General features: G+C 44.2%; 3 protein-coding genes and 1 long non-coding RNA gene across 15 annotated transcripts; 1 reads left to right on the forward strand and 3 right to left on the reverse strand.

Annotated features, from left to right (window-relative positions):
• Window positions 1-11246: 11246 nt before the first annotated feature.
• MAB21L3 (mab-21 like 3) lies at window positions 11247-31018 on the reverse strand. Of its 6 annotated transcripts, none has more exons than XM_015875009.2 (8): window positions 30380-30447; window positions 28657-28765; window positions 25069-25209; window positions 23125-23196; window positions 21220-21511; window positions 19571-19752; window positions 18698-18892; window positions 11247-17453 (listed from the first exon to the last, which is right to left on the reverse strand). In XM_015875009.2, the coding sequence occupies exons 2-8, from the start codon at window positions 28702-28704 to the stop codon at window positions 17220-17222; spliced, it is 1164 nt and encodes a 387-aa protein (XP_015730495.1). In that variant the 5' UTR covers window positions 28705-28765; window positions 30380-30447; the 3' UTR covers window positions 11247-17219. The 6 variants fall into 6 exon arrangements, with proteins under 6 accessions (XP_015730495.1, XP_015730467.1, XP_015730474.1 ...); XM_015874981.2 differs by lacking the exon at window positions 30380-30447 and adding an exon at window positions 30153-30291; XM_015874988.2 differs by lacking the exon at window positions 30380-30447 and adding an exon at window positions 30112-30291.
• A 2011-nt stretch (window positions 31019-33029) lies between these two features.
• On the reverse strand, window positions 33030-71023 carry SLC22A15 (solute carrier family 22 member 15). 3 transcript variants are annotated; one of them, XM_032447361.1, is made up of 15 exons: window positions 70812-71023; window positions 62778-62990; window positions 59818-59950; window positions 58963-59127; window positions 57646-57775; window positions 55921-56136; window positions 54638-54778; window positions 53772-53857; window positions 53265-53385; window positions 52243-52315; window positions 46677-46865; window positions 44871-44953; window positions 38809-38885; window positions 35512-37491; window positions 33030-33183 (listed from the first exon to the last, which is right to left on the reverse strand). In XM_032447361.1, exons 1-14 carry the CDS (start codon window positions 70896-70898, stop codon window positions 37487-37489), a joined length of 1719 nt encoding a protein of 572 aa, XP_032303252.1. In that variant the 5' UTR covers window positions 70899-71023; the 3' UTR covers window positions 33030-33183; window positions 35512-37486. The 3 variants fall into 3 exon arrangements, with proteins under 3 accessions (XP_032303252.1, XP_015730429.1, XP_015730445.1); XM_015874943.2 differs by having other exon boundaries at window positions 35512-38885; XM_015874959.2 differs by lacking the exons at window positions 33030-33183; window positions 35512-37491; window positions 38809-38885 and having other exon boundaries at window positions 38932-44953.
• A 10996-nt stretch (window positions 71024-82019) lies between these two features.
• Window positions 82020-84081, reverse strand: LOC107319409. Its single transcript, XR_001557806.2, has 2 exons — window positions 83814-84081; window positions 82020-83737 (listed from the first exon to the last, which is right to left on the reverse strand). It is a non-coding gene; the product is annotated as an uncharacterized LOC107319409 (long non-coding RNA).
• Window positions 84082-102957: 18876 nt separating this feature from the next.
• NHLH2 (nescient helix-loop-helix 2) lies at window positions 102958-107721 on the forward strand. 5 transcript variants are annotated; one of them, XM_032447379.1, is made up of 4 exons: window positions 102958-103075; window positions 103481-104099; window positions 104323-104400; window positions 106061-107721. In XM_032447379.1, the coding sequence occupies exon 4, from the start codon at window positions 106081-106083 to the stop codon at window positions 106495-106497; it is 417 nt and encodes a 138-aa protein (XP_032303270.1). In that variant the 5' UTR covers window positions 102958-103075; window positions 103481-104099; window positions 104323-104400; window positions 106061-106080; the 3' UTR covers window positions 106498-107721. The 5 variants fall into 5 exon arrangements, with proteins under 5 accessions (XP_032303270.1, XP_032303269.1, XP_015730527.1 ...); XM_032447378.1 differs by lacking the exon at window positions 102958-103075 and adding an exon at window positions 103085-103186; XM_015875041.2 differs by lacking the exon at window positions 102958-103075 and adding an exon at window positions 103127-103393 and having other exon boundaries at window positions 104326-104400.
• Window positions 107722-123232: the final 15511 nt, after the last annotated feature.

A 123232-nucleotide genomic window follows, 5' to 3' on the forward strand; every position in this document is an offset into this window, starting at 1 on the left:
CGGGCACTTGGGTGCCTGTGGTTTTCCCAGAGGCTTCCCCAGAGTCCACGGCTTTGACATGGGGAGGCTCAAAGAAATACCCTAGAGCTGCCACAAATGTTTAACACGAAGGGCTGTTGAACAGGAGGGGCAACAGGAGCACACACCATGCTGCTCCCTTAGTGCTCAGCTGGGAGACTCCATGCTTTTCTCCCTCTGGCCACAAAGGTCCGAGCAGAATGAGAGGCTTGAAAAGGCAGCCAACAACTGGCTGCCCACACCAACCGATTCCCAAAGTTGTGGGGTTTTTTTGCTGTTTGTTCTCACCACCCTGCCAAAATACAGATGAAATGGAGTTCATGTGACCTTCATGAGCGGTGACAGCAAAGGGAGGTGCTTGATAAAAGCCAGAAACTAATGGGAGAGAGAGCAGGAGGAGGATACTGAGACAAGGGAGCTTGTGGTTTTTTAACCATCAAATAATATACTTTAGACTTGCAGTTTTTTGTTGACTGTTTAACAGTTTGAACCCATCCCGATTGCTTTCCTTCCCTTCTGGCCATTTTAAATTCCTTTTCTTTTTCTGGGAGGAAAATAGATGTGAGTTGAGGGAGGAGCCCTGCTTCCCTCGTCATCCCCACCTGTGAGGCAGCAGTGGTGGCAGGGGCTGAGGCTGCACCATGCGAAGCAGGCATGCGGAGGATGCCACAGCGTATTTGGAGCTGTGCAGCAACGACAGCAAATTTAGTTCTGCCTTGAGAGCGGCCGGGTTATTTTTGTTTCACTGCCAATAAAGATACTGGAAAACCAGGGGTCATTTCCTTGGGATAACAATGTCCCTGTCTGAAACGGGCACTGGCATGATCTCCGGTATGCACCCCCTCCATGGTCTGGGTTGGCGTGGAGAGCTGAGCATAGCAACCTTATCCCCTGTGCCAGCCACCTGAGAGCACAAGGGACCTGGGAAGGACTTTTGGCTGAGCTACTGCAGGATTTACAAGCATTCAGAACTGATCTGTTAGGAAAACACAGATGGCTCCAGTCCCTTTTTGCCCCATCCCAAACTCGGCTGCACCATTCTGAGAGCACAGGCAGAGGGGGACACAACCCAAGCAGGGGGTCCCCTCATCCTATGTGCTGTCTGTCCCTGCTACACCTAAGGACCCCCAAACACCATCCCTCACCCATCACTGGCTGCCCATGCCATTTCCATAAGCTTGGATGCAAAGTCAGCAGGCAGAGAGCCAGGGATCTGCAACAGAGTGAACCTGAGGCTCAGCTTCATTCAATCTCTTGCAGGAATGTCTTTGCCACAAAGAAAATCTTATTTTTTTACTCCCTCTGTCAGTCGAACAATCTTCAAGTTTCAGGGCAACTTGGCTTTAAAAATCAGCTATCTCCTGTGTTGTGCAAGGAAAGGATCTGCAGACAGGAAAAGTAACAAAAAAAGCCTGGTTAAAAAAAGCTGCTCTCTCCAGCGAGCAGGGCTGTTTGTCACCCACTTGGAAATTTGTAAACTCTTTCCTCTCTATTTATCTAACTCTGCTATTTTGGGATTTGCTGGAGCTGTCTGTGCTGGCAGGGCATGCGCCGCAAAGAGAGCAGAGGGAGGAATAGGGAAAGATGCAAAGCATTTGCTGTGGGACTCAGCTGAGAATAGTGCCCTGACCTGGCAGTGGGACTTCACCCTTATTTAATACAGCCTGGGAAGACAATGGGCAGACATTGGACAATGAGGGTTGGACTAGATGATTTCCAGAGGTCCCCTGCAACCCCTCTGATTCTGTGATTCTGATTTGGAGGGCTTACTTCAGTCCTGTGCTTCTTAAAGCCTGAGGTGATTCTTCCCCAGTGGCAACACCTGCAGGGCAGCACATGTAGGCTCATGGGGACACAAGGACATGGCACCGCAGCCACCCCTGCCTGCTGGCACATAACTGCATGCTATCCCAGCCAAAGTCCAGGTTAGAGCTGCTGCTCATCCCATAGCCATGCACAAAGCCAGTCCTCGTTTACTGAAGGCTTGTGGTGGCAGTGTTTTTCAACTCTAGTGTTTTGATGAGGGCTCGTCTTCCAGTAGCCAAGAGGTCATGGTGTCTGGATAGATTACAACCTGAACATCTGCATCCTATTACACAGGGATGGGGATTATTTTTCAGCATTCCCCACATCTTCTAGCAGTGACAGTAGTGATTAAAGCCCGGAGTGGATTCCTGTGTAGTATTTTGACTTCCTTTACTTTCACATCCTGCTCATAAACAGGAGAAAAGGGCTTTCCTTGGGTGCTGAGTCAGGAAGCCCGTGTGCCTTACGGCAATACTGACATGCTGATGAAAGCCCAAGGATGTCAATAGGCCTAAAGCAGCTGAACAAACCTGCCAAGGGGTGCCAACAATAGCAGGATGTCACTGCGCTTCGCAGAGAGGATGTTCCCATTCGCTGATTTGGCTCCCATGCCAAAAGCCGTCCATTGGCCCAAGGAATAGAGCCAGCATCTCCAGGAAGCAACCATCAGCAGACTCTGGTGGGTCATTGCAAACACCATGGCTTCAGCTTCCCATCCTCAGAGTGAGGAAAGGAAGAGGACATGTGCCCAGCACTGCTGTGGGCAGCACCACCATGAGCAGCTCTTGTTAGGACTAAGGCTGTGTTAAAATCATAGAGTCTTAGAATGGATTAGGTTGGAGAGGACCTTAAAGATCATCTGGTTCTAACATCCTGCCATGGGCATGGTTCCCAACCACTAGATCAGGCTGCTTGGAGCCCCATCCAACCTGACCTTGAATGCCTCCAGAGATGGTGCATCCACAGTCATTCTGGGCAGCCTGTTTATCTGGACCTGGCTCTGTGTACCACATTGGAGGTTGAGACTTGAGGAAAAATAGGAAGAAGGGGCCAAGAGGAATAGGGTTGGTGTGCTTTATCCTATAGCAAAAGCCCAGAGAATCTAGCATCCAAGAGACCACTCCAGCCAGGAGACACCCTCAAAATGTCCTGACTGAGGGAGGATTATATGAGGGCTGCTCTGAACATAATGCCTCCTACTTAACTGGCCCACAGTGTCAGAAGCAGATGGTGGTGGTACAGCAGCACGGGCTGAACCTTCCCCCCAGTATTCCATCACACGTTGTTGCTGTGCAACAAAAGGCAGCAGAAGGGCAGCCTGACGAAATGGCGTCTGACACAGAAATGTGGATGAAGCAAAGGGGTGTCACTGAATTCCTCCATGCAGAAAAAATGGCCCCCGCTGACGTTCGTAGGCACTCTCAGAACATTTATGGAGGCCAAACAGTGGATGTCAGCACAGTGAGGCAGTGGGTGATGTGTTTCAGCAGTGGTGACAGCAGCAGTGGGTCACCTCCGCTGGTGCAGATTTTTACGAGCATGGCATGCAGGCTCTTGTTCATGGCTGGTGAAAATGCACAGCTAATGGTGGTGACAATGTTGAAAAATAGTGTTTCGTAGCTGAGAATTTGCTCTACCAAATACTATTATTGGGCTCTTTGTAGTGTTGTCCAAGAAAATAAATAGGAGGCGCTACTTTCAAAGAGACCCACGTACTTTCTCTCCTCGTTACGCTAGGTTACTGAGCCCGCATTTCTAGGCTGTTGGTTTTGGGCTTGTGCAGGTCAGCCTTTAAAAAAAACAAGACTTCTTTCATGGAAGTTTTCCCTGCAAGACGTTGTAAGACAGCCAAGGGCAGACAACCATCTATAAATGAGCGTGGCCGTGCTGGGTGGGTCTCAGTGCTGAAAGCAACGGCTGTCTGCAGTCTGGATGCGGCCAAGGAGGCAGGAGGAGGGCAGGCTGCCTGGCTGGGAGCCCTGTCCTGTGGGGCCAGTAAGTGCCACTGCCCACTTTCCCTGCAGCTCTGCCAGCCCTTGTCCCTCATTACCCACCCATTTGTCTGTGGGCTTGTCCCCAGCTGCTGGAGGAGGCTCTGGGGATGCTACTGGGGTGGAGATGGCCACCTCTCGCTCCCCTGCGTGGCTATGTGCCACCCATGGGGACAGAGATGGCCAGGAGGGTTGGCAGTGCTGGAAGTGTGGGTATGCGTGGTGCTTCTGCTGGGGGAGAGTGAAAGGAAAGGCAGGTGCAGCACCCAAAACTAGACATGAGTCATCTCCACCAGCTGATGGCCAGGGGGTCCTGGAAGATGTCAGTGTTTCTGTCTTACTTTCTGGAAAATAACCAGCCTTGCACACATCCCCCAGTGGAAAACTACTGCAGAAAGAGTCAACAAACATGGCCCAGACTGGCTGTGATGCCCATGCTGGAGCAAGCCCTGTGCTGGACACCCTATCTCTCAGGAAGGCACCCATCTCCTGCACCCTTCCCAAGCATCCTTTTTTTCCCTAACTTCTCCCCTGGGGTAACCCCCCGTGCCCACCCTTCTTCTCTACTGCCAGATCCTCCTCTGCCCACCTGCATTTAGGATTTAACTCCACACTGCAGCAGTGCCCAGCTCCCTGCTGGACATCAGCCTGGGGACAGATGAGATTTTCAGCCTATTTTTGGTCCTTCCTCACCTATGATTACCTGTACCTGCTGCTTGTTTCTTGCTATCTTATCACATATCCTCAGACAATCATGTTCAGGCATGGTGCACAGACCCAGGCATAACCAAGGACACGCTGCCGTCTCCATCACAGGTCAGGAGATAAGCAGCCCTCCCTTAATGCGGGCTTTGTACACCTGGAAAGCAATGCCCAGCACCGGGAACAACAGAGCCTTTCACTTTGCTAAGGAGCCATAGGACAGAGAGGACAACAGAAGGCTCAGCACCTCCATTTGTAGGAAGATGGGGATAGAGGGATTTGGATGGAGCTGGTAGTACTGCTGGTGGTTTCCGGGGTGAACCCATTCCCAGGGGAAGGGCAGCACCCACTCTGCCTGATGCCAGGAGGCAAAGTCCCCAGGGAAGGCAGCCAAGCTTCTGCTGAGCACATGCTGAATTACTGAGAGGAGGAATCTTAAGGGTGCAGGTGGAGTGCAAAGTATTACAGGTGGTTGGCATTCAGGGTAAAGGGCCTCCAGAAGAAAAGAATGGGATAAATCTCTGTCTAGAACAGGCTGCCCCAGTGCCACCTGCTGCTCTCCAGCCTTTTAAGCCCTCAGCATGGCCACCAAAGCACAGGGACATGCCCAGCCCTGCACTGCGCTTAAGGGGCTCAAATGCAGCAGAGGATGCAACATGTTCTGAGAAACTTGGGCTCTTGGTAAGCAATGAGGAAACCCTCAAATGCCTTGGAACCTGTCTTCTTCCCAGCCTCCTAATTCCACATGATTAAGACCATATAAAAGTAATCTGTAGTTTCCAAGCCTCCCAGATTTGCCAAAATTGGTCTGGATTTATGGAGACTGGCTTCCCAATGAGACCTCAGGCAATTCCTGCTTCAGACTGTGGGCCAAAACCAACACAGCAGCTTTTGCTCTTCCAAATTTTGATATGGCTCCTTTAGTCCCACAAGTTACAAAACTCTTTGATTTTAAAACCTTTAGCGTCAACTACTTTTGGCTTCTTACGGGCAGAACATCACAACGTCACTGGGAATGAGAATATTTTGGAAGATACCTCAAAGAAATGTCAAGCTTCTGGTTGCAGACACCGGTGCCAGGTGATCTTTTTGCTATTAAATGATGTCCTAAGATTAAATTGTAGCATCAGGCAGTGGTGAGAACCATTGTAGACTGTCATGGTAATCACTGAGGAGCCCATTTTAGGGATTGGGAGAGCAGAGAGGCGCATTGCAGCTGGCCATGCTGCTGTGTGGCGTCAATGAAGCCTTTGTTCAAAGGCTTGGTAATTTAATATAAGATGAACAAGAAAGATGAAATAATCAAGGTGGAGAGGAAGCCAAGGGCTGGAGGAAAACATGATGCGTACCAGAGCTGCACGGAATGAAGCTTATATTCCTAATTAACAAGCTCACTTGTCTCATTTCTGCTCAACCCCCCATGTTAGCCTTTTAAATATAGAAAGCTCCTCCTTTGCTGTGTATGCAGCCATCCCGGCACCGCCAGCCATGTCGGCTGCTTTGCCACAGGTTGTATTTTCAGAACCGCTCGATGGGTGGATGAACAGCTTCCTCTTTATTGCCAGCTCTTCAGCTTTGGGGGAAGAAAAGGAATAAGAACTGTCATGAAGATGGCTACAAAAAAACCACCCCCATGGCTTTTAGAAAGGAAACTGTAGGGGTTTTATTTGCTGCTTAGTTTGAGAAATGAGAAGTTTGTAGGCTTGTAGTTTTTTTTCCCCACATTTCACCCCCACACAGCCCAGGGCTGGAGAAGTACTATATTGTTTTTAAATGAAAACAGAGTGTTTTTCACAATCACGTGGCTGTGAGATGTGGGGCTTTGCTGCTGTAATGCTGCCCATCAGCAGCCACCTGCACAAGGACCATCGGGTTTCAGTCCTGCTGGAAGCAAAGAGCAAAGTCTCTCCCCTTCTGTTTAGGGCACGGAGAAGTAATATTTGATATGAAAACCACGGAAGTGATTTACATGTCATTACGATTGTTGACAGAGGTTTGATGTACAAAAGAGTATAAATCAAAGAGTTTGTTTGGAGAAATTATCACTAACAAGCGAGAACAGAGGGGTATAACCTGGATTTACGAGTCTCGTGTAGGTAACACAAACAAAACCCTGGTGGGAAGCAGAAAGAGATGGGGATGCGGACCGAGGGGAGCACAGCAAATGTAATGGGGATGGGAGAGAGAAACTAAAAGGTGCAGCTTGCTCTCTTTCTCCCTGCAGAACTGCAGCAAAGCCACGCTTCATCCAGAAGCCTCCCATTCCACATTCGTCATGGTGGAAATCCAGCCCCCAGGGGGCATGGAGGGGTCGTCTCCATCTCTCCTTCACAGCAAGCCTCCAGCCATGCTGCAGCAGGCGGCGTGCCAGCTTGATGCTGCATCGAGCTGCTGCTGGTCCCACCCCGCCAGCCTTGGCTGCCGGCTGTGCTCCCACTGGGGACGGAGCCAAGATGGCTCCTCACACTTTGCATTAAAACTGCTGGGGCCCAAGTGACTCAGCCTCGGCGACGCCTCTTGTTCTTGGGAAAAAATGGGGTGATGTGAGTCACTGTGTCAATCAGCCAGAGGCCAAGTGCTCTGGGCTCCCTGGGGCTGGCTCGGCTGCCGGCCATGAGCATCCTCTGCAGCAGCCTGCGTCTGGAAGCACCGTGCTGTGGGGCCATGCCGTGGAGTACAGGAGGGTTCCTATGGGCACCTGGCTGCCATTCTAGCCCTGGCGATGCTCCCAGGGCCACCAAGGAGTCACACTGGAAGCAGTGCCTGGGAGCAGGTAGTCCTCACACCTCCCTGAGGCAGAGCTGGTCTGACCTGCTGCCATAGGGCTTGCCCTCACCCAGCGATTAATTGGGATGCAAATAGCGTTTGAATGTTAATTGCTCTGCCCTAAGTAACACCATGTGTGGAAGAAGGGTGATTGCTTTTCCCCTGCTCTGAAATAATTCCATTTATAGGCACACTCTGAGGTTTCAGACAGCATCACCCCAAACTGCTCTGACTACTGAAGCTTGGAGGGTCTGTATGGGGCTGGGAGAGAAGCAACATGGTGCCAAACTGCCCAACAACCTCTGGGCTGGTGCACCCCTGTTCCTCCTGCACTGCTCTCTGGGCACAGGATGGAATTTAGACCCGGCAGATCTGATTACAGCATTAAGGAGGCACTCGCTGATGAGACAGAGCCAGCTCGCCTCATCGGCCAGACAAAAACCTGGCGTGAGGAGGAGCGATGGAGGGCAGAGTGCCTGGCTGTATCCAGACCCCATAGTGGCAAAGGGGGGCTGCAGGCTGGGGGCTGTGTTGGGGTCTTGGGAAAGGGCAGCAAAGTACGTGCTCCCCCACACTCCTCAGTGGGTTTGGAAGCTGTTCTGGAGAGAAGAGGGAGCTGCGTGAAAGGCTGCTGAGAAATATTCCAGTTTCCAACGTAATTCGAGTCATTTGCAATGGAAAGTTTCCATTGCCCAATAAATCTAACACACTCATTTAAATGAGGGGGGAGGGAGCGGAGCTTCGGTGCTGGGTTGAGGAAGAGAACAGTGCAGGCAGCACAGGGGTGCAGCACCCAGCAGGTACACTGTGTTCTTGGCCAAGGAGGGGCACGGGCAGCAGAGGGACAGGGGGCACTGGGTGTGCTTGTTGCATAGGGAAAGCCTGCCTGTTCACCTTGGCGCATCTAGCACAGAGGCGAAATTAGGCTTGGATGAAAGCAGGTGGCAAAAGGAAAAAACAAAACCAACAGCAACAAGCACGCAGCTTTGTATTACATTAAAATGCATGGCTGTGGGGCACCAGCCTGCAGCAGCAGGGAGGAGCAGCTGGTCTCCTCCTCAGACACCAGACCCTTCCATGGCAGGGAGGGCAGGAGGAGAAGGAGGAGGAAGGAGGAGGAAGGAGTGAGGGCCTTTCCTGGAAGGGCTGTGCAGAGCTGGAGCTGCTGGAGCCATCACCCTGGTGAGGGACAGCAGGGTGCCCAGATGCAGCAGACACTGCTGCTGTGTCCCTGGGCAGGCCCAATATTACAGCTGTCTGTCTGGGTTACAGAAGAAAAACATGCACATGTGGCATGTGGTCTGTCTAAGAAACACCATCGCTCCAGCCAGTCATTCCTGCCCTGTTATAGGACAGCAGAGGTTAGGACAGCAGCAGAGATGATGCTCCCCTTGCTTTGATCTTGCATTTACAGCCAGAAAGTAATGAAACATAATGGCATCTCCGAAAGTAATGCCTCCTAATTTATTATTTTGGCCCGCATCATCAGAAGCGGATGTCAGTGTTATGGCAGTAGAGGTTTAACCTTCTTGCCAGTATTCACCTTCATGTTGTTGCCTTGTGACAGATGGCAGCAGAGGGGCAGTCAGACAAAATGGCCTCCGGCATGGAAGGGTGGAGGAAGCAAAGGGACGTCACTGAATTCCTCTTTGCTGAAAAAATGGCCCCTGATGGCAGTCACTGACACTTGATGAGCGTTTAACAAAGACCAGACAGTGGATGTCAGCACAGTGAGGCAGCGGGTGGTGCACTGGCAACAGTGGCAGTGGGGCACCTCTATTTACTCCATAGAAATAAATAGGAGGCGTTACTTTTGGAGCAGCCTACATACAGCCTAAGAAATGCTGTCTATTGTGCAGGCAGGGCCCTGCAAATTGTCGGGAGATGGATCTGTAATCACCAGGGAGGATATAAACAAGCAAACAGACGAATATAGAAACCCATATCCATTAAGAATATCAAATAACAGCAGAGAGAGCAGCACAGTGTCATGATCAGCAGCAGCAGCTTTTCTGCAGTCCAAAGCAGCTGCAGGCTCAGAGATGAGTTTCTTAGGTCAGCAAAGCCCAGCAGGCAGCAAGGGCAGCCTCTCCCACCCTCAGCCCCTTGGACAAGCCACCCTTTTGCCCCATGCGGCCACACACCACCTGTCACATCTTTCTCTGTTTCCTAGCTAAGGATGCACAGCATGACCTGTGCTAAAAGGCTGTGCTCAGCAGGTCGAAATACAGGTTGAATGTTCTGCTGAGCCCACCTTGAGCCAGTTTGTGAATGCTCTTAGAGGTGGGCTGAAGCTTGCAGTGTGTTTATGCTCTACCTGACTGAGTGAAACCAGGGAGAAGGTCTGGGAATGCTTTTGGGGATGACGGTTGGATTAGATGATCTTCCTGGTCTTTTTCTATGACTCTACTGGATATTAGGAAACAAAGTGGTGAGGCACTGGGACAGGTTACCCAGGGGGGTGGTGGGGTCACAGTCCATGGAGGTAGTCAGAAAACATGTACTGGTGAGTGGACATGGTGGGGATGATTTGATGGTTAGACTGGATGATGTTAGTGGTCTTTTCCAACCTTCATGATCCTGTAATTCTTTGAAATGGAAGGAAAGAGGGGATTTCAATGGTTATCTTCTCCCATTGTACGAGGTTGTTCCTTCTATCCCAAACATTTCAAGTACGTTTCTGGCACTCACGTTCCATTTGACCAGGATTTTGTTACAGGGCTTTTCCAGCCTGTAAAAGCCGTCTGAAAAAAGCAAAAATCAATAGCTACAGCTTCTTACAGAGTGATTTTTACATCGATTTGTGTCCAATGTACATAGGTAAGAACCAGTCTACTGTTCCCACATAGCCATGTTTAGTATTAAAAGTTGCTGAGCTAACATTGGGGTTTCTGTCTACTAAGCTCCAGAATTTGGCACATATCAGTTTTCCCAACAGGTTTGTGTCTGTGTGAAAAGAGAAAGGAATATTCCTCTTTGGAGTTCTGTGCAGAATTTCCCCATAGGCTCAACACAGGCATTACTTAAAGGAGGGGAGTCAACTCTTTGAATGGGTATATAATGGCAGGACAAGGGGAAATGGATGTAAGTTGAGGGAGGGAAGATTTAGGTTGCATGTCAGGGGGGAAGTTTCAAAGAAATCCAGTCTGAGAGCACCAGGAGTAGCCTTTGCTGTGGTTTCCTCAGTAAAAGACAGGAATCAAATAATCTAAACAGAGATGCAGTCCTTCCTTTTGCCTGGAAAATCTCTGCTCTCATTAAATCCTAGCAAATGAAAGCAACCATGCTGCGATCCAAGGAACATGACAAAGACCAGGGCCTCTTGGTGCTGGGGGCTACAGCAGGATCAATGCCTTAAGAACCTTTAATGCAGGAACAGACAGTGCCCATGGGGCAGGCTATGTGGTCTGAGAAAGTCAGCAGGCAATAGGAGGCCTTCCTTTGGGTCGCCCTCCTCTACTTCATGCCCTGCCCTGCACTGGGCACAAGCAAAGGGAGCCTGGGCTCTGCTCCTAATACACAGTGCCTGTGTGTGCACAGAGAGTGAGGGAAATACAGCCTGTTTTCAGATTGCTTCGTTCATTATATATCACATCCGTATTTCATATAATCTCATTAAAACCTGTAGCAAGTCCTGGGATGCCTTTGTTCCTTCATCAGCGGGAACGCTGCTGGGAGCATGTGGTGTCATGGAGCTCCCAAGGACTCAGAGCTGCTTTCCCCTGGCTCAGAACGTTGCTGTACCCAGGCAGGCTCAGTCAGCAGGAGCTAGGTTGCTGCCCCTGCCCCTCTCCTGCCCTTATTCTGAGGTCATTCTATGGGTTTGTATTGTGTTAAGCTTCAGGAAGCACAATGAAAATGAAGATCCTTCCTATGCCAGGCTCCTGCCCTAGACTACCTAGTCTCCCGGGAATGGAGAGCAGACAAAGGGGAAGGAAGACGGCACCATATCTCAGTAGAGGATCAAGCTGATGAAAGGATATATTATTCATTAAGTGTATCTCCAGGACAAGTAACAGGGAGTGAGAGAACAGAGCTTACAATTGTCTTAGGTACAGTTGTAAAACATTTATGTCCACATTATCTCTGCTTTTTTGACAGCTGTTTACTTCTTTGGGGATAGGAGTCAGCCTAGCCCCTTTTTGCAAGTGAGTGTATTTATAGATTCCCACTGATTTCACTGGTGGTGATGGGGCACGCATGTGACTATGAGAATGCTTGCACTTCCTCTGAACCCGGAGTTTCCCTGAGAAAAAAGCCGTGCTCTGGACAGATTTTACCCCCTAATTGGCTTTAGCTCCAGCACTAAGGAACCGGCGCCCAGGGCATCCCCCACCTTACCCAGAAGTACTGTTCTACTGCACGCATGGCTTTGTTTCCTGGCAGCCCCTACACCACCTCTGTTTTCCTAACCCAGGCAAACCCTCACTTCTAGTCTCATTGGGGAAGGAAACCAGAGTGAGCCAACCCCATCCAGGCATCCAGGCCTACAATTCCTTCAACAGTGCTGAGCTGGGGGGTGCTAAAACAAATCCCCTCTACAACAACCCTCCCGCAGGGGCTTCCTATGCCCCCTCAACCCCAAGGAGAAGCAACTGCACTGCCACACAAAATCGCTTTGGCTTTATTCTCCAATCTAATCCCTCTCTCTCTCCACAATATGATCCCCAGGTTTAATCTGATTAGGATCCCTCACATCACAAGATGACAAATGGTCCCAGATGCCAAGCTAAGCAATTTAACGAGATGCTGCATTGATTATGAAACAAAGCAGAGAGATGCTATTTCAGAGCAGGGAGCGGTTAGCTCAGTGCCATCCTTGGGCTGCGGGGCTCCAGCCAAACACTCCTCTAACTGATGTCCTCCCGATCAATGCGGACCACTGCATTGGACACTTTGCATTCTGCATGAGTCTTGATGGAGAGCCATGCTCTGCTAGGCAAGGGCAGTGCACGCTGCATGGCCGCAGCCCCAGGGTACCAACACAACACTCGCTGGTCACAGGCAACCAAGGCAAGATGCAGGAAATGCAGTCTGTTTGTTGGGCTGTTATTAGACCTAATCTAAACATAACAGGCCAAGATAGATTAATATGACCATTGTTTGTTAATCCAAATGCAATCAGACACTTTTTTTTTCTTCCTGCCAGATAAGAACCACCCTTCCCCCTCAGAACTGCAGTCATAACGTAATTCCCTCTCAGCAGCTAATGGCATTCATAAATTACACTCAAGACCTATTGTTCATTTAATCCTTTTTGCTGCCATTAGCTCTGGTCACTGATCTCTTGCCTCTCCAGCTCGCAGTATTTTAATGACACAGCTAGAAAACAGCCAAACTCCTCAGCCTGGGCATAGGAAGCCAGTGTTGCAAGGAGGGATGGTGTCCACCAGTGGATTGAGAAGAAGTGGGGGAAGAAGCTTAGACCTGAGACTGCCATGGGCTGGGGAGGACACAGAGGGACAGGCTGGGACAGATGGATCCATTCTGGGCAGAGCTCAGGGCTCACAGAGAGGATGGACCTGCTGGCTCACAGCCTTGGGAATTTGGTTCACTTCAAAGACAACTGGACCATGGCCTGCCTTTCAACCAGCCTAACCTGGTTTAATAAGGAAATCATTGACGATAGCTGCTCCTCCTTTGAAGCTGCAGTTATGCTTTAAGGGAACTTGACCCTTTGGTGTTCCCTTCAGCACAGTACTAACCCATGTAGCACATCCTGCATTTACATAGCATGCCACTACAGGAGGTGCTGAAGACACCTCATAAGGAACTCCACAAAGCACCCCAGTTATTCCCACTCAGGTGAATTACACTTGACAAAGAAGCACAGTAAGGCTGGAACACAGATTTTAGCAGAGAAAAAGGGACCTCAGGAGTTGGCATATCTGCTCATGCTTTGCTAAAAACAAGGGAGGTTATGATTATCCCTCTGATGGTTGTACGGACAGCAAACTGTATGGAGGAAGAATGGCATTTTGAGTCTGTACTGTTCCTAGCTTGGAATCAGGCTGCAGATGAACCCGTATGCAAAGCACTGCCCTGTTGGCAGCAAAAAGGTACATTTCTTTGAGCTGTTGACCTGTGCAGGTGCCCAAGTCCAAGAGTAGCTTCTCTAAGAAAAGCAAGACGAATACATTTAGCATTCTAATCCTGCAAACTTTAACTGGCACACACCAGAGTTGTGCAAATGGTAATTAACATCATTCAGGAGAGCCAGAGAAGATGCTGTTCTTTCTTCTAATCATTCTAAAGCCTCTCAAACTGATTAATTCTTTCCTAGGATTTGTGTTTCCTTGTAATTTTTATTTGTGAGAATCTTCCCTGTGGAAAGCACATCCTGCACTCTCTCAATGGTCTTGGTGCCTGGTAGGACTTGTGCTTTCCTCATCACCCAACCAGGAGTTGCCTTCAAAGCCAAGCTCTGACCAAAACACATTGCCTGGAGCACAACAGACTAACACCTGCATCATGAGAAAAGCACTGACACAGGCTGCCCAGAGAAGATGTGGGTGTCCCACCCCTGGAAGTGTTCAAGGCCAGGCTGGATGGGGCCCTGGGCAGCCTGACCTGGTGAGTGACAGCCCTGGAGGAGCATGAGGACAGGGTCTGTACTGGGTACTGCCCATATGTGTTGCCTACAATGTCAAGGAGAGGTGATGCAGAGTCAGAATTGCCCACCGAAGCTGAAGGAAAGGCATCAGAAAACTGTGCTTGGAGAATGTATCTCCTGGGGTTGAAAAAGGAAAGAAAGAGGAAGGCTGAGTTTCCAGGGAGCTGAAGACACGGTTGCTGGCTCCTGGGCAGGTGTATAGCACAGCCACAAGGACAGAGAGGTGGGGTGATAGCTGTCTCCTTCCCAGCACCCTCCTGCTCTCTGCCTGTTGGTGTTGTCCCTGTATCGCTGCCAGCCCATCTCCTGCTGCAGAAAGCAATACATCCATATTCTCGCCCTTGGAGTGGTTCCCAGAGTTTAGGGACTTTCTTCTACCTGAACCTTGCTACTTATTAGAAGGCCCTCCCTTAGTCTCTTGCCTTTCCTCCTTTTTTGGCAACAGGATTTAGATTTATTGGGATCATTTGCTTTTCAGTCCAATGAAAACTAATAGGATCCCGACTCTTGAGAGCAAGATACTGTGTTTTTGAGAGCGAGATTGCCCTCTAGTGACTTAACCGCAGTGTAAAAGTTCCAGCTTCGCACGGTTATCCTCTGTAACACAGCAACAGATTTCCTATCGAGGTTTCCGCTGGAGGGAGCAGAGTTCCCGTGGTGAGTGCTGAGGATGCCCTGTGTCTGTAGGAGGCTCCCAGCACCCACCGGTGCAGAAAGCATCCCATAAAAAGATGCAGCAACTACATTTGGAAATGTCATTTAAGACAGAGACCTCCTGTACAACTCCTCCACCATCACCACCACACAGAAACATTCCCACCTGGTGATAGTATATATCACACTTCCCATCTATCCCTGAGATTAAATTATTCCTTGTATTCAGCCCCTAATTCTTATACCAGTTCTTCCTTGAAAACCTTTTTTCCTCACCCTTAATTAGTAGCTGTGATTTGATGTTCTGGAGAAAAAGCTAGGGATGGTTCTGTGCCTTTGTGGTCAGTAGCACTGCGGCTTCTGTTTTAAATAGCTATAATGAAATCTCCTGCAGCAAGAAAAGAAGGATGTCAGACTTGGCTCCAAGCAGGGCTCCATCTCTCTGGGCTCAGTTGCTGGCTTTGCTGATTCATTCCCAACAGCTAGAGGGGATGGGGTAGAGCAAAAGTGCTTCCATCCTGTAGCTCTGCAAATGATGCCATGTCATATCTGGCTGTGAGCTGCAGTAGCTGAGGACCTTGACACACAGCTGCATCCAGGGTAGGATAACACCACTGAAACACCTTCTGCCCCTGGCTACAGAGGGAGGTCGTATCTTCCACACGGAGACATGCTCTAAAATATCAAATCTGAGAGAAGTAGTTCTGGATGGTTTTTCACTGTCCTTTCAAACTGCTTTTGCCCTCTTCCAGCTTCAGAAGCTACACACTACAACCACAGCACAAATCGAGATACATCAGGAGACGTTACTTTCTAGTCACAGTCCTCTGACTCTGCATGGCAGACTGATGTCTCTGTGCTCTTCAGGGGGAAGGTACAGGGACAGCTCTGCTCACCAGAAACAGGGAAGCCGTGCTTTAAGCTGTGTCATCAATAAATTGCCACTCATGTTCCTTTTATAAGTAAGCCTGGAGCACAAAGGTTTAGCAAGAGGAGTTACCTGTTCAAAACAGTTCCATGCAACATGTTTACTGGTGTGGAAAAGCAACTTGGAGGGCATTCCCTGGGTTGAGATCTGATGCAGGAGAGCAGAACAAGAAGGGCCACACAACTGAGATCCTGCCTGGATCTCAGACCTTCCTTATTGGGTGAGGGATGAGGAAGCAAAAGCTCTTTAAAGAAATGACCACTGAGGGATGGGAGACATGAAGAATATCCAGATCGTCATCTCTAAACATGGCCACCAACAGTAGCAGAATTAAGCTCTTCATTTTGATACTCGGTGATTTCTAAGTGCTGGTAACCAGGCTGAAATAAGAGGGAAACATGCTGATGCTGGACATGGCTGCATTCACTGGTCTTATCTTAAAACAATCCTTCTGCCAGAGACTGGTTTCTGTAGGAGGTCAACACTTGATCACCTGCAACTTATCATATCTTCTAAAAATAAACTCAATACTGATACACATACTTGTTCAGGAGCCTAAGGAATATTGTCCAAGATCTCAGGATGCTTTATGTCTTTCTACTTTTCCTTTGCAAAATTTCCTTACTATTCCTTCGCAAGAAATGAAATGTTTACTTGGAAAAACCAAACAAAGCTGTGAGTAGCCAAGAAGAAGGTATTATTCACCCTCTTTCTTATCCATCAGTCTCCTTCTCCTATCTTATCCATTCTTCTCTTTCTTATCCATCCTTCTCATCCATCAGTCTCCTCCTATCTTCCAGGTTGTACCATAGAAGTTGGATGGGTGAGGATGTCTTCATCCTCTCCTGAATCCTTCCTGAACCTATAACCAATCATGAGGTTGGGACCAACACTCCCATATAGCACAGCTCTCAAATGCAAGGTAACTCTTGCAAGAGTTAACTCCTGCATACAGAACCAGGCAAGGAAGCCGAGACTGCTGAAGGTGAATAGTAAGACCGCAGTTTGACACACGGGGGAGATGCTCTGCCACAGATGGCCATCTTGCAGGCCGCTCACTGTAGCAGCTCCCTGGGGTTGGGCTGTGAATCCCATTCCTGCTACCTCGTCTTCCTCATCAAAGAACACACTTACCTTCTTTCACAGGTGTAAGAAAAAAGTGCATTTTGGTGTAGTTTCAGTGATTTAATAACATTTAAACCAACATTCTTTATACTCATTCTAGCACTTGCTTCTTCTGAAAGCCTAAAACTTCTTTTCTTAATATTAAAAGCGCTGGGAATATTGGAGCTATGAGCCCTTGAAAAAGTATTCTCCTCCTATGCAACACCCCAAAAAGACACGGGCACTTTAAACAACCACCATCCATGTGCTAGGTTGCACAGCAGGTAGGTAGCAGAGTGAGACTTCTTTGCACCGTCTTTCTGCTTATGTGCCACGAGATTGGAGACAGAGAATAAGGCAGTTGCTGCTCTGACTGACACAGGGTTGAGTTTCACAGGCTGTAGCTTCTAGGCAAGCTGTTGCTGTTGAAAGCAAATTAGATAGGCTGGGCATCAAGCAATGCCTTCCATCAGTTTTCTCCACCCACAGCTGCAATCTTGACATTTTGTTCATTCCATCAGTGCCAACTGCCTCAGAAAGCCAGCTGCAACACCTCCTGGAAGGACAAGAACACCATCAATGAGGAGAAGAGGTGGGGAAACTGCTCAAATTTGAGGTGAGGAAGCTTTCTTCAGCCTTAATCCAAGCAGAAGGCCGGGTTCTCTAAGAAGACAGCAAGCTTGCTGGCCACCGTGTCCAGGTCACTGGTGTTGGCATATTTGAGCAGATTGGTGTTCTTGACAAAGTAATGCTTGAGGAAGTGCTGGCTCACACACTTGTGCAGCTTCTGCACCAGCCTCAGGAAGGCTTCGTGAAAGCAGCGCCAATCCTTGGTGCGTGGGTATTTTTCACACGTCCAGAATAGCACTGTCTGCAAGAAGCAGATGGGAGAGAAGAGGTGTTAGAGGTTCTGCCGAGGGCTCACACGGCTTGCTAAGGCAGTTTAAGTGCTGGTAAGTGGCTGACAGCCTTGGAAACTGGAATGCCTGGCACTGCAGTCTTCCTGCATTAACGATTCTGCAACAAAGGGATCACAACCAACAACCTAAGGGAGAGCCCTTTCACCTTCCCCTGGCTGCCCCCTTCCCTTTGCCTTGCAAACCTCACTGGACACACCAAGGATCCTGCACAGATGGCCAGAGCAGGCAGGGAAGGAGGATTTGCAAAGGCCAGGGACCTCCACAGAAATGCCAGGTGTTTTAAGCTGTAGAAAATGGTCTATTGTACAAGTGTAGAAGCCAGTAGGTGCAAGGAGGGAGAGAATAATAATCGTATGAGCATAGCTGTTAGCTTCAGCCATACTTGTGCTGAAGATGCACACAGATTTGCTTTCTGAATGTACTGGGATTCCAAGCAACTCTTGCCTGTTTTCTTCCGACACACAATACAGCATGTGTTATGATCTCTTTCTTGCAGTTTATTTCATGTAATATGATAGAATCATAGAATGGCTTGGGTTGTAAGGGACCTCAAAGACCATCTAGTTCCAACCCCCTACTGTAGGCAGTGTTGCCAGTCACTAAATAAAGACCGACCAGGAACCCATAAAGCCTATCCTTGAATGCCTCCAGGGTGGGGCATTCACAGCTTCTCTGGGCAGCCCGTTCCAGTGCTTCACCACCCTCTAAGTGAAGAACTTCTTGCTAACGTCTAACCTAAACCTCCTCTCTATCAGTTTAAATCCATTCCCCTTTGTCCTATCACTATCTACCTGCATAAAAAGAAAAATCAATAGATAAAAAAAATGAATTCCATATGATTACTGCTCCCATGGTATTATTTTTATCCTGCCCATACTGCATTTTTACAGATGTTGCTATGTTTGTGAAGAATTTTTTTGGAGGTACTTACAGTTATTGTACTAAAAAAAGCAATATTGACCATCTTAATCAACCTGAAAATCATTTCTAAAACAAAAAATTCACTAATCTTGGGTGCAAGAATCCCACTCAGTTTCTTAGTGTTCTCTCTACAGGCAGTTGTTACAATGAAGTTTCCAGAGGTAAGGAAAATAGTGCTGCTATTCCAGTCAGGTCTTTCAGACTTCCTAATTATGAACATCATTCCCCTATAACAGATACTGAGACTGTATCTTGATATCATAGTGATGCCTACCTGAAGGTGATAAGCTGTGATGACAGGCTTATTTCCAGCACACCAGACATCCTCCTTCATCTGTCTCATGACTCTGAAGCATTTCATGCGGCAACCACCATCTTCGTCGAGGCCTTCCATGAGCATATGCTCAGCACGGGAGAAGCACAGCTGCCAGTGATAATTGGAGCGGGCCAAGAGGTCAAAACCAAGTGACTGTGGACAAAATGGAAAGTGTGACGCTAGATCGGAGAGGCAGATTTCTCTGAGTAATGCAGAGGGATGTTGCATGCTAGCAGAGGCAGCAAACATGGTTAATGCTCCCATTGTAACTCCTGATTGATGAAACAAGCAATTTGTTTTGTTTCCTCATGTGGTGACATTGGTTACTCCCAGGAGATTCAGCTCTAGAGGTGCCAGGTGCAGTACAAACAGTGCTGCTAAAGCTGAGGCACAGCTCTACAGGCACTTTGCCATGGAGCAGCAGGTCATGAGCAAGTAGGGAGCCAGACTGGAAGTCAGAACTCGATGTGTGAGATCATGGCAAGTAGAGCTGATCTGGAGTGCCAGAATCTAGCCAAGGGGAGGAACAGGAGAAGGGCAGAAGGAAAATGTTGAGATAGTGCTCCACTTGCAGAAAGATCACATGAGACAAAGCAGAACAGCAAGAAAAAATGCACTCAGTTAAATGGCCAGAGCTATTTGCAAGAAACTCATGTAACAGACAGTTAAATCAGTTTTCCCTCCAGAGAATTCACCATCATTAAGGAAAGAAATTCTCAATAAAATCCAAATAATTTGAAATATTTCTTCTCTACAGCCTTCCAAACCACCATCACATACCTGCAAAGGAAATTTCTGCACAGACCTTACAGTTGTCTTTAGACTGCTCACCTTGACGCACTGCACTTTTTCCTGGGATGGCCAACGCTTGAGGCAACGAGGCCACCGAGCTTTCTCAGGCCAGCAAGTTGGAATCTCCACCGTAGGGGCCAGCTCCACCTCAACCTGGAATTTTGATGTTTCCACAGCCACTCGCACAACTGAGCTGAAGCTCTCCAGCACCGTCACTTTGTCTGTCAAGGAACAACGTGAAAGGTGATAAAGGTGAATAGGTCCTCTCCTCAAGCCAAGCAAGGGGCTGCGTAGTGCCCATGTCCAAATTGAGACTTGCAGTTCCATTGCTGTCTTCTCTTCAGTGACATAGTGGAACACAAGAAAAAGCTTATTTCAATCTGCCCAGAGGTAGGAGGACAGAGGAGAAAGTAAATATGGGCAATGCTGGTCCAACTGTGTGCATGGAAGAAGCTTCTGTCCCTGTCATTCAGGATGGATCACTGTTCCTTCAGCTTTGCTGTCTGAGCCAATGATGTGATCATGCTTTAACCCACTGAAGTAAATACAAAGCAGATTACCATAAGCAGTTTAAGTAATTGTGTGTTAATCCACCTCAATTCGACTGACACTGGCTAGGAATTCCAGTTCCAAAAGGAGTCCATGCAGCAGACTTGAAGGAGCAGTGATGAACATTTAGGATGGTAACAACTTCTGTTTTCACAGAAGAAATATCCACTGAGTGCCATCAGAGGAGGTGAAATATGTTTATGTTTCAAGAATACAGAAGACCCATATCAGGCTGCTGATGGGTAAAGACATTCTGGAAACACGATGTGAGAAAAGGCACCATAGTCTGATCTTGACCATGTCACAGTATCTTAATGTGAAAAGATGAACACAAACCGTTCAGCTTGGATGAAGCCATGTGTTCATTAGCTGAAGTCTATAACATGCCTTTAGGACGCTCAGAATTAAATATGAGGATCACTGTTTAGGCAGCATTTTGCTGCAGATGTCGCAGCTATGAAGGTATGTTGCACGCACCACTGATTGCATTATGTCAGCACTTCCAGTACAAATTGCTATAGGATATACACAGGCACTTTGGAATTGCTCACAGAGGGATCAGCACCACTACTGAAAGCAAGTTTCCATGATATCTACTGAATAGCCTGGGCACTGGGGAAAATGGAGCACTTGTCCAACAGACTTCTCTTCAAGTCCTCCTACATACTGGAAAGGTATGGACATCTAAGGCTTCCCTAGAACATTACCTGCCCTACTCATATCTTCAAACACATCTCCAGCTTACGCACTTCCTCCGTATCCACTTTTTCCTACAGCATCTTTCTGACTAGTCAAGCTACATTGCAGCTGCCAGACCAGGAAAAAAAAAAGACTTTTTTTCCCCCAAAATTCCTAACTGCTTTGAAAATCTGGGTTGCAGCTTGGCTGAGGGAGAACTTACACAGGATCCTAAGAGAAGAGCACCATCTTGAAGAACTCAAGGTCTACTGAGTTCTGTCTTCAGTGCAGGTCTATGCATTACTGCAATGGGTTAGAAGCTCCCTGACTTTGGAGGATTTTGCTGTTTTTCAGCTTCTAATTATGTGAATGACCCAAACACTTTGTGTGTGCAGTAGTTCCCCCTCTGCTACCTGCAGGAGACAGCCAGTTCCACTTATACCCGTCCCCACTAAACTCACTGGATAGGTTACAGGAAACAATTGACTTTTCCACCAGCTCTCGGAAGACGATAAGGACTTTGGCTGGAACCAGATCCCCTTCAATGTTCACATCCTTTTCGTGCCACTGCTGAAGGGTTTTTGAGAACTGTTCCACCTCAAGCCATTGATGCAGCTCCTCAGGGTCCCGCACAGAGGAGAGTAGCTTGGCTCCATGCACAGTGTAATAGCGCCAGTGTCGGACCTGGCTTTCCCTGTACCCAGTCAGGCCACGCAGAGGGACCGTGATGAGGAACTGGCTCGGTGCTAAGACCTAGGAGAGTTTAGAGAGATTAAGAGTGCAGGCAAGGGCAGATCAGAGATCATGAAGGTTAAGAAAGTAACACATGCAAGTGGAAGCTTTAGATGGAAGGAAAAAACATGGTAAAATAGGAATGATTGAATGCATCCAGGACCTTTTCCATACCTGTCTGAAATTTACCTTGAAGGTACACAGAGTAGGAAGAAATTATCCTATAGTCTGATGTCCTATAGGAGTCTAATGTGACAGGCATGGCCCACACAAGAGAAGAGCACACTCTGGCTGATTTGCTACCACATTTGCCATAGTTTTCCCTGTTTCTTGTTATTTCTATTTTGCAATTGCGTGAAATGTAATAACTAACAGCTTCCAGTGAGCAGGAGAGCATCAGAGAGCTTGTTCTGAGATACAGCAATGGGAAACAAAATAGTTCAAGTTCTTAACTCAAGCTATTACTAGAGATAAGCCTAGAGTTCCACAGTTCCACAACTATAGCAAAAGTGCACTTTTTGGATCTTTACCCAAACCCACTGATGACATTAGTAGAATAAGACCACAGTCCATTCATTTTACTAGCATTTCACTCTGCCTGACTAGAACACATCTGTCGTCCATTAAGGAGACACAGACATCAAGGTAAATGACATGCCTGAGCCTACACAGGCAGTGGCATTCAGAAACAACTCCAGGTTTTGGATAGTGCTGTATGAAGCTGCATCTCCTGCTGAGCGAGAAGCAGAGTAAGGATAGAAGGATGATCAGTGGATAACACCCAGAAGCAAGCTTGTTTGCAAGACAATTAATCGGCCTCACTTTGAGTATAACCATTCTCCAACCAAACCAGTGATCAACCAGCATTTGCAGTGAGTAAGGTGAAAAAGAATTTCAGAAGACCTCATACAGGTTCAGGACACAGCCAGAACTGCCAGGTTTGGAAGTATTTGGCAATCTTGGCTCCAGGTGTTGGCCTCCAAACCCATTCAGGCTTTTACTGTGTTGACTCTGATGCTTTTCAACTTCTCGAGTCCAAGCCTTACTTACACTGGCATTAAGAAGGTGAAAGAGCTGTGTGAGCAAGATGTGGTGCCAGCAGCTGCTGGAAGGTGGTTACCTCAATTAGGTCAATTAAGCACCCTTGTCATTCTCCAGAAACAATCCCAAACATTCAGATAGCCTTCAGTGTAACAACACTGAATTGGGTCCTATGCAAGTGTATAGTCTGCTGGACCAGTCTCCAACATCACTTTTAGAGGTTATACTCATACCAAATTCAGCTGTGCAGCTGGTGTCCTTGTGGCCTAAACAAACCCCAGGCCTGCATTCACACTGTCACGCCAGGCTTCAGACCCCAAACAAGTCACAGGCAGTGGACCAGGAGCATCCAGTTCTGCAACATATAACCTGTGGCCATCCCGTTGCAATAAAAGCCTGCCTGCAGCATGTTGATCAATTTAAGTGCAGCCAGAATGTCTCAGGCAAGTGGAAGCATTAGGTTAGAAATACAAGCAATAAATAAAATTTCTTGCAGAAAGGCTGAGATAGCTACGAGAGGACAAGTTAGGAGAGCAAATTGTCTGGAGAATAGGGTGGGTGAGGAGGAAGCAGGCACCAGTAGGGTGTTGTACCTGGATGGATGGGTGGAACGGGCGCTTTCCCCGCAGCAGAGCTGACCACTTGGCCAGTAAGGCCGGCTGATCCTGAGAGCAGCAGAGAGGAAAAGAAGAATCACATAGAACAGAGAGAAAGCATGTGGCAGGTCATTCATTCACCAAGCAATGCTGCAAGCGTACCACAAGCCTCTTTGCTAAAGGAAAGAAATCCCCCCTGCCAACATCACAGAACTGACCGCTTGGCAACCTGTTAGGCCAGTGCTGTACTAGGAATTACTCTGGATGTTAACCTGCTCCTTACATCTTTATTGAAGCCTCCACAGCCTTTGTTAAAATTCCCCACATAGCCCTGTGTATCTAAAAGGAGGTTTGTAGTTTCTCAACAAATCTACACCCTGCATCAAGTTCAATTAAAACATTTTAACCAGGAGCTGGAAGTTCTCAAAAGTCACCATAAATTTAATTTACAGGGAAAAAAAACCAACCAAACTAAAAAAAGATGCTTCAAAATTAAACACAGAATTGTTAATATACTGACTTTCCCTTGACAGATGCATCCTCTAGGGTGAGTGATCTCAACAATGATATTAAAGATTCTATTTTTTGTAAGCTGAACAGACCACATCAAAAACATTTTTCTTAGTAACCCATTCTTTGCTGCCCCGTATCTACAGCACAAAGTTAGCCAGCCCTCCAAGTATGATTGTCACTGACTTATAGCACTGAGTTAAGTAACAAATCTGACACTTTTTAATAAAATATATTTCAGTTTCTTTTAAGCTGAGGGTGTTCAGACCAGCCTACAGTACAAAAAGTTACTGATCAGAATAGATTGCCTTGTTTTTGTATCGTTTTGTTTTCCAGAACCATTTTACCTTGGCCTTGGTTTTGTTGGTCCTCACAAGCCAAGCAGGTTTGTTCCGGTGTGAGAGGTGGGTGGCAGACCACAGAACCAAGGAAGGTGTGGATCAGGATGTGGCACTGGGTTGTGGCACTGTGGTCATTCCTACTGGCAAGCACATCTGCCTCAGAACACACGCTATCCCAGAAAAGATATAAATCTGAATGTGTTTATCCCCAGAGCAACAGCCAGTTTTTAGACTGGGTGACTCTATTCTGCCTCCACCTCCATGCCCTTCAAGCAGCTTCATACCCAGAATTCTTCCCTGTCATTTGTAGACAGCTGCAAAAGTTGCCTTACGCTTTCACAAGCTGTGCATCTATCCGTAAGTGGCTGCATTTTAGTGTATGGGTTGACATAACTAGAGTATGTAATCTGCTTCAGATGAGAAGGATCATTTTCATCTGAAGTTGCCATTGCTCTCAGTATTACTTATAGCCTGTGTTAAATAGTCAAAGGACTAAAAGTCAAAGTCCTGTCACACCTGGTACAGGACAGTGTTGTTTTGGTATCTGATGGTCTAAAATGGCTTCTCTTCTCCCACTAATAAGTATGTTTCTTCCCAGAAAAAGGAAGTTCTATTTCACCACCAAGGAAAAAAATATATTTTTCTGATGAAGCTTTTTATGTTCACAGCAGAAGAAAGCTTTCTGAGGTGACAGGTTTTCCACCTGTGAAAAATATGAGTCATAGCTCATATAGTCATGGGCATTTTTTCCTCTTCATGTTACTGCAGTAGTTTTTTTCTTTTTTCTTTCTGTCATTTGGCTTCTGCTTGCAGACTGACAGCTCTGGCAACAGCACCTCTTTGTAAAAGCAGCAGCTGTGAAAAAAGACTCTGCCTCATTCACCCATCCCCTTCTGATGCATCTCCAGTATTAAGATGCCCACAGGTAAGTTCTTACGACTCAGCCGGACATGAGAATCGCCACACTGAAATGTCATCGTATCTTCTGTGGTGTTTTACTTGGAGGTACTTGTCCATACACTTACAGAATGGAAATCACTGACTGATTGCCTACAAACCACAGACACTATGCTAGATCTCTTGTCCGTACCTTAATATTCTCATTGTGAATGCCAGAATTGGAGATGGCCTGGAATCGTGTGGCCTTATAGCTGATTTCTGTGGTCAGTTGCTGGATGATTTTCTGCACCTCCTCCACTGTTTTGGAGACCAGAGAATGGCGTGGCTCTACCTGTCAGTTCCAAGAAAGACACTTCATATTACATATAACTATAGTCTTTGTCTCCAGTTGTAAGAACAATCAGCTTGGTGCACCCTGAAACATATGTGCCTATGCTGCAGTGGGAATAAAAACTTATTCCCTTTAGATTACAGTCAACTTACCACGAGGCAGAGCTCTTGCTGGTGAACACTGAAAGGCAAAATTCAAGATTGCCAAGTATTACTTGATATTCTTATGCCAATATCGATGAATGGAAGAGAAGGAGTTAATTACATGATGAATTTGCTAACAACTAGCTGGAGCCTTGTTCTTCAACCATTTTGATCCAGGACAGACAGCTATGCCCCTGCAGAGCCACTCTCAGAGTTGGATTACTTTTTGCTCCAAGAGCTGGCAAGACCACAAGAATCACAGATACCTCATGCATTAGTTATATTGCAACGGTATGTGGCAACATTTAGCTGCCCGTGTGGTACAATGAAAATATCCGTACTATCTTCATATCTGAGTACAGGGACAGTTCCTGCCTAGCTGGTGACAAGATATCTTTCCAAAGATGGTTCCATTGAGGGCTAGAAGTTTGTGTGACCTGATAGATGGTCCTTCAATTCCAGCAGCATTAGCACAGTTATTTATGAAAAAAATATTTCAGTGGAAGGTCTGAAGTGAAGAATGGATAACTGCTTGCCTAGTATCTGTAACTGCTTGCTAGCCCAAGGAAGAGCAATTGACTAACACAACTAGAAGATGAACAGAGTTGGAATAAACTCCTTTCTCAGCCAACAAAGCTGATTGTTGGGGTTGTTCCATCTGGAGGAGGCTCAGTGGAGACCTTATTGCTCTCTACAGCTGCCTAAAAGGAGGTTGTGATGAGGTGGGGTCAGCTTCATATCCTGCATAACTAGTGATAAGACTAGAGGAAATTGCCTCAAGTTATGCCAGGGGAGATTCAGGTTGCAGGTTAGGAGCAATTTCTTCTCTGAAAGGCTGATCAGGTGCTGGAATGGGCTGCTCAGGGAGGTGTTCAAGGAACATTTAGATGTTGTATTGAGGGACATGGTTTAGTGGGGAAATATTGATGATAGGTGAATGGTTGGGCTGGATGATCTTGGTGGTCTTTTCCAACCTTGGTGATTCTATGATTCTTTGAAAGGTAACAGTATTTTACTAAGCTTTTTTAGTACTTACAAGTGGGAAATACATCAAGACAGCATTATTATATTCCCTTTGCCAGACTCTCATTTACCTTTTGCATCCTGATTTTTTGCTATGTTAACACCACATAGTCACTTCCGCTCATATCTAATACAGATGCAATACACGTATCCACCTGTAGCTATAGCTACTTTCTTTCACTAGTCCAGATGAACGCCTTAGTTCTTAGAGCAGTTCAGTAAACTTGACTTGCTCAACAAAACGCCTAATGGCTCCTTCAACAAGCCAATGTTATGAGTGGTAAAGAAAGTTATCCATCCCTAAATGCTTTCAGAGACTAAAAACAAACTGTCTAAAGTACATCATTACTGTTGGTTGGCCCAAGCTGAGATCCAGGACTTCCCCTGTACTCCTTCCTCATGCTGTGTTCTCTGAGTAGTACCTGTAAGAAACACTTCATCCAACCCAGCACGGTCTCATTTAATTGCACCTTCATTGCCTACTGGCTGAACTTCAGCTGTTGCCACAGTCTTTAGGACAGTACAGACTCTAAAAACTTAAGGGAGGTACCACTGAACACCTCCACCTGCATGTAGATCCTCATCACTGAAGCAAGGATGGAAGAACAAATGACATGAGATGTGTGTTACCCACAGCTAATTCCAAACACCTACCCACTCTGCTAATGCAAAATTATACCTTCCTACAGAAGGGAAGCCATAAACATCAGAAGACAGAGCATAAGCAATGCAATTTCTGAAGGGCCAAGACATTTATCTAATGTCTTTAACACCAGCACGAACGCATTGGGAGAAAGGGAAAAAAAAGTTCTTCATCAGACAGCCATTACTATCGCCTATTGGCATTCCCATTACCAAACCTTGACTTCAGAAGTTTGCCAGAACAACAAGGTTGATTAAGACTTTATTATGGAGGAAAGAAAAAGGACTAGGATTGACCAGAGGTTGTGAAGAATGTTTGAGTTTGCTTTTAATTGCCCAGTCACCTGCACTAAGTGTGCACTTGCATATTTCCTTTGCTGGACGAGTGGGTTAATGAAGAAGTCTTGGGTGTGAGAGATTCATTGCTACAGGAAGAAACTATTAACAGTAAGCCACCAGAGCTGGAAGGCTGCTAGAAAACAGATTTTCCGTAAAAATGGAAAACATTTACTTCTATAAGCCTCAGAACTAGGCTCTACTGTACTAATGATGGACGTATGAGCATCTTCCTTGTACATGGCTTCCTTCTGCTCCCTCCTTTATAGCTCTATAAATCCTCAGAGAACGGTTCGCTGTTATAGCTCAGTGTATGGATTCTGATGGAATGGTCATCCAGTGCAAAACGCCAAATGGGTGAAAATGAATTTCTCAAAGGTTCTCAAAGGAATTTGATTACTTGTCACCAAAACATTTCCATAGGAAAAAAACAAGCATTTCTTAATATGGTATTAGAATATTTCATCCTTTTCTGAAAGAAGGACTTACAGCTTTCCACTTGGAAGTCATTTTTCATTTCAGTTTCTTGCGTTTTGTAATGGAAAACAGTCAGATAGAAATTAGCTAACTATTGTGATGAAGCACAAGCTTTAAAATATACATATATATTTATATTTATATATATATATATATATATATATATATATAACAGCTCATTTAGAATCCCTTTTCATAGAACGTACAGTTCTACTGATTGATTTTTGTTGTTTTACTTCATTTTAGAATGGAGAAAAATAACACAGTGCTGGAGTATCTCTATAAAGTAGAAAATGTGTCTCCATCCTGCCTGTACTGAGACATGCTATTCAGCTGTGGTGTATAGTGAAATATCCTTAGCTGAGGTGACAGACAATGGGAGAATTCAAGCTGTTTCCATCTCTCCCCAATTCCTACATGCATCTTTTTAAGAAGCAGCCCCTGCTGTTGTGGCTTTGGTCTTGTACCTGTCAATCCAAGACCACTGGACAAGGAGAGAGGTGAGGACTTCTCCCTAGATTAAGTGCTACTGATCCACAGCTCATCTCACATCTGGAATTATGAGAGTGGGAACAAAACCTCAGGAAATATGAAGACATAGAAGAGAACATGCAGCTCGGAAAACAAGGCTACCAGCCAAGATCTCTGATAACATTCTGCAACAGAAACCTAGAAATCTCATTAGAAATACAGTTCTCATAAAACTTCACCCAGTCTTGTCTCGAAAAACGAAGACAGAAGGCAAGCAACTAGCTGTCAAGTTTGGCACCCTTCAGAATCAACACCTAGTGTGGGAGACAGAAAATCTGGACAGATAAAGCCTTACCTTGCTCTGGATGTAGATTTCTACATCTTCATCTGTGAATGGTTTCATGGCAAGATGGTCGTCACTGTTCTCTAAAGTGTGAATTCACTCTTCACTTGTTCGCCTGCATCTGGAAACAGGAGGGACACTCAGAGAGAGCTGCTCAGAGCCACCTTGTCCTCTAAATTTCAGATCGCCTAATTCCTCTGTGCATGAAGAAATGGAGAGAGAAGCAAGAAAATATGCCTTTCCCCCTCCTCCTCCCCACTCCCCCCCTTCCAGGCCTGAATAACCCAACTGCTTAGGAAAATTAGCTCCAATTATTATTTTCTAAACCTGATCATTATTAGTTTTACTATGATGACTCTTAAGTGGTACGTCTCACATGCAGACACACACACAAATATCCCAGTTACTGCTTCATCTCAGCAGATCCTTTCAGGTTGCGCTGCAGACACAGTAGGCTCATGCACAGCATTATCGTTCTGTGCACCACAAGCACCTCCCTGTCTCTCTAACCCTTCACTAAACCATTTGTCAAGCACTGCCAGTTATCCCTTGTTGACTTCAATCCACCCATTTTCCATCGGAAACAGTGTGGGTATTTTTACACTCTGATCATTCATTTGGGTTGCGGTCTTCAGCCTCGGCTCCTCTCTCCTTATATCTCCTCTCTCTCTCCGGCTGTATTGACAGTAAATACCCTGCTGCCTGTCCCCTCCTGGTTGCTTGCTTTGCTTTCTTTACAGTAAACAGGCAGAACGCTCTCCCCCACTTTCTGCCAGCAGCTCAGCAAACGACCCCATATGGATAATTCAGCGAGAAAAACAATTGATCAGGACTCATTGATCCAATGAGGGTTGCTGGCTTTTATAAAAAAGGGTTACATCAGCACATGGAAAGGAATAATGGAGTATATGGGTGAGATCCAATGCTGCTTCCTTATTAAGGAAGGCACACTCTACTTTCCAGTAAAATCTTTATTTCCCCTGCAAAATGAACTTTGACTTCCCTTGACTGACATCATCACCACAGCAGCTGGCAAACAGCAGCACATCTGTAGGCACTGGGTGCTATCTCAGAATCTCAGAGCTCTTTTGTTGCTGGGTATCTTTTGTGATCATCATTTCTTATTAAGAGCTGAATGCTAAGTATATTAATGTAGAACCAATACCTGAGGACATCCAATCTCCCAGAATCTAGAAATCAAACTTCTCTCCATGCCTCCCCAGCACCAAAGCTGCCTTTCTCCTTTTGCTGAGAGACTTGGGAAGCATTCACAAAGACATACAGAATTACAGAATGGCTTGGGTTGGACCGGACCCCAAAGATGAACAAGTTCCAACCCCCTTATCACAGGCAGAGCCACCACCCTCCAGATCTGGTACTAAGCCAGGTTGCCCAGGGCTCCCAAACATGCCTCCATGGGACCAGGACATTGGAAAAAATGGAGCCCTCTATTTTCAGCAATCCCACCTCATTGTGTCTAGTTTCAAGACTTAGTGGGTGTCTTTCACCTGAGGATCCAGTGGTGTGAGAGCTCTGCTAGGAAGGTCAGACAAAAGGCAGGATCCAAAACAAGGTGACACCCAGAACATCAGAAGTGTATTAGGAAGCAAGGAGTCTGTCTCACTTTCTTGCATCTATAACGTCTCTCCTCATGACAGTTTTCTGGAGTCCCAGGTGCTGGCAAACACACAAAAAGCGTGGGTTTGGTCATTTTTTCTTGTATACAGTGACACACCTTGAGTTTAACATCCTTTTCCATCGTAAGCACTTCACCAAGAGGGCCTCGATGTCCCCAGCTCTGTCTCTATAGAGAAGAATACGGCATAAGTATGTCCCTCAGGATGCTTTCACTTTTACATAGATAGCTGACCACTGACAGTCCCCCAGTTTCTGCTTGATGAGCATCCATTGACTTATCCAGCTGCTCACATGTATTTCCGAGCCAGGCTTCAATATCTTGTTCTTCTTCAATCATAGTTCCCTGCTGATCTATGTAAATTATTTTGAAATTATTCAGCTGTACTACATACTCCCGCTTTGTTTTATCTCAGCTCCCTTGTAAAACCTTCTAACAGCATTCACTGTGGCCAATTTCCTCTGTACCTCTTCTGTTTTGCACCTGTGCCCTCAGTTGCTTATTGATACGCTTCTAAGAGTATTCAAGGATTTCCTAATATCTCCAATTATATTGATCCTATGATAGATCATTTCTGTTTGGGCCTTTGGCAACATCCAGAACTGGATATGATTGTGGTTCTGGGAAGCCCACACAAAAGTATTCTGTGAATATATACCTTGACTGGTAGTAGACTGGTTCTTGTATCTTCTGAAGGTGACAATTGCAGATGCTTTCTATGCTTGTCTGGTTTTCCTTTCTTCGCTGTTTAGTTCTATAGAGATGACAAATATATTTCAAACACAAAGTCCAAAATCATTTGAACCATGAAATGCACGACAACAAAAAAATCACAAATATCATATAAATATGAACAGCAGTATTAGCTGTACAAGAAAGTCTAATACTGTGGCATTTTCTGTTTTGAAACTATCTGGAAAGGCTACTCGTACGGAACAGTAAGCATGCGTTAAAAAGCCTCTACTAAATCACACAAATGAGTTAGCCCAGTGTACCACTTGTGACTCACAGATGATCTGCAGCGGCAACAAATAAGCCCCACTGAAGATGATGCTGCCTTCCAGATGAAATACAACACTTAATTTGCAGTTGCTAATGATGACCCATCACTTCTTGCTCTAATTACCAGAGGCATTAAGCCTGCTGCCAAAGTGTGTACTTGGGTCAGGAGAGGCTACCAAAACAAATCATCCCCGTAGATTTAATAACCTCTGACAGTCATCTTGCCTTCTTAAACTGTTGCCCTGTTTCTCCCCATTAGTGGACTAAGTGACTGTACAAAATGAGAACTGTAGCTCGAATCCCCCATATTTGTGCTGTAACAGTCTTTAGCAGCAATGGCTCAGTATTACTGAGTCTCCATTCAGAGGATACTAACATAACATAACCAGACTGTTTAGGAACACAAGTTCTGTGTGTTGATTTGTTTGGTTTTCTTTTTGTTTGCTCTGGTAGTTGTTTTTGTGTTTGTTTGTCTGTTTTCACTTTGTCTTTCAACAAAAAGAGATGGACAAAAGGGATGCTTCAATGACAAAAGCCTGGGATGGGCTACAGGGAAAAGAAAGTGTTGCTAATTCACTATGACAGCATCAGAATTATGTATGGATGCCAAACTGAAATGCTTCTCTGCTCATTCCCACCCCTCACCAATCAATACTTGGCAAGCTCCAAATGCTCCTACTACTTGGTCTCACTGCCACGCGCTCTAGTACAGCCCTGGACCTGTACTACACAACAAGCAACTTAAAGGCTGATATCCTTTCCACACTAAGCACAACACTGGGTCAGGTGCAGCCTGATAACTTTTCTCCACTTGTGACCATAATCATAATAGTGAGATCAAGGGGCAGCACAAGAGACAGGCTGCACCAGTTCTGAGGTTCCCAGGACAGCTCTGACTGATACACAGGCAAGAAAAGGCACCATTTGACTTCTTAGGCCACGCGTTGCCCTCTGGAAATTCATTGAAGTAGTCAAGTTTGGCGCATCGAGATTTAAACAAAATATGTCATCAGGCCATTTCCAAGTGTCTGTAAAGGATACTTATCCTCCATGGCTGTTTTATCCACCACTAAACTACAGGGACTGATCTCGTTTCAATCAGGAGGTCCCACCATCCTGAAAAGCTACTTGCAGCCAACATTCATACAAACAGGAGCCTTCCAGCACTGTTATTTATATGCCTGGGTGAATGGCCTGAATGCCAAAAATGAAATATAAAACACCAAGGAACTCTCACTGATTTAAACACATGGTTGGAAGAGCTGCATCTGGAGGAAACACGATATTTGGCAGAGCACAGTGCGACTGGAAAAGCATTTAGCACTAGAAGTCACGGCAGGTGAGAAAAAGCTGCTGCACTTTTGGGCTCGGCATGGGTTTGCTCAGCTCCTGTTAGACTGATTACTTTCAACTGTCAGGAAAAATACTTTAAATACAGAGGCACAGTAACTCCAAGACCAAGACCACAGCCAACTTTTAAAAGAGTCAGGAGTAGAAGCATGCTTACTGCAATGGCTGGTCTATGTGGGGCAGAATCAGATTGTGCCACAGTGCTTCTAGGAGCTGGTATATTTCTGTGGTTGCCCTCCAGAGCACAAATAATGTCCACTTTTATTATATTTTACACTTTGCTGTTGTGCCCAAATTGACCTGATTCCTAACTTATTGCTTGAGTCTATGGTAGTTTGAAGCAAATTGAATAAATCACTAGTGCTCAATAAGAATAGTCACTGCAATGCAAACTCACTTGGGAATGAGGGAGTCGAGCTGGCATCCCTGCTTATGTGCTTCATCCAGAAAGTGACTGTTGAAAAATGTGCTCACTGGAGCCAGAACTAGAAACTAGGCTTCGTATCTCACAGGAAGTGGCAACTCCATGGCCACGAGGTCTATTGCTTTCTCTAGGTGAAAATATAATTACGTTAGAACAAAGAAGTCAGATTCAGCAAGTGGGTGAGAAGAGTCCCAGTCTGAGAGCCGGATCCTTGGGAGCTACTTAGAATAGAATCATGGAATCATTAAGGTTGGAAACCTCTGTGAGATCATGTAAGTCCAACCACCAGCCCATCCTCACCATGCCCACAAAGCTGTGTCCATCTGCATGTTGAACAACTCCACAAACACTGACTCCACCACCTCCCTGGGCAGCCTGTGCCACCGCCTCACCACACTTTCCAAGACATTTTTTCTAACATCCAATCTGAACCTCCCCTGGCACAGCTTGAGGCCATTCCCTCTTGTCCTGTTGCTGTTACCCAAGAGAAGAGGCTGAACTCCACCTCACCACAAGCTCCTTTCAGGGCGTTACATAGAGCAGTCAGGTCTCCCCTGAGCCTCCTCTTCTCCAGACTGAACCAGTTCCCTCAGCTGCTCCCTGCAACATTCACCCTCCAGACACTTCACAGCTTTGTTGCCCTTCTTTTGGATATTTCTGAGAGCTGGGAGATGTAGTTGTATGGGAGGGAGCAACTCGCATGGAAAACAAAGCAAGAGTTAAGGGGGTTGGACTTCAATACTCAGTGTGAACCTGAACGACATCAAAGCATCTGTGGTTTCATACAGTCTTTGTTGGCAGTATGATCTACAGTAAAAGAAGCTGTTTGATCACACTTCTCAGCTTGCGTCACACCACGCACAGATAATAAACATCAAACATAAAACCATTAAGTGTTCCCCAGGATATGTTAACTTGACTGCTGTGCTGTATTCCGAGGGAGATTTTGTCGGTATACCTTTAGGAATGACCAGAGATGAGCACAGGGAAAGCAGAGACAACTGCATGTTTTGGATGGGATGACGGGAGAAGAGGGGAGGATCATTAAGAGACTCTATAGCATGAGGGCCTCGAGGGAAACAGCTGCAGAGAGAACAATAAAACAGGCAAGAATGAAAGCACCATCAGAAGGGCGAAAAGAGATCCACTTTATTAGGAGGACACTACATGTACCACAGAGCAGATGGAGAGATTGAGCAGACAGACTGCAGGGAGAACTCGCCCTTGTCTAAAAGAGTATCTAAGAAGAGGTTTCAGATGGGTCTGCTCAGAGAACTTCTAGACAGAGGGGATCATGACCTGCATTGCTACACATTCCAGCTCCAGTCACTGGAATACAGCTAACAGCCTCCAGCCCAAGCTGTGTCTGGCGAATAGACATCATTCTTGTAGCTGGCAACTTCTAAAAACGTGCCATCAAGAGCTGGCAGCAAAAGGAGGAATGCAATGACATTTTCTAAGCAAACTTCCTCCTCTACCTGAGACCATAAAGCTATACTGCTTCACACAGCTCCACACTGTCAGCTGCCCAGCCCTTTCCACTTTATTGGCTGCTTTGTGCAGTCAAAGCCAAACCGCCCAAGGGAAAAGGGTCAATCATTTGTTCTGCATGTGTTCCAGGCTGCGACATGGCACTGGGTAGATATTTAGTGCAAGGATTAGAGCATTCAAAATTGAATTCCTAGGGACTCTCAATTCCTCTGTAATATCTGTTTGTCGACTTCAGTAGGGATGCCCAGAATCATCAGAGTAAATACTAACTGAACATAAGCCATGGTCCATCCAGAGGGACCTACAAAGGTTCAAGCAAGCGGGCCCAGCTGAACCTCAAAGGTTTTAACAAATCCAAGTGCAAGGTCTTGCAACTGGAGTACTGCATCCAGATGTAGAGTCCTCAGTACAAGAGAGACACAGATCTGTTGGAGTGCATCCAGAGGAGGGCCACAGAAATGATCCAAGGGATGGAACACCTCTCCTGTGAGGACAGGCTGAGAGAGCTGGGGCTGTTCAGCCTGGAGAAGAAAAGGCTCTGGGGAAACCTGAGAGCAGCCTTTCAGTATCTAAAGGAGGGCTCTAAGAAAGAAAAGCGTGGAGTCTTTAGCAGAGTCTGTGATGATAGGAAAAAGGGATGACGATAGGAAATGCTTTCAACAGATGAGATTTAGACTAGAAATATTTTACAATAACAGTAATGAAGAACTGGAATATGTTGCCCAGAGAGGTGGTGAATGTATCGTCCTTAGAGACATTTGGGCTAGATGAAGCTCTGAGCAACCTCATCTGGTTGTAGATGTCCCTGCTTATAGCAGGGGAGGTGGACTAAGTGACCATTAAAGGTGCCTTTCAACTCAAGTGATTCTATGATCCAGGGATATCACACTGGCTCAAATTTTAGATGGGATTGGGAGCAGAGGGTTGAAGAAAGCTGCAAATCTGGACAGAAAAAGTGACTTACCCAAGGCTGGTAATTCAGCTGCAGTACTCAAAAGCTCTGTTCTATTCACCACACCGGTAATGCATGCTGGCAGGACTTACAGAAGGTTCTGAGCTTTTTTCTTCACTTCCTTTAACAGGCTATTCATCAAACATTTCAAAGCAAATATCAGGTAAACCAGAAAGAGTATTTGACACAAACAGAACAAAGCCTGGGTAAGTGCATGCATGACTGCATCTATTGAAGAACCAATAAACAACAGGGAGGATATCTGGTACCCACCACAAATACATCCATGGGCCAGGACAATTGACAAGCAGTGAGGTGCCTTGATACAAGTTCAAAATTGGAGGAAAAACCAAGTGCATTAAATACAAGGAGACAGATTAACTATTAGAGGGAAATAAAGGTGACTGCAGAGTAGGAAACCAGCACAGTGAAAAATATACTTAGAGTTGCATGCTCAAGCAGGCAGGGCAGGTCTTCACAAAGGACAATTCAGGCATGCAGAAGAAATGAGTCCATTGCCTTCTTGTCACACAAGAGAGCTCTGTGCTGGCCATGATTCGACTCCCCAGCATTAAGTATTCTGGAGGCAGAATACTTACTTTATCTAATAGCTTCTACTTCTACTTGAGCCCAGAGTTGAGTACATCAAGCTAATCTGGTACATCCACCAAGCAAAACTGAGGTAAAGGAGTCCTACCAAACCAAAGTGCTATAAAAGCATTGTGAGGTGACAAATTCTTACAGGAGATAGCGGAAGAAGAAGTACTTGGTGGAGAAACATCACCATAAGCCAAACAACTTCCTTTATCAGTAGTTCTTTCTTGCACAATGCACCTATACACTATATATGCTTGTTCCTCTGCTTATGTTAGGTAAACCCACAGGATAGTTCCATTGTGACATTAGCAAAGATGTTATCTTGCACAGCTAGAAGATAAATTAAGGATCACGAGTCTGGGCTATGCTCACACTGCAGGATGCAGCCTCTAGGAGCTACCTAAGGACATCCTTAAATAAAAGAAAAATAAACATTAGAACAGCCCAGCACTGGAATCTGGTGTATGGCTCAATCCATAGCTGAACTAAAATAAAGCTGAACTAGATTTTAAACGGTTTCTAAACTTGCATACTTCCAAGGAAACCCTTCTGCATGGATCCCCAGTGACAAGTCCTCATGACATTCCTCACTGCAGCTTTGCCAAGGCTCTGCATGGATTATGCAAAGTACATAGAAATGAACAAAATTGCCCTCTTATAGCTGTAGAACAGATTGCAGGATTGCCATATCCTAGCTACCTCTTATCAAAATGAGATCAAACAGAAGGCTGGTTTTTCTTCCGGTGCACATTATATCCTCCATACCCAAAATGGAGGCAAATCTCAAAAGTAAGGGCAAGAATAAGTCACCTGTGAACCACTTGTTCAAGTTTGATGTTGCACCATATGCTGTTAGCAAGTTTGATAAATAAGTTGAGATTTCACCCCACCTCTCTGCCGTAAGGATTGTCCATTGAAAATGCTCTTAAGTTGCAGAGCAGGATTAGAGACTTATTCCCCAAGACAGAGATAATTTGGTCACAAACGTTCATCCTGTCTCTTGTCCTGTGTAGAGACAAGATGCAAGATGACAATGCTGGAAAAGGCAGAGCTGAGTTCTCCATGCAGGCATGATACTAGGAAATAACTTATCAATTCAGCGGAAGTTTACTGTGGTTAACATCCCAGTTAAATATGAACCAGGTGCTTTGAAGGACTGAGTGTTTTGTCTGATAGCTGCTTGGCAGCTGGTAGGCAAAGCTTACTTCTGCCACCACAATTTACACTGGTACTGGTTCTCACTGCCAAGGACACGTATCAACACACCTCTCCTTTCAAAAGATGGTACTTAAATTCCACCCCTCCCACCTGATGACGTTCAGAGACGTCTTCCTCTTGCAACTGTGAAAAATTATGGACAGCAAAAGCGTCACAACAAGGCAAAGGCCAGTCACCCTAGGCAAAAAACCAAAACAGCCATGTGAACCACAATCCTTCTCATAAGTACTTTGCAATCCCTTCCTGGTCTCACCCTGTTTTTCCTTATCTTGACTCAACAAACTGCACAATACATCTGCTCAGTAGTCAAACAGGCTCCAGTTAGCGCAAGATATGGCCAGTTCCCATACAATGGACAGGAGAGCAAAGCTGCGTTTAATGGCAGCCCAACTAAACACAGTGTATCTGGGTACATCAGCATGATATGCCCTGCCCAAGGGCTGGTGTTAAATAATCCCAACGGAAGCACTCCATAGATGACAACTGACCAACTCCTTAAGGCCATTGGCTTCCTTCTAGTTGAAGTAAATCTGACAGGGAGCAACGAATTTGAAAGGCTATGGAAAAAGATGAGAAGAGCATGTAACTAGACACCTCTGAAAATCAGGGTTTTCAATTGATTCCACGGTAAAACAGCAGCAAAAGTAAAAACAGAACTAAAATCCCATGCACCTCAATTAGCAGAAAGAAAGTTTGCAAGAACTGGGAATAACAAGAACAAAATATAGCCTGTCTGGTCAGTTCAGATTGAGGAATACACAATGCAGGTGCCCTGAAGATTGACCAGGGAACCTGGTTGGATTGTTGTTCTTAATTCCACTTTGAGGAAGAGTAAAATGTAACATAACAGAAGGCCTAGTATGTCATATAAGGCCACTTGTTTCCTTTAGCATATATACTTTAAAACACTGACATATAGCCAAGTGCTCTGGCATCTGCTCAAATCACTAGATACTTATAAGGATAATGTTTAAATTCATGAGGAATATGCAAACGTACGAAAGCTTTGCTAACCAGCGCTTTAAAACAGAGCACTGCTCCCAGTTATTCAGATTCAGAGAATAAATATCACTGGATAGAGGAGGGAAATGTAGTTAGGCTATTTATCGCCTCTCTTTCAGGTAATGAAAACAAATATTCTGCCATTCCTTGCCAAAGAGTTCAGACAGAACCCCCAAAGACTAAGTCTGTGCTTCTGTGCATTTGCACAGCACTTTAAAGATGCCTAAACAGCAGTCAGTGTTTGTGAGGGCTCCACCAATACAAGTGTTAGTAGCAACAACAACAGATATTTTGTTATGCTAAAGCCCCAAAGTGTTTCCAGTCTTTCAACATCAATCAGTACAACTGAAGCCGGTAGTAAATTGATTCTCACATTCCACTGCTGCCGGTTTTTGTTAGAAATGATTTGTGATAGATACAGTGGGATATATTGATTAGTACTGACAGTCCCAGTTTCCCGGGCGCTTTGTAGCACTGCCATTCCAAACTGACCTGCTTTCCACCTTGTCAATTTTCTTCTGCAGCATCCGTGATAAATATCTTCTCTATGCTGAGATAGCTTCAGTGCCCTCCAGAAAACAAAAGGGTCAGGCAAATAAAATCAGAACAATAAAATAGGTTTACAGTGTTCCAAAAGAGTTTGTTTTTATTGAGAGATTTTTGTGTCAGGGGAAGAAAAGGCACAAAATAAGTTACAAAGACATTATATGAAGTACACGTGTCAGAGGCAGTATCAGAGCTGTTACTAGACACCTAAAAGTGAGCTTTCCTCTACAAAAAAAAATAAATCTTAAAATATTATATTTATTTCAAATGATCCAAACCACTCAGGAATTAACTGAGAATAAAGACCACCAATATTAACTTTTCATTAAATTCAAACGGGCTTACCATCATCTCTCTCTATCTTGGAATAAATAACTCTACAGAATTATTATTATTTTTAAATACCTAATTTTATATTTTATAAATTAAAAACCCGATGTTCACCTTTAGTACCACCAATGAAGCACAGTACACATGGGTAAGGCAGTATGCATAGGAAATACATTAAGAAAACAAAACAGATAAGTGCAATTACTCTGTATATTTCTACACTTGTTGCTCTGGTCCCTTGCTTAGGGTAAAGAACATTGTGAGAAGAGATGGACCCAACAACTGTTCACAGATAAGTATGGACATAACTCCATAAAAGGTCTATCATGGAAAAGCACACGATGCCTTAAATGTGGCTCCTCAGATCAAGTATTCTAAACAGACTTTTCATCGGTACAACTTTGAATTAACAACAGCGCACTAATACAATTAAAGAAGTACTCTGACATTTATCAGTCTGTGCTTTAATGTTGGAAGGCTCATGATGGTCAGTATTCAAGTCACCGCCCATATATATATATACATACCATCTACATACAACTTGATTCACTGCTTCAAACAAGAATCAATTCCCTGTACTGCCTCTTCTCTGTTACTCAACTCTGAGCTGACCAGGACTTTACATCTATAAGATAAAAGAGACTGTAGAAAGATTTGATTTCATGATGATGAAGGCTTAAGCAGAGAGAAGGAAGTTTACCCCTTTGGCTGCTCCTCTGGTCAAGTGGAAATCTAAGATCTGTCTTACGAAATCAGTGAGAATACAAACACGTAACCAGACACAGAATGTGGCTATAAATGTCTGCTTATATCCTCAGGAGCTTCATTTATTTGACCTAAGACAATAGTAACTCTGAAAGGGACTACAGTACCAAGTTGTGCTCATAGTAACTGTCAGCCAGAGACAGAGAAGACTATGCCAGCACAGGATGACAGAAGGGAGATAGGGGCAGAAGAAATGCCAAAAAAGAACTGCAGCCCAAGCAGGGGCTGAGAGGATGAGACTTTGAAAGAGATGAAAGGGAGAAAGAGAAGAAAGATCTAAGGGGCACTGAATACATTGAGGAAACCCACAGTAGAGAAGCTGAGTAAGAAATAAGGAGCAAGGAAGGACAGCTAGCATGACGTGCTGATCCCAATCTCATGAGCTACTTGTTGCCTTACTGAAGGAACTGAGAGTAATGGGACAGGAGACCACCAAGGTGGCAATGGAAGAGTGTCCAGGTGTCCAGAGAGAAGCAGCAGTGTTTCCCCCAATTATTTTTCTCCCCCTCAATACCAACAGCAATAAATAGAAGATCTTCAATTGGCAATAAGTTAAGTTCCCTAACTCAAAACTTCATTCCCCACAAGTTATCCCCTCAATTGAGATTAGTACAAAATAAAAGGTTACTTGTCCTTGATAACAGTGTACACAAGAGAACCCACATTCTAAAGGTGCAGTAATTCTGGTCCTCCAAAAGCATTTTATGCTACTTTTAAAAAGCCTTTAAATAAAACTTTAAAAAGCACAAGTCTTCCTTCTGTTTAAATCATGGATTACTACATAAGTTAAAAAATGGAAATATTTTATATTATCTAAAACTCTATTAAATACAGAAGTGACAAAAATCTCAACATAAGGAGGTAGTAGCTTAAAAAATGAAAGTAAAATTAGATTCAAGAAGGAAAGTAGTGCAATAAATGCATCCATATGAAAAATATATGCCCAGTTTCTACAAGACCTTCATATTTTTAACAAGAACAGATGGGAAACTGGATTATACTTTGGGGAGTGAGGTGAGTCTAGTACTGAAAAACAGGCATTTGAAGTCATACTTGACATCACAGCAACTGCAGTGAACTCTTCTACTACAAACCACTCAGCAGCTGTCAGTTCTACATTAGAAAGCTTTTAATCAGTTTGAAACAATGATTTTTTTCCCCCTCAAGCTGCTATCAGAAATGTCTGTCTCCCAGGCAAGTTTCCATCATTTTACAATATTTTGTTAGAATGTGGATGTAGCAGATACTTCTTCTGGGACATCTTTAAACATCACAGATGAGTTGGTAAGCACTAACTTGCATGTAAAATAACTTTACTTTTTAAGGCCTTTTGTAAATGAAGATGGGCAGACAGTTGTTTAAATACACTCCATTCTATAAGCTTGCTATATAAGAGAGGATCCTGACGCATCATGGCCTTACTTCATTCTGCACGTGCAGTGGAGAATGCAGATTATTTCCCTAAACCACACTTCTGATGGCATCCAGCTCCTGCAGCACATTTAGGCACTTGCTCATTTGCTGGCAAAAAACCCTGCAACAATAGAGCCGATTTGCACTGAATTTTGTAGTTGTAGTAGGGAGTTAAACTACAGAAATCACTATTTAGTGATGCCTCAAACTGCACCTTTTAGACAAATCTGTGCAGGTTTTTTTACCAGATTTTATCAGTCTTTGAGAGTAAGCTTTGGCTTTTGCAACTCAGAAGCAAACAGGCTCTGCAGATTTCTCTAACTGGCAAGTAAGCCTCTTCTACAAATCTTAGTTCTTTCAGAAAACATTAAATATTTAAGTGAACTGAAGAGGGAAAGACAAGCAAATGAAGGTAACTTTCTGTCCCCTGAAGCTCTGGAGATGCTTCTAAGTACCAGTTTTGGCAGGTTGCATGGAGGAATTCCAAATGAGTGCAGCTAGAACTAGTCTTGGACTGTTGCTTTCCAGCAGAAGCGGTCTTTGGCACTTACATCATCCAGTTCTGTGATGTTACTTTACACACAGTCCCATATCAAGTTGATTGAGGAAATTAAAAAGCCTTTCATGATACAGGCACTTACAATAAATTAGAGCAGGAAAAAAATCCACTTTCCATTAGGCAACACAAGAGGTTTTTTTCCATGATGATAGGAGCTAGTAGTACCAAAACACAGCTAAGGCATTAAAAAGACATGGCATGGAAAATTCTAAGTTTGTTCACACTCCAATTCTACGCTCGGATGTCACATAGGTTTTCTCACACAGGTCTTTCCTTCACTTAATACATCTTGCAGCAAGATAGAAGCAATGAGACTCAAAATACACCTGTAAATAACTGTTCTGTTTGGTTAACAGCTGCATATAGACATTTCTGACACAGGCATTAAGTATATCAGGCCAGACTGACTTCTACCATCAAATGACAGTACTGCTGTTCATGAGCTCTTCAGACATATTTACCACCACGCTCACAAACTGCATGCACAGATGCATTGATTCAGCTATATGTCAGAGAGTGTGATTAGAGGATGCTCTAAGAGTGGGAAAGATAATCAGTACACCTTCCTTCAGCTGAAACAAAGTATTCCTATATTCCTATGTTTCTTAAATAAAGCACAGTAACTTATCAAACAGAAAATACATTTTCTTCACTCTCGGTTTTGATTTTTTACATCTATACCTACAATACAAAAGTGCATGAATGGAGAAGTCTGATTACAAGCTGAAGACTGCTTAAAATTGAAGAACCACAAAAATCCAATTCAGGTTCTGCAAAGTAATTTCCCCACCTGAACTGTTACATCCTACTCTTCCTACTGAAAACCATGTAGGCACAATGTCCTGTGGCATGACTGTTGCTGCCAGTAACAGATAATGACACACAAACTATGAACAAAGAATGGCTAACAGTTCTTGTCTGCCTCTCAGGGAAAGAACGGAAAATAAGCAGCTAAAAAATATGCTGGATTTTGGCAGCATGCTAATAATGCCAGGCTTACCACTGTTTGCTTTCAAGTAAGCAGGCTTTATGTCTTTAGAAGTCATCAACAACAAAACCAAACCTGACACTCTTCCAACCATCCATAATTCAAAATGTGAATACAGAACTAAAAATATCTTTGAATAAATACACTCGAACATTCCAAGCATTTACAAGTACCTTATTTAGACAAATTTTCAAGCATGTATGAGGGCCAAATATAGACAGAAAGAATATCCAGCTGGGATTAAAAGCACCCTGTTACAACAACTACACAGCAGTCTGGAAGAAAAAGTGAAGGCGCATTGTCTGCGTGGACTGAAGTTGCCTACTCTGCTCCCAGCCAAAGCTTGAAACAAACTCAGATCAAGTGGGAGTATTGCCTGCTTCAATCTGTAGCCTCTGGGCTTCCTGCTCCAACAAGAAGGGTAGTAGCATTACAGCACTACACTTGCAATGAACAAAGGTCAAGCAGCTAGCTATAACCTCCAGGTGCTGTTCAGTTTCACTTCCTTTCAGAGTAAATGAACTTCTCAGTTTAATTGGAATAAATTCAGCTGACAGCTCTTCTCTTTTTTTAATCCCATTTTCTAAACCTACTATTCACAAAAAATGGCTAGCAAGGCTGACAGCTCTTTTCAGTCTCTACACAGAACTTTCTTAGTATCTTCAAGTATAAAAACCAGCAAACAACTTGTGGAAACCACTGTTAGTAAACAGTAAGCAAGTGGTTAGAGGATGAGTGTTGAATCTTCCTAAGGCCTTGCTTTTTAGTTTTTACAAGATTTCATATCCTTCTAACAAAACAAAGTGTAGTGTAAACTAAAGAATGAAGTTGTCTTCCTTAACAAGGTCAAGTAATCAAGTAAACACTGGCTTAGAGAGTTTAAGAGCATTACCTAACAAAGGAATTTTAAATAGATATTAGCAGCTTTCTGACGGTAATCCTACAAAATGTAACAGCAGCCCATGGCTCTGCTTGTCACTTAAGCATGAAGTTTCTTCCACAAATAAAGATGCAGACAGTTCCATAGAAATGAGCTAACTACCCTAAAAACACATGTTACACAGTATATGATAACGACCTCACCTGTGGGCCACTCATGAAATTGTATCCTTTAACAGAGTTACTTAACCACACAGGCAGAGAAGTTGCTAAGCTTTAATATTTATGGTATGGACAAGCGAAGACAGAGTAAAAGTAGGCAAAGCTACAAAGAGCAGTTCTGAGATGTGGGAAACGTGGCAGGTCTATGTGTAAGGCAGCCCAAGAGAATGTTTGGTGATAGAGGAGAAAGAAATCAGCAACATCCTCTATATCTACAGATGTTATGGACTCTTCCCAGCCTTTCATCATCACAAAGTTCATGGATAGGTCATGAACTGATCAGCCGTACCCTGCAATTCTACAAAGGCGTCCACATGCTGAAGGAGAAAAACCTTGTGTTCATAGTTGCCTGTCCCCCACTCAATATGTAAAGTCATTTCAACATACAATTTCATAAGTTTGTACCTCCTGGGGTAGCACACAAAACATTGTGTGACCACTTTCACTCCACAGAAATAAAAAAAAGTGAACATTTTCAAGTTTAGGATGAGTCAAAACCAACCAGCCTGAAAACAGAAATGTGTGCACTGATGCTCAGCACAAATAGTTGATAATTTCCTATGTTTCAGAAATGCATCATCCTTCCCTTGCTATCACTCAGATGCAGTCTGCGCATTCTCTCCCATTCCTACCCACAAGTATTTGAATGGCTGTCTTGCATGAAAAGGTTCAGTAGTATAATTAATCTTAACAGTATTTAAAGTCCCTTCCTACTCAGGAAAGACACAGGCACTTGCCCAATTACATTCCCTGATAGGTGGTTTCCAGTACTCTCATCTCAGAGCTGGACTGACTGGACAAGTAAGAAAAAAAAAAATAAGAGAACAAGTCTGTGTTTCTTCTTTTCATTACTTGATCATATGAGTCTCTTCATCAGCATCATAAAACTCCTCATCTTCACTTCCACTTCCTGTAGAATTGTCCTTGTCTCCAGACTAGAAAGAAAAATGAAGTAATTGGTTAACATAGAAGCCATCAAATAAATCTCAAAATATGTGAGCACAAAGCTCTATACCTCTATCAGAAGGCTGGTAGAAAAAAGACAAGTCAAATCACTATTAACACTTTGTGAATCTAGATTTGTTTGTGCTCTTGAATCTTCAACATCTCAACAGTTAAATTTAAAAAGATCCTTCTCTGGTACTAAACAAAGGTGTTATGGAAAAAGAAAAACATTATGAGTTTGTATGTGCAGAAAATAAACTCTCTGACACAGGCATATTTAATCCATCTGGAGTCCTTTCAATAGCGTAATTCATATCACAAACCCAAACTAAAATCAACTATTATAGTTAATTTATATTTATTTTCCCAGTACGGCATTTTTCCACTGAACCAGTACGGACTATCCAAGTAACAATTAGTGCATTGCTAGTATATTCCATCTAGTTTAAATGAGCATTTCAGATTTTTTCCAGTATTCTTACGTCTATTCTAAGACTTGTGCCTGACAAATCATATGCAAAGCAGGGCGAGAAAGAAGGTGAAAAACAGAAATGGAAATCATAGTCCTGACTGACAGAACCACACAAGCAAAATCTGTAGCTTTAGATCTGTCTTCAGTGGAGTTTTGCTACGGCAATGTGTGTAACTGCAAAAGAATTTCAAGCAGTTTGAGGACTAGAAACTGTCAGAAAATATAAAGGGAATCATGTTATGCTTCTTTTTTATTTCTAAAATTATTTAAGGAAAATCAGACTATCGCTGGATGCCACCCAACTTGAATATCACATTTGTGTATGTTAACAGGGACAAAACCTCCACTCTGGGCATCTAGAATGCATCCTATCCTTGAAGTGGTACAAAAGGACAATGGATTCCACAGGGGAAATTCAGGGTATGCCAAATAAACTCTATAGCTTTCTTACAGCAGCTTCACAGACCTCTCCGTGGCCTTGTCAAATAGGGTTAATGTTTAGCAGCTTTCCATTTTATTGGCACTTTGCATAGAATTATATATATAAATGATGATAAATGATCTTGTTCAGGTTGGGATTTGTAGAAGGCCAAAAGAAACGCAAGGACAGAAAACTTAAACTCAAGAAGACTGATGAACGTGAATCCAGTGCACGCATATTTACAAATGTACATATATCATCCCCAAATGATGATACTGACATTATTAGTCTGCAAGGGCAAAAATGATGACTTTCCCCTCCTCTGAATTACAACAACTATACTGCTTGTTAGAATCACTTTCTGTTAGTAAGCCATCTAATTACATCAATGATGAGGTAATTACCAAAATAACAGCTGGTACAAATTTGACATAAACACATACAATAGACTTGTTTTGCCAGCAAGAATTTTCCTTAACATCTAAGACTTCTCAGAGACTTCAGTGGCCAGCCGTATATGAAGCATACCACAGCAATCCATCTTAGAGATTAGAGAGACACACAGACATCACCAAGTTCTTTATCCCCCCCAAAAAAAGACTGTAAGCTTTTGGCCCTAAAAGGATATTTTAACCCAGTCATGTTTCAGCCTGCATTTCCACGGAACAATTCAGTTGGCATGGTAAGGTTACTGAACTATCTTCTGCATCTCCTTAGGACCTATTCTCCACAGGCCAAAAATCACTATCCTAGAGAATTTAGGGTGGGTTATGCAAGCTGAAAGTTGAAATGCAAGGAAAAACAAATAATAATAAAATACCTGTGAACCATCTAGGGTTTGCAATGACATGGTTTCATCCCCCAGTCTCCAGTATGAGCATATCTGTAGGTCTGAAATAGTTTCTAGCAGAGGGCTGTTCAAGGTTTCAGGCAACAATAAACTTAAGAGCCCAGACAATAAACCAGCTGCTCCAAATACAATATAAGGCAGAGACCACTGTACAGATTTCTAGAAATAAGAACAGAGAGAGTGGTTGGTAGAAAGTAGATTGGTTCCATTTAGTGCATGCTGCACACTCAGTTAACCTTTACAATCATTCAATCATTCCATGTGGCAACTTTCAGGAATATAACAAATTCATACCTTTGAAACTTTTAATCTCATATTCCACTTACAAAATCTGCATGTTAGCCATCAATATGCCCTTACTGCAATAAAAAACAAGAGCTAATGATATCCTGGATTGTGAATGGTGAACCTCATGTTCTACTCAGCACTGGTGAGGCAATACCTGGAGTTCTGTACCCAGTTCTGGGCTGTCCAGTACAAGAGACATGGACATACTAGAGAGAATCCAACAAAGAGACACAAGGGTGATAATGGGACTGGAGCATCTCACATATAAGAGAAGGAAAGGCTGAGCCAGCTGGATCCATTCAGGTTAGAGAAGGCACAGGAGGATCTTGTCAACACATAAGGGCTATTCCAAAAGTAATACCTCCTATTTTATTATGTTGGCCCATAATATCAGAAGTGGATGCTGATGGTATGGCAATAGAAGTTGAACCTTCTTGCCAGTATTCTGTTACATTTTGTTGCCACGTGGCAGCTGGCAGCAGAGGGGCAGTCTGACAAAGTGGTGGATGAAGAAAAGGGGTGTCACTGAATTCTTCCATGTAGGAAAAAAAGACATCCATTAACATTCACCAACACTTGATGAACATTTATGGAGATCAAGCAGTAGATGCGAGCACAATGATGCAGTGAGTGTTGCATTTCAGCAGTGGCAACAGCGATATTAAAGACAAACCACATTGCAGATAGTCATACACAGCTGTCACACCACAAAAATGAAGAGCATCTCAATTGGCTCATCTGCATGAATTTGCAGATTACAACCAGAGATCAACATACACAGCTGAATATTGTTGCACTGGAAACAATGGCAGCAACAATGGAATACTGCAAGGTTTGTGTCTGGTTGGTCCCATGAATGCTCATGCAAGAACAGAATGAATACCAGATGTAAGTTTGTCAAGACCTACTGAACAAACATGAGGCTGAAAGTGATGGCTTCCTGGACTGTATCGTAACTGGTAACAAGATGTGGTATCACCACTATGAGTCAGAATCAAAATGGGAATCCATGGAGAGGCAACATGTGAATTTCCCCATTAAGGAAAAAGTTCAAGACACAGCCCTCCGCAAGTAAAGTAATATGCACTGTCTTTCAGAATAGGAAAGGGATGATTCTCCAGGATCTCCTGGAACCTAGATAAAACTCTGACTGCTACATTGCAATGCTGACTAAATTGAAGGCTCAGACTTCCAGGGTCAGGGCAGAGAAGGCAGCCTTTCTTTTGCAACACAATAAAACCAGGCCCCATAACAGTTTGATGATCACAGAACACATTGCCAGTCTTGGCTGTACTGTCCTACCATGCCCACCCCATAGTCCAGATTTGGCACCTTATGACTCCATCGTACTGGGCCAATGAAAGATGGGCAACATTTTCCTATCACTGACATAGCAGCTGTGAAATAGTGGGTCACCTTCTGCTGGTGCAGGTTTTTCACAAACACAGCATGCAGACTCTTGTTCATTGCTGGCAAAAATACACAGCTAATGGTGGAGACTATGGTGAAAACCAGTAACATCTCTAACCTTGAAGATAATCCAAAGCTGTCCAGACACAATCCTAGGCAAGTGGCTCTTGGTGACTCTGACTGTGCCAAGGGCTAGGAGGTGGAACAGATGGACCAGATGGCTTCTAGAGATCCCTTCCAACCTTAACCATTCTATGCTTTACTTTTACAGTAAAAATTACCAATGTTATTCTTTCTTAGCAGTACTGTTAACTGTGTCTGTTGTGATTTAACCCCAGTAAGGAGCTAAGTTCCACAGCTGCTTGCTCACTCTTCCCAGGTGGGATGGGGAGAGAATCAGAATAGTAAAATCATGAGAACACGCATTTAGCCATTTCCAGGAAAGCAGAGGTTAACACATGCAGTGGTTTCTTGGGAATACACACACCATCACTCCAAATGGCCCTTCACCTTCCTCCCTTACTCCAGCTTTTATTGCTGAGCACCATGTTATACAGTATTGGATATCCCTCTGGTCCATTTGGGTCAGCTGTCCTGGTTCTGTCCCCTCCCAGCTCTTTGTGCACCCCAAGTCCTGTTGCTAGCAGGGCAGCATGAAAAGCTGAAAGTCCCCTACTATGTAAGCAGTGCTCTGTAGCAACTAAAACATTAGTATTAACACCACCATTTTCATCTAGAATCTAAAGTACAGAGTCGTGGAAACCTGTATGAATAAAATTACCTCTAACACAGACATAACCATGACAGCTTCTTTCAGAATGGACTTTAAAATAAATGCTAGCTGAATTTCTACTCAGTTCTTGTCCATAATATGTTCTTTTTAATAAAATGTTACGTCGCTTTGGAGTAGACAGATACATCACACAAAGACATGCTGGCTGGAAGAAATCTCTAGATGTCATCCAGCCCAACCACCAACTCAAAGCAGGGCTACAGCCAACACTAAACCACATCAACCATAGCATTGTGTAGCCATTGAAAAAGTCCAAGGACAGAGATTTATTCCCTCTGAGAGGACCACTTCAGGGCTATATTAAGCTTTTCAGACAAAATAAAACAAAAACAAACAAACAAAAGGTTTCCTATGCTTCTTGTTTGTAACCTTCAAATAACAACTTGTGGACACTAACACTTGCTGAACTATTTTACATAACTGGAAGTTTGTCTCAGGCCAAATAAACACAACTCCTTCAGCTTTCACCTGAAACTATAAGTTCTTAGGCCCCTCATCATCCCTGTTGCCTTGTTCTGGACCCTCTCCAGATTTTTGCCACATCCTTCTAGAACTGAGAGACCACAAACTTGATCTGCAGATCATGCACTGATGTGGGCATGATACAGCTCAGTGTGACGTTTGCCTGTTCTCAATGAGGACGCTGCTAGCTGTCATTTGACTTGTCATACAATTGCATTCCTCGGGTCTCTTCCAATAAAGCCGCTACTCAGTTGATCAGTCTATAGAAGCCTTGTGATTAGTCCCAACCAGAAAGAGGATTTTACTCTTGCTGGCCTTCATGGGGTTCTTGTTAGTCCAAAAGGTCCCTCTGGAATCAAGCTTTATCACTTGTTGTGTTAAATACTCCTTTGCCTTTCCCACAAACATGGTAAAGATGGTCCATGCACTATTCAAATCCACCCAATATTCCGTCAAACAGAAATGCTGTGGGACAGTGCCAAAACACTTTCCTCTTCTCCTCCCTTTCTTTATCCACATTATGTTCTGTGATGGAATGGCTGACTATTGAACTGGCTGAGCATTAACTTTCCTTAGTAAATTTGTGCTAACTGTTCCTGATTACCTTCTTGGCCTTCACATGCTTGGAAACAGACTCTGTAAGGTCATGCCCTTGATCTTCCCAGGGTCTGAGTTTGAGCTGATCAGCGGCTATCTGCCTGGATTCACTTTCTGATCCATCTTAAAGACATACACAGTATTAGCATTTTTCCCCCCAGTTATCAGTGACCTCCATCCACTACAATGAGATTTCAGATAGACACTTGCCTCAAGAGCATAGCCAGCTTTTTCACCACCACTTGGGAAATCATATCCCATGTACTGGAAAGCTTTCAGTTTCTTTCAGGGTTCATGAAGCTACTGCTCCTCCACTGCTGCCTGACCCTCTGCTTCCTAAACTGTGCTGATATGCACAAAGGCTTGGGGTCAGGCTTTGCCTGTGAAGACTAAAGCAAGTGTTAAGTATTTCATCTTATTCCATCTCATCCACAAATAGGCTATCTACTCCATTCAACAAAGAGCTGAACACTATCTACGTGTCCTTTTACTGACAGAATCTGTATTTACGCTCCTTTCTAGTTTCTAGTTTCAACTAGCTTTGGCCTTCCTGCCATCACCCCCAACATGCTGACAGATTACCTTGAATGTCTGTCCCTCTTCACATGCCTTATTAAAAGCAGAACTACACTTTGTACAGCTGAGTGCAAAAATATGAGTCATCTTCAACAAAGCTCAAAAATGTATATATGTACTTTCACATGAATACTGGAGAATACTTATTTAAAAAAAAATACAGGAGTATAGCACAGTTTTAAAAACTCACTTTCCATAGAGAAAAAGCAATTCTAAATTGAAAAAAAGAATAGGCTATGATTACATACAAGAGAACATTTCATCTCTTAGCTCAGCAATTAACTTTTCTCCATTGCAACCCTTTGTGTAATATACCCAGAAAAAGCTACTGAAAAATTCATTGGAATTTCTTAAATTATTTGAATGTAAGCCTTAATTCTCCCCACAAATCAATGCTCATTTCTTCTTTAAACAGAGCTATTTTGACTTTCATCGGACCCATTCAAAACACGGTGATTCAATATTTGTCTCTTTCAGTGCCAAATGTCCACTATATACAACATAATGGATGCCCACACTGCTACATAAAAGCAGCCTATTAAATCTGCCTGGGAGATCTGTACCAACTTTGGCTTTCCTTGTTGTTGCCCTGAAGATGCTCTCACCTACCTTATGTTTTATTCTACAGAACAAAAAGTCCAGTGTGCTTCTACCCACCTTCTGCATGCCACAGTAAGATGGCAGATGACACTAAGAAAACTTATTACAGATGAAATCCGTGTCATGTTAAAGGAATACTCACTTGACTTCACCAATTTGTATCAGTAAAGAACCCTGCACTCTAATTTACCTACAAACACACATGCTTATAAACATAAGGGAAAGTAATAGTACCATCTTCATGTTTGTTTCTTGAGAATTTCTCTTTGCCTTGACAGGCTGCTGTCAAATTTGTGCTCAGAAGCTTAAAGGTAACTCAGGGTCTCTACAACAGCATCTGAATTCATTGAAATATAAACCATTTACTGACAATTATAATACACAGGTTCAGTGAAGTGCAGCAACAATAACATGAATTTCTTCTCAAAAATATGAGTTCCTGAGAAGGGCACTGAGTTCTCATGCTTTATCAGCTCAATGCAGTAAATCTTTTAAATACATTTTTAGTTATTGCTGGCTTATGATTTAAATTTGGGAGCATCAATTTGTTCTTTTCAAATGACAATATTGCTGAAATTCAAGGGCTAAATTCCAAAATCCTAAAGTATCTTCTGAGCTAAACACTGGAATTTTTCTGTCTTATTACAGATTATATCCTAATGCCTTTAGCCTATCATAATGCTGTCAAGTCACCTAGTTTTCAGATTATTTTATATACACAGTTTGCACAAATATTCCCACTTCTGCAAGCTTCTGAATCATCAGAACTGCAGAACAAAAATGTACGTAAAATAGTGAATTCAGACAAACCAATGAAGGGACAAAAGGAGCAATGATTCCACCAACACGGGAAAACATGGAGCAGGCACCCATTCCAACATTCCTAAGAAGAAACCAAAAATCATTAATTAGTCACATTTGCACAGGAAAAACTAGGAATTTAAAGTGCAAGAAGCTGCAAGTGCAGGAAAGGGTTTTTAACAGAGCAACAAAAAAGTCACACACATGATTCTGGCCATATCAACTGGCAACAAAAAGTGAAATCTAAACAAAAACATCTGAAAAAAGGAATTAAATCATATCCCTTTGTACTCTGAGAAAAGCACAAATCCACTGCACGCTCAGAATTCTAACATATGCTTACATTTAAGACAACAACAACTAAAAAGAAAAGTGTGATTTCAGTCATTGTATCTCATCTCTTCCTGAAACTGTGGCTGAATTCCTGTATCCATATCAGCAGATTCACCCACACAGGAGAACAACTGTACAGGATAGTTTCAATGATGTCTAGCCATTAACAGTGATACCTGGCCAACAAACACATCTATTAAAAATTGCACCTGTATTATAGATGCCTTTATCTACTCAGTTACCACAAGCACAGGACACTTCTACCTTTAAAGCACCAAATTACTCTCACAAAGCTTACATACTGGTTGCATCCTTAACATCGCTGGTTAAGGAAGCATAAATATCTACAGAGTTATCTGGCTTATAAAGTACAGACATGGTTAATGAAAACATCAGTAATATTACTGCTTATCCTCATTAGTGGAGAGAGGGTTGTGAGAACACTAAGCATCCAAAAGGACTGTTTTATTACAATGGAGAATACAGTTACTCCAAAGAGAACACTGCACATTTGAGGGAGATGGAGGTGAGGATAAGAGAAAAGAAGAAAGTTTAATACATACAAGACCACACAGATAATCATTGTATGTTAAGTGAAAATCTCAAATGAAATGTAATAATTAATAGAAAAAGAGAATTAAAAGGTGATCAGGGAGAAGAACCAGAAAAATGAAGATCTTAAAATTAACTTGCATTACCTGATCACTGTGGGATAAAGTTCTGATGTGTAGATGTAGACAATGTTAAATGCAGCACTGATTGTCAGTTTTCCCAGCAAAGAAAGTGAGCGACTGTTCACCACTGCAAAAACTCCAGTATCTGATAGAGAAAATGTGTCACTTAGGCTCTTCTGGCATCAGCCTTTCACTTGAAGAGATACCTACAAGTTGCATGTGTATTTATACTGACAGCTCATTTGGATAATGGAGATACCCCAGAAAACATCATTTTTTGTAATTACTTCAGAAACTCTGGAAAGGAGTGACTGATGTGATTGAAGTGGAAATGTAGGACAGAATCCAAAGATGAGTTCAAACCCACATTTTCTCTAACAAGCTTTTCTTAAGATCCTAGGGAAATTGCTACTTATGGCCTAGTTTTAAAGTACAAGCCTAGTGCACTGACAACCAAAAGCTTTTGGGCTGCTGGATGGCAAGTTTTGCAACTTCTAATTAAGTATTTCAGAAACAAAAGGAAACATTTACCTTTCTTTTTAGGAAGAAACATGACAATAAGACAAGCCAGTCCTCCCAGGAACAGAAATGCACTCAGCGTTCTCTTTCGACCAGACCTGATGTCCAAAAAAAGGATAACTGATGAAGCTTCTAAATTCACCTTGTCTCTATTTGCAGAAATATCAAATGCCATCTCCACAAAACTTTCCTGCACTGCATTAAAAGATTTCTGCTGCTCTCAACAAAACGAGCACTGAGAAGTCTTTGTGCTTTAGCTGACGATCTCAAGGATTTTTATTTCCTTCCTACAGTGTGCATGTGTGTAAAGCTTCTCAGGAGACATTTAGAAAAGAGATTGGGAAGCGAACGGCATCTTTGACCTAACAGTTAGAATGGGAGTTACAGGACAGGTGGGAAGAATGCCATCTTGTGTCAGCATGGAGTCAGCACAGCTAGTTCTACTGACGAACATCCTTACTTTTAAGCCATATTAGAACGTGCTACTGAGCAAAAACTTAAACCTTATCAGGAGGTGAAGAACTACCAGCAGCACTTTCAAATAAAAAAGCATTTCCCAAGAGAATATAATGAACCGGAAATATCAAAGCAGAAAATTCTATACAATGCCTATGGACTAGGAGATAGAATTTGAAAGAAACTTGTATTTTATAATTAAAAAAAAAAAAAAAAGGAAAAGAAATAAAAAGGAAAAAAAAGGAAAAAAAAAAAGAAAAAAAAAGAAAAAAAAGAAAAAGAAAAGGNAAAAAAAAAAAAAGGAAAAGAAATAAAAAGGAAAAAAAAGGAAAAAAAAAAAGAAAAAAAAAGAAAAAAAAGAAAAAGAAGAAGGGAAAAAAAAGAAGAATAAATGTTAAACATTAATAGAATTTCATACTTACCATTTTTGGTTAATCAAGTAAATACAGATTGGGTATGCTGGGATTTCTATCAACCCTGATAGGGCTAAATTGGCATAAATGTTTCCACCTAAGTCACCCACATTAAGGGTAAGACCGTAATAAACCAAGCTGCACACAAACCTGTAAAAGATGGGGGGGGGAAAAAAAAAGAGTAAAATCAGAGCTGCAGCTTTGCTGGCCATATCAAAGCAGGTTTTCAAGGCCAGACTGGATGTGGCTTTGAGCAGCCTGGTCTGGTGGTTGGTGATCATGCACATAGCAGGGGGGTTGAAACTAGATGAACTTTGAGGTCCTTTTCAACCCAGGCCATTCTATGACTCTACGATCTGTCACAATGTAGTATAACAGAGTTAAGAGCTAAATTACATATAGTGTTTTAGATAGTAAGCCCAAAATTGTTCTACCTTCCTCTACTTTCTACATTCTAGTCCAGTTCTATCAATTTCCAGGTGCTGATTTTCGCTTTTCTTTTGTTACCCTGAATGAACTCTGTAGAGAGAAGAAAGGAACATGTCGCCAATTCATTCTGCAGTAAATCAACACGGCAATCTCCTAATTCTCATTTACAGAACAGAAAACCAACTGTTCTGCACTAAATATTTGGAAAAGCAACAGAAGTACAAACTGATGCTGTCAGCTGAAAAATAATGTAATTTGTTTTTTTTCTTAACAACTCTTCCCCAAAAATGTGCATTATAAAAGTAAATGGATAGACAGAACAAAATAGGTGTTTTTGGATAATTACATTTTTGCTAGTGACTAGATGTAGTGTAGGTTCCTGCTCCATACTACAGCAACTGCTAGCACTGGTAACCTCAGGTAGCACTTTCTTTTTAAGAAATACTCACACTCATTAAACAAGGTAGGCCACCAATCTACTAAAGTGCTCCTGACACACAAAACACAAGGAGCAATCCAAGTGATAGAAAGTATGCATGCATAGCATGGGACCAAAGAGGTTAACAGCATAATTAATCTCAGCAGCCTTAGAGGGTCAGGAGGGAATATACAGCTCTCAACTGTTCTATGCCTCAAAAAGCACAAGTGAAACGCAAAGATAAAATATCTCAGAACTAAATTGTAAAAATGGCTTAACATTAGAAATACACTAAGGAAATACTATAATAAGGATCTTTTTCCTGTACAGCATCCTGAAAAATAAAGGCTGAAATATACAACATGCAGAATTAGCCGATTCTCAGCAACACATTCCCTCTAAGAGTTAAAGCAACACAGCTGGGCCTACAAAGTATTTCAAGTACCAGGTGAACATCATGATTAAGGTGCGTCCCAAGAGAACCCTGTATCGGAAGAGGTCCAAGAAACTGCCAGCTTCTCTGGGGCTCCTCTCAGCAGGGAGTTTTAATGAAAAAGTGTACTTCTGCTTGCGGTTCTTCTTTGCAATGAGGTAGAGGGCATCTTCTGCTTCACTCAGCCGGCCTTGTGAATAGAGCCAGCGGGGGGACTCTGGAATAAATCTGTAACACACAAACACACACATTTTTTAATTTATATATAGAAATTATATATATTGCAGAGACAGCTTGAGGGCTTTTCTATTCTACAGTGCTGGGCTTGCCTATGGAAATAAGGCTGAAATATGTTTCAGCATAAGATTTCTCAAACAACCCTTCAGGTATAGGATGCATTCACTGAAACAGACAAAGTATGTTGGAAGTAAAGGGAAAATGATTCCTGTGTAATTTAAGTAACAAAAAAAAAAATCTGTACATATACATACACAACAGTATAAATTATAACATCATTAGGATTTTTCTTAGAGGAGATAAGAATCAAAGATGCTCTATGTTACTAAAAGTAAAATGTTTTCACAATGTTTACTAGCTGTCTTCTGTTCCTCACATTCTAACATTTTCCCTCTTTATAATTAATAATTATAATAATTCTTATAATTATCTCTTGTAGATAGCAAGGCTGTACAAAAATCATGCTCTTGCACTTCATATCCAGCATTCACTTGATAGGTCTGTAACTGCAATACGTCCTAGAAAGCAGATCAATTATTTTCAGATTCCCAGAACTAAATTAAACTTCTGCACAAAGTCTTAAAGTGGTTCAGGCAAAGAGCTGAAATGACATTTTTTCCTGGAGCAAGCGTTTCAAGAAAGTTAAAATAAATAGCAAAAAGCCACAAAATATCATTGTTTTAAGTTTGGAAACATTACGAATGTCAAATATACTTTTCACCGCATAAACAGCCTTTAATGTCTTTCCCTGAGTTACAGTGCATCCTTTGAAAGGCTGTTCTGACTGTCTAGCAAGAAGTTAGTTATCAAAGTTAAACAGATATTAGAAGGAAAAAACCTTAAGCTTGAACTGCAGCTAAACTTCATTTCTTACCAGTTGCTGAGTTTCTGTTGAGAAAGAAAGGTATAAGAAAGGAAGAAAACACTGCACCACATACCTTTCAGTGCTGAACTCCACAAACAAAAATCCTGACTACCTTATTAAAGGAGCCATCTTCCTATTCTCACTTAATCAGAATACTGGAAAAATAAAATAAAATGTTGCCTATTTTTTCTTTTGCATGTTGCCTTTAAGAATGTGCAAAGAATTTTGATGCAGCTCCTTCTGCGTAAGCAGAATTATAAGAGAATTGTCATGTTATCACATAAGCACATAAATGTTTCTGTATCTTTTCTGTGTTACACAGTATCTTCTAGCATACCAAAGGACAGTTTGAAGAACCTATACAGAACAGTGAAAGAATAGGATGCTCTACACCACTCAAGACTATTCCGACTTACAGTAATGATGCATATACAATGCAGCATACACTTGCACTTTCAGACATTGCAGCATTGCATTTTGAAGTAAGCACATAACATGAAGTGGTTGAAGTTGAGAAAAATACCTTAGTTACAGCACTTCAAATCAGCCTACAAATGCTCCTTGACCTAACTGTATCTCCTCTCATTATTGACATCTTCCTTGAAGAAGTTCAGTTTGAATAACAACTTACTTACAGAGAGAGAAGAAAGACTACTGTTCCTTCCAGGTTAACCACAACAGCCAGAGTCCTCCAGGAGCGAATGAAGTACCCTAATAAAGCATACTGGGCAATTCCCACAGCAAAGAACAAGCCACCAATAGATCCTAACACACAATAAATAAATGAAAACAAAAAACAAGAACAAAAACACCATTATCACTCCCTTAAAGAATATTTCTAACCCCCAACACATGGGATCATACAGAAAATAACTCTTCATTAAGAACATTTCACTCAGTAGCACAGTAGCTAAAGAGGCCGTATCTTTTGTTCTAAGTCCTAAGGTAAAAACCAAATGGGACAACTGTCTTTCTGAACACTAACAACAGTTGTCTCTTCTTCCCATTATACAAAAATGTGGGTTTTTTATTATTTTAGCAAATAGACACAAACTAAGCTCTGTTTTTCACGGTGTCTTAGTTTCAGCTGGGGTGGAATTGTTTTCTTTAGAGTGTCCGGTATGGTGCTACATCTTTGGTTCCAGGAGAAAAACAATGTTGATAAACACACTGACACTTATAAGTTGCTGCTAAGTAGTGTTGTACGCAGTCAAGGCCATTCCCAGCAAAGGGCCCAATGAGCTGGAAGGATACAGAATTATGATAGCTGACCTAAGTTGGCCAAAGGGATATTACATACCACATGACATCATGCAGAAGGAGTTTTGAAGTGAGTGGGAGTTTCTCTCTTTCCTGCTGCCTAGGGCATTAGCTGGACATCAGCCAGGGGGTGGTGAGTAATTGTTTGTGCATCACTATTCATATGCATTCAAATTCTGTGTGTGTCTCTGCATGTGTGTTATCCTTTTCTTTTTCTCTAGCTTAGTAAATAGTTTCATCTCAACCCACAAGTTCTTTTCTTTTTATGATTCTCTTCCCCATCCCAGTGGGATTGGGGCGGGGGGGAAGGGCAGCGAGCAAATAACTATGTGGTCCTTAACCATCTGCTGGGTTAAACCAGAACACACAGTCTCAATCCCAATGGGTAGAGCTCAGCTATCATAAATAATGGATAAGTTTTTAGCTGCATAACATCCACAGGGGATTTGTTTCAACCTGAGTACCTTAATCAGCTTGGGTGATGCAGAAACCTGAATGGCCAAGTTATCTGCTGTGCTTGTCTAAAATTCACATTAAATAAAGCAGGACTCAAAGACTGTGGTCACACACACAGATGCTCAAGAAAGCAGAGTTTACTTTGTAAATGCTAGTTAGCTTTGGTGTGTTTCATGCAGTATGTACAACTGAAATCTGTAATTCTGACAATAAAGACACCAACACTCAAATTTTACCTGCTAATGCCCAGTAGGCAGTACCCACACACTCATTCAGTAGAACAAAGGCAACCAGTGACATCCCACCATTCATCACCCCTACCAAGAATCGAGACACGGCAAAGAATTCATACGAAGGTGAGAATCCATTTGCAATGGCAAACAGGATGTCAAGGGCAAAACCTGGAAATCAAGGAAAAAGGTTTTATTTCAGAAAAGCATAGTAAAATAGAAGTGTTTATCAATGTCTGACATTCACTTGATGCCTTAAGTAATCACATTCAACAGCTACAAAACACAGCTACATTCCACATGTATAGGTCGAAATACAAGGACCCAAAGTCAATACCATAAAGGGAAGAACACAAGGAGTGATATCTGGTATATGATTTGCAGCACTAAATCCCCAAGTTCAATTCGTGGAAGACAATTTTTGAAATATTTAAAATTATTTCCTGTCTCCAGTGAAGATGGTTTCATATTTATGTTCATAGAGAAGCCCCAGGCTAAGCATATGACCAAATATCTCTCCTCACTTCTAGAAAGTACTCCATATAGATTTGTGAACCTTTATCGGGGGACAGTACATGGGAAGTTTGCGCTGTATAGCAGATTCAGTTTTATCAGCTTTGAATTAATGAGATTGTTTCTTCAAAGGAAAAAAACTGCAGTGTTTTTTGTTGTACATGCTCATTCAACTACAAAAAAAACATACACAAAACACAAAGTTCCAAATGCTTGATTTGGGGAGAGTAAAAAACAACAAAAACAAACCTGCATGAACTTTACGAAACTGGGCCCTTGCCACTCATCTTCAGAGATAAGACACCTTCATTTTGATTATTTACCATCGAAAAAGATCATTACTGTTACCTGTGAGATAGACTTTCTTCCTTCCAAAGCGATCTGAGAGTTGGCCAAAGGAGATTGCTCCAACAAACACACCACTGAAGTAGAAAGAACTGGCAGCACTGACTTTGTATGACGTGTTGCCAATTAAAAACCACTGGATGGAGACAAAAAAAAAAAAAAGAGGGAGAATTAAACAGAGTCAAAATGGTTCACCAAAAGCTAATAGTTGGAGGGAGATGAAACGTACTTTCAGGAAGATAAAACTGCCTAGATCTCCTAAGCACCCTAGACAGTCTGTCATCACACAGCCACTGAAACAAGTGCTTTCCTTCAGAATCTCTGGAGGCATAGTAACCAATCGCACAGCTCCCCAGATCAAGTATAGTCTTTGATTCCGAACTCAGTAGATACCTCATGGGATATTGTAATTTTTCAACATTTGTCCCCTCTCTCACTTTTCTTGCCTTTTCTCACATAAAAACTATGAATTTAAACATATTCAGTCCTACCTCTTGGCATTTATCACTAAAGTGTGTAGGAACACTACACAAAATTAAGCATTGTGATTTACGTCCAGAAATATTTCTCTCTTCCTTATGAACTGCCTTGTCACTGAGAAGCACTTCGGTAGCTTTTGACAAGTTTTCTGGTATTGCTCATCATTCTTCTTACTTTTACGGTCCTTTTTGTGCAACTTCCAATTCTCCTCTATTCCAAATACACCGATCTTCAGGTGTTTTTACAAACCTAATGTTGCCTCAGAAAGGATCTGCCTCACAGAGAAAACTGTTTCTCCTACAAAACTCCAGAGTTAAATTATATCATGTTCTCAGTGATCAAAACTTCCCTTTTTACTCTAAAATCTTCAGATACAGCATTCTTTTCTTTTTCTGCTCCTCTTTTGTCTTGAAATAATGTTTCCTTTCAGTGACACCCAGCGTTTCTTCCTGGGCAGGTAAGCTGGTGATTATGTCATTATCCCTGTAATAACAATCTAATCCTCTCTTCATAATCTCTTCCCTTACCAAAAACCTATTAGATATCCACTCTAGCCAGGCTTATATTATTTCACATCGCAGCTATAAACCACCTCACTGTGAAAAGAGAACTGTGCAATTAAACCTCACCAAGATTATGGAGCTAACAAAATATAATCACACAGAAGCTCCAAGAAAATAACTTGCCTGCTCTCAGTATATGCTTCATCAAATTGTCACTTAAATGGTGAAGCTTTTACTGACATATCAGCAGTGGGGCGTCAGGACTCTGACAAAATTATCTTCTGAAACTAACCATGAAACCACAAATCAGCTTCTCTAGATTTAGAAAAAATAATTCACAATAAAGTGTATTTCTATAATAATAGCAGATGATGAGATTACACTTAACTTGAAATAACACAGACAGTTGATTTTATAAGAGCTACGAGAATAATTGCCCAATTTTGGTATAAGTGTTGGGAAAAAAAAAACAACCAACAAAACAACATGATCTCAGTGACATTAGATTCTTTCCGAATAATATGGGGATCAAAGCATAACTTGGCTGCGGTGAAGTAAAACTTGTTCAGATGTGTTCTGCAGGTTAATCTCAATGACTAAGATCTTTATAATTAACCTTGTTTTCAAGTATATGATACATGCAGCTAAAGTTCCAAAAGAAGTTTATCTCAGTAGTTGAATACAGGAAGCAACACGATTTTTATATATGTGGGTCTTCTCAGTAAAGTTCAGGCTTTGCTTTGAAATTCTTTAACTTACAAGATACCTTGGAACATATTGTTTCATTTTGTACTTTTTTAAGTTCACTATGTTCTTTACCCACGTTTTTCACCTCTGCAGCTAAGATGAATAAAAATCTTCACAAGCTTTACATCCTAAGGCACTGCTTGGCTCCAAAAACATCTAACTTGTCAAGATTAAGAGAATAAACAATTACTGGAGAAACTGAAAACCGAAACATGAAAAGCTCAGACAAAATGTAAAGAATGTACTGACAACTGACTTTAAGTTATACTCAAAAAAGCCACTGTTCATTAGGATTTCAATTTCAATAGAGGCATACGCACTCACCCTCTTTATTATCAGAATAAGAAGCAGTATACATTGTACACAATTGCTTGGTACTGTTCCAAAACTGGCAGTTATTAATATACTCATAACCAATAAAGTTAAGTACTTTATGGGACTAACTCAAATAGCATTAACACATTTGGACAATAGCCATGAATTATCAAGTAATGCCACATTTAACTCAGCTGTACAGTGTTACGTTCAGATCTGACTATAGATACACTCAGATAGGGCTCTTGCAGAGAAGAACAACATTAACAGATATTGTAGGCCTCAGCAATGGCAGGTGTTGCACATAGCATGGCATGAAAGCTGGAACCATTCCTTTAGAGGCAGCAGCCATACCATGAAAGAGAACACTTTGAAAACACAGAGGCCACAGTGACAAAGCTGAAGGTTGTTTTGGGATAAAACACGTGAGTTTGCTTCGTACATTTTACTTTCCACTAGCCTCCCTGAAATTGTAAATGAACAGCAGGAGCTGCTTTCTCTCCTGTTCCTTCACTGCTTGCTAATTACAGGATGGATTCATTACATGCATATGTCTTTCCAAGGGGACTGCAGAAGGTAGACAGAAAGAGCTGTCTACAGGATTTTAAACACATTAGTACAACGACATGATTCCAGCCCAATAGTGGAATAAAACTGTGCGATACCCACCTCCCACATGCAAAAGGTGGGCAGTTTTAGTGCAGGACATTGGTCAAGATTTGCACTGCAAAACAAGGGTTCTACAGGTGCCAGACAGGATAGGAATAGGTTACTTGTTCTCTACCTAGGAAAAGCACCTGCTTCATTTGCCAGTCAAAACATGCCTTAGTACAGGAGAAAGAATCAGCAGCACTGTCATCTTTCCTCCCCACTCTGCCAATGAGATTTACTGCTCACACACACCCATTTCAGACTTACCTCAGAGACTATTGATGTGAAGCTGCTGCTGAAGCGTACATGCTTATGAACCTCGCTGCCATTGGCAGTCAGGAGCCATTCCCCAAAGGCTCTCTGCTCACTCGCTGACTGGTTGCTATGGCTCTGGTTAGCTGAGAACAATTCCAGATCCCAGTGGTATGGAGGAGTTGCCCCCACCAATGCAGTGAGGATGGCTTCAGTGGCCACGTAGAGCTGGAAAGAGAAAAACATCAGAGATGCTAAACATACATTCAAGTAGTGCTTCCTTTACGGCTGGATCAATTCAGCATTTAAATAATCCTATTTTATATTTTCCTTCTGCCATTGAAGCATGTTACGGTCCCCACCCATTCAGTATCACAAAGCAGAGAACTACAACTTCAACTAAATAGTTCTTGCATTTCTTAGCTGTGGACTATTTGAGAGAAAGGAAGTTCCCCTCCTGTCAGAGACCAACCCCAACTGCCACACACAGCCAAGTACAGCACTTGGATGCTTAAAAAGTTGTTAATTATAGAATGGCTTGGAAGGGACCTCGAGGACCATCAGGTTCCAACCCGCCTTCCAAAGGCAGGGTTACCAGCCCCTGGATCAAGTTCTAGATCAGACTGCCCAGAGCCCCCATCCTTCAGGCATGGGACATCCACAACCTCTCTAGGAAGCCTGTTCCAGCATCTCACCTCTCTCCCAGTAAAAACCTTCCCCCTGACATCTAACATAAAGCTCCCTTCATTTAGTTTAAAACCATTACCCCTTTGTCATATCATTATCTACCCTTGATTTCCCTCATGTTCATAAACTCCCTTTAAATGTTATGGGGAGACCTCATTGCGGCTTTCCAACCTTTTCCTTTCCAGGCTGAACAAGCCAAGTTCCTTCAGCCCTTTGATGATCTATGTGGCCCTCCTCTGGACCCTCTCTGAGAGCTCTGTATCTTTTCTGTTAGGGGCCTCATCCAGATGTGGTCTCGCAAGGGCAGAGTAGAGGGGGGATAATCGCCTCACTCACTCAGCTGGTCACCCCTCTTCTGATGGAACCTAGGGTGCCACATGTTTCCACTACCTATACTTGTCCCTTTCCTTCAGTCTGACCAGCAGGTCCTTGCCAAGCCCATGCTGGTTTCATGCCTCCCCTGACAGCTTTTTTATTGAGCTCTCTTGCACTCTCAGAAAGGCATCCTTAAAGAGTAGCCAGCTTTTTTCCCCACTCCATTGTCTCTAAGGATTTCTTCCCAGGAGACCTCATCCAACAACTCATATCTATATATGAGTCTAAATACCTCGCCCAAGAAATAGGGTAATGAGTAAGATTAGATGAGGAAGGGGTTGTGAAAAAGCTGGGTGAACATGTTGGTAGGGACATGCGGACACGGTACCCTCAAGCCCTCAGGAACAGTCTGAAATCAGTGAAAACTGATTATTATAGGTCACTGCCACTGGTGGGTCCTTGTGCTTTGACTCACTCAGACAGCACCATGTCTGCACTAAGCGATAACATCCTTGGTTTTGTCTTGTGAAATGATAAACATTTTTGAAGTAGCTCAGGAAATGAAATCCTCAAGGCATTTGGTTTAGGGAATGAAAGCAGAATGCTCTTCATTCCTCGCTCCAGGTGAAGCTCAACCCAGCTACAGAACACGAAATTGAAAAATAAATGATTGCAGGCATGCAAAGAAACACAGCAAATATTTTTTTTAAATAAAAAATTCAGCCATAAGCAATCGACTGGCTGCAGCAAGCAAGGAGAAAACAACAGAAACACTTCCAATTAATAAGCTGAACCAGAAAAACTGACAAGATGGTGACATGCTGAATTACAGGAAAATAGTATTTGATAAGATGTACATCAAAGTCACTGCTGTGACTTTTTCCTAGTGATCGTTTGCCTTTTTCTTTGGCTAACGGGTGTGGTAAACCCTCTTAATTTTGTTGCAAAGCAAATAAGCAGCTTGTTTTTTTTAAAGAGATTAATATTAATAGAAGTGAATGAAATTATAAACAGGAAGGGGATATAAACAGGAGGGGGAACAGCTGTTTATGAGGGTGGACAGTGACAGGACAAGGAGGAATTGTTTTAAACTGAGACGGGGGGGAGGTTTCAATTAGATATAAGGAAGATTTTCCCCCAGAGGGTGGCGACGCACTGGAACATGTTGCCCAAGGAGGTTGTGGATGCCCCATCCCTGGAGGCATTCAAGGCCAGGCTGGATGTGGCTCTGGGCAGCCTGGTCTGGTGGTTGGTGACCCTGCACACAGCAGATGGTTGAAACCAGATGGTCATTGTGGTCCTTTTCAACCCAGCCCACTCTATGATTCTTTGAAATTTCTTGACCAGCTTTCTCAATATTCGTGACTTCCAAGAAAAAAAAACATAGAATCTAAACTAACTAGGAGGAAGGAAGTTTTAATAGTTTCACTCACGTATAACGAACACACACAAAATCATTTAAGAAACCTTTTAAACTTAATTCATCCATTATGAAGTACAAATGAAAGAGAAAAAAATATAATAATCCAAACAATCTTATTCTATTCAGAAGTGCTTTACAACTTTTTAACAGCTCATCAGCAGTTCACAACCAGGCTAGACACTCTAGACAAATACCAGAGGGAAGATTTAGGTTGGATGTTAGGGGGAAGTTCTTCACTAGGAGAGTGGTGAGGCCCTGGAACAGGCTGCCCGGGGAGGTTGTGGGTGCCCCGTCCTTGGAGGTGTTCAAGACCAGGTTGGACGGGGCCCTGGGCAACCTGATCTAGTAAAGGTGTATGTTTGGTGGCCCTGCCAGGCAGGGGGGTTGGAAGTACATGATCCTTGAGGTCCCTTCCAACCTGGGTCATTCTGTGATTCTGTGACCAGCTGAAGCATTCACTGCTGAAGAAGCATTCACTGCTGAACAAAATTGAATCAACCAGTGCCTTCTGACCTTTCAAACACAGAAACATGAAAACTGCATCTTCAAGGAAAGACGACAAACGATCTTGGTAAAAGCCCATGACAAAGAGAGAGCTACACTGTCAGCTAAAAGTTATTTCTCCTGACCACAGCGCAAGCAGATGAAAAGCTGGAGGCTACCTTATTTTTACAAGCTTGATGAACTCCTCTGCTCTGACTTATTCCAAAAGGGCAATCTGCCTATTAAGTCACATGATTCTTATTTCTAGTTTTTTACTTAGGGAAAGGTGAAACAATTTACCAGATTTAAAAGACATCCATAGGACTCCACAACTCCCCTCACCACTCCCTTGAATAAACTGACGTTATAAAGTACACCAACCTGAAAAAGAGATGCACAGCCTTGTTGCCCTGTAAAGCATCAAGTTCAATGACGCACATTGACCAAATTTGCTGTATGTCTCAGTATCACAGCAGTTGACTGCATGCAGTTAAACTAAAAACGAGGCCAGAACTGTTTTCATTCCACAGCATGCTGGACTATGCAACAACACAGAGGCAAGCATATCCATGTAGCACAGGGTCATGTGCTGCAGTTGAGATGGCTGGGATGGGACTTCCCACTGCTCTGACAGGATCCCCCTAGTGCAAAGGAAATAGAGCAAACCTTGCGTCATAGGTTGACAGCCCTCTAAATATGAAGGTGGAAATTGCAAAATGTGCCATCCCACTGTTATTTTTCCACCTTGAAAAATCAGAAGGCAGAAAGAAAGCTTAAGTGCCTCATTAAAATAACCACATGTAAACCTGTGGTTCTTCTCTGCTAAATACTCACACACTTAAGTTTGAGAATCAAGCTGATAAACAAGAAGCTGCATTTAAATAAGCACTGACACTAACTCTTCTCAGCTTTATTTAGCCCAGGTTATTAAATCTTCCTTTTGTCCTGCAAGGCAAATTCTAGACCTTCCCCCACAAGCCCACCGGGATTAGGAAAACGATGAAACAAATGCAGTGCTTACTCAGGTTAAATATTGATAGCAGCAGACTGACTTTCTTCAACATCTAGCCAGAGGTGAAGTTGTAAACAGACAAAACATAGAAAATATACTATTGCACCAGCACACCTCCTGTCTACTGGGATGGTACCTGTAAAGAGCAAGACTCAGTGCAAGAAATACACAAAGTCCACTATGTTACCCGTAAACCCAAGTACTTAACTTCAGCAGTTGACCTTGTAGCTTTCTGTTTAGGTTCGATATGAGGAGGAAGTTTTTCACTCAGAGGGTGGTGACGCACTGGAACATGTTGCCCAAGGAGGCTGTGGATGCCCCATCCCTGCAGGCATTCAAGGCCAGGCTGGATGTGGCTCTGGGCAGCCTGGTCTGCTGGTTGGTGACCCTGCACATAGCAGGGGGTTGACAACAATGATGATCTTGTTTCCCTTTCAACCCAGCCCACTCTGTGATTCTTTGATTCTTTTAATCAAGAAAAAAGCACCAGAGTGCACAGGACTTTGCTTTTTGCTCTTGATGTCACCCAAACAATCACGTGCAAACTTGAAACAATTATTCTGAATCCAATTAGAATCACAGAATCGGTGAAATGTATTTACACGCCAACCAGCGAAATCACCTGGCACAAAAGGAAACCAAACTGTCTAAAGTGGAGGGAATGCCATTGAGGAGAGCAATGATGACGTGGCCTGCTAGTGGAAAAACACAGCAAGTTTACAGCTTACAAAACACAGGAAGATTAGAGAGTGTATGTACACAAGGGCAGGGAAGAAGGAAAGGGAGTAGTGTGTCATAAAGTAAATATCTGTATTCTGTAATCTTTGGCATCCGGTACAATTATGTCCAACTCCCCAGCTCATCATCCCAAGGTGCTCAGGGGACAGACTAGCAAGACTGACAGTTTCAGCAGGATTTGCCATCTCAATTAACAGCAGAAGAGGGGACTGCTTCAGCTCTCACCATAGGTAGTTACCATTCCATTGCACAAAGTATCTGATGTAACAATAAATCTGCTGTTAATAACACAAAAACCAACTATGGTTTAGCTATGGTTTAGCCATACAACATAGAAAGACACCAGCCACCATTCACCCAGTGCCTCCCAGTTACTTTCTGCTTCCAGTTGTCAACGAGATATTCCAAAAGCAAAGTATTCAACAATAGCTAGAGTAAACCGTACTCATTTATGATCAAGTCTACATAGCTCAAAGAACAGCATATTTAACTCCGATACAAGCATTGAAAAGATTCACAATGTTATTTTAGAAATTAAAGATTTCAGTGTTATCACTACAACTTCAAAATGAAGTCCCATCCCATTTGGGAAGCAGAATGAGGAGAATAAGAAATGTCACACCAAGACACACAGTTAAGCATTTATATGTATGAAATTACACCTGTATCCTACCTGAAGCCAAACAATGCTTCAAAATGAATTATTTCTCAAGGTCTGGGGAGAACTTACTTGGACAAAACGTTTAAGTAAGCTGCCTGCTTTCCCTCAGAAGGCTTGTGCAGGAGGGCTCATTAAAGAGCAGTTTTCTGCATCATGATATTCTAATGATGGAGGTCATTAACTCGCTGCCAGCCACAAGGGGATTAGCAACACCTCTCCTCAGTAGGGCTGCAACTACATCGAGAGTGTCTTTGACTAAAGTTGAAACACTTTTCCAATAGCTTTGATACTATCCTTACTATCTTCCCTTTAGTTAGTGATAATTCCAAGCTAGAAAGAAACAACACCCTAGCTAATTATTCAGACTACCACCCAATGAAGATGTCACCTAGCTCCAAATCTCCTTCAACTGTACATATTGAGACATGAGAACAATATTTTTTCATATGCTGTTAAGCATCTGATCAAGACACGAGATTGTTCAATGTTGCTACACATTAAACAGCACAAGACAATTGTTTAATAACACTTCCTCCAAAAGGTAGCGAGAGCTATTCTAGAAATCAGCAGGCAAACAACTACGTTCAGTTCTAGGTAAAGTTATAAGTATTCTATGAGTCATCAGCTCACCTTATTGCTCCCTAACTCTTCAGTATACAAGATTAACATAGCCTACAGTTCATGAAAGTAGCCTAACCCCGTATCCTCTGTTTAAATACGGGTTTCAGGTAAGCCTATAGAATTTAAAACAAATTGTTTCTCTGATTTAGCTACCATTGTACTACTGTAAAGACAGAATCCAGCAACGCAGAACATGCCCTAAATGTCTTCCAAAGCCATTGGACTGGCAGTGAGTAAACCAAGCATAGTTTAATAAAGTAACAGCTCCAACAAGTTAATGAGTAACCACAGCAGGTAATACAGGAACAAAACAAAGTGAAAACAAATACCCTGCAGAGTTGAAAAAGAGATACCTATTAGTCTTGTACTTAGGCTAGTTTTACAATGATGACATGGAATCACAGAATGACTCTGGTTGGAAAAGACCTTAAAAGATCAAGTCATACCATGACCTAACCATACTACCCTAACAGCCCTCCACTAAATCATGTCCCTGAGCACGACACCTGAGCAGTTTTTAAACACATCCAGGGATGGTGACTCAACCACCTCCTTGTGGAGACTATTCCAATGCTTAACAGCCCTTTATGTAAAGAAGTGTTTCCTAGTATCCAATCTAAACTTCCCCTGGCACAACTTGAGGCCATTTCCCCTCATTCCATCACCAGTGAGAAGAGACCAACCCCACTCTCACTGTAAGTACTTTTCAGGTATTGGAGGAGAGCAATAAGGTCTCTCCTCAGCCTCCTCTTCCCCAGACTGAAGCCCCAGCTCCTTCAGTCGCTCATCGCAGTCACCTTATCATCATCACCTTACATCATAGTAAGGAAAAAGCAGCTTAATATGGAAGTTTATATGAGAACAAACCCACTGTAACATGAGGGAAAGCAACTACAAAGTGTTACTAAGGTCAATAGATAAGAAACATCCAGAGATAAAAGAAAGCACAAAACCTACAAGGAAAGGCAAAAACCTCCATCCGTAATATTATCTGTACTTCACATCTGTACAGGCACAGGAGTTTATATCAGTCAGAGGATGATTCCCATGGGTAAAGTTCAGGAACTCAACACGAGGAAAACAAACAGACCCATACACCTGTTACATTTCCTTCTTATAACTACCCTGAATTTATTATGTGATTTGTAAAGATACAGTCTACTTCTGACTGGAGTAATAAGTTGTTACAAAGCAAATGAACAAGAAAAAGCATTACAGAACAGTTGAGTCACACTGCCTAAAACACTGGGAATACAGAGTACTTGTCATAGTTGTAAAACATGACCAGCACTGGAAGAAATACCTAATAACTCCTTACTCCCTAACCTTCAGTGAGCACACAGGTTGTCTGGATGGCTCCAAGCTCTAATCAGTGCTTATCTTTAAATACCATTCAGATAAAGCAAAGATGGCAGAGGAAAATGAATGGGGATAAGCAGGGAATAGAAACCTACAAGGTCTTTGCCATTCAACTTCTCAGCTTTGCAAGCACATTCAGAATCCCCAACTGACTGTACCGAGCATCTAAACTTTGTTGGTTATCTTCCAGAGTTTCTTACTATCTCCATCAATCCCTTAGCTAGTAAACTAAACTTGTGTCAGATTTCAGCTGTGGTTAGCTAAGCTATGCTTAGGCCAGACTATGAAAATGGACGTTCTCTTCACATCTGCTTCATAGAATCATTTAGGTTGGAAAAGACCTTTAAGATGAACTAGTCCAACCGTGCCCACTAAGCCGTGTCCCTCAGTGCCACATCCACACGGTTTCTGAACATCTCCAGGGACAGAGACTGTATCACCTCCCTGGGCAGCCGTGCCACTGCCTCGCCACATCTTTTAAGAAGAAATATTCCTAATACCCAACCTGAAGTCGTGCTGGATCCCTGCAGAATATCCAACAGATATTGCAGCCTAGTTCATGAGAATCTCGGCTCTTAATATCAGTGCACGCTGCCCTTCATCTGACTAAGAGCAGCCTCTCACTCGGCGCACCGAAGGACACAAGCCAGAACTCCTCAAGGCACAGGCAGCAGCAGCCTCACACCCCAAGCTCACCCCGCAGCATCTCCAGCCCTGCCGCTGCCTGGAGGTCACCCGAGCCCCCCTCACCTGGAGGAGCACAGCCAGCAGGACGCACAGATACACCTGGTACGGCCCCATCTGCCCCACCAGCGGGAACGCCTCTTCCACCTCCATCCCGCCGCGTCGCGCATCCCCGGCCCGGGGCGGGCAGCGGAGCGGGCCCTCACCCCGTAGGAATGGGAAGGAGGAGGCGAGGGAAGCGGAAAGGAAGCGGCGACACAACGCTGTTAGGAGGGATGGCGCATGCGTTCATGGAGGGGGGGTGGGCGGGAAGGGAGGCTCGGCTACTCCACAGGGTGCCATTGGATGACAGGGAGGATTGGGGAGGGAACGAGTGAGGAGCAATGCGGGATAGGTTCAAAGAAGGGCAGCAAGGCTTGTGAAGGGCTTGGAGGAATCTGCCCTATGAGGAGTGACTGGGGCTGTTCAGTCTGGGGAAGAGGAGGCTGAGGAGAAACCTGGGATACCTCAGAACAAGAGAAATGGACATATCAATGTGGACCTTTTGGAGCACATCCAGAGGAAGGGCACAAAAATGATCCAAGGGATGGAACACCTCTCCTGTGAGGACAGATTGAGAGGCTGTTCAGCCTGGAGAAGGCTCTGGGGAGATCTGAGATAAGCCTTTCAGTATTTAAAACAGGCTACAAGAAAGAAGGGGACAGACTCTTTTCTCAGAATCTGTTGTGATAGGACAGGGGAAATGGTTTCAAATTAAAAGAGGAGAGACTTAAGCTGGTTATAGAGAAGTGTTTTACAATAAGGGTAACAAAGCACTGGAACAGGTTGTCCAGAGAGGTGGTGAATGCCCCAACCCTGGCAACATTCAAGGTTAGGCTGAATGGGGCTGTGAGCAACCTGATCTGTCTGTAGGTGTCCCTGTTCGTTGCAGGGAAGTTGGGCTAGTTGACTGTTAAAGGACTCTTCCAACTCAAATGACTCTATGATGCTGTATAGTTGGAATAATATAAGTATAGTTGAAATTACAGAGTAAACAGATAGCAAGAGGGTATCTAAGGAAAGACTCACCAGTGCTGAGGCCTTCAGTTGCAATGGATGCTCAACAATGTTGAGGCTCATCACAAAAACTCCAGAGAGGAGCAATCTCCAGAAAGAGATGACACCTTAGTGATGGTCAGCCCTTAAATGGAGAGGAGAGGTGGAGTCAAGCTCCATCCCTTCTGGGAGCAAAGCTGAATTACCTTCACCTGTGCTCCTGCAGCTGACCCATCACTTGCCTCAGATGGTTAATCAGAGGTTCAGGCTGTGACCAACAGTTTCCCTTACAGATGCCTTAACTATGCAATGTTCTGTAATTATACTCCATAGCACACTTGCTGAGTGTTGGAAAAAGTAAAAAGAACACAAAGAGATTTGGCAGGAGAATATTATGTGTGTTCCACTAGAGTTTGGTTCTGACCCTACCAAATTCATGCAGAGTGGCCATGAACTTTTCACGGTCCATTTTCATTGTACTTTCATAATAAAACTCCAGAACATGAACAAACTGTGATGTTGAGACTATTTTTTCCTAGTGGGACCAAGCATCAGCAGCAGTGCCACTCGTGCCTGTCATGTTTTTGTTGTATGAACAACAGCTGGAAAAAAAAGGAAGAGAGCTGCATTGTGAGATGTGACCTTTAGGCCTATGCCATGAGTCTGGGAAATAATATCATTTCCTTACTATAAAAATCTTGGCAAATTGACAAGCATCAAAGCAATTTACTCTTAATATGAAATTCACCTTTGCCATAAGCACTTCTTTTCATATTTGAGGCTTAGTACAGATTGATTAAAGGCAAAACAGCAAAGGATTTCTGAAATGTCAGGACCTTTCTGGTGTTCATCCAACCGTACATGTGTCATTTTAACACTTAGCTAAGACTCAGAGGAGATGTTCTGGTGCTTAGACCCCTGTAAACCATCACCCTAACCTCAAACACTCAGGCCACTTCACGTCTTCTGCTAAGACCATATGCTGCTTAGAGGAAAACAGGCTTTTCCATCTTCCTGATTTCCACTCACAGTGCAAGGTGTTTACCCCACAATCCTGATGGTTTGGAAAGATTTGGATGCAATATTTAGAAGCTTCAGCATTTTATTGACAAAACAGTAATACTGCACTCCACTTGGCCAGTGATCTCTCCTCACTGGAGTGCTCGGAGCTACTCAGAGTATTACTGTCTGTGAAGTTCATTAATGTGCAATTTGCTCCCTCCTCCTCCTCATTAATAAGCATATCAAATAAGAACAGTTTAAACTATCCTGTCTTTGGGGAATTTTTCTTTTAATGAGACTGAACCAGGATTCTCAGCCAGACATAAAGATGGTATACTTTAGGTTTTCCCACATCGCTTCCAACTTCCTTTCTATTACCTCTGCTTCATAGTGCTATTGTACTTTAGATGCTTGCCTGGCAAATTCATGTGGGCACCCCAACATTGAAACAGCCTCTTGGCTTCTTTTCAGCCTTTCTGAAGCAACTTTCATGTATGTTCAGCCCCTTCCTGCCTGTGTATAATGTTGGCCATTCAGAGCACAAGAGCTACTTACGAAGGGATAATCCTAAGCTAAATTTCTCTCTAAAAATCTATTAAATCAGATTTCACAAAGCTAACATCTCATTCTGGTTCATTAGCTCTGTGTTTCTAGATTGGTTGTATTAATTCACAGTAGATTCTGACACGGCTGTTAATTTTGCTTTGGAAACACAACCAATAATAGCTCAAAAGAAGATCTTAAAAGAGCTATTGACTTTCCCTCCTTCTAATGGGGACTTCTGATTCATTCAAAAGGTGGCCACGTGGATCCCTGACTCAACACAGCAGAAGTTCAAAGCAGATTTCTAAGCATCAGCTTTTGGCCACAACAACAGATCGGCTTTGGGAGAAAAGGATCTTTACTTCTGAGCTGTCTTGTGTTCTTGCACTTCAGAAAGCAACCATCTCTTTCTGGACTCAATCCTCTTATCTCACAGAAGGTTTCCACCACATCAGCTGAGCTCAGAACTGAATGGCTGAACTCTGACTGAGACAACGAGAGCAACAGCGGCAGGGAGAGATGGTGGAAACCTCTCCTGCAAGAAAGAGAAAGGATTATGGTTTGTAAAGAGCTACTGTTAAACAAGCCTAGGGCTAAAGGAGATTCCCTTCTCTGGAGAGAAATAAAGCAGAGGTTCTTTTTCTCTCCTGGCTTGTTCTGATCCACAGCAACATGACAGAAGCAGTCAGAGGGGCTGTTTGGCACCTGCCAGAATGCTCGCCTTTGCTGGCCTCCTGTTATGGAAAAGGAAGTTATTTTCAAGCAGACTAATCAGCTGCACATTGCAGCTGGCTTGCCCCATAATACCATGCAAAGCTAGCATATGGCTCATTACAATATACTCTGAGTATGTGTTCAGCCAAACAATCCACCAAGGTATTATTGCTTCTCTGATGTGCCGTTTGCACTTTTTGCAAACAAAGCAACAAACAATTCCTTTGGAGACTCTTTTCAATTTTAGATGGGGCTTGAGAAAGCTGAATTTCTTGCTGTGCTATGAAGGAGGTTACAAGATGATTCTCCGTCTCTTGCTAGATGGGCATTTCAGGTTCCAGAGGAATCTGAGCTTCCTTACACATCACATATCTCTGATAGTGGATGGTTGTTCTAAAGGTGTTTCTCCTGGTCTTGTCCAAAGGCACACATCAATATTTGATATTGATCTTGGCCAGCAGTGTCTGTAACTATTGCCCTGATCCTGCCCAGTTTCCCATCACATAGATGTGGCCTGCGGGGTCTGCCCTGTGGTGGGAGCTCCAGTTGCACCACTAACACCTGCAGGGAGTTCAAGCTGAGAAGAGTTTATGAACCACACTTCCATAATTAGAGCATACTAAAAACTTAGATATTATCCTAAGAGACAGGATTGGCCATTATGATCTCCGAGTAGTGACTGAGGCAGAGATGACTCAGATAACATCACTGACCATACAAGTGGGACTTAGAATGGAACCCTTAGAATGGTTCTCTCGAACTACTGTGCTATGCTGCCTTTGAGTGAAACCGTGGGCTATTTGTGTGCGCTTATCTCAACAAGTGCAATCATCATTTGGCTCATAATCTTGACATTCTGACGCTTCACTTTCTTCCTTATTATCAGCATACGGAAAATTTGTTTGGACACGTCTAGTGCCCTGTGTACTGCCAGTGATCCCATAGAAGTACATAGGAGAACAAAGGCTGCCTGCGCTGCCGGCCGGGGCCAGCAGGAGGAGGCCGAGCGCCACCGGCCTCGCCGTGGGGACGCTCCCATCCCGTCCCCGTCCTCTACCGGAGTGCTGGTCAGCCCCGGGCTTCGGAAATGAGATGGGGGCGATGAAGATCTCCGAGTTGTTGCAAAAACCGTTTATAAGCTGTGAATCGGCTCTACGGCCACTCCGGGGTCTGCTGCACACTGTGCTGAGTACTCTGTCCTGCCAGCACGCATGATGGAGCGGGAATCACATCTTGCTGTTCAATACGATCACTCTGGCGTGTCTGAAATTAAGCCTGGATTAAGCTTTGTCATAATATGGAGGCTGTCTTGTCAGATGTTTCTGGTAGAAGATACACTAATCTGCCATTCATACAGCTGAAGACCTAGTTCGTAATTGTTATTGCAATCAGTCACTGTGCCATTATCACTATACTGCGCTATACCGCAACAGGAGTGGAGCTGCAACTCAAAGCAATAACCGTAGAATATTTGTGCCAGCAGAGGTGAGAGAAGCAACTGCTTTATAGAGGACTGGCTTTCTTGTTATGGCATTGCTAGGTACCAAGTTCACCAGCATAGTGATCACTTGCCCTACCGCATCTTCCATGCTGCTAGGAAGAATTACATTGCAATAACAAGTACAGAATAGCTGTAAAATTTGTTTACAGTGGTGAAATCTATGAAAGGAGCAGAGAAAGATTTATCAAGTCCAAGTCACATCATAGAATTCCTAGGGCTCAATGTGTGCAGTGTTTCTATATCTGAGCCACTAGACTGAAACACAAAAGGAAATCTGTCTTGAGTGAACTGAGACTCTGTGAGAGAAAATGCTCCAGAAAATGGAAATGGTGGAGTCTATGTCTTGTGCAGCAAATTCAAATCTATATTTTTCTTTTCTAGAAAGCGTGGATGATGCTGAAATCGTCCTGAGAGCCCCTGAATAGCTTTGCTCAGTCCAAAGCTGGCCATTTGGAGCTGTTGCTATGAATGAAAACTGGAGAGCACTTTTGCTGCCAGAGATCCAGTGGTGTTGAAATGAAGCTACATTACGGCCTTCATATCCACAGGCTCCTCAGCAAAGTTCGCAAGCAGTGCCCCAGCTTTGTTTCCTCCTTTTAGGGAAGCCCCAGAAGGCAGCAGCAACAGAGAACTTCCCTTCTGCTGTCTCCAGCACTGCCATTCAAGGCTTGAGGCCTGTTCTTGGAGGCCATCCTCACTGCTCATCAGTTAGCTCCTTGTTGGCTCAAACTGCCAAAGAGGACATCTGGTAGAAGAAGGGAGCTGGTGGTTTTTCTGAGACCAACAGTATCCTTATTAGCAGCTGCGTTTGACTTCTAATTTCATCTAGGCCACTGAACTGTTGGAGGATGACAGCAGCTCCACTGAGTTTCGAGGGTAGAAGTGCACCTAAAGGCTTCAGCTGTATTAGCATGTTTGGCTGCTGAGTGACAGATCTGCCATCGGGTACAAAGTCAGGGATGACATGCTAAGAGAAGCTGGCATTTTTGATCGGTTCATTGGCCATGACACCTAAGGCAGGAGTTTGCTTAACTCCCAGACCCTATTTCCAGTGCCTTTAATGATTGCAACCAATGAAGTGAATTGTGTCAAGGGGACGGAGGCTCCCTTAGAAGGGATAAAGGAAGCACAAGTGTGAAGAACTGCTGGGGCTGGGTTATTCATCCTAACCATAGGGTATGCTGGAGAAAGGGCTCCAAACTTCTCAGCAAAGGTTAACTTGCCATTGCCTCACAACAAGATTTTTAAGATTCATACATGTGCATACTGAAAATTGAATCCTATCTTGGATTACTTGATCTCCCAAAGGGTGGAGTGGAGTGGAGCAAGAATTCAGGAATCGGGATGGGAAGCCTACGGAAATCAAGGCCATAATCTAAACTGGTTTCCTAACAAATGAAAAAGAACATACTGACTGAAAGAAAAAGTCAAAATGGAAATGGAAGATCCTTTCTTTGCCAGGGTCTTGCTGCTAGACTTAAAAATCAACAGCCAAAAAGTGGGGCCCCAAGATTTGACTATGGGGAGAAGACAAGAATTAGTCAATAGCCAATGTAGATGATGCTGCTCCTGGAAAAGTGGATGCAAGAGCAGAGCAGAAGTTACTGGAGGTAGAACTGAACAACTCCCTCTTTGAAACCTGTTCTGATTTTGGTACTCCAAGCAGAATCCTGTCCCCCTCTGGTGTATTCTGGTCCACCTTGACCACTAATTAAGTGATGCCTATTACAAAATGAGAAACCACACCCCATAATTCAAATGAGGATCTTGGTTTTCAGCTATTTGAGAGTCAGTTTTGAAAGCTGTGACTAGAATCAGACCTGTCCTATGAAGAAAAGGCAGCACCTGAGGAAGTCAGTCATTAGGTTTTGGGTTGAGATCAAATTTTCCTTAAGCTAAGAGAAGCTGGAACCAGTATTTGGATTTTTATCCCAACTGCTGCCCTATTCATCCACCTTCAAGATTGCTTTAAGTGAACTTGTTAGTTGCTGCTTTCTTTGGAGTTCCAGTTGGGCTCATTGAAAGTGTCTGTATTGTTTCCAATTATCTGTAAGTAAAACATAGCAGCTTCAGATACCAAAGAAGGGGAAAGGCAGAAATGGAAAAGAGACTAGTCAGGGGAGCTTTTTATATTCAATTAAAAGAAGTTAGCCCTTAATTCATGCTACTCCAAATCCATGTGATGCCTTGGGATTATTTTAAATTAAAAAGTTTTCTGAAGTGGCTTGAATTTGCTATTTGAAGCTTAGCCCTTTTCACATCAACTGAATGTACTCAGTCCATAGTCAGCATCTTCCTAAAATGTACGCATTATCCTGGAGTCATTCTCAGATAATCCAACAAGCAATGGACAAGTGGTTTCACTTCTACACTCTATGGAGATTCCTGCAACCTCCCAAAAGGAAATGAATTATTCTTCTTGCCTACATGCCAAGATTTTCAAGAACCTGCATATTTCTTTCTTTTGGCTCTGATCCAAAACCTCCTTGCGGTCAATGTAAAAATGTCCACTGATTTCCCTGGGCTTTACTTTGGGTTAATAAATAAACTCCAAAGTCTTTGAACAAATAACACTGTGGAAATACAGTGCTAATGCTAGCACCTCTTCAGACAGTTCTTCATCTGGCAGTATTCCCACAGAAGACAGACTGAGTGAAAGCCAAGTGTGGAGCTCCAGATTTCAGCCATTGTCTTCTAAAACAATGGATGTGTAATCCAAATTGTTCTGCTTTGTTAGGACCGAAGTGTATCAGCTCAAAAGGGTTTATTCCCAGAGAAATTTCATGGTAGGCAGGATATATTGTACCCAATAATATCCCAAGAAGTTTAGTGGCCACAGGAGATCTGGCTCTTTGTTACTGACTAGGAAGTACAAGGCTGAAAAGAGCATCCCTAGTGAGCAGAACTATCCTTATTTCAAAAGCAGGGAAGAAGGAATGAAAGTTCAAAGCCAAGCTCCTGGAAGACAACAGGAAACCCCTGTTAGCTACAGAGGTGCCCAGATTTATCTAATGAATCAGTGGCACAGGCAAGAAACTGACCCAAACTTCATAAAATTACAGAAGCTCATTGGCCCCATGACTTTGCTCCTTTTAGCTTTGTCTAAACTCTTTGCCTTTATTTAGTTGCATTGATTAATGATTATCAGCTTTGGTCATTCATCAGTACTGATGCTACAGAGCAGTGTGTGGAGACTTTTCTGGCCTCTTAAGTCCCATTCAGTTTAACCCTGATTCTGCTGAGGTCTCTGTGATTAGCATCTAAGACCCTGACAAATCCAGCACAAGTTAATAGTGGGGAAACATTCAGGCAGACAGAAACCCTCCAGTGTTTCTTCAGTGTCTCCACTCAGAGAGTAGATTTAGTTTGGATACAAGAAAAAAAGTGTTTTATGATATATTATATTATTATTGGTATATTATCACATGCAAATTGTCAAAATTATTGGCATGTCTAAACACATTCATTTTGCCAGGCAGTTGGAAGGAACGTGCCGAATGCTTGAGAAATGACACCGTGAGATTCAGCTGGCTGTACGGATCATACACCCCATGATAGCGCTTGTCAACTCAGGGTAGCTCTACAAGTCTAGAGTGTCACCTGGAGTCACACCAGCCACGACAGACATTTCTTCCCCCCTGACCTAGAAAACAATCCCCTGCTCGCTTTCAGAGGTGCCGCTTAACCAAGTGTCTCCATAGGAGGACTATGCACGCATTTGACACTGATGAAGTAGCTACTAATCAAAGTGAAGGCTCCAACCTTTGAAACTTGCAGCTGTAATTAGTTCGGGGCTCAGGACTCAACTATAACTCCTTGGGTCTCATTCAAGGACCCAACAAAAGACTGTTTTTCTGACGTAGATTCAAAGTAGTCAATGTTAAAAAATGAATGATAAACTGATATAATGAGAGCTACTTCAGGGAATGTTACAACAGATCTGTGTTCATATAAGACAGAAGCAAAATACTTAGAGCTGCACTCCATCTAGTTTGGCCTAGATGACCTGAGATCCCTATGAGTGACCCCACCTCGAATTATGAGGATTCCAGTTTGTTTAGACTAATAAATCAGAATCAGTGCACATCCCACAGTAACAATTCATGAGTCTGGAGAGTAACATGCTGATCAAGAACAGGGTGTTGGAGAAACAGCTCCATTTCACCTCACAGTATGATACCTTCTGCAGAAGGAAGGCAGAGCTGTTTAGTAAGTGATAAAGTGCACAACAGACTTCCAGTGAAGAGGATCTCTACAGTGTGATTACAGAGCCAGAGGGATCCACACATGGCAAGGCACACCCCTGAAGTGTGCCAACTATTCAGCTACCACTGCACTAACTCTGCTCTAAGATCAATGACCAATCTGATTTCTGCTGGACTGCAGATGTTGCTGCCATATAATACCTACAAAACTGATAGGCAGGAAAATAAGCTGGGAGAAAAACATCCATGTACTGATGATATGTATTGGCCAGCACGCGGCAAATGCAATTCATGGTAGGAAATGCATTATTCTGTCCTTGCTGGGAATTATAAAGAATGGCAACATGTTACGTGATTGAAATAGTCAAGCACCTCCCACCCTCGGGAAGGATTCAAAGGAAGCCACAGTTATGCCTCAGAAAAGTAGAGAGCAAAACCACAATATCATGAAGAATTACAGTATTAATGTAATACTTAAATACCTGACCAGGGCAGAGTGGAGACAGTCCTTTGAGAGCCCCAAAGAAGGTGAAGGGAAGTGTCAGGTCATGGATCCATCCAAATGTCCAACTAGGAGCAGCCGGGAACAGGATCAGAGTTGGGACTGGGAACAAAGCTGCTTACAACACAGGTCTGGCACCCAGCCTTGAAAACTCCTCTGCCATTCAGGATCATATTAAGACACACCTATAGCAATGCTCAAGCTGGATGCTGGGATCTCTGCCTTGAGCTTATACAGGATGCTGCCCTTGAAGTGCATTTCACCTGATACAGGATGGCCACGCTTACCAAGTGTGTGAGCTCAGTGAGAAGAATAGTAGCTCACAACCGAAAGAGGTCTTTAAAAACAAAACAGACCATCATCAGAAATGTTCTTCTCGTTTCCCAGTGTCAAGATCACTGGAAGCCACACAAGCAAGGAGAACGATACCAGAAGGAATGGAAGAGGATCAGCAGACAGCACACCCAAAGAAATAAAAGTCATGTCCAGGAATGGGAGAACATTTTAGTAGCCTCTACCATCAGCTCGGCTGATGCTGGGAACAAAAAGCAGGCTGTAGTAAGCTGCATGGCCATGAGGCAGCGAGCGCAGGATCGAAAGGTGCCTTGGAAAGACTGTCCCGCCATATGCAAGTGCAACGTCTGCCATAGCTGTGAAGCTTCTAAAGCAGCTGCTGCCAGCATGGCAGAGGTTCAGACTCAGAAGCACTTCATTGTTCCTTGCTGTGTGTCCTGCCGAGCTGTGCTTGAAATCATCTCCAAAGCTGCACCCCAGGCTGAGTTCATTGCTTATGGTTCTAGCAAGGTTTAAGACACTCCACCTGTTTCAAGCTGCATCAGCCTCAGGACAGGGCAGGTTCCTACAAGAACCACAGGTACAAACCATACTAGGATGCACTATTTTCCAATGGAATTGGCTTTTGGGCTGCTGAGAATGAGCAAAGTTGTGCAATAAAACACATGGGAATGCCTGACCTGAAGCCCCTGTCTCCAATTCTTTCAAAACAAATAGAATGCAAAAATGAGCAGGCTTTAACCAGCCTTGGTAAGCAGCCAACACGGGCACATGGTTAGCTTGAGCAGGACTGGACAGCATATGGCACAGCGACCTGGCTCCTTGTGAATAATGGAGTATAATAAAACCTGTCAAACTGCTATTGGCAGCTAGGGTGAGGAAAAACCCTATGTGCACAGACAGTTTGAGAAAACCTGCTTGTCAGTGCCATGCAAAACATTTTGCAGCAGTAAATATACATGTGTAAAGCGTTTCTCAGGCTGGAGTGTTTTATCCTGGGTTCCCAAATTCTGTAGTAGTGCGGGGATGGCAAAAGTGAGGGGAACGCCAGTAGCTGGGAGCAACTTATACCAGGTGCATGGGGAGGTGAAGGAGAAGGGAGCCAAGAAGTGGGTCCAGAAGCAAGAACAGCAGGAGGAGCTGGAAGGGGTGGTTGGAAGACAGAGGAGAGCCATGGCCACCTGCAGGTGTGCTGTCTGCAAGCACATGGAGGGGACAGGGACTGTGGTGCATCCTCCACCAAGATGAGGCAGCCTCCTCCTGCCCTGGAGGCAAGAGTCCATGTTTTGAGAGCTAAACCTCCAAGGCAAGGAGTAAACAGCAGGGTTCTTTGCAATGCACCCACCCAGCCAGTGCCAGCAGGGAAATACAGGCAGGGGATGTGCAGCTCTTCACCTGTGAAAGAATAGCTGCTGTGACACCCCTACAGAGCTCCACCAGAGGGACATAAGTCAGAATTAACCTTCAGTTTTCAAATCTTGGACAGTCAGGCCTAGCCCTGGCTATAGGCAGCATCTCTGGAAGAATCTGAGTGTCACAAGGCCTGAGGACAGTTTGCCTTGAACTTGTCTGTGTCCTGCAATGCTCTGCTTCTTCTGGATTTGGGCAGCTACAGCAGTGCTCCTGCTCCTTCAGAGTCACTGGGAAGCAGGATCACTGCTTAGTCACTACAGCCTGCCATTTCAGGAGCCTCCAGTGCCTTAAAATGTTGCTGTTGCTGCCTAGGATGGCTGGTTGGTGGCATCAACGGCCTGCCTTCTCTCTGCTAAATGCACCTACACGGGAGCAGTAGCAACAATCTGGAATTCAGAAAGCCTACAAACAGGCAGCCCCATTTTAATTAGTTGAGTACAGAGACTAATTAATATGTAAATGAGGAGCTTACCAATATTAATCATCTGTTTTACTAGGCTGCTTCACTGAAGAGTTTCTAACGAATTCGCAGATGAAGCTTCCATGACATTAAAAATCAGCTGAGCACCTATATGACAATACTCACTGCCTAGAAGAGGGGAAGGCAGAAAGGGAGAGCTGGGTTTTGCTTTTTTGGAAGGAGAACAGCAGAGACTAAAACTAATTTCATCTCTGGCAATTATCGCATACGCTGACTGAGTCAACCTTTTCCAAGACCAAATTGAAAGCATTTCAGCAAGCTGGACATCAGAAAGCACTTGGAACAGTACCTGTATAGGTGTGTCTGTCTGTGCGTGCTCACATATGTGCTAGCAAAGCAGGACAACTTCACATAAAAGTGGTCTGTTTTTAACACATGTCATTAACACTCAATGCTGTGGAACATCAGCCCTAACTAAAAACAGGCTGATGTGGATCTGTAGTTTTCCTAGCTCTATTCCTGCTACTAATGCCTAAAACAAGAGTAATCAAAATCACACCCCTGAGCAACGATACTCTTTTCTCTGCTGGGTTTATGTTTTTACCCCAGGAACTTCTCAAATTCAGCCTCTGACTCTCATACATGACTTCAATGCTTGTGAGTTTCCCTGGATTCCACTGAAATCAAATAAGGAATGTTTTCACCTGTAACAAATCTGCCAAAACATCTTTGTACCTCCTGCTTTTCTTTTCATATCCCTTTACCCCCATGTTCCCCCCATTAAAAGCAGGGCTTACATTCTTGCCGTGTTCCTTTAAATGACTTAAAAAGTGAGCACGAGATGTGCAAATCTCTTCTTGAATCCCAGGTGGGAGCAGAAATCTGCCAGCAAGATACTTCAAAAAATTAAAGGCAGCCTTAAAAATGAATCCAAAAACAGTCTGGTCTTCAGTGCCAGCGAATGGGGCTTTGGATTAAAGAGGTTCCTGAGGTTGCAGAGCTGGAAAATGGAAATAGCTCAGCAGCACCTGCCATCACTCCTGAGATAGGCTTCTCCCTCCCAGCTGACCACACCGAGGATGCACATCTCATTTATTTAGAGAGAAGGCCCGGAGAAAGGTTCCTCATTCAGCTGCTCTTCATCCACAGGCAGGGAGTGTTTCCCTCCTGAGCTGGGGATACTGAGACTAAGGGGAAAGCTGTGCCCTGCACTTGCTCCTAATGCTCTCCATAAAATCCTTCCACTGCTAACTGGTAACTGGTTTTCCTCATTCGTCCTCCCAGCCCATCTTCTCTTCACTGTGATGCTTTTGGCTTCCAGCCTCTGGGGTGGTGCAGCATTGTCAGGGACGAGGGCCACACCTGGATAAGACACATCCTGATGGTAAGAGTCTGTCCCTGACTTGTGCAGGGTCAGAGGCACAATCTTCTCACTCACCTGCTCCATCCTACCCAGCAGATCTCTTCCACTCAGCACAGGCCTCCTCTCACAGCCCCCACATTGGCTTGTAATGCCCCAAAATGAACGTTTTCAAGAGTGATGAGCGACTGAAAATTGGCAAATGGAACAAAAATGTTTAGCAGGCTGTAGCAATAGCTGTTTCTAGCACAACACCCACAGCCACAGACAGAAGGAAGGCGAGTGCAAAAGATGGGGAGCGACAGTAAACACAGTCGAGTATTCAGAAAAGCAAAGAGCTCCCGTTTTTCTGGTGTGAACACATTAAACTAACCTCAGCTTTTGGGGTCTGCAAAACAAGCTCTTTTGAGCTTAATGCTAATAGGAATATTCTCCTGGGGAATGATGATCCCACCGATGGGAGGGGTGTTTTTACAGGTAAATTGTCTTGATATTAGCGATGCAAATAAGAGCAGTGTTGCTGAGGCTGGGTGATGGAAAGATGGAACTGTGTTGAAACTGACTGAGGAGGATCAGGCAGGGTGTCCTCTTTGTTGTTGCAAGCAGAACTGAGCAAGATGAAAACAACACAGGCAAGAGGTTTTGCAAACTTCTGAGGTCATTCTGTTGTCGTTTTAAAAGGGGATCATATAGGTTTTGTTTTTCCTATGACTTGCTTACTTTTACCAAGTGCAGAAAAAAAATCAGAAGGAGAAGGTGGATCTTTTTGTTCTTTGGAGGAAGCGAAGGGGTGGGGAATTGAGGGGGAAAGAGCAAGTCAGGAGAAACTGAAGGAATAAAGTGTCTCATCCCTGATACAGAAGCAAGGAAAGAAAAACCCTAAATGGTGTTTCCAAGCTCTCGTGTCACATCTCACTATAATCCCCTCAAAACAGTGAAAACCGCAGTGATTATGAATCAATTTTTTGTTGTTCCTCGTGAATCTTGAGGGGGAAAGGAAGCTTCTGCCATTTTAATTCCTTTGTTAATGTCTTTATGAATGCAATTAGCACTTCATTCACGCTCCTTTGTTTCTGGATCCCATTATGGAGTGGCTTATGCCAACTCCTCTCTCCCCAGAGAGGTAAGGCATGGCGCGGCTCCGCTCAGCTGTGTGGCTGAGCACTGACAAACTCAATTTGCAGGAGGAGTGGGTGAGGTGACGCTGTGCAGTGATATGGGCGAATGGCCCCTTCCACACCAAAGAAGATATCATCTATCTTGGGGAAACATGTCTGCAACGTGGGTAAGTGGAAGGGAAACAAGGCTGATTCACCTGACAAGAAAGTAACCTAAGACAGCTGGTCTTAAAACGGAGACAACTAATGATTCCACCCCTTTTTCTGCTTCTCTGATATAAACATCAATAACTTCTAGGCAGGAAGCTGGGAGAAGCCAGCAGACTCTTTCTCCTGACTTCTCTTTGTGCTGGCCCAGCATTCGCCCTGTCACACCACAGACTTGGTCAAGCACCGATGTCCAAACACCCACCATTAGCACCAGGTCCTCTCCTGCTCCACTCCCATCCCAAAAGAACCCGCTGCTGGTTAACGTAGATCACTGTTTCCATCAAAACAAGCAGAAGAAAGGGGGAAACGATGGGCTTTCAGGCCTGAGGAAAAGAGACGGGGATTCTTTATCACTTATTAAATGTGCAATTCAAAACCCGGTGAATAGGGAGATGAAAAGCTCCTGCTGAGAAATGGAGAGAGAAATTGCATTTTGGCCTCAGGGAAACCTGCGCCTATAATATTAAAGATGTGCAAATAAATAAATAAAGGCAATAGCCAGATTTACGTGTCTAATATCCTTGTGTGCCATGATCAATGTCGATATTTTACTTTTTTATGAGGTTCTCCAAAAATCTATGGCCCTTTCCTTTATTAATTGTAGATCCTCATTGCAAAGGTCTTTCGCATGTCTCCAGCAACTAGGTCTTAGCTGTCAACTCCATTAAATTCTATTATAATATGGCATGATTGAATGCTCCAGTGGGATTGGCCAGCCAGCGTGTATTAATATATTATGGAGCACGCAGAAGCAGGCACCGGCACCTTACTGCATTCACAAAGATGCTGTCATGTTTACAGTTTTTTTTCCTCCCCGCACACGGCTGCTGTTTCAATGGAAACGTAAATTATCCCTTGCAAAATAAAAAAAAACAGAACAGTGTAAACTGCCAGGGAGCTTTCCTGGGATGTAGGAGCCAGCAGCTTTCCCTCCAGCGAGCAGACGCTCATTCTCTTCTTGGGATGTATTTGTATGACTTTAATTAGTTTGTGTTTGTACAGTATGAGGAGGCCCACGGTATTTAAGGCTGAGGAATATTGAAGAGAAGAGGATTTCCCACCCTGGGGGTTAGAAACAGAGACGATGCGCTGCAGGGAGGAAGCAGAATCAGAATTGAAATAGGCAGATACACAGATTATTTTTATAAGTAGCAAACACTGAAACATCACCCCGGCAGCCCATCAGTGAGGAAATATTTCAAGTCATAACAGTTTTTACTGGTGAGAGGTGGAGGGTTGAGCGATACATATTTCAAAGAATGGGAAGAGGACTTCTGTGGCACAGCCACAGCATCTTCCCACACCACAAGCTCCATTTGCTGTGCCCATGGATGAGAGAAGTACCCAACACAGCTACAAAACCCTTTTTCCCAATCCCATGCTCTTTCATGTGCTAACTCCCCCCCTCCCCAAAAGCAGTGCCTGTGGCCTGCTGGCCTCCTCCTCCAGCCCCATCATAGCTCCTCCTTCACAGCCCCACGGTCAGCTTCACCCTTCCATGCTGGAGTGCCGTGCAATTCTCATGCCTCATGGATACCTGCACCAGTTTAGACTAATGCTTTGCTCCAAGAATCAGGCTGGGGCTGACCTATATGAATGCCTGGTGCTCTTTTACACTCCCATAGCAGTAAAAGGGGCCTAGCAGATGCTGCATGGATCTAATGGAAAACCTGTGCATTTGGGGGCCAGCATGTGTAGGCTGGATCAGCAGCAATGACGCTGTTTAGACAGTTGAATCCTACTCTCAGTGCATATTTACAGCCTGAACAGAGCAACCCAGCTTGGGCACCTTCTGCTTCTACTTGGAAGGCAAAAGAGCAAAGCTTGACTGCAGGCTCCGAGCGAAGATCAGTTTAATTTGGAATTCAGGAAGAAAAAAGAGACACATCAAGGCATATGCTGCTCTCAAATAGTGTGTGGTTCCATGAGCCCTACTTGGCCAGAGATGCTCTAATCTGATCTGTTTTACAGGTAGCAACAGTAAGTCATCATCTACAGGTCCCTGGAGAGCTCTTCTGGGCCACCAGTCTCTCAGACCATCACAGCCATGTGTATTGATGCAATCAGCTCCCTTTGGCTCTGTTTACATTCAATATTTCCAAAGCCCTTTGTGCTACCACGGGCAGGAAGGCAGCCAGGGCATCACCAGTGCTGCAAAGGACCAGTTTTGATGGACATTAATGCTGTGGCCACAGCAAACAAGAGAGAAGACACAGACTGATTGCCTTTGGGGAGCAATGCTGAGTTCAGCCCAAAGACCTGACCATGCTCACCCAGTAAGGACAGTGATGGAAGGGGATTCTCAACCAGGCAGGGCTCTGTGTTCATATGTGGTGAACTGCAGGCAAGCCTGAAACTCCTGGAATATCTGGGGATGAAGGGGAGAGTGCTGCCATGCTGCAGAGCCTGAAACACAGCTTCCTCCTCCCCAGGTCCATTCAGGATCATACTCATTTTCAGTGCCCGTGCTCCTGACATGCTAATTGCCTTGGTCAAAGATGTTGCCTTGCCTGACTCAATCTGCTTCCAAAGACAAAGAACTCTCCTAATTCCATAATTCATCCTTAACATCACACTCCGCCTGCTTCCAACCAGGAATCACAGACAGATTGATTGATCTGTCACAACGAGGGCTAAAGACTATCTAGTACTGGGGGCCGAGGCCAGGGAAGAAAAGACGCTACTAACACTAATAGATTGCTATTCCTTTCTGGGAGGGTATCATTGCCTTCAGCCAATTTGAGAGACTAACCATCCAATTTAGGAGAACAAAAATAACCGTTATGGTTACAACAGCAACCAGGAGAAAAATAGTAATAATAAACAAATAAAGAAACGAAAAGCAACAATGGAAAGGGAGCTGGTTCTGCTTTCCCAAATATCTGCTTCATCCTCATGCCTGTGCAGAGCCTGCTTTGTCCCTCCTGCCACCAACCAGAGGGGTGAGAGTGTCACAGAGAAGCACAGGCTGCATGTTCCTGGCTCCAAGGTGGATGTAAATGCGTGAAACGTGATGGAAGAGGCTTGATTTCTTTTTTGGTATTATTTCTCTCAGGAATGGTCTGACAGCCCCAGGCTGGAGTATGTGTCTCTCCCAAGTACTCTGTCACCCTGGTAACCATGGAGACCATGACGATCGATTAGATGCCATCTGATCTCAACCTCATAAAAAACCCCGCATGCACACGCTGGCCCGGCCGCGCACACGCTGACAAAAACAGGCGGCAGATGGCGGCCAGGCCACTAGGCCTGTCTCCAGAGAGGGGCTGCGAGACACGGGCAGAGAGATCAAGGGGGAGAGAGAAATCAGACAAAGGGAGGGGAGGCCAGGGGAGACAAAGAAGCGTGGAGATCCAGAGGGAGAAGGAAGAGAAATGGGAGCAAGCCCCAGCTAGTGCAACTTCTTGGGGGCCTGCATTTTGAGGAGCAAAGAGCTTTTACACTGCATGCCAATCTGCCTTGCTTGGAGAACAAGGACAAGGGAGGCTGGGAAGAGGAGAAAAGACAAGTGGAAAAACAATAAGTCGTACCCAAGGGGAGGCCTGTAGAAGTGTGTAAATGGGCTTTTGCACAATTCTGTCCCTTACAGCAGTTCATCCCCTCCACAGCCGGTCAGGCCAGTGATGAGATGAGAAGGAAACTACACAGTGCAGAACAATCAGAGAGATCCTACAATACCACTGTGCCATCAAGAGGACTGTTGTCACACTCCAGTGATTCTCTCTGGGATCTACATGTAGGGAGGGATGGAGATACCCCATCCTGAAGACCCACAGTTTATCCACCAGACACACTCTTACTAGGCTGGAGGTGACTGGCAGGTATAAGACCGCCCCAAATCCTGTCTAACAGGAACTCTTGTGCAGATGCTGCACCAGTAACAACTGAGCCCTCCAGCTGCTGGAGGCTTTTATGCCAAGTAAGCCATAAAGGGGGTTTCATAGATGCAGAGAAAGTGATTGGACAGAAGATCCCATTAACATATGAAAGAAAAAAAAAGAGGGGCTTGACCACCATGCTATAGGGAGATGCCAAAATGAGACAAGTTAGAGACCCTTTGGAGTATCCCAATAAGCTCCAGTGGTTTCTGTTACTGTCAGCTACAGAAATGGAAAAGCCTTCTTCATAGGAACTGATTCAAAAATGAGCTGTCCCAGAGAAGAGAAGCAAGGAGATGAAACTCAGTTGAAGGGAAGGACAGACCTACACATGTGACTGCAAGGGCATCTGAATGTCAGGGTACCATTAATTGGAAGAAGGATTGTCACCACTGCAGTTACCAGTTTGGAGTCCCTTTAACGGGAAGGAACAGGTCCTTCTGATGAGCACATCACCTCACCCTACCACAAGTGTAGAAAACAGTCTAGATAAGTTGCACTATCAAACTATTTTCTTCAGGCTGTAAATGGAATCCAGAGGGACAATCTCAGATGGGGTGTGGACATGAGTAGTTAGCTGAGACAGATCCCGCTTCAAATGTGTCAATAGCACCAAGACTGCTGCTAAATGACTCATCTCACTCCTTTTAGTTGTCCTTTCATGGGCACATGTGACTTTCAGATTCATTGAAGATTTTATTTCTCTGCTACCCATGGGAAAATGAAGTCATATTGCAATGGAAGCTCAGTAGACAGGAACAGGTCCCAAGGTCCACTTTCCCAGGATGCTGTAAAGTATTTTGAGGACTGCATGGGTAATAACTGCACTGTGAGCACATTGAGACATTGCTACTTGAAAAGAGTAGTTCATGTTTGGACCAGAATACTCAGAAAGAGTGCTCACCTTAATCTAGTAATCATCAACACCTATTCACTAAGGTTAATCAATCTATTTTAACTATGAGAATGAGAATTATCCTCTTTTGTTATTTACCCTCTGAAGATCACACCTGTCTGGTTCTGAGGTAAGCAAGGTTGTCTGAGGTAGGAGTTGAGTTCAGCTCTCAGAAGGTGCTCACACACCTCCATCACCAGGAGTGGGAGAAGGGGGCCAGTTCTGTATTCACACTGTATAGACCTATATACATTTGTGTTCTCCCTTTCTTGGGGTTTCCTGAAATATTCCAAACAGGATATTACTTGACCTAACATCTACACTCGCTCATGCTGGAAGAACAATCCAAACTGGAGTGAAGAACACAAACTACAAAACATCAGTGAATTCAGCTGCTGAGCCATAAGGATTCAATAAAAATGTAGAATACACCTCCCACTCTTTTGTTTTGATTTTGTGTTGTTCTCACCCAAATTACTGTTTTCCCCACAGTTCCCCCTCCCCATCCTGCATGTCATTTCCCAGCTACATGCTTAAATGCACCCCAAAAGGCTTCGCCTTCCCCTATGCCAAGAGCTATTCCTCCTTCAAAATGCTTCTCAAGGCTCTTCCAAGATTCATTTAACAAGCAAGGCAAGAAAAATATTCATAGAATCATAGAATTGTTTGAGTTGGAATAGTCCTTTAGTACTCATTTAGTCCAGCTCCCATGCAATGAACTCAACATCTACACTTAGATCAGGTTGCTCAGAACCTTTCCAGCCTGACTTTGAATGTTTCCAGGGATGGGGCATCCAGCACCTCCCTGCTCTTATTGTAAAGATTTCTTTTTTCTTATATCCAGTCTGAATTCTGGAAACTGTTTCCCTTTATCCTGTCAAAACAGATCCTGCTAAAGAGTCCATCCTCTTCTTTCTTACAGGTCCCTTTGGATACTGCAAGGCTGCTTTCAGGTCTCCCTGGAGCCTTCTCTTCTCCAGGCTGAACAGCCCCAGCTCTCTCAGCCTGTCTTTGTAGTGGAGGTTTTCCATCCCACGGGTCATTTTTGTGGTTCTCCTTTGGACACATTCCAGCAGGTCCAATTAAAAAAATCTCAGTCATGAGAAGTCAGTTTTGCCTGGTGAAACCACTGCAAGCACCCAGTTTCCACAGAGGAAAGAGTGACCTCAGAGCATGGAAGCAGGGATTTATTATAAGGAAAGGATGTTCGTAGCAAGAGTATCTGGTTCGGTTAGGCATCAGACAAGAAAGAACAATTATTTGCAGGGATGTAGTTAGGAGCAAAACAAGAAAACACGGCAAAACAGCTAAAAACAAACAATAAAAAAGTATCACTGATAATCAAAGTAGTGTGAACTGGGACCTCTGAGAAGAACCATAAGCTGGGCCAGAAGAAGCAGGACTTTGGATATCCATTACAAGCCAGGATCTTCACCCCAGCCTGACCCTCTGAAAGGGGCAGCTCAACACTAGAGCCCAATATTTGCTTTGGGTGCTCTTATGTCTGCTGTGATTTAGTTATGATTGTAACTTCTCAGTGTGGGCTGAATTCAGTGATTTCAAGCCATTCTGTGTTTCTTTTTTTCCTGAGTTGCCTTTTGGTTGGCCACAATCATTGAGATCAGCTATGAACACGATCTCTATATCTTTACTTTTCAATACCACCAGTCCCAAGTTTTTGCTCCATTTAAAGTAAAAAAATCATGCAGAATTCCTGTATGTGCATAATTTACAGTAGGGGGTGGTGCACCAACCACACTTAGATTAACACATTTGGTTAATCTCCCCTGCCAAGGAATTCTGAGGTTCAGATCTTTTTAATGCTAGGAACTTTTATTTCTCTCTTCCTTTGCAGTGCGCTGCCACGTCTCCTTGTCCTTAGTTAGTACCAGGGCCTACTTTATCTCAACAGAGCAGGATTCAGAGAAGATGACCCAGGACTCACAGCTTCCAGGCATTTTTCAGACAGCATTTATCCCAACAACTCTCTTTCTCATACAGATTTTTGTCAAGGCTGCTGCAGATACGATTCCCCCTTTGGAGAAATGCCTTTGGGACTGTATCCCTCCTGTTTCATATCATGCAATGCCAATTATTTCAGCTGTGACATGAGAGGATAAAGTTGGGGTGGAGGGTGTGTTGGGGGGGAAGTTGAATAAGTCCCTGTGAAATCCCACTCACCAGATCCTCAGAAGCAGTGGAAAAAAATAATTCCCTTCAAAATCAATAGCACAGTGCCATTGAGGAATCAAGCAATGTACTCACACAAAAGCAGAGTTGGATATACCTGTGAACGAGCATCCTGATCACATAAACCACAGCGCCTGATCCCCTCTCCCTCGCAATGTAGCAAGTCATTAGGAAATCAATTGCAGTCTGCAAGATAGTACAGTGAAAGAGCTTGGGTAAATGAGTCTCTCCCTCTATTCTTTCTCTCTATTTTTTGTCTTTTTCCCTTCATGCTTCACTTCTCAGCCTTCCTCACACTATGATGATTATTATTGCCATTATTATTATCACTGTTGCTTTGTAAGCTGAGAGTTGCAGATCTCAAGAATAAAGCAGATGTCAGCAGCTCCGGAAGATCCTATTCTATTACACAGCAGAACAAATGAGTATGTCAAGGAAGGGCTCTCCAATCTAACAAGAAAACAGCACAAACAGCCACAAAATAAATAAATAAAGAAACCCTGCGGGGACAGGCAGGGTAGTTCTGATTAGATATTATGCTAACATGATGCCTACTTTCTACGCTAACAGTGTTTTAATACATTTAAACGATACTGGGGAAATAAGTCATGAAATAGGAGAAGAAGCCTTCATGTCAAAAACGATTAAGATTATCCAAGGGGGCCAGACTGTCTCTCTCATGAAAATGCAGCTCTCATGGCATGGGAATATAAATGTAGCCCAAATAGTTATTTACTTAGTTTGTCCAGTGCAATCTCATTATGTTTGTAAATTATTGCTTTTCCCAGCTGCCTGAAGAGCAGTTAGGCTCCTGGTAAGGAGGAAGCCAATGCCAACATCTGCACCATGGTGAAGTCTCAGCCTCCAGGAGGCCTCACACAACCAGGGAATGGGGGAAAGACCCATGGGCTGCAGGAAGATACCACTGGGAAGATATCTGAAGGACTAGATGAAAACTGCCACTCTGATGTCTACAACTGACACTTGTGGATGGTGCCTGCTGCCTCCTGAGGAGAGCACTTGTCTGCTATGTAAAACAATGGAAGTACCTGTGCAGCCTGACCTGGGAGCAACTGAAGGCCTGTTTTTAGTGGTGAGGACCATAGCGCAGGAGAGAGACCTCAGGTCTTATAGTTGGAATAGCCATACCCTCTCAAACGGCTACAACCAACCCAACACCCATCCTGCTCCCAGCTGGGGCCTCCAGACCCTTTCCTTATAACACAGCCTCTGAGAAAATACACACGCTCTTAGAGTTCAGTTTTCAAAAGCAGTCCAGTGTCAGCAGAAGAACATTTCCACCTGCAAGGAAGGAGATCCATGCTCTTCCTTTTTGTCTCAAGGGACATGCATAAAAAGCCTGAATATACTCATCAAGCTCCATGCAGTGATAATAATTCTCCTTGTGCAATTACATCCTTGGGAGACCCTCCTATCACCAAGTCTTTGCAATACTGGAAAAATGGTCATTTATTAGCTGCAACCCATAATTTCCTTCCTCCTGTGAACCATTCTGTAATTTTCCTTCAGTTGACAAGATACAAATGAAAAGTGTATTTTTTCCAACTGTAGCACATAAAATATGGATATGGGCATGAAATCCTAAATCCATCAAGAAAATGGGGCCTTCTCACATCTCTCCTCTTTTAGGACCTACAGCTCTAAGGACACAGCAGGTCTGAAGCCTCTATACCCTGCAAGACAGAGTCCGCTTAGAGACAAGGTAGTGATCCTGAGCCCAGTTATCCATAACTTAATTTGTACAAGTACTCTGACAGATGAACTTTAATGAGCCTCACAGCAGTAGCTGAAGAACTTCCTGGTGACCCACCTGCCATTACTCCCTTTTCATGTTTGGCAGATGGGAACATGCGTCCTCCCATGGCTCTTCCATGGCAGAGTCTGGTGCATTAGCTTAAAAGCACTGAGACACCAGATGATGAACTGGAGCTGCTGAGACTTACTGTCACAGGGGCAATAACTTGTGGCTGATGGACGAGGCAGACAGCTAGATAGGAAAGTAGCCTAAGCTGCTACAAGAAGACTTGCCAGCTCATCTGTCAACCCTAAGTGAGCAGTGAATCAAACTGTATTAGCCTTTCCTCGGTTCTATAGGGCAGCAGTTGTTGGGAACATAACATCCAGTATCCACAGCAGGCAACTCACCATTCACATAATTTTCTTTCTTTAAACCTTGCCCCTATATACAAACTATGGTCAACAGCCAGCTAGAGTCACTGCAATTTAACACCAGCTCAAGGGCTTGTTTTTACTGAGCTGAGGATGTGGTGACCCGGTGCTGCACAAACATCCCTATGAAGACTGCATCTGACACTAGCCTGTGCACAGAATCCCTCAAATATTCCCTAAATTCTGGGGTCAGTGAATGTCTACATTATCATGTTTGATTTAGCAGAGGTCCAATGGCTACCACTCTATCCTAAGCCATCCTATAGAGGTAGGCACAAATCTTTTCTTCTACCAGATACACACCACTGGCATCTGAGCCTTCGTGGAGAGAGGGCTGGATCACATTTCTGTCTGGTTTTTTACCAGATGTCTGTTATTCACCAGAACTTCTTTAGCTATAAAGCCATACCCCATTTTCCCTTACCTATAAAGGAAGACCAGTGTAGCTATTCACTTCTCAAATACACTTGGGCAGAAAACATCTCTGTAAAGACATTCAACAAGTGTTTCTTCATAGAATATCCCAAGTTGGAAGGGACCAACAAGGATCATTAAGTCCAGCTCCTAAAACAAAACTGAAACCAATTTTGGGAGGCAATAGGCACAGCCCCAACAGAGATAAGAAGAGTAGCTGAGGTTTATCTACAGGGAGCTGGACATTTAACTACAATCTACAAAATGACCTTGAACATCAGACACCCAGGAGTGGTATGAATTTATGAGGAAAACCTCAAGAAATAGTGGGGGTCATTTGAAGTTATTTTACCTTCCATGATGTCTGTGTTGGACTAAGCCCAGACCGGTCAGTCTTCTAGATAAGTTTTCTTTACCTCAAGTAATAGAGCACCCAACAAAGCGACTTTAGAATTGTTTATGGTGAACAGTAGCGAAGAATAGCATTGGGATGGGGGAAGAGGAGAAAATAATAAGTTTAGGTAATGAATACGACAGCTGCAGGCAACTGATGGATTTCATGTTGAAAAAGATATAAGGAAGTGCATTCAAGAGGAGGATACAAAAACCATACCAGAGTCCACAGCAAGAGACATAATTCAAAATTACAGGAATAGGAGGAGCAGAACATGCAGCAGTTTGTGACATCAGGTAGGGTAAGTCCAAAAAGGATCTCAAAACCCAGGAAAACAACAATGCTGCATGGCCTCTTCAGGATGGCAGACAATTATCAACGGAAATAACTGAGAATGCAGAAGACCAAAAACCATCTTCCATACGCTCACAACTAGAGAGACAGAATTCAGGATGATAAAGGGAGAAGCTGATGCTGAAGCACAGAAGGCAATTAATCCTGCATAAAGATGGAGCCTACAGAATGAAATGAGCCTCTGTAGGAAGGGCTTTTTAGACTCTTGTGTGTATTCCCTCGAAACAGCTTATTAGAAATAACAAATCAAGTACACTTGAGTGACTTCTTGTGGACCTACAAACCAACTAGCTGCTTCAGCCCACCAGCAGCCTAAGGCACCGCTGGTAAAGGAGGTCACAAAGGGCTCCATGTTGCTAGATAAAGAGCTGGCCCAGCTCTCCTTCACACTCCAACACAAATTTCAGGGAGAAAAAGAAACATCCAAGCCTTTACTATCAGTATGGGACAGCTGCCCTGAGTGGCAGAGGCATGGGATATAAAACAGTTTGCCTCTTGAACCAGGAATGACCATACAAATCACAGGAGTTGGTGTAAAGACAGTTACAGCTGACCCAAACTGTACATCTGAAGATAAAACGGCTGGTCTGCATCTGTACAGTTGGAATAATACAAGTATAGCCAGAGGGTATATAAGGAGAAGACTCACCAACTCCAAGGCCTTCAGTCAAGGTGGATGCTTACCAACATCAAGGTTCACCACAAGAACTCCACAGAAGAGCAATCTCCAGGAAGAGATACTACCTTGGTGTTGGTCAGCCCTTAAATGGGATCTAGGAGAGGTAGAATCAAGCTCCACCCTTTCTGGAAGCACATCTGAATTACCTTCACCTGTGCTCCCACAGCTGACCCATCACTTGCCTCAAATGGTTAATCAGAGGTTCAGACTGTGATCAACAGTTTCCCTTACAGCATCCTGGTATGCTCTGCATACTAGCATTACTCTTGCTGCCTGTTCCAGGCATTAACGTTGTTTAATCATGCTTTTTCATTATTTATCAGCTAGTTTTAGCCCCTGTTTACAAGGGTAATGCAGGGAGTGAGAATAGAGCACTGAAAAAGCCTGTGAGAGAGATGAAGAAGAGAGTTACAACTTCTTTTGTACTGACATAATAATGTCTGACCCCAATTAACACCAGCATTCCCTTTCCAGGCAACATTCATCCACAGATCTCAGAGACATTCGCCTCATTTCACACCGTTTCTCCTGTACTAGACTGGGAAACTCCCACTTTCCCAGGGACAAAGTTGAAGCACAGAGGAGTAAAACTGACTGAAAGTGCTTTCTGATTCCAATTTGTGTTTGGGCTGAAAGCTGAGAGGTCCTCACTTCTTCCTCACCCAACATCAGCCACGGATGCTTCTGGACCTTTACCCAGACCTAGAGGTACTGAGCATGAAGTCACTTTGGCTGCTGGCAAGCATGGAAAGAAGGGGGTAAGCTGACACAGAGAAGAGCAGAGTTTACCTTTCCTAAAAATCAAGAAGTGGGAGGCAAATTAAATGACAGAAACAAAAGGAAGAGAGGTAAAATAAATGATTCAAGAGGCAAAAAAAAAAAAAGTGATGGAAAACAAATCCTTCAGTGATTGTTAACCTCCAAGACAAACTGATTCTAACCTAAGAAATTCCTAAGTCACCATTTGTTAAAAGACAGGCAGCCGTGCCTTGACTACCTTCACATCATCATCCTCTAAACCTTTATTACCGGACAGTGTTAATATAGGGCAAAAAGAAGAGAACGGAGCCCTTCAGATGTCTTCAGGTTAATGAGCAGATGCCCTTCCACCCACCTGCCTGATTAAACACCTCTTAAACAGCATCCACCTTGTTACCGTAGGCCACTTGCACTGTGGCATTAAAATGACATTTCCGACTGCCTTGTTGCTAGGTGCCTATTGTGTCACTCCTGCAGATGTGCTCTGAGCTTGTGAACTTTCTTTCACATTGGCACATCCTATTTCAGGCTTCAGCACCAGGCATTTGCCTAGATCTTCAGGGATGTTCAGTGCAGCCACTAGTGAATGGGCATGACTGTAGACAGAGCACTGCACTGGGCTGAACACTGGGGTGACCCAGGGAGGCAGTCCCTACAATGCAAGTGTTTCTTCCTCATCAGCTTCCTCACCATCTGGCTAAATATGATCACTGACTTTCATTTTACAAGCCAGTGTTTTACTTCTTCGAAGTACAGAAAGGAAGCCAGGCAGAAAGAGTGATGTGACATCAGTTGAAGGAGAAATGCCTGCTTGTAGAGTACAGGTGGCTTCAGAATCTCCTTCTTCATCTTTTTTCTTTTTTTCCCCTTTTTTTTCCCACAAGGAAGAGCACTCCCCATGGCTACACACACAGACATCGGATTTAAAAATAGCCAAGTTCCACCTTGACTGTGGGGGAGTGAAAGACAGAAGACAGATGCATTGGCTGCCAGCTAGTCTTGACATCCACTTTTTCTTCCTTCACCCTGGCAGCCAGCAGCTGCACACACGTACACAGGTAAGGTCCTTGGGGGCAAGGCATGTTGCATCTGCATCCCCCCTCTTATCACTATTTCTCCAACTCAATTTGGGTTGCCCACTCTAAGATAACAAGCATGTATGAAAATCATCAAGTTCCCGCTATGTACCCTGCTTAATACACAGGCTACTCATTAGTTATTTGTGTGCGTTTTATTTTGTTAACTTCTATAGTGCCTGCTCCACAAGATATTTCCCAGGGCTCCAAGCTATACAACACATGTCTGCAGGTCTGCTCATATTTGCAGACACAGGCTCAGGTCAGTCTGAGGGGATCAGCTGCTTACAAGGATCCAGGCCTTGGTCATGGTCTCGGCTACGGTCTTGATCTTGGTCTTGATGCCTTCCTAATGCTCGGACAGCAGCAGATTCCTCCTTTTTTTCCCCTGTCTGGCTATATTTCACCCATTATTTATCCTTTCAAGCAAATACAGTCACTGAAAATGTATGGCACTTCTGCCCACATACTCAGCACTACTCTTTATGCATTCACAAGTGGTAGATGCCACAGTAACACAGCAAACTTGCTTAACTGTTTGTGCTAACATGTTTACTAACATCTCCTTATGCATTTATCTAGACTGCGTGGCTCACCAAGAACCCCTTGCCACAGAAAATTATGGATGCTAAAAGTCATAATATCTTATAATGTGAATTCAAAAAGCAACATGACAAACCAAAGGGGCGGGATGGAGGAATTTACCAAGGGTAACGGTGAACCCATCAAGATTCAGATCAAGAGTGAACACAGTACGTGAAGGATGCAGGCTTATTTTTATTCTTGCAGGAACCAATTGGGAAATCCCCAAGGCCTTTGACCTACGGCACACTGTAGTCCTCCCTGCCCTTGAAAACCACACCATCCTCCATCTCCTGAGACACCTCACCCTCAGAAGGGCTGTGAACATTAACTAACATTGCAAGGACGATCTTCAAACATACTGAAGCAATACGGCAGTGAAGGGTCATAGCCAGGTGGTGGCTACTGGTCACAGTAACAGATAAAGCTTGGTCTTAACATTGCATCCGGTTTAATCCAAAAAGCAAAGGGAACCAAAACAGAAACCAATGAGCCAAAAGCTTGTACTATGTAAAAAGAAACAGAGTTTTATCCAAAACCGCCAGTCTCAGCCACTAGGTAGCGTGGAGACTGGAAGTTTAAATAGAGTCCCGGGATAATTATCCTCACGCTGCAAGGGCACAGCCAGAGGGCACACCTGTCTACCAGTTAGTTGCTTGTAGCCCTCACCAGGGTTGCCCTACATCCAGACCTCACAGCCTTGATTGCCTGGGATCCAAAAGGTTGCTCCTGTGCGCATCCTCAAGGCTCCCGTGCAGTTATCAAAGCAGCTCTGATCCTCCTGCCTAGAGAAAGCAAACATGACTGGTAGGAAACAAAAAATGTCACCCAGATGTCCAAGGAAATCACAAATTGAGCTGCCAAGCTCTACCCAGCACAGATTTTTCAAATAGACGCAGATTTTCATGGCTCAGAGTTCTAATTTGTTTGACCGTTTATTTCCAAGGAACACATCCAAGAGTGACAAGCTCCATTTATTTCAATGGGCAGCATATGCCAGCAACTTGAATGGCATATGCTATAAAAGAGAATGAATGTTCTCAAGCACTGTGGAAAGTTGTCCTTTCCACAGATAGAGGACGTGTCAGTAATGGAAGTATAGCTCTGCTCTGACAAGCAATGCCATAAAAGTTGCATTGTAGGTCCCTGTGTCTGATGTCTCCCTGTGACAGCCCTGGGAGGTTCGCTTCCACTGCAAGAGAAAAATGGCTGTTCTGATACCTGATTGAGAGCCCAGCTGGGCTCCTTCACTTTTGTTCTTTGCCAGGCCAGAATGACATTTCTGCAGTAATAAACATCTACTCCAGGCTGTTTGTGCTTCACTCGTGTGCTGTATGGCCAGCTCAGGCCTGTTCTAGCAAATGATGTCATGATGGCACGACATGAGTTTGAGATGTTCATGTAGGCATCCACCTCCTTTCCATAAAATACCACCACACAGCAATGCCATTCTCATTCTTTCCTCTCTGATTACACCCTGCAGACGACCCTGTTGTGAATCTTGCCTGGTCCCAACTGTCAACCTAGAAAGCCCTGGGTTGTGAATCTCTCTCAAAGATTCAACACCATCCATCACTCAATATGCAGTGACTAGCGATGCTTTACTGATGGGCTGTATTCACGTAGCACTGGAAAGATTTTATTTGCTCTCTTTAAGTAATAACTAGACTTTGTTCCATGTTGGGCCCTACCTAGTGAGCAGTGTGTGTCACAAGACTTTCCTCATTTGCTGGTGAGCCCTGGAAGTCAAAACAGTGTTTCTTCTTGCTTTTCAGCGAGGTGGTCCCTACAAAGGTAGAATGTGTTTCTATTCATAACAAGTCTCTCTCTGGCCATCTTTCACTGTCGTTAAACTCAGGAGCTTGTTCAGAAGAAGATGGGTGTTATATGAGCTGCAACTCCATCCACAGGAATTCAGCTCCACTTCTCCCATACCTCCAACCCTGGGGCAGCATCTCAACACCAGGTAATGAAAAACAGACCCTGCTGGCTCCCTTACTGCCCTTCAGCATATCAAGATGTAATCCCAGATTCCCCTCCAGGAGATGTCTGCTTACTTGAACCTCCAGGTTCACCAGCATGAAGCTGACCTGCAGGATGGCCACATCCATGCAGTGCCCCTGAGCATCCATTATACTAACAGGAGACCCTTGTTATGCCCTTTTTTTCCTGTCCATTTTCACTTTGTCAGATGCTGCTCAGAAGCTTAAGTATCATTTTTTGTGAGGAAGCCAAACCTATGCCATTCATGCCACTGAGGCTACCTTTGATGCCATTTGGGCATTTCAGTTAGTCTGGATGCCAATTATGCTTTCTTAGTGAAGAGAACAACCATAGGCCATGGCTGTATTTGAGGATATAAGTCATAAAGTGGCCTTGCAGCTACACAAATTCCTTTGGAACCATACTGATATCCAAAGTGCAGATCTCCATTTTGCACCGGACCATATTCTAATCAGAAAGACACAGTCATCTTAACAAAGAGCTTTTGTTGTCCATCCTTTAACTGCTCTTCTGCCCCAGAATTTTGGGTCATTTCTGGTCACCTCCACATCTCAGTTAGTCGAGCTGTGACCAGACTCACCCTCCACTTGTAAGCAGATTGAGGCATGGGAGCTTTCCACTGGGAGGCTTTAGCCTTGCTCCTGGGCTCTGGGTCACTGTTCCAGTCAGGCTGTCAGCTCCAGCATCTCTGAGTGGCTTCTTGGGGCTAAAGAAGCAGAAGCTACACTCTGGCACTCGTGTTTGATGTGAGGAGATGTGCTTATTACAGTAGCAATAAGGGTAGCTGGGGAGATGCCTCAGGCCTGACATGCCCAGGGCAGGGTGGGAACCTCTGGGTTTAACACAGCTGAGAGCAGAGCAGTGGGGTAATCGGATCACGGCGGTAGTAGACAGTACTTTAAGAGGTGTCAGAAATGTCTGCTCCTAACCGAAGGGCACTGAGATGCAACTGCTTGGTCTCATCCCAGAAAGTAAAAATAAGAAGCAAGCCATGTGACGACAGCATCTGCAGCAGAGAGCAGGGTGGCTTGCATGAATTAACGGCTTCCTGGCTGCTGTCTGTGGCAGCCTTAGCCTAACACATGTGCTGTCACCAACAGCTTCTGTGGGCTGAGGCCTCAGGGTGACACCTTGAACAGTGCTGCAAGGCAAAGTCACTGGTCCTGAGCCATGGACAAGCGAGAGTTGGAGAAGGTCTGATTCACGGTGTGGACTTCATCCCTTCACCACCTCCTCAGACCATAGAGATTAATAGCATAACAAATTTCGTACTGCATAAAGCTAGGGGAGGCACAGTTGACCAGACTTTCCACTCTTCTTCACCCCTCCAGCCTAAGAACAGGCTGTTGGGCTGCCATAATGCTGCTGGAAGCATAGGATGGTGGTAATTTCATAAGATGAGGTCATGGTTCTTGCAGAGTCCTTGAACTGTTCAGATCCAAAGAGCACCAGTGATAGTTACCTGTGAGCTGACCTGAATAGGGATGTGCCACAGTCTCATTGATTTACATCTGAACCTTCTCGGCTGAAATTTTGATTGCTTCTCTTCACAGTGGCAAAGGGAATTACTGAGACATGAAACCTGGGATCTTAAACACGCTTCTGAGCTCCACCATGACATCTTTCTCAAGGCAGACCAAGGCACCTCACAGTAACACCTCCTTAAAGCAAAGCACAAGGTTCATGCAGATGCAGGATCTCCCTTGTCAGGACTGTAAGAGAACACGTTTCAGATCCTCCCAGTCAAGCAGCCAAGGATCACTCAGCCAAGCACCTCCAGAAGCTCCTCTAGAGCTGGGAACCATGCTGGATACCTGTGAATCAAGCAGCAGTAGATGAAGTCTCAGTACCTGAACAAGTGACAGTGTCCCACTGCCTTGGAGACCTGTTCTGGACAGGAGAAGGAAGAGGAACGCCCAAATTTCCCCCAGATAAATATCCATCAGAATCTTCTTGTTTCTTCTTTGGGGCAGGTCCAGGACCACCACAAGAAGTAACCTTGGTCTCACAGGCACCCCTGGCTCCCGCAGGCAGGGACCTGGCTCCATCCAGCCTCCAGTGAACACAAAAGGCTCTCTTACCTCATTGCCTGCATGCTGGAACCTGGGGGCATCATGCAGACAAAGACAGACAAACTGGGCTGGGTGGGGGGGAGGCTTTTCGTCCCCACACCCTGACTCCATCAGAGCTGCTCCTGCCCTGCACCACACTTGTGGGGAGGGCGAGTGGACAGGACACGGGGAGAGCTGAAATAAACGCACTAGGAGAAGAGCCTGGCAATTCTCCACAGGCTCAATGTACATGATGCAAATTGATGTTTAAAGCCTATTTATTAGCTTGCATGCAAAATGCCAGCGGTGTTTTTCTAGATCAGTGGGTATCCGATATTTGGGGGGGGGGGAGGACGGGGACGGTGGGAGCGAGCGTGGCGAGAGAGAACGCATATCCAGAGGCGAGGCTTTATATCATGGGCTGCTCTCGACTGTTATAATTTGTGGCACAGATTCAGCGAGAATCTGATCTGCTGAAAATATTTGAGCTGTGAAAACTCCCACACTGTGACAGATGTCAAGTCCAATTAAGAGACTCGTGTCCAGGTTTCTGTCCAATAGGATTTCCCATTAAATATCAATTTAAGAGGGAAAAAATGCCGTCCCCTTTTCTCTGAGTCTTTATCTCTTCCAACCATCTCTCGGCTGAACCCTTTGGTACCAGGAGCGGCTCCGCGCACATCTCCGCTCTGTCTATCCATCTATCTGTCTGTCTGTCTGTCTGTCTGTCTTTCCGCATCCCTCCTCTGCTCCTCCGCCGCTCCGGGAGGAGTGGGAGGAGGAACCGCACTTTCATTTTGTGCGTGAGCTCACCTCGTGCTGCAGCCTTTCCCCAAATCCGCGGCGAGATTTTCATTCCTTAGGGTTTGCTTTTTTTTTTTTTGGTTTTTGTTTTTGTTTTTAATCTGTTTCGTTTCGCTTTCCTCACGTTCGCTCTTCCTTCTCACCCAGAGATGCAGGAGGAGTTGGGAACCTCGGGTGTGGATGAGGGATTCGTTTCTTCCCCTCTCCGGCTCCTGAGGGACCGGCTGAGAAACTACTGAGCCCAACATTTGTCTCTTAACGGTGTCTCCTCCTCTCATCTGCCGGAGCGGTGAACTGACCGAGCTGTGCGACGCACCATAAAAAATAAACAAAAAGAAGAAAGAAGAGGAGAAAAAAAAAGACAGAAAGGAGAAAAAAAAAAAAAAGAAGGGGAAGAGAAAAGGAAAGGAAAAGATAAAAAGAAAGGAGAAAAGGAAGATACAGAGAGAGAAGGAAGGAACCGAGCATTGTGCCCCGACCCGCGCCGGGTACCGGCCGGCCCTGGCGGAACAAAGCGGCCCCAGCGCCGGCTCCGCGCCCCGGCTCTGCGGAGAGGCCGAGGGGCGGGGAGGGGAGCAGCCCCGCTGATGGCACCTCCGCATCCCTTTTGTTATTGATCCTGGCAAGAGGAGGACGAAGAACGCGATTATTTTTTCTTTTTCCCCCTAAACGAGGCTCGTCTCCTCTGCTCTCTCTCCGCTGCCCCGAATTAACGGGCGGAGGAGGCTTCGGATGGGGGAACGGCTCTTTTCTCCCCCGATGCATCGTAAGTAACTTAAGTTGTTATTTATACTCCGCCACCGAGCACGGCGATAACATCTCCGGAGCGCTGGAGGCCGAGGCGAGGGATGGATGAGAGCCGCCCTTCCCCACCCGAGCAGGACGCTGCTCTGCTCCTAATTCCCTCCATTTAATTTTGATTTTTCTTTTTCTTTTCTTTTCTTTTTTTTTTTTTTTCCTTTGAATTTTTCCATGCTCTGCTGCCGGAGGAGCATCTGAACTGTAAAGGCACCGCCGAGGGGGCGAGGGGACCCGAGGGGAGCGGCGGTGCGAGCGGCGGCGCCGAGGTAAGCGGCCCCGCGGTGCGTCCTGCTCCGGCTGTACGGGGGTGGCCGGAGGGGGGAAGAAAGAGAAAGGAGCCTCTTCCCTGTTCGGATCGACACCGAACCGAACGGGGAAATTCAGCACACAGCGTAGTAAAATCTTAAAGCAACTTTCTCCGGGAAGCACCTCTGTCACTGCCCGTTTTCTTACCCATCTTTCCTCCGCCGGTGCGCTCTCACACCAACCTGCCCACTGGGCTCTCAGCTATGCGGGGATTTTGATCTCATTTTCTTCTTTTTTTTTTTCCCTCCCAAGAAATAGCCGACTGGCTGAGCTGCCCTTATGTTATTCCTCACCCCTGCCTTGCGGGCCTGATGCCTATTAACATCCAGGGTACCTATTAACATCCAGGAGAGAAGGACCTCTCCCGGAGCAGGACTCTCTCCTCCCGGCCCCGGCGAGGCTCCCTGCCCGCCTCTCTCTCTGGCCGCCCCTCCGTTCCGTTCCCTGTTCTTGCCTTTGATTTTCCCCGAGAGCAGAGGCGAACTTTACCGGGGAACTTCACAAGGAAATCCTCGGCGATGGGATTTTTAGGGACAGGCTGTGCCCCCTCCCAGCCTCTCTCGACACCCCCGACTCTCACACACGCACGCAACACACACACGCGCCGCGTCCAACCAAGGTTATCCCCGAGCGCTGATGTATTGTTTTATTACATGCCGGCATGTCCCCGTACGCGCCCGGGTTTGTGCTGCTGTCTACATGACAGATGGTGCTCCGTGAGGCCGCAAGAAGATACGATTCAATTTTCTTTTGAAAGGCACCACCGCACTTATTTATTTATTTCCCCTTTCTTCGCTCCCCCCTCTCCATCCCCTCCACCCCCTCCCCCCCATCCACCCTTTCCGCTCAGGGAGGGGAGAGGAGGGAAAATTTAAAGGAATCGGGAAGTTCGGGCCCAGCTTTGGGGTTTTTCTCCTCCTTTCACCGTTTATTTCTTAATTCACACAGAATCACAGAATGACCCGGGTTGGAAGGGACCTCAAGGATCATGTAGTTCCAACCCCCCTGCCTGGCAGGGCCACCAAACATACACCTTTACTAGATCAGGTTGCCCAGAGTGGTTGCCCATTCGCACCTAAGTAGATGTACGTAAAATAAAACCTACGGCTCTCCTATAGTCCCCATATGGTCGCTGGAGAATAGCACGATTAGCGTCAGGAAAATAATAGCAGAAATAATAATAACAATAATGAAAGGAGGGCACAGCAAAGAGCAGGAGGAGATCCGGGCACACACGGCAGATCCCGCAGTTCCGACTGGGGAAATGAATTTCCCCACCGGCCCCGCAAGGTTTGGGAACCTCGAGCCGTGGTTCCCTCTGCTTATTTATCAGCGTCGGTCTGCAGCCCGCATCCCGACAGAGCGATGGTGCTGCGGCGTTTGGCAGGGGAGGACGGAGGTATTCAGATAGGAGGAAAACAAACCGGCCCGATTTGAGCCGCTGGATGTGAGCTCGTTAGAAAGGCGGGCGCATATTCTTTTATTGCTTTCCGGGCCCGTTCGGACAAAGGAACGAGCGGCCACGGGGAGGCGGAGGTGGGGGCAGCGCTCGGTCCGGGGCCGCTCCGCCACGGGACGGGGGCTCTGACCCCGCTCTCTCTGCTTCTCTATCCCGGGAAGGCTCCTCCGCCCCCTCCACGATGATGCTCAGCCCGGACCAAGCGGCCGACTCAGACCACCCCTCCTCGGCGCCCTCCGACCCGGAGTCCCTGGGCGGCGCGGACGGCCGGGCGCTCAGCTGCTGCGTCTCCGACCCGGAGCCTGCGGAGGGCGGCGGCGGGGGGGGAGGCGGGGAGAGCCGCGGCGGGGGGCGGCCGGGGCTGCACCCACCGCCTCTAAGCCGAGAGGAGAAGAGGCGGCGGCGGAGAGCCACGGCCAAGTACCGCTCGGCCCACGCCACCAGGGAGCGCATCCGAGTGGAAGCCTTCAACATGGCCTTCGCTGAGCTGCGCAAGCTGCTGCCCACGCTCCCCCCCGACAAGAAGCTCTCCAAGATCGAAATCCTGCGCCTCGCCATCTGCTACATCTCCTATCTCAACCACGTCCTGGACGTGTAGCGCCCGCCCGCCCCGACGGCCACACGGAGGCCGGAACGGGACGCGCCGCCGCCGTCCAGCCCGGCCCCGAGAGCCCACGGGCGGCCACGGGGCAGAGCGGGGCCCGGCGACGGGCGCGGAGGGTTTTTCTTCGCTGCCGCCTCGCTCGCGGGTGCGGGGTGAGCGCTGCTTTAAGCGGAGAAGTGTAAAATGGGATCGTTCCTTCAGGCTGTCAAGTGCCCCTTTATATATATCCAAAAAACATCTTCTTGTGACCTTAAACGTGTGACCCATGGGTGCGGTTAAAAATAACTATTTTTTATTTATGGTAGAAGGAGTCGACAATTTATTTTTTTCAAGACTTATTTATTTTTCAGAGTGGTGGCAATTTTACTTTGGATACTTTGTGCCAATTGTTTTCTATAGTCGGGTGTTTACACTTTTCTCCTGTGGAATATTACGTTTATAAGTGTACGTCGGGATCGAGGCAGTGTTCTGTTTTGGTTTACTTCCTCGTTCGTTTGTTTTGCTCCGATTATATTGCACTTGTGTGTGACAAACCTTCCCTCCCTTCCCGTTTATATTTTATATATACCGAGGCGTTCGTTCTTGACCTTCTTTTCTTTCCTCTGTGTGTGCGTGTGTGGGATGGACAACCGCTAGCACTTAACTAGGAGAGTTTTCTACAACTTGTTGTTCTTCTGATCTATAGTTCCGTCCGAGAGGTCCTTTGCGAATCGTTTATAAGGGAAGTAGGTTCTTTTGTGGGTGTATCGGTGTGCGTGCCTACAGGCGGGTGTGTGTGGGGCTGAGCGTGGCCTGTATGTGTGCGGTATATTTTTAGGAAAGGACTTTTTGTTTTTCTTTTTCCTAAAAAAAGAAAAGAAAAAGAAGTCGATCCAGGACTGCTTTCCTTTGTGACAACCAAAAAAAAGAAAGAAAAGAAAAAGAAAATGTTATAACCTGAAAATCTTTCGTGTTCTTTGCTGTGAATCTCTTAAAACAAGAAAAAGCGCATTCTAGGGATGAGAAAGATAAAAGAAAAAAAAAACACATCTGCTATCCAAAGATTTTAGTCTTTTTCAGGGTTTTTTTGTGTGTCTCTGTTGCTTTATATGATGCAATATTTTGTAGTGAAAATAGATAAATCTGGTTTCTATCTGATACGTTTTTCATATCTCTCATGAATGGTGACCTGTTTTGCATATAAATAAAAGTATCGAATAAATGCTGGTTATTTCCTAATTATTTTTCCCCGTTGGTCTTTCTGTAAAACTGGGGCTTTGACAGAATCTACGGCCTGCCTTGTGAATAAGGCTTGAAACCTCCTCACAATGTTCAAGGAAAGCTCCAACAGGTTCCCTCCTCTTCCTTGGCTGGGGTGGCTGTCCCTCAGCTCAGCTGCCCATGCGTGGATGAGGCACAGGAGCACGGCCCTCAGCACTGCCCCACAGCAACCTGTGCCTGGCTGCAGGTTTCAAGGCTTGGGCTGTAACACCAAACCCGATGCTGGGAAGCACTTGCTTTGCTGCATTGCTCTTTGATACATCCAACTTTGCAATCCAAACACACGTGTTGCATCTTGGCTGCATGGAGTGGATTTCCTTGCTTTTGGTTATGATTCTGGTCATGACAGGTAAGATTCTACTGAAACCAAGCAAATAACCTTTCCCTGCTTAGGAGAACCTCACCCATTCTCCTTTATAGGGCTCCACCACCAAAGCCTGACAGGGGAAACATGACACGGATTCAGTAACAGGTTACTACGTGAGTAAAGCAAGTCCTTGCTGCCACCTGCCTTATTACACTCTTTCCTTCTTTACTGCAAGGGGTTAGTTTTACCTACAGTTTGAACATCACCATCAACAGGGGCAGGCTGCATTCAGTAGAAGCAGCACATCCATTGTTACTCACTTTAGAGATAAAACCCTCTCTCCCTCCCCTCCCGTTTTTATGGCTGACACTTTGTGCAGTGGTTTAATTAAGTGTGGTCTTGCCCAGCTGAAAAGCTGCATGCAGAAAACCTGTCAGAGAGGCTGTTAATTCCACTTTCTACCAATGCACACTTTCTGAGTCCCAGGGGACACACACAGACTGGGTAGCTCAATGCACAGTTATCAAACCCAACAACTTCCAGTGCTGAAATAACTCCACCACTTTGGAGATGCTCTGCTTGTTTCTTGGCATCTATCAAAGTCTGGACACTGGGTCAAGTCTGTTGTGCAAGTCCTGCCATCCAGCAACTCTTCCTGCTACCAACATCCAGAAGAACTTAGTTAATATAAAGATTAACATGTTTTGTTTCCTTTCCAAGAGTAGGAATGCATGTTTAAGGGAAGAGAGGATGGTGACTGGCAGCCATCAGTGGCTTATTTGGTCACACAGGTTGTGGGGTAAGGAGATGTGAACAGTGTCCCTCTGCCCACAAAGGGTGTTGCAAGCACATTTTTGGAGTAGCGTAAACATCAGCTCACAGGCTGAGGGATGCTCTAGCTTGGGCCTCACAGTGATGTCTGCTGCAATTAGCAGCCCAAATGTGTCCTGATTCTCAGAGACATAAGCACAACACTCCTTGCCCCAGCAGTGAGGTGGATTCCCCACCTTGCTCCCCATGGCCTCTTTGCAGTGAGGGCTGCAGAGCTGGGCTCTTGGCCCAGAAAGATTCCTATCCTACAAGCACGGATGAGAGTATTGTCAAGGTGGATGGGTACTGCTCAGATTGAGAATCAAAAGTCTTCTTTGGGTTGAACCATACCTACCATTCCTCAAGACAATAGAGAACACGACTGTGCTCTGAGAAATGGCAGGAAGGGCTTTGTTTTTGGTGGCAACAGAAGGATCCAGCCTCAGTTTTAACCTACAGAAGGGCTGGGGTGCATGACCTGAAGATGTGCCCTTTTCTTCCAAACGCGACTATTTATCTGGTACAGAAAATTGCTTCTCCCTGCAAAATCCATCTCACTTCCATCCACTCACCACCTCGCTCATGTTCTCTCACCACCGTGACATCAGCAAAACCACTTTTGCTTTTCCTCCTGGCATCAAGAAGGAAGTCCTCATCATCTAGCAGCTGATGACCACTGAAAACAAGACATAGGTTTTTGCTCTCACATCCCCCTTAAAGAAAAGAAGAAAAAACAAAAGGAGATTAAGAAAGATCTGAATAGTACGAAGAAGCTACAAGGATAACGCAATGAAAAGGCTGCATGACTAAGTGCTCTCAACTCCGGATTTATGGGTGAGCAAACAGCTTAAACTGCATCTCACTGCAAGTCTGCATTACAGAGTGATAAATTCTAATTACGTAATCAAAGTTGCTTTGCCTATGTCTGTGTTCCCTCAGCAATACAGGACCAAGTGATCTCGGAACAGGATGGAATTGCTCAATGGAAGGTTACATCGTGTTCAGCCAGTCCAACAATCACAGGGCAGAAAGAAGGAGTTAATATTTCTTGGGTCTGTAGTGATTAAAGTTAACATTGAATGTTCAGGTATCATTCTTTCACATTTAAAGAGGAGCTCATCCTGCAGGCTAAGAAAGCAAGCACATTCAAAGACAAAGAAGGCAGAGCACTGCCCCCATAGCACCAGTTAGGGCTAAAGTAAGTGACTTAAGCCCAGTTCAGCACTATATATAAGACATATAAGAGGAATGGAAACCTCCAGCACTTGTGTCCAGAAAGCACTTTGAATGTACAGATCTATAACAGCCCAGTGCCACAGATACCCAGCATCTTCCAAACAGAAAACAAGGTGTTTTAATACATTTACAGATCTATATAGATGCAAACAGATATGGGACGCAGAATGCATTTGCACTGATATTATTAGTAAATTTGGGTACCTAACAGATTCAGCCAAACCCTGCAAACAGATCCAGACTCTGATACAGCAACTGCAGACAATCAGCAAGCCAAAAGTAACCTCTACAAATAAACACACTGATTTCCATGGGACCGCAGCACAAAGTAGTGTCTTATTCCTCATGTGAACCAGGTAGTATATTACCACCTATATTTACAGCAGAGAAATACTGAGGGCCTCAGCTATGATTTGATATCTTTGCTGTGTTTCCAGCAAAGAGTGTATGTGCGTGTGAGAGAGGGAGAGACACAAGGGGGTGGGGAGTTGAAAGGGATGTTGTGTATGAAATTCAACAAAGAGATGGATCTTTTCCATTATACAGCCACGAAGAGATACCAGAGACATTCTATCTGTTCACATATCCAGCCATCCTGTAACCCAATTAACCCAGTCCTTTTAGGGGGAATAAATATGTTCTAATATCAGCCATTATTTTTCAGTACTCTCCATTTATTCTCCAGGGTGGGACAGATCAATAACCACAAAAGCAACAGACCCAAAAGGCAAAGGCAATCTCCTGGCACTTCTTATTTATTTCTTCAGAGGCAATTCTGTTTTTGCCATCTCTTCCCCTGGTGACGGATTTTGCCCTCCCTGCCCAGAACGGCCACGTCGCTTTATCCTGGGCTCTATTTGCATGTGGGCTTCAGATTTGTCTTTGGCTCCTCGCGCGGTTTGGGATGAGACTCTCCTGTCCCCAGAGAGGGGGGCAGGTGTTGCTCCAGTCGAGCGAATGGAACCAAATTACAGGACCGTCTGTCACCTCCTCTGGGAGACGGCGGAGGGAGGGAAAGGCGGGGTGGGGAGCGGGATGCCATATGACAGAAAAGAAAAGCAGAACATCATACTGATGCCGATAAGAGCTCGGAAACATGAGTCACCCCAGCCCACCGCCCCACCCAAAACTAGGCAGCAGCCACCTGAAAGAGAAATGTCAGGAGCAGAGACAGAAATAAATTGAGTCACTGGGCTGGAATAACACAGGCTTGGAGTGAAACAGAGCTCAGACCCAGTCCACTTGCAAGGCACATAAGTGCAGGCACAAAGTTGGGCTGCCTAACACAGTTTTCTCAGCTCCCCACTACAAGGTTTGGCGGCCCCCAGGCCAGGCTCCTCTATAAGCAGCTCAGTGCTTCTCTGTCTTTCCTCAGCAATGAGTTTTGTGGCTACAGAGGTAATGTGATATCATGCCCACAATTGTAGCCATCCCTGATCCCACCGTGCAGGGCTGCAGCACTGGAGTTCCTCACTGAGATATGTAAGATAACTGGAGAAAGCTGCTTTGTGGACAATTACCTTCCTGGAGCAAGGGATGAAAGCTGATGATAACACAAGTGCTTAAATCAAAGAAAAAGAGCACGAAGTTAAAGAAAGGCAGAACCATCCATGTCAGTAAGAAACTGGGCATAGGCAAGGGATTTTGCATGACAATGGTGGGACGTGCAGGATGCTGTGTGAACCTGGTGCATATGCAGGTGGAGCAGTGAGGAAGGATATCAGCAACTACATAGAGCTGCTAGCATGGGAAGAAGGGGAGAACCTTCCCCAGCAAGCCAGAGGCAGCAGCTTGCTCTGGGCTGGAAATGAGTTCAGTCTAGGAAAAGACAGACACCAGGCCAGGGGGAACTGGAAAGGGTCAGTAAATAGAATTTAACCATGGCTAAAGTGATGGACTGGTTCAGGAACATCCTCTCAATGACCAAAAGAAAAGAGGTTTGTCATACACTGTCTGCCCTTCAGTGAAGTCCCCTCACTCTCCTTCCTCAAAACTTCTGCACATGGAAGTGGCAGGAAGGTTTGCAGACCTCAGAACTAGGGCTCAGCTTGAGCTCACAGACAAAATAACCACAAAGAAAGAAAATGAAAAGAAAAGCAGAGAAGAAAGCAGGATGGCTGTGTGTAGACATACAAAAACAAGCTTTTCCCACATCCCAGGCTTTCAGACTCAGTATTTTCAGTATTGATTTTTTTGTCTCCTTCTCATTCTAGCAATTCCAGGATTTAAGACGGGCTTAAAGACTTCCAGAAATTACCCTATATGCAGGGTTACGTCACCCTGGGATGTAGCCACAAACCTGTATTGGAATTTTGTTATTCCAGATGATACAGACAAAGACTTACCATGAAAAATTGCAGAAGGACTGTACAAAACTGATAAAATGGCACAAGAAATTCAATCTAAATGAAGTGATAAAGCGGTGCACACAGGGAAGAATATTTCTGACTCCACATTCAGCCAGTAGGTCCTGAGCTGGCCATAGAAACAAGATCTTGTAGTTATGATATATTGTTTCTTGATAACATCAGCTTGGTTCTTTGTGGCATGGAAGAAAGAAAATGAAATGTTAGATATTATCATTGTAGAGAGAGCAGAGGAGGTAGAAATCAAGACAGAGTATAATTATGCCATCGTACAAAACCAGGGTAAGCCTGTATCTTGAAAACTGCACGTAGCTCTGGCCCTACAGCCTCTCAGTAAAACACAGAATTACTACAAAAGCATTGGAGAAAGTCAGCATGGAAAAGCCAAAGTACAGAGCAGGTTTCCTACAAACTACCAAAATCTGATACACCATAGACTCAAGATGCAGAAAGGAGAAAGAATAAGGAAGGGAAAAAGGAGTTTAAAGTGGTGACTAAAAGAGAAGAAGCAAGAGCAGAAGAGTATGAGTGTTATCAGTATTCTATTAATGAAACAGTCAACTGTCTTCTAAGTCCATTCCACTGGGACTTCTCGGGTTTTAAAAAGTGTCTCAGGCATAAGCAGTTGTGGAGCGATATCTTATGTAATTATTGGAATAATTCTAAGCAGACCAGGCTAAGTTCTATGACCAGAGGCCATTTCCAGGGTGGGACAGGTCTTCCTACTCAAGGTGGGTATGGTGTTTCTAGAACTGGAATAATTCTTGATTTCTCAATGGTAATAACAGAGTGTGAAGACCTAGGGAATGAGAAAGGGTCTTCAAAGGTTTAAATTACTTTTCTGTACATAGGCATATGTACATCTCGAAGTCTATACTCTGTTATTTACCCTTATAGCAGAAGAAGTGTAGATTTCAAAACAAGCAGCCCCCTTGGCTCTCCAAGTCCAGGGCTCCCCACACAATGCTCCTCAATACCAAAGCATTTCTTGAGAAGGAGCTGCCAGATTTCTTGAACCATAACATAGCTTCATACAACATACAAAGTAAATCAGTGCAAGACTTCCCTACTCCATTCACCCTGTAACAGTGTGCAAGATTAGAACCTTATGCCATAGAGATGAATTTGCCTCACTTGACCTTTACTTGGATCACTGTTAAAGCAACTTTCAATGGTGGGCTTACAGAGAATGCCTGACCTACAAACACTCCTAATATCTCCTCTGTATAGTTCCAAGACATACAGGACTTTTGCTTCCAAACAACTTCCTCCTCAACAGCATCCAAAAGGTGCGACTACTACGTGAAATACAATTTACAGACTTCCAGAGTACATGGTATTATGAGAAGACAATACCCAGGGTCAAGTCCCATCAGTAGCATAGGGATTCTACCCATCAGTAGCATAAGGATTCTAACACCAGGACGTATCTTGGCCAACAGGTAAAAAAAACAAAAACAAAACAACCCTGTAACCTTTTTAACCACACAGATAGAATTAGCAGTCTTTAAAATATTCCTATCAGAAATAGAAGTTCAGACAAGAGCCAGTATAACAGGAGATACTGAGACAGATCCTAGTGGGATTGATGTCAAAGTCTGCAATGCCTCTTGGTTTTCAGGCTTAATTCAGGAATATGAGAAGACAGCCCAAAGACAAAAATCAATGGAGAAGATTGCATGTGGCCTGAAACACAGCCTTTCTAGGGCAAAGTTAAAACACACTGGCAGAACAGTGTAGAGAAACCTGCATTGCTTGCTAGCATAAACAAGCCACAATAGCATTTACTGCCTTTCTACTCAGACAAACCACATTTAATTACCTTGTATCCAAGTTGCAATAATCTGGATGCAGATAGATCTGAGTAAATTGAAAGGAAATGGATTTTACATGACAATGTAGAAAGGAAAAGCGCATTAAGATAAGGATGATTAGGTGTATTGGAAGAATGGAGGAACCTTGTAAAAGATAATTGGATTCAAAACAATAGCATCTTCAGCAGGGGAATTTCTGTCGAGTGGAAGTTATACCACCATCACAATCAGAGATGTGTCTATACCAGACTGGCTACTTTTTTCTTCCTATGCATGGTGGATCCTTTAATTTCTCCAAGAGTTGCAGCTTCTAGCTTGATTGATACCAACAGAGCCACTTCTCCAGCACTTTCAGTCAGTCTGGTATTTCTCCATGTCTCACATCCTCTTGGGAGACACTGTATGCTTTCTTCTACTCTTTACATATTCAGACTGCAAACTATCAGCAGTAAAAGGATCTAGCCTAGCTAGCCTCAGTTAGTTCACTCTATCTATGGGAGGTACCTGAACTCTTGATTAACACAAGTACTTGCTCACTTCCATGAGGTGACTCGTGTACTCTGGTTTGTGCCTATGGGGAAACATGAACTGGCTACTACACTCTGAGGCAATCACAAGGGGCTCTTAATTACTGTTTCTAGCAGTGATACCTGAAGCAGAGAAAAAGAGCTGAGCAGAACAGTGCCTAGCCATAACCAGTTAATTTACTGAAGCACGATTAGATTCATCCACCAAACTGGTAGGCAGCTTACAAGCAGTTCAGCATCCCAGGCCATTCTGTTTCAGGGCTGTGGGTTAGTCCTGCCTTATTGCTGGTCATTGTGCTACAAGAGCAGAAACTCTCATTAATCACTGAATGAGAGTTAAAGGCTGGGGCCTTCAGCAGCTACACAGAAGCCAGGATCCCATTGGAGGTTACCATCATTCACTCCCAAAGTGGAAGGTAGAGTATGATGTGAGTTTCCATATGTGCTGCAATCCAGTTGTACTTGTTTGCTTGCTACTAAAACCAATTACAAATAAGGTTCACCACGTAACAGGAGAAGCTATTGGCATCCTTGTGGCACAGAATAAATACCTGTCCTTATCTTAGGCCCCTGAAAATAAGGTGGCTGTCTCACTCCAGCTCTATTTTTACTATTTTCTGTGACAAGAGGGATGCTTATGTTGTCAGGTGAACGCACACAGTGAAAAGTGTAGTTGATAACAGTCTTTCTGCTGTGGTAGGGCCAATCTCACCTTTTGCAACTTCAATACTTCCTATAATAAGGATGCATACTAGCAGCTCCCATTTCCTCGAAACACATAATGTTTATTTTATCTTGGATTTTTATATGTTTGAATCTCCAGGACCTCTGATTCCCAGCAATTTTGTCAGCCTTTTTATTGTTCTTCAGCTTCCTATTGCTCTTCCACATGACAACTCACACAGTTGTGATACCACTCTGCACTGTAATAGTGCTGCAGTATCCTTCTGAATTGGGGAATATAGATATTTCACAGTCAGGTATATTGCAGCTGGTAGAATTGCATCCTTACACACAGGCTCCACTCAATTATTAAAAACATACAGTTTTTTTAATGGGTTTTTCACACCTCTTGAGAGTCAGTAGTCTTTATGGGTGGATTTTTTGCCTCAGAATCTTGGTCACTTCAGCCTCTATAAACCAAGGCTGGCATCCTTCATAAAACAAGGTTGGTACCCAATGCTTCCAGTTCCTTATCTGGGGCATCTCTTGGGCACCTGTTGTCCTGTCAGTTCTACTGGAAGTTGAACAGCATGTTCAACATGCTTTGCTGCCATCCTCATTGTCAGAGCTCATATCTGAGCTGGGACACCTCTGAAGTTCAGGCCTGACGTCAATAGCATTTTCTTCAGCATCTACCAGTTTGACTGCTGTCAGTCACATCCTTGGTGCTCAACCCAGGCCAGACTTTCAACACTTCCTCTATTTTTTCTCTTTGTGCTTTCATGTCAACCTGCATTTCTCTTCATATTTCACTTACAGTGATCCTACTATTTCTCTCCTGCCATTCACTCTATTTCTGTAACTTATATCTAGATATCTGAAAAGATTCATCAGCTATCTTGATGTCACCGGACTTCTGATGCCAACATGAAACACCCTTGGCTCTTCTCTTTGATTTTTCCAGTTCCTGCATATCTTTGATGTATCCCTTTGAACACATTTTTTCTTGACTATCTGGCAATGTGAACTTCTCTTTCAGGCACATCATTCCTGTCATAAGAAATACACGGTTTTGCTTGTTCAGCCCTCAGCTCAAAACTCCAGCTTACTCCAAAGTCACTCCAAGCCACCTGTCACCCCACTCACCTGTTCTTCCTTATATAAGAAGAATGTTATGTCTGCAGACCTAGATATCTTTACACCAACAGGCTTGCTACTACAAGTATTCCTGGAAAGCAGGCAAGGTGCAAAACGCTGTTTGAGTGACAGCCAAAGGAAGAGTTATTTCCCAGAAAGAGGGTTGAATGCATGCCAGTATATGCTCTGCTTTCCTAAAGCCTTGTGCTGGAAGCCTGCTGATACATCAGGTTCAAGTAATATATGTGGGGATCACATAACTGTCTCTCAAAAACGATTTTTTTTTTTCCTGGTAGTCTCTGTTGAAAAATATTCTATTTACTATATATGTGTGTGGGGGTATGTGTATAGTTGGAATAATACAAGGATATAGTTGTAATTATAGAGTAAATAGATAGCCAGAGGGTATCTAAGAAAAGACTCACCAGTGCTGAGGCTTTCAATCAAGATGGAGGCTCACCAATATTGAGGTTCACCACAAAAACTCCACACAGAAGGAATCTCCAGAAAAAGATGCTACCTTAGTGGTGGTCAGCCCTTAAATGGGATCTAGGAGAGGTGGAGTCAAGCTCCACCCCCTCCAGGAGCACAGCTGAATTACCTTCACCTGTGCTCCCACAGCTGACCCATCACTTGCTTCAGTTTGTTAATCAGACCTTCAGGCTGTGTTCAACTGTTTCCCTTACAATATGTGTATTCATATCAGGAACTAAAGAAAGAATTTGACCTATTTCGTCTGTAACAAGATGTATCTCTACCTCACTGACACCTCTCTTTGCTTGGTGATTCCTGAAGATGTAAGCCCATCAAATTACTCTTTTGGAGATTACTAAAATAAACTTCCCTGCATTCCTCTTAGCTGCACTAGCATGATCCATGCTCTCTACTCATGCCAGCATCACATTCATCCTCACATAGCTAAGCAATGGCAAGGCAAATGCAGCTCAGAACTACACATTAACTTGCTTCTTGGTGGTGGGTCACACACAGTGGACGTGCACACCAAGGACAGTTTGGCTGTTAAACTCTGAAAACACTCTGCTGGGCATGTATAAATAATATTTACGCCGATTTCCTTAAGGGGCTCACAAGCTGGCCAAACTGGAGCAGTTTTTCAGGAGATGACAGAAATCATATCCCCCGCAGAGGAGTTCCTTTCCAACCAAGCTTCCAGTCACTGCTCCAAAGAATCTTTAGATCATCTCAAAGAAAGGTGCTGTAAGTCATTTTTAAACCACGGATACATATGTTTCCTCTTGCCTCTTTCTGAGAAACACTTTCTGAGCTGCTTCAGATTAAATTCCTTTGCCCCAATCCAAACCACCAGAGACATCCATCAGGGCAAGTCCTCAGCCCCCAGCTCTACTTTTGGCAAAGTTATAAGAGGCTGAGAACAGATCCTTATGACACAGCCAGCCTCGTCAAAAGCATTGTCAAAAATTGTCAAAACATTAATCCCTAGAAATCACCTGCTGCAAGGGGCACATCCTGCTCATATCTCAATAGCACATAGTGAGGCCAGGCTCAAAGGATCTACCTTTGGCCACAGCGTGCCTTCTCTGTATTAGATATACCCTCTGTGGGAAGATGTGTTGCTCCTGCAAATTTTCTATTTCAGATTAGCCCTTGGCATCGACACAAAGCACCAGGTTGCTCCCAGTTGTCAGGATTCAAGAAGAAAAGTGTGCAAAGGTTTGGTGCTGGCCGATGTGATGAGCACCACACCTTGTTTAATCCCAGCCTGGAAAAGAATAAGTGATGAGTACTGGAAGGAAACATCTCCTGTCAGTCTGGAGTGTGCGCCTGCTTAGCTTGGAGCACAACATACCAACCACAGAAGAATTTCATCCAGAAGGAAACAGCTCCACCTGTGTGACTGAACTGAGATGTGAGACACTTGGATTTCTAAAGCTTACATGAGCACAACTACAACTTAAGCTAGTTGCTTAGTAAATGTATTTGATTGCATCGCTACTGGCATGAGCAGGTCAGATTCAGCTGGTTCCCTGGCTCCGTGAATTGGTGAATCTCATCTCTACACTCTCCAAAGACTCCCCTGCCTTTTTTTTTCCCCATCATAACATTTCTGCAAGCTCTTCTCCTATTTTATTTTATTCCCAGGTGCCCCTTGAGCTCCATGATTGCATTTAAAACAGACGCAATGACATTATGAAGCATTAAACTAATGGCATTTGAGACCATTTTTCTCCCGTAAACCATTACGATGTCCCTGGAATGGTTGGTATAGAGGGCTGCCATCCAGGGCTGCATCCCTCTCTGCCGCATGGTGCCTGCTGTGGGACTGGAGGTGCCATCTCTTGTGCTGCTCCTGCTGTAACAGTCCCCAAGAAAGCTGTTTTGATCTCCAGATGAGTTGTTTGGCATGACCGTAATGACAAATATGCGAACGGGGGGTTAACCATGAATTGCAAAGTACCCATTGATTCCCCAAGGTGGAGAGGAATATATCTTCCTTCACACCCTTTTGATGTATAGTTAATTACACGAATCTGGAACTGTTACCATGTGCAAACACAGTGAAAATTGACTTTCTAAGCCATCCCTGGTCCCTCTGCATATGTTGCTTGCTCTATCCCAATACTGCTCTCCGTCTGTACACGCACAAATATAATCAGCGCTGCATTAGACTCTTTTTTTGATAATCGAGCTTTATAAAGTGTTGGAGGAATAGAACGGAATGTAGCATCCTTCAGGCCTTATACAGCTTTTTAAAAAGGAAAAAAGAAAGAAACTTATTTTATATTGGTTGTTCTTTCTCTTGCCTGAATAAAAGCTTTAGCACAGCTTGAAAGGGTTGCATGTGCTGAAATGTAGCCCAAGGATATGTGTTATTATCCATCCCCTCTTGACCAGCAGGGTCTCGGCTCTCTCTCCCTTTCAGCCTTTTGTTTGAACAGATGGGATTGGGGAACACAGGGAAAGAAAGGCAGTCTGTTCTCATTAACTCTCCCAGTACACAAACACAAACCTGAGCACAGGGGACCTACGGAACAGGACTGCTTCCACTCCATACACATCCACTGAGACCATATGTACCCGCACACAAAGGCAGGCGGTAGACCCACATTGAGCCAGCTATGAGGCACTTACTAAGGATGACTCCTAACCAACTAATTAAAAAAAATAATAATAATTTTCCAAAGCCCTCACAGGTCATTTTGTTTTCATTCAGCTGTGCAATTTAAAAAATAACCTTCAATCGATGTGTTGTTGAGGCTGTATTAAAAGAAAGCTTGTCATCAAATCAACCTAAAACCTGAGTGGAAGTGTTTGCTGCAGCCAGATCTGACGTGAATTCTGTGAAGAGGTTTCAGACTAAAACTGCAGGACTGGGGGTGAGGATCCTTAGCTCAGCCTCTGGAAAGGTACAAGGCAGATGCTTCCAGAAGATGCCCAAAACCTGCAGTTCATAGAATCATAGAATGGCTTGGGTTGGAAAGGACCCCAAGAATCATCGAGTTCCAACCCTCCTGCCACAGGCAGGGCCATCAACCTCCAGATCAGGTACTAAACAGGTTGTGTTGGCCCCAATGGGCTAACCCGTTCCTCTTTTTTGAGAATATCTCCTCAAATAATGTGCAGCCGGAAAATGCTATAACCCCAGAAGCCGAGTGCTTCCGTTTCCATCTTTAGATAGACAGAGCTCTTGGGAACACCATTTAAATAAATACCCAATACTCTTCTGATTTTTTTTCTCACTTTGGAGAAGACTGAGTAGCTCCAAGTTGGAGGTGATCACACATCAACCTCATGACAAGCACAAGGCCACTTGCATTGGCTTGGCCCTTGAAAATGGAGAGGTGGGTTCCTTCACACACCACTACACATCACACATCCAACAGAAGTCAGGGGCACACAAGGATAGCTACTGTTAGCACATGGCAACTTACCCAGTTGCCATCCTGCTGCCACACACCAGCTCAGACAGTTCTTAAATGATAACACAGTACAGCAAGCCCCTCCAGACACAGCGCTCCTCCTGCTTCTCCTCTTCATCACAACCCTCACTGCCACTCCGAGTCGAGTCTTGCCACCCTCCTCTTCAGGCCAGCTCCTGGCTCCATTTGCGCTCTCCTGTCCTTCCCACAACTCATGGGGTCATATCTGAAGGGAAATGTGTCAGGCTTCCTCAGCTGCCTCACAAAAAGCCCCCAGATCAGAAGCACGGCAGGCTCCTGGCTGCTCTGAAACAGCACCAGCTGAAATGAGGAGGCTCAGGAACCAACTTCCCAAATAGGCTCCTCAGTCAAAGCCCCCATTTGATCTTTCTGTTCAATTACATTTCCCCATGAGCCTTGCCATGCCCTAACAAACGCCATATCTTTATTTAGCTGTCAGGTAGAGAGGTGGGTGAAGCTGGAGAGCAGCTTTCCTCCAGGTGCAGTGGGATGCCTTAAGCAGGCTCTTCTCTCAGGTCTGCAGGACAACACCCATGCCTTACGTCCAGCATTATGGCCATGCTCAGCAATAAGGATCCCTGCAGCATCCCTTAGCGTGGTTTAGAAGCCTGTGGGATGGCTGCAAGATCCCAGCCCCCCAGTTAGCCAAGAGATGAGCTGGCTGAGCCTTGAACTTTGCCCATGAGCACAACTGCAGGGTACAAGGAAGAACAAATAAACATTGCTCTTAAAAACCCAACTGGCAAACCATTGAACATAGACTCCAGGGCTTTCAAAAGCAAAATGCCTGAATTCTAAGCTAGGCAAAAATGACAGGGCTCTGAAGCATTACCTTTCTAGCAATGCTTTCAGCCAGAACAGTGCAACTCGTTTGCAAGGGAGGGAAATTTAAAAACCCCAGCAGTCCAGAAAATCAAAATTTAAGAGGCAGGAGGTGACCGAGGGTTAGCTGAAGTCCAGAAGTATTGAGCCACTTAGATCTTCTCTGTCTTTTCAGAGGAGAAGTTTCATACGTAATGAAAGCACTTTGCAGCAAAATGAATTTCAGATCAATGAAAAAAAGCAGCTTGGGCTGTGAGCCATCCTGCTCCAGGTACATTATGTCCCAGAAGGACTGATCAAACTTCTCATTGTGGGCATATCCAAGATGTGCCAAAGCTATAAGAAGAGCTTGATAAGTGCAGAGAGATCCTACTCTTGGTGCTTATACCTTTTTCCTGTGCAGCTGCTACCAGCTAAGTTTGGAAACAGCACACTTTAAAAAAAAACAACACAGCACTTAGGTCTAATAAAGTTCTCTTAGAATTGCACATAATGCTTTGCTCTGTCACGTACAAGAGTCTCTTTCAGACCATCTGTGCCTCCACACAGGACACCGCTACGCTGCCCGTGCTTGCAGTGCTGAAGGAGGGATGGGTCTGTGCCAGGCTGTGTCCCTGTGCCACCAATCCACCTCCACTTGAACTCCATCCCTTGATGTCTGGGTGTACAGCTGCCAGCAGCTGGATGTGCCTCGGTGTACATCTCCAGCTCCAGAGGGATGTCAAATAACTTGAAAGCATCAACTCAGGTGGCGATGAGCCTGAAGCACGTAACATACAAGATTACAGACGATGGGCTTGTGCTCTGGTGAAGTGTGGCTGTTAGGTGGTATAACAGCAACTGACACCTCATAGAACCACAGAATTGCAGCGTGGGTGATGTTGGCAGGACCTTCTGGGTCCATCAGGCCCAGTCCTTGCTCTAACAGGAACTCTCTTATTATGAGAGCCCCAAAGATGATGGAGCTTCAGTCCTGCATGCCCCTAGTCACTCACAGGCTGGTGAGATGATGTGGAGAGGCTGGATGGAGAGCTCAATTGACAGCCCCTAAAAAGCAGGTGGAGCCAACTGGGAACTACAACCGCTGCAGGCAGAGGGCAGCTCCTTCCCTCCCTCCTAATTTGTTCTGGGGTCAATAGCCAGAGGTCTCGTTTCAAGTCAAGTTAAGTGTTTTCACTGAGCTTCAGAAATTGTGATAATTCCTTTGTGTGATAGAGGCCACCACAGAAACATCTATCTAAACAGTGGTGATTGTAAACCACCCTATAACTGCCCCACAAGCTAATGTGGAATCACAATCTTTCCAATTCATCTGTGATGTTTAAATATGGATCATAGCTACGACAAAAGGGTCAGAGAAAGCAAGCAAAACCCCGTATTTTAATCAGCTATGAAAATTACACAAGCCCAAAAGCCAAAACTTCACATGAACTCCGGAGAAGTTCTGAGATGGATGGAGATCTGAATCTCCAGGCTCTCTGATCCAAGTGCTCCTACAACAGGGGAACACAAGGCTGGCAGCTGAACTGATTAACTAAAAGAAGTAAGATTTAGATTAGATGTCAGGGAGGAAATTTTCCACTGAGAAAGTGGTGAGGCACTGACACAGGCTGCCCAGAGAAGCTGTGGGTGCCCCATCCTTGTAGGTGGGCAATACAAGGTTGGATGGGGCCCTGAGCAGCCTGATCTGTTGGGTGGCAGCCCTGCCTGTGGCAGAGGGTTGGAGCTGCAAGGTTCTAAGGCTCCTTCCAGCCCAAGTCATCCTGTGATTCTGTGAGTCTATCAGCACACCATGAAATGGAGGGTTCAGCAGCGGCAGCACAAGCAGAAGGAACCAGCCGCAGCCTCCCCGTGCTGTCTGGGCTGT

Source organism: Coturnix japonica, chromosome 1 (assembly GCF_001577835.2).
Source record: "Coturnix japonica isolate 7356 chromosome 1, Coturnix japonica 2.1, whole genome shotgun sequence".
NCBI lineage: Eukaryota > Metazoa > Chordata > Aves > Galliformes > Phasianidae > Coturnix > Coturnix japonica.

Excerpts from the sequence above, each read along its gene's own strand:
- MAB21L3 (XM_015875009.2), bottom strand. The coding sequence starts at position 28,704 with ATGAAACCATTCACAGATGAAGATGTAGAAATCTACATCCAGAGCAAG. Across the intron at positions 18,893-19,570 it reads AAAAAGTGCAGTGCGTCAAG|TCACTTGGTTTTGACCTCTT; the intron begins GTGAGCAGTCTA and ends TTTTGTCCACAG. Across the intron at positions 17,454-18,697 it reads TCACAGCTTATCACCTTCAG|ACAGTGCTATTCTGGACGTG; the intron begins GTAGGCATCACT and ends TGCTTCTTGCAG.
- SLC22A15 (XM_015874943.2), bottom strand. The coding sequence starts at position 70,898 with ATGGAGGTGGAAGAGGCGTTCCCGCTGGTGGGGCAGATGGGGCCGTAC. Across the intron at positions 59,128-59,817 it reads GAAGAAAGTCTATCTCACAG|GTTTTGCCCTTGACATCCTG; the intron begins GTAACAGTAATG and ends CTTGATTTCCAG. Across the intron at positions 38,886-44,870 it reads GAAGAGACTCATATGATCAA|GGCACTGAAGCTATCTCAGC; the intron begins GTAATGAAAAGA and ends TGTTTTCTGGAG.
- NHLH2 (XM_032447379.1), top strand. The coding sequence starts at position 106,081 with ATGATGCTCAGCCCGGACCAAGCGGCCGACTCAGACCACCCCTCCTCG.